This window comes from Arvicanthis niloticus, chromosome 1, assembly GCF_011762505.2.
Source record: "Arvicanthis niloticus isolate mArvNil1 chromosome 1, mArvNil1.pat.X, whole genome shotgun sequence".
Lineage (NCBI taxonomy): Eukaryota > Metazoa > Chordata > Mammalia > Rodentia > Muridae > Arvicanthis > Arvicanthis niloticus.
The window spans coordinates 39,117,044-39,222,839 of record NC_047658.1 but is presented as its reverse complement, the minus strand read 5'-3'; the positions used below and the strand labels follow the sequence as shown (position 1 = coordinate 39,222,839).

Sequence of the window (105,796 nt, the reverse complement as noted above, 5' to 3'; positions counted from 1 at the left end):
CAGTCAGATATAATTCACCTTGGTTTTGTTTTGGTCTTAAAGAGCAAGCACCACAAAGAGAGACGAACCTATTTAAAGGCATCAGGACAGGGCCACTCTCTGCTTGAAGTGTTTTGTTTCAAAAGGAAGCATGTGTCCATGATTGGGTTTATTTGAGGTGGTGTAGTGTGTGTGTGTGTGTGTGTGTGTGTGTGTGTGTGTGTGTGCACGCGTATGTGTAGGGCAGCTTTACTTTCTTTTGTGGAAGATAAACCGGCTCTGGGCTTGGATTATTTAAAGGCGCTTTGATAGTAAGAAAGCTCCAACAAGTTGATTCACGTTTGCGGGTAAACCAAACGCGGCATCCTTGGCGCTTGCGCAGCAGATCCTCCTCCGCCCACGAGCTGGATTCCAGGAGCCACGACTGTCTCACTCTGACTAAAGCCTTTCATTTTTTCTGTCACCTGATACGCAACAGAAAAACTTAAAAGGACCAGAAGTAGAGAAAGGGTGATGCTAATTTCAAACGAACAGCAACTCTTGAGCTTCTGGAATTTTCCTGCTGGGTTTAGTTCACAGAAAGAGGACTGATTAAGCCCTTTCAGTCAACACTTGCTCACTAAGTTCTTCCTAGATTTTCTTTTCGCAGACTATTTTTTTTTTTTTTTTTAGTAAAAAGTTAGTAGAGCTAGCACATTATTAGAAATGGGTGTGGTTTATGCTGGCAATCCTAGCATATAAAGAGCAAGGGGATCAACAAAGTTTCAGGCTAGACTGAGCTACATTCCAGGACAGCCTGGGCTACAGAGTGAGACTCTTGTCTCACAAAACCAAAGCAAGCAAGCATTCTTAGATAGGAAGGCTGAACACCAGAAGGTCACCAGAAGGGGAGACGCCCACTCTATGCTCTATGCTCTATGGATGCGCCTGGCTCTCTGGACAGATCTGGCCTTCCAGATCTAGTCCAACTTCCCACGACTCCTTTGCTCACTTTTCTAAAGTATGTTTTCTTTTCTCATTCCTGTCTCTTGCTAATAAATTGACCTTCCCCCTACAGGATTAAGAGCAGCCTGCTCCAGCCTGCCATTTTCTCTCAGGGAACAGAAGTGACACGGAGGTTGGCTCCTTTGTGCACTTGGCTCTGGCTGCTCTCTGAAGCTCCACTTGCCAGCAGCCCTGTTGTGCTCAGGCCTGTGTTGCCACACCAGCTGCCCAGTTTAACTGCTTCTGGTTTTGCAGAGGGTTCCATTAAATCAGGAACACTCAAGGGCCGGGCCTTCCAGCTCTTCTACTCCTAGACCAAACACCACAGGAGGAGCCAGCCATCTCACACTCATTCCGCTCCAGAGGTATCTGGGGGAAGATAGTTCCCTTAAATACTATTCTAAATCCTTCCTCCCCGCCCCAGTTAAATAAGCCAGAAGACTATTACAGAACCACAATTTTTGTCCTTTTTGTACTAAAATCTATATTATCTCCTAATGAAATATAATGTTCACATCAAACAGAAACTACTAGTACACACTTCAACACATCCTATATAACGAAAGGAATCTTATTAGTAGCTAGTTTCTTTTGGGGCAGTGCTTGAGATTGAACCCAAGGGACTAGCATACGCTAAGTATATAGTCTACCTCTGAGTGCCAGCCCCAGCACCATCTCCTGTTGTTTTGGGGGCAGTCCCTGTCTTCTTCAGGGACACATTGCACAATCTACACTAGAAGGATGAGACAAGAAGCCTGGGAGTGCTTGTCAGTTGTGACCTCTCTGGAGCTGAAGAGCTCTGTGTCAGTGTCCTTTGCTGTGCAGTGTCTCTGGGAAGATGACTCCAGGGGTCATGGGAGGTGGGCAATAAACTAACAGGAGCCTCTAAAAATATCTCAGGGGAATTTCTTTCTTTGCTTAATTTCTCACTTGTGTCACACTGCAGAGCATTTATAGTTAGTTCATTGGTACCAAAAGAGAGAACCCCCAAGGAAGGACAGATAGAATATGGTGCATGCAGGGAACCGTGGCTTAAGTGATACTCAACTCTTTCATTTTATGAGTGGACTTTAAGAGGGATTTGAGCCATTAAATTGGGGTTATGTTTCCAATCTTCAGTAACAGATAGTAAGCCATGAAGTCAGGCAGAATGTTAATTGTTTTAGAGAGAGTTTTAGAGAGTAGCTATCTGACAAATGAAGTGTAGGCAATGAAGCAGGGTTCTGTAAAAAGCAGGAGCAGTTTTGCAGGAGCAAATGTAAAACACGTTACAAAACTGGCCAGCTCTTATACAGAGAACAAGCCAATGGTAGGTCAAATGTCAACTTAGTCATTAGTGGGGTGAGGACCTACCCAGTCCACTCACACAGTGAAGGAGGGAACAAAACAGGCCAACCAGAGGCAAACCCAATTAAGATTCTCGAGGGCTACTCATGAACTCTGAAGAGCGGGATACAGGAAGATGGACTCGGAGATCCAGCAGGAAGAGGAGAAGACACTGCAGCAAAGGCTCTGTGCAGGAGCAAAGGGAAGCAGCTTCCAGGGGTGCAGAGCAGGAGGAAGCAGACTAGGAGGATGGCTATGCTGCAGATGATGCTTTAAACCAGAAAGTAATATGCAAGGTAGAAGGGCCCAATATTTTCCTGCCAAGAAGTTCCATGGAGGCAGCTTTTGCCATGTTCTTAATTTAACCAGGCATGTGTTCTGGGCTGTCACTGTCAGCAAACTTTGTTTCTATATAATATTTAATCTTGCCTTCTCCTCACACTTTCCAAACGTTAAGGTTTGTGCATAGGCAAGACTTTAAATCAAAAGGACAGGAGCCTCTGTGCCCTGCAGTGCACATGTATGTGCTGCAGTGCACATGTATGTGTGGCTTCTGCAAGATGCAATGAAACGAATATTCTTACCCTGCTTCCAGTGACATTATGATTTAAAATTCTTTTACATTTATTTGCATGTACTTGTGAGTACTACAGCATGAAAACAGCTGCAACAGAACTTGTTCAGCGGGCATGTGTATGTGCACACATGTTTACATATACACATATATGCATAAAGGCATAAAGGCATATGCATGTGTGTTTGTGTGTCTGTGTGTGTCTTTCTACCACAGTGGATTGTGGAAGTCAAGAGACAACTTGCACAAGTCAGCTTTTTCTTTCTTTCTACTATGTAGGGTCCAGGGATAAAATTGAGGTCATCAAACTTGCTGGCAAGCACCTTTACTAATGGAATCACCTCACCTGGCCATAGGATTTCCTAAAGGACATGCTTAGATACTTACACACCTGGATCAACAACTACACTAAAAGAATATAAAGGCTACGCCATATTGACATTGATCAATCAGCTCTCCCACTATGACTCACACAAATCCTCAAGTGGATTACAGGATTAGGAGATCTGAATTTCATCTTTCTCTACCCAGTCTACCCAGTTGTCACACTTAACCCTGGTCTGGTGGTAGAAGGATCCCTAGCATATAACCTAATAGGACACTCTTGGAGGATGAGATTAGCTACAGTCAGTGAGCCCCAGGAGAGAAGATTCCTACACACTCACCCTCCCTGGGATAGCCTTCTCTCCCTCAGCACAAAGCCCACACACTTTCCTGTAGCATTTTCTCCTTAAGTTACCTGTCCCCTTCTAACTTCCTCTCTTCTCAGTTTATTCATACACTCCCATGTAAGCTCTACGAGGGCTGGGATTTCTGGCTGGCCTGCTCACTGCCGAATCCCTTGGGAGTTCGTTGGATCGTTGGGATGCAACATCCACAGAACAGTTTATTTGTCTGTCTTCTTTCCACTGCATCCCATGTTCTCTACACAATAGGGGTTTGCTCTTTCAAAGTGGCTACCACTGGACTCCTTCAAAACATGACGAGATCATCGCAGATCATAAAGGTGGCCAGTTCTGCTGTGGTTTGCCGAGGCTGTCGTGTACCCTCAAAGTCTGTCATGTACTAAGGACTTGACAGAAATGCGTGTTCACAACATTCTGTGTGTGATGTTACATGCAAGGCAGACCACATCTTCATGTGTACATCATGTTAAAACAGCTATCTCCTTATCTCCCTAGGACCAGTGCTTGGCCAGATGTTCATAGGCACTTATGCATCTAGCCCTTGGCCATATGTGGCCATCAGGACTGAAGAAGACATGGTTGACTTGGTTCCCCTACACCATTGTGACTGCTAAGGCCTACCTGGTACTTGAAAAAATGAACCTTATTTTTATTAATTATGTGACTGAAGATAAATCACACAGTCCATCAGACCTTCACACCTATCAACTGGAAAACAGTATCAACAGCAACACATCAGTGCTGTAAGACATTCGTCGGCCTATATAAGACAAGCTCCTAAATGGTACTATATAAATAGAAGCTGCAATTATAGCTAGCATAATGACTGGTACATTTAATTGTAGGCTTTTGGTCCTACATTATTTTGTAACAGGTTTTAGTTTGTGCATCTAGACTTAGTTTGTCCAAATAAATCTTGAGTGTAACAACTGCAGAAAATCTCCATGTTGTAACCACGTCTGGCCCCTGAATGCCATATTCACCAGGTAATTCCCTTGCCTAATCGTTATTAGGTTCATACTATGTGCCAGACACATTATCTGTTTTGAAGGAGCTGCAGATCTCAAGAGTAAAAGGAAAATGTTCACAGTATCTGTGGGGTGCATATATTCCCATGCTCCAACGTGGCTGAGAAGATGAACGGTCGAACATTTACCACTTCAAATCCCACAGGAAAAGCACGAATGTATGAGCCACAGATTCTAAATAAAAAACTAAGACTATCTAACATGGAATCAAGAAACAGATGGAAGAGGGCAGATAAAGTTTCACCTCTTCAAATAATGAATCCCATGCCTGCCTCAGTTCGTAGATGGAAATGGCTAGAGTTAGCATCCTCTGTCCCCCTCTCTGGCTTGTGCTGGGGCATCCTCGTGCTTTGGGTGGGTGGGTGAGAATTGTGTAAGCACTAGACAGCTAGGAAAAAAGGAGATAAGGAGGGTTGGAGCTTGAATATTTTTTGGAAACTCAATGTCATGCCATGTGTGAACAATGTGAGGAAACAAAACACATTGTCTTTCTGATGCATTTTCATCCAACACAGCAGACAAGCGGCTAGGAGTACAGAGATTGACACAATAGATATCATCTACCTCTTTCCTCTTCCCACTCCACTTCCTATCTCATGTCCTATTGTGCCACCTACACACATGTGCATATGCATGTGCGTACACACACACACACACACACACACACACACACACACACATGCTTAAGAAACCAGAGATCACTTATCACCCACAATTCCCTCTTCTTTCTCTCTCCTCCAGCCGAGCAAGATGCCTAAAGGAAAGAAGGCCAAGGGGAAGAAGGTGGCCCCGGCCCCCGCCGTCGTCAAGAAACAGGAGGCCAAAAAGGTGGTCAATCCACTGTTCGAGAAAAGGCCCAAGAACTTCAGCATTGGGCAGGACATCCAGCCCAAAAGAGATATAACACGCTTCGTTAAGTGGCCCCGATACATCAGGCTGCAGTGGCAAAGAGCCATCCTCTACAAGCGGCTTAAAGTACCTCCCGCCATTAACCAGTTCACCCAGGCCCTGGACAGGCAAACAGCTACTCAGCTGCTTAAGCTTGCCCACAAGTACAGGCCAGAGACGAAGCAAGAGAAGAAGCAAAGGCTACTGGCCCGTGCTGAGAAGAAGGCTGCTGGCAAAGGGGACGTCCCAACTAAGAGACCACCTGTCCTCCGAGCAGGAGTCAATACAGTCACCACCTTGGTGGAGAACAAGAAGGCTCAGCTGGTGGTGATTGCCCATGATGTAGACCCCATTGAGCTGGTGGTTTTCCTGCCTGCCCTGTGTCGAAAGATGGGGGTGCCTTACTGCATCATCAAGGGAAAGGCCAGGCTGGGGCGCCTGGTCCACAGGAAGACATGCACCACTGTTGCCTTCACACAGGTTAACTCGGAAGACAAGGGTGCTCTAGCTAAGCTGGTGGAAGCCATTAGGACCAATTATAATGACAGATACGATGAGATCCCCCGCCACTGGGGAGGCAACGTCCTGGGTCCTAAGTCTGTGGCTCGCATTGCCAAGCTGGAGAAGGCAAAGGCTGAAGAACTCGCCACTAAACTGGGTTAAAAATGTACACTTGGGTTTTCTGTACATAAATATAAAATTATCTTCCATCTAAAAAAAAAAAAAAAAAGAAACCAGAGATCTCTAAGAACAGGCACCTCTGTCCAGCCTATAAATTCTCTGATGAGATTTTTTTTTTTTTAAAGGGAGAGCCCTACAAAAACCACAAATTAGATCAAGTGTCGTGGTATGAGTCCTCCTGGACCTGTTCCCAAGAACATGGCACCCATATCTCTTGACTTCTTACTGACAAAGGCTGAAGTTACACCAGAGGTCCTGAGAGAGCCTGGGGATTATTGCCATTAGTAAGATCTATCACTCTTTGATAATTTCCAGACTCTCAGGGACAGATCTAATTCAAGCTTTGCCCTCATCAGATGCACTGGAGCTTTTAAAGAATTCATGGTAACCCGGCATCACAAGGTGAATGGAAGTGATGCCGAGATGAATTCAAACATACGAAGGCTTTTCTCTTATAAAGCTGTCCACTCGCAAAAACAAAAGACAAACAAAAATCAGCTCCTAGTCAATTGCTTCCTTGCTGTAGAAGTTGAGCATCTGTCTGTCTGTCTGTCTATCTATCTATCTATCTATCTATCTATCTATCTATCTATCTATCTATCTAGTGCTGGGGCTAGAATTCAGGGCCTATTTTGACAAGTGCTCTAATCAACTAAACTATATCTCAACCCCAATATTATTGACTCTCCTTGCGAGTTGCACTACCTCTAAACTTCTGTGATTGCTTTCTACTTGTTACTCAGTGTGATTCACACCTTATTCCCTATGAGATACCATTCCTAACCTCCCCTTTAATTGATTCCGGGTCAGCACTCACTCTGACCTGGAATCATCTGCTGATGGATGACTCCTTCTCCAAGCCCCTACCAGTTTTTTTCTAAGATACTCTCTCTTGAGTTTCCTTCCTCTTCCTTGTCTATGTGTCACCAGTAGCCTCATTTTTGGATCTGACATCATTCTTGAGTACTATAGCATGAACTACTGCTGTAACACAACTTGACTAGAGGGCACGTGTACATTTATAGCAATATACATACACACACAACACACACATATATGTATATCGATATATATTTACATATGCATATATGCACAAATACATATGTACATAGGCATGTGCCCTGTCTCTACTAGGCTGTCAATACTGAGCTCAAATCTCTCTCAAGAAATACTACAGGATTTATCATACGCACTCAGAATTTATCAAACTTTTACCTACGACAATGTCATCTGTTATTTTATCTCAAGGTAACTCATACTTTCCTCCTGTTTGAAGCTTTATATTCTTCCTTTTTTGCTTCCTATTTCCAGTATGTTTTCATCCTTTTGAGATCTTTTTATTGAATGTTTCCTATGTATACACAAGTAGGTAAATCCCAGGGCACAGCCAGATACAGGTCTTGCTTTTTGTCTTTGAGCTGCAGCTTTGCCTATGCCTGTTGGGTTTCTTGAAGGGAATTGCCTTAGCTTGAGCCTATCAACAGGCCAAACACAGTAATGCTGAGGGCCCAATTATTTGGAAGGGGCTAAGGTATATGAACAGAACTCTACATAACAGGCTGGTTATGAAGGGCCCCTTATTGCTCTCCATAAAAACCTTATGAAAGAAAACCCGTTTCCCAAGAGTGGTCTTGCTGTGCCCTTAGAGCAGTGAGGGAACATGTTTGCAGGCCAGCATAATGTATACTCACTTCTCTCTTTTTAGATGGGTGACTCCCTGGAAACAATCTTGCCACATAATAGCCCTTCCTAAAGGAAACCTGATGCGAAACTGAAGTTTGTGAACAATGAATGTCATCAAGTGACATATCAGTAACTGATATTATTCACTGATTTATACACTTACTTCACTCCTGTCACAGCAGTTATGACACTAGTAAGTTTGGAAAATGTAAAAACAGCTTGCTTGACCATGTTAAATTGTCTGTAAGATCTATACACAACACAGGATACTAGCCATTGAGCAGGGAAAAGAAAAACACTGGGAAATTATCTTCTAGAAATGTGGTACAACATTTTAGCTATTTAAAATCCTTAAAAGCAGCCGGGCGGTGGTGGCGCACGCCTTTAATCCCAGCACTTGGGAGGCACAGGCAGGCGGATTTCTGAGTTCAAGGCCAACCTGGTCTACCAAGTGAGTTCCAGGACAGCCAAGGCTAAACAGAGAAACCCTGTCTCGAAAAACAAACAAACAAACAAACAAACAAACAAACAAAAAAATCCTTAAAAGCAAAATTGATCAACCAGTGTATTAATCAATAAGAATATAATATGTGAAAATAATTATAGCAATAACCTCTAAATACTGTAAATTTTAGTTAAAATTAGAGCTATTTTTCATCAATACGGAAAATGAGCTAGACACTCAGAAGGCAGAGGCAGGAAAATATTGTATTCAAGGGCAGTGTTGGTTACCTAGTGAGCCTGGCCTAGTATGTGCAGGGCCCTGGAGTTCAGTTCTTAGCATCAGACCAAGCAAAACAAACAAAAGACTCTAGACTATCACTAATAAAATCTCTTTAGTCTCAAAGCTTCTGGAGAAAGTAATAACTAGAAAGCCAGAAAGTTCCTGGAGTACTGAATGTCTTTACTAGGTCTCAGTGGGGACGAAGCAGAGCAAAAAGAGCTGTGTGGTCCACACACCACAACAGAGGCAGTGTATAGGTTACTCATGCCTCCTCAGTGACAAGACTCACAGCTTCCAGAGTTGTCAACCAGCACAGTGACTCACACATTCAGACTCACTCTGCCATTCCTTACATGTGAGGAATGTTCCCTACTGATGGTAATGGGTCAGATAACCAAACATATGCATGCCAATGCTGCAATAAAGCCATGCTTTACACTGGACAAACCACTTAACTCTACCTCAGTGCCAATCATGTCAACAAGGTAGATCATTACTACTGTAAGGCACTTTCTGCACATGAAATACATTTATCCTACTTTAAACAAATGGTAATTCTAGATTTTTGTTTGTTTGTTTGTTTGTTTTTCGAGACAGGGTTTCTCTGTGTAGCCCTGGCTGTCCTGGCACTTACTCTGTAGACCAGGCTGGCCTTGAACTCAGAAATCCGCCTGCCTCTGCCTCCCATGTGCTGGGATTAAAGGCGTGGGTCACCACCGCCTGGCGATATCTTAATTTTTTAAAAAAGGTTTAAACATTCTAGGCTGATTTTCTTACCCACTGTTGGTGAGAGGTGATTACAGCGGCTTAATTTACCATTTCTACAATTCTATAAACCACCTAAACTTTTCCGCATTGATCCCAGATGAGTTTAAAACGTTTTGCTTTTTTTCACTTTGGGGAACAGAGGGGACGGGCCCCAGGATTGTATCCAGGGATAACCACTGAGCCACACCTCCCATCCTCAAGCCATTTTCTCATGAGACAGAAGAAAACATTGGGTAAACAGAAGTATCAGAATGATTTAGGCCTCTGCACTGGGACTACAACCAAAGTGTGGGTGTCTCGCATACCTCAAAGCACCCAGAACTGTGGTATGTCCCTGGAACATATTAGGTCGTCATACATTTTAAATGAAAGGGGCATCTGAGGGTGTGTGTGGAGTTGTGGCACAGGGGGGATATGGACTGAGGAAATCAGAGCTCCCTACAAGTTCAACGACATCGACTGCGTGTAAAGGCAAGTCTAAATTTACTCCACCACCAACCAGTCACCAAGGCGTCCTGCTAAATTCTCTATCTTAGTACTCAGAAGAAAGTTGGGCTAGATCTATGGACTGAGGTGCAGACAGACAACTCCATGATGTTTGGCATCACAAAAGTCAAGCCAGGTACAGGCAAAGATGCAAATCCCCAGACACTGTAGCCCGAGATGCCTCTAATGGACTCTTGCAAGGCTGAGTGTGCTGTGCCTACAGAGAGGGGAGGCTAGCCTCTCCCTGCTCTTACTTGGGGCCTGGGACTGGACTCCAGTTCCACCAGTGCATCTGCAAGGACTTTTAGTAGCAGGGGGATGTTCTACCTGAGTGGGGAACATGGGCCCTTCCGGGCCAGCATGGACACAGGACCTAAGCTTGTAGGAAACAGGGACCCTGTGTGGTATTCGTGAGTCGAATCCCTGGGCCTCTAAGTAATAAGGACACAATTTTGGCCTATGCGGGGTCAGGAATTTACATAACCATCATGGGCCTGAGGTCAAGTGGGCCTTTATAAGACAGGAACCCCATCTTGGCCTATGCAGGGCCAGAAACCCGCATGGCCAGTATGAGCCTAAGGGCTTATGGGATTCTAGGGAACAAGGACCTAGCCTTGGCCTGCTCAGGTAAGGGACCTGGAAAGTACCAGTCCTGTGTGAATCTGAACTTCACACAAATAAATGAGATGACCTGTGGGTGGCCCCTGCCAGGACACCTCACCTGTACTTACCCCTTCATTCTTCTCACCTTTCTCCCAGTGCCTTGAGAAGAAGCGGCTTCAAGGCTGCGAAGCAGGCTATGAAGTGATGCATTCTGGGAAGGCCCACAAACCCCTAGCCTAGAAGGGGAGTGTCTGTACTGAGCTTGGCCTGTGGGTGTTCCCTGACGTCGGTTACTTTCCCTGAACTGTGCTCATCCCAACGGGCACCTGAATTTTGACAGAGGCAGGGATGAGGCTGGGTTTAATCCGATGCCACGAAGTAATTTTTTTTTCCCAGAGGAAAAATATTGTAACTGGTCCATAGACTTCCGACAAGTTGGTGAGGGGAGAAAGGGAAAGCATTCGAGAATAATTCCGTAAGCATCCATTTGCTCTCTTACCTGACAAACGTGATAATCTCTGATTCTAAGGTTGCATTAACGGAGATGGGGACAGACAAAAAGTAGACTAAAAGGAGCCATGATAAACATCTGTATTGAAGCAGAGAGTGCGGTTTCTCTGGATATTTGGTTAAAATAAAAATCTCAAGCTATTTAAGCAAGAGATGGAAAGTGTAAAGGGAAATCAGGGGTCAGAACACCTAAGTTCTGACTGTCCATGAACTAACTTTGGAATGTGTCAACCTCCAGCTTTTTTAACGTCCATTTAAAATGTCGATTTCCTCAGTAAAATAAGAGCAACTATTTCTCATACGTCTGAAGAGTTCAATGAAATCATATGTAGAAAGCCTTAAAAAAATCTGGTACACACACACACACACACACACACACACACTCAAAAATCTGCTTCCTGTTACTGTTAATAAGCAGCCAAATTATAAAGTTTTACTAAATCTCATCTTTAGTTCTCCATAAAAACAGGGAATTAAAGGGAAATTAGGGGGGAGACAAACGAGACAAGAAACTTTATAACAGGACATGATTAGAAAAATCATAGATTTAAAATGAGTTGAACTGGGATGTAGCACAGTTAGTAGTTTATCCAGTGGGCATGAAGTCCTGGCTTCCTTCCTCAACTCTAAATCAAATGTGGTGTGGCAGTACATGCCTGGAACCCGTGTTTGGTAGGCGGAAGTTGGAGGATCAAAAACTTTGAAGTCCGTATTAAGTACACAGTGAGCTTAAGGTCAGCCTGGGCTACATAAAACCCTGTCTCCAAAATTGTAAGATTAGTGCGTTGGAGAGGAAGATAGGTAGACATGGGAGATGAACAAATAACTGTGGGGTGACAACGAAGATCAAACTAGGAATGAGGGGTGGAATTCAGTTAGCTTCCAAAGCACATGGGAGAAAGATCAAAGAGGAGAACTATTTTAAAAGATGGGAGTCGGGGGTAGGGAGATAACCTTGGGGCTTAAAAAGCAGAAACACAGTCTACAAATAATAATTTGATTTTTATTTCACTCCAGTCAGACTAAGTCAAAGCAACAAGATGAAAACAAACAAACAACACCAAGTGGGTAAAAGAACGGACAAGCAAAATCTGGCACAAATCATAAATAAATAAATAAATAAATAAATAAATAAATAAATAAATAAAAATAAACCCACCCGCAGCATATATGGCAGTGGTTCTCAACCTGTGGGCCGCGACCCCCAAAACCAACAACTCTTTTGCAAAAGTCGCATATCATTTACATTGTTTCACAACCATAGAAAAATCACAAGAATTTAAGTAGCAACAAAACAATTTATGGTTAGGGGGCACCATCACATGAGGGGCTGTGTCAAAGGGTCACAGCATCAGGAAGATTGAGACGCATTGATGAAAGGCAAGCCTACTTAAAAGAGAATCCAGTTTAGACATGACCTCGGGACAATTTGAATTTCAAGGACAAGAAATTAGGAAGTGGACAGGCGCAGTGAACTTAAAATAGCCAGAAGAGGCTGCTCTCCCTCTTCTCTTTAGTTAAGGACAGGGAAGTTCAGAAACAACACAGGAAGTGGCAGCTGCTGGAGAAGAGCGGACCAAAGACCCCAGGGTTGGGAGTCCTGCAAGGTTGTGTCACTGAATGAAGGAATAGTGAGAATTTCTGACTGGAGCAAAGGTTTCTGAATGAGCAGTGACCAGAAACTACTTCAAATAATAATAATAATAATAATAATAATAATAATAATAATAATAATAATCCAAGACGTTGCTCGCAGTGCGTGCCTGTGTTGCATTGTGAGACCCCACTGCAGCTCTGATTACACACTGTGCATCATGCACCGAGAATGCGCGCGCTCAACCCTTAGCGCTAACGGTTGCTACCGGAAACACCCTTGGCTCAGTATAAACTATAGAGAACACGTACTTTTAAATAATTTCCTACTATCATTTCTTTTTTTGTTGTTATTATTGTTGTCTTGTTTTTTTTATTTTTTGTTTTTGTTTGTTGGTTACTTGAGTGTTTTGTTTTGTTGCTTTTCAACACAAGATTTTTCTGTATCATGGCCCTCGCTGTTCTGTAGACCAGGCCGGCCTTGAACTCTGAGAGCTGCCTGCGTCTGCCTCCTGACTGCTGGGATTAAAGACTTGCACCACCATGGCCAGCCCTACAATTTCTTAATATGTACCAAGTCAGTATAACTGAATGTATCACGTTCGAATGTTTAGTCTCCAAAATTGCAGTTGGTACTGCTACATGAGTTTTGACTTCAGTTTGATTTCTGAACTGGGTCTACTGTTTTGTTCTGTGTTTTCACGAGGTGGCATCCTTAGCACTGGAGATTATAAAAGCAAAATATTGACCAACATGAAAACCTTGAAGCTGGTGTGCATTCAAAAGCGTTATTCAGTCATGGCTCTCTCTCTCTCTCTCTCTCTGTGTGTGTGTGTGTGTGTGTGTGTGTGTGTGTGTGTGTGTGTGTGTGTGTGTATTGCCTTGCCTTGTGTCTGAGGGCACATGCATGTATGCACACAAGAGGACAAGAACAGGTGGATTTTGGATGTTGGGTACCTTCCTCAATTACTTGCCATCTTATTTCTTGAACCAGGGCCCAGGGTTTCTTATTGGACATGAAGGTCCCAGGTTTAGCAAGACTGGCCAGCAAGCTCCTGGGACCCACCTATTTTCATCTCCTCAGCTCTGGGGTCATAGGTATGTACCACCATGCCTGGTTTTTCCATGGGTGCTTAGGAGAGGACAGAGGGCTTCTCCTGCTGCACAACCAACACTTTGCTAATTGAGCCACCTCCCCAGCACCTAGTAATTCATAATTTATATTAAAATAAATACGCACATTCATCTCATTTACTTCTGTCTTTAATAAGTGGTAAAATATACTCACACAAAAGAATTATTTAAAAATAAATTTATGATTTATTTATTAGCAGTAAATATTTGATTCATATAGTTCTTTTATATACCTAGATATTCAGAATTGTAGAAACATTTCTTGTGTGGAAAGAGAGCTTCCACCCAAGAAAAAGCTTAAAAAGATTAGGAACCCTTGGAGTTCGAGAAAGACTTTTAAGCTTTCTTTGTTTCTGTTGTTTGACTGCTGGGGGTTGAATTTAGGTTTTGTAGATGCTAGATAAGCAGGTCCACCACTGAGATAATCCACCTGCATCAAGTATGTTTTTTTTTTTAAGTATAGAAAAGTAATCATATATACAGTTCAAAATGGTTAAACATATTTTTCAAGTAACAGTCCTGGGCTGGCTTCCGTAGCTCCATAGGTGTAAAGGCAGTGTGAGTGAGTGGTGGGAAGAGCAGAAGGCTCACCCTCAGGTCATTTCAGGTAACAGACTAGGTCCTGATTAAGAGCTACTCAGTGTATCCTGTGCCAGTGTGTATTTGCAAAATGCATTTCACTGGTTTCCCTCTTCATGCAGCAAGTATGGAATTTATGATGAAAAAAAAGCAGTCTAAATATATGTAGATAGATAATTCAGTGAAGTATTTTCTGATTGTACTTATAATATAAAATTGGCTTATTATATAAAATGGGCCTATCATCTGCTTCCTTTTAACTGATTAGACCAAAGAAAACATACCAAGACCCCTAGGGAAGAAGTTCAGTGGTAGTTTGCTTGCCTAGCATGCATAGGGCTGGAAGTTCAATTCTTAGTGCTACAAATTCATTAAATAGGTAACTGTGATATAATACATTGCAGAATTAAAGCCTCAAAGCTGTACCCTGGATTATCTCGAGACCTTCTCTAGTTATCATGATGTTCCTTACTACCACCACCACCACCACCACCAGCACCACCACCACCACCACCAGCACCACCACCACCACCACTTTCACCACCACCACCACCATCACCACCCCCAAACTGCAAAGATGATTCACAATCCAACTGGCATGGCCTGTATCCATCTAGTATATCAGGCTGGGTTTCGAGAACCACCTACCTTGCATGTCACTATTCCAAATGGCATGCTGGTGAGCTTACGAAGCCAGCCACCCACAGTAGGCGTGTCATCCCACACATCTGGAACATCTGTCATTACCCACTGTCTTTGGAGGCGGCCCTTGGTTACCACAGCAGACTATTAAAGAATGAAATAAGCAACATTGTGTATTTGCTTTGAACAGGGAATTCTGGCAGTCCATCCAGGAACTCATTACTCCTTACAAAATCTGTTTCCTAATCTAAGACCAAAGGTAGCCTCTTTGGCTCACACAGACTCTCCCTGAGTCTCTGGTTATTTGTGACCACTTCCTTACACCCCCTGACTTAACTACTAATCTGTAAGAAAAGTCACTGATGAGAGGAAGAAGCTATTGTGGATTGGTTTTGTTCCAGCTCACTGCTCATTTCCTCTTCGTATCCATCATCCACGGCATAAATAAAAGTGAGATACAGGAGAGGGCACTTGTCTACAAGGTACAAATCCTGGGGTTCAATACCTAGTATGCCCATCCCAAGAAAGAAATAATACATGCCACATCCAAGCAAAAACCACTGCTTAACAACAGAAGTGACTCAACCTGCTGACAATCTACTAAGAAAACTTGATTTTTATTATGTAGAAAAACAGCAAATTGTGTGTAGAAATCACACATGTGCTGGGCTTCAAGAGAGATTAAAACATTTCAACACACAACTACTCCAACAGTGTAGATAGATAGATAGATAGATAGATAGATAGATAGATAGATAGATACTACATACATACATGCATGCATGCATACATCCATATGACAAATCTTTGTTGGGCTTGGTGATGCATGCCTGCAATCCCAGCACTTAGGAGTCACCCATGGGAAGAGAATGAGCTTGAAGCCTTCCTACCTAAACAGTGAAGCAAGACCCAGTTTCAAAAATATAAAACTAAACCAACCAAAAAATTAAGACACAGGCAAGCCTATAGGCATTTGTACCTAATATCTTTCATGTAACTCATACATAGAACCCTACCACCCTCAGCGATTGAGCAGATCTTAGCTTAAATACTGAGCTGAGGCATGACTCAGGGACAAAGAGCATGTACGGCTCTTACAGAAGACCTGAGTTCAGTTGTCAGGGGCCATGCTGGGTGGCTCAGAATCCTTGATGGGGCACAAGATCCAGTAAGGAACCCCAGCTCCAAGGGATCCGATGCCCTCTTCTGGCCTCTGGGGCATAGCACTTACATGATACTCACAGACACACACAGACACACAGACAGACAGACAGACAGACACACACACACACACACACACACACACACACCAATAAAAATAAATCTTAAAATTACCACCTGATGATGGTAATTTCCTTTTCATGATGGAAAGGAAGCCAAGGACAGAGCACACCTTATTTGTAATGCTTCTGTTTAAATAACATTGACCCAAGGGTTTGAAAGTAAAGCTAAATTCCTAAAAAGGAGAAATCTATGTGATCCGGGATCTTCATAAACATCCATTTTACCCTATATGCAAATTGGACAACAGTTAAACCCAATGACTTTTTGTAAAGCTCAACATCAACTGCAAATTTTAATAGGGGCCACTATTGGCTTGTATTGAACTTAAACAGTACATACACACCTGGAGGATACATGGCTTTAACCATAAAGGGCTTGGTCTGAGTTCACTATCATCATCCTAAGGATAATCAAGACATTAAAAATTAGTTTGCTATTGATCTATGATAATACAGATTTTAAAAGGCTGGTTTTTTAATTTTTGGGGGTTTTGTGGTGTTTTTTTTTTTTTTTTTTTTTTTTTTTTTTTTTTTTTTTTTTTTTTTTTTTTTTGCACATGGCTACTTCAGTACAGCAAAGTAGCTTTGCATGTTGTAAATAATGAGTCCAGTTGTAGCTCAATATGTAGGTTACATTTCCAAAACCTATGCCTCTCATCTGCCAATTGGAGTCCTTCTAAGTCATGTCACACAGTGTGGGCATGGGCCCTGCTTGCCAGAGGAAGAGGTGGGAAGATGAGTGGCAGGTAAAGTCAGGGTGATGTCAGTGAACTGGAATGCCCTTCTCAATGATGGAGTTCAATTGTTTCTGATTGGATGGCATGCTCTGAGCCTGTTATGTCAAAGTTGCCACTCAGAATTCCTATATTCAGATGGCACAGGAAACTCAAATAGGTTGGAAAGCATTGTCCTTGTGTAGTCTGTCTTCTCCCTTTTCCTGTATACTTGGGTCTGATTAAACTGGCTTCGCCAAATGCACTGATAACTTTAAATAATTTTTAAACTAAAATTTAATTTTGTTTTCTCAGCCCTATCCCCCCACAACCACTCCTCTTCCACTCAGTCTTGCTTCTACTCTCAGGCCTTCTTTTACATGTGTGTGCATGTATGTGACCAAGCATGTGTACATGTATGTGACCAAGGAATTTAATTAGGTTTACTTAAGAGCATTAGCAACTTATCAGTGGCTACATCACTGGAAAAAAAATGTCTTCCCCTCTCCCAGAAACCAATAACTGACTATAGATCCTCCTCCTAATGAACATTAAACCAGGAACTTTCATGTATTGTGTGCACACGTGGCCTTGAGCTCATGTGTGTACATGTGTGCTCATGTGAATGTAGAAGACAGAAGTCAGCCTCGGACATCATTCTTGTCAGTTGGGTCCACCACATTTTTTGAGACCAGGACTTTCATTGGACCGGGAGCTCACCAATTCAGCTAGACTGGCTGGGCAGTGAGCCTCAGGGATCCTCCTGCTTCTGTCTCCCAATCCCTGATTACAGGCTTGAACCATTGTGACTTCTTTCTCTGAGAGTGGTGGGAACTGGGATCAGGTTCTCATGCTTACGTGGCAAGCAGTTTACTGAGCCATAACTCCAGTACAACGAAGGCATCTTAGTGGTCCAAGCCTCCAGCAGCTAGCCTCTTCTCAGACTGTTCATCCCACACCCTGACCTCCATGTGGAGTTTCCTTCTCCAAACCCTACCCAAGCTCTGTCCTTACCTTGCATTTCTTTCTTTGTCACTTTCATTCTACTCAGACCCTCAGCACTCCTTTCTCTCTCTTGTCTCTGTCCTCAGGGTCAGCTTATCTCCAGCAAATGTCACATCTGCGTGTAAACAGCTCCTATACCTTGCTCTAATGCCCTTCTGATTTGCAGCAGAGGTTTCTGTCTGCTGGCCACCATCTTGTGCCGACAAAGGTGCTAAAAGGCACTAGGTGAAAAGGTAGCTCATTATTTTCCTCACAGGACTTGTTCTTCACTTAAGTCATTTTCATCATCACCATCATCACCGCCACTACTGCCGCCGCTGATGACGGCGGCGGCAGCTGCGTCGTCGCAGCATCATCATCATCATCATCATCATCATCATCATCATCATCATCAGCAGCAGCAGCAGCAGCAGCAGCAGGCTTGTGTATGAATAAAAGGTTTCTTGCTATAGGGGATCAATTACACTTATCCATTGTTTAAGACTTCAACTCAGTCCTAACACTTTCCTGAGTTCTTTAGCACTTCCCTGACCCACCCCCAATTCTTTCTATTCTCCCTTCTTCTATGTCCAGAGGTCTCATTCAATGCTTTTCTTTTCCTTTCTTTTTTTTTCTTTCTTTTTTTTTTTGCTGGCACAGGCTTCCTGTATATTGCACTGGATCTCATGAGGGCATTGTGTACACCTATATAACACACTTCTACCCTGTCCCCTTTGTTCCTGCTTGCTCTCCCTTCCTCAGCTTTTCAATTTCTCACTCCCTTAATTCAGCTATGATACCCTGTGAATCTGTCTTCAGATGTGTTTGTGTCTGTGCTGTTTTCTGATTTCTTTGTCACTCTGCTAAGCTTTCTAGATTTCAAAATAAGGTCTTACACATTTCTCCTGAAATTTATTTGGTTTCTATCATTGTTTTAAAAGGATTTGCTTTCTGCTTACTACCCTTTTGGTGTGGTATTATTTACAGTCTCATGTCTGATGCTACTGCATCAACTCCTTCCTCCTCTTAGTATGCTGTGTTTGTTTTGGCTTCAGCTTTCCCTCGTACTCTTCCCAAGAACCCGGTGATTTGGCCTTAGTTGTGTGTGTGGTGGTTTGAATATGCTTGGCCCATAGGGACTGTCACTATTAGGAGTTATGGCCATGTTGGAGGAAGTGTGTCACTGTGGGAGTGGGCTTTGGAAGTCTCCTCCTATGCTTAAGCTCCACCCAGTGTGGAAGAGTCAGTTTCCTTCTGGCTGCCTTTGGATCTAGATGTAGAACTCTCAGCTCCTTCTCCAGCACCATGTCTGCCCAGACACTGCCATGTTTCCTACCTTGATGATAATGGACTAAAACCTCCTAACCTGTAAGCCAGCTCCAATTAAATGTTGTCACTTATAAGAGTTGCTTTGGTGATGGTGTCTCTTCACAGCAATGAAACCCTAAGACAGTGTGCTTTCATGCCCACTAGAATCTGCACTGTGAGCTCCACCTGGTGTGGACTTGATTGAGGCATTTCTTCTGGAGAGCCTTCAGTGACCATCTCTTCAGATGTTTCTCCTGCCTTAGATTCCTCCAGAAAAGTTTCTTCTAGTTTCCTGGAGCCGATGTGGAAGCAAAGCCGGGGAAAGGATAGTTTCAACACTTGGTCATTCAGTGCAGGTGCTGCTCCCACCTTCAGCCACACCAGGTGTCCTCCAAAGACATTCCCTTTGAAACATAACCTCCACTCTGGCAGCATTGGATAGAACAGTGTCTGAGATTCAGGGAATGACTGTGTCAGAATTTACTTTCATTTAATCAAAAGCCTTGACTTTCATTTAGTCAAAAGCCTTGCCAGCTCTCCACTGCTTAGAGAAACTACTCAAACCCCTCAACCCAGCATCCTGGATCATTTGACTTGAATACACCTTTCTCGACTTCGTGACACCACTGCCAACACACTCACAGTTGCAACAATTTTCATTCTACCCACATCCATGTTTCTGTGTCCCCATGATAATAAAAAATTACAAGGCGGCATATGAGACGACGTTAGGACCGGACTACCTGGAAGCCTCTACTTTGCTCAGCCAACCACTTTTCCAGCTGGTGATCTTGCAAGTGACTTCATCTTGTAAGGCCTTGTCATGGCACTCACCAGTTACCATCACCTCTGGGAGCTGAAGTGCACCCTGAATAGGAGATGACATCTTGAGAATGCACATAAGCTCCGAGTTCTAATTGTCTACACATCCGTCTTCCCCAGGACATTCTCCAGCTCCTGGAGAGGAATTTCCCCTTGCTTGTGGTGTCTATGAAGTGATAGTGCTATACACTGGAGACAATGTAAAAAGAACTTGACAAACGGAAAGACTGCTGATTCAAGTACACTGTGACAGATGCTACACTAGAGAATGGGTCCAATGCAGAGAACACAGGGCCACTTAGAATTAATGGTCCAGAACCAATTGGAACAGCTTCCCAGACCAGAAATCTGAGAGGCCCTTGCCTGAAAAACAGGGCAAGCATCTGAGTGGGTAACCTGGGTTGAAGGAGGATGTAATGAGACTGGGCCCTTTGCACAAGGCCTTGAGTAACCTGCATGGACTCCATGCTTTGTTTTGTAGCCAGTATTTATTTATTAAGCTAATCAATCTAGCATGATAGGTATACTAGATAATTATGAGGCACCAACGCAATTGTTACTAAAAATAGCTGAAGTGTGCTACTTGGTATTTTAAAAACAAATAAGAATACAAGTTAAGCAAAAAAAAAAAAAAAAAAAAAGAAGCAGAAACAACATGCCTATTTGTTCTTCATGGTCCAAAGAATAATTTACAATAGCCATGCTTTTTGTTTTGAATGAGTTTGTTAAGTGTAGAGGAAGCAAAAGAATAAATAGTGATTTGCAGACAGAGAGATGCAACAAATAGCAAAACATTAATCAGACACCCAAAACATCCAGCCAAAATCACTGAATTGCCCAACTGAGAGAGCAAACAAACTCTATCAAATCAGGGCCTATCAACATCCAGGAGAAATGGCTCCGGGAAGCTGAGTGTGAGCTCGAGGTCCTGACTGAGAGTCCAGGCAGAATGTCTCCTCCAGTGATGCTTCCAAGTGAAAAAGTAAATAACATCAGTACAGATACCATCAGCTAATCTGGGACTCAAAATGTCCATCAGAGGCCGAGGGAACTGGGGCAGTGAGCTCCTCCTCAGGTCTTCACTCCAATGTCCTAACTGGGCTTCTCTTTCCCTTTGCAGGCACTTTTATACCATGGCAGATACAATAGTAATCTCTGTTAGAAATGGTTCACCTTCTGGCTGTTTTCATTCCTGGGATGTTTTGTCCTCTCTGTCAGAGAAATAGCATAACCCATCTTCAGACAAAAGACATTTTGAGATAAAGACTCTTGGTTTGGAGATGGAGAAGGCAACCTTATTGGTGAACTTATAGAGTTGCCTGACAGGAAATAACTTTACCCACTAAGCCACCATCTAGCCCCATGTATATTATAAAACATAAACACGGTCTGGCCACCTCTCCACCAACCTTCATCAGACCTGCTGATCAGGAAAAGCATACAGCTTAGATTATTCCTTCCCTGTACTGCTGATTTCCCTCGGACTCCCCCAGGTACTCTGAGCAGTGTGCTATTCTACTCCCCATAGTCCTGCCACCTCTCCACCTGCCTTCCCCACACAATCCACTACCAGAAGTGTCCCCAGGGTCACAACAACTGCTGGGGAACTTTCATTGCACCCTGAGTTCCATTGTCCAGCCCAAGGATACCCACCAGAGGCCTGTTGTACAAAGAACATCAAGGTTAGGTCCCCCTCCCAATAACTGTTACATCAGGAACATCCGGGGCAACCAGATAACTAAAGGCCAGCACAAAAACACAATCAACAAAAGTCGAAGCAATATGACCCCTCCCAATAACTGTTACATCAGGAACATCCGGGGCAACCAGATAACTAAAGGCCAGCACAAAAACACAATCAACAAAAGTCGAAGCAATATGACATCTTCAAAGCACAGCTATCCTACCACAGCAAGCTGTAGATATCCTAACACAAGCAAAGGACAAGCAAATGATCTTAAACCCAATCTTATGATGGATGACAGATGCCTGTAAAGAGGAAGTGAATAAATTGCTTGAAGAAATACAGGAAAATACAGTCAAACAGGTAGAGGTCTTTAAAGGGGAAACAAATTCCTTAAAGAAGTACAGGAAAATACAATTAAACAGGTGAAATAAATAAAACTATTCAAGACATGGAAATAGAAATAGAAGCAATAAAGAAAACTTAAACTGAGGAAATCTTGGAGATGGAAAAGCTAGGGAAGACAACAGGAACAACAGACACAATCATCACCAACAGAATATAAGAGATAGAAGAGAGAATCTCAGGCATAGAAGATACCATAGAAAACATTGACATAACAGTCAGAAATAATGTGAAATCTAAAAAATTCCTAACACAAATTATCCAGGAAATCTGGGACACCATGAAAAGACCTAAACTAAGAATAATAGATGAAGAGTTCCAAAGACCAAAAAATATTTTCAACAAAATTATAGAAGAAAACTTTCTCAACCTAAAAAAAAAAAAAAGATGACATACAAGAAGTTTACAAAACACCAATGAGATTGGACCAGAAAAGAAAATCCTCCTGCCATATAATAAACAAAACACTAAATCTACAGAACAAAAATAAAAGAGTACTAAAAGTTGCAAGGGAAAAAGGCCAATATACAAAGACAGATCTATCAATTACACCCAACTTATCAATAGAGACTCTAAAAGCCTGAATAGATAGATGCCTTGCAGCTTCTGAAAAACCACAGATGCCAACCTAGACTACTATATCCAGCAAAACTCTCAATCACCACAGACAGAGAAAACAAGATATTCCAAGTCAAATCCAAATGTAAACAATATCTATGCACAAATCTAGCCCTACAGAAAAAATGAGAAGAAAAACTCCAACTTGAGGTTAACTATAGACAAGAAAACACTGGAAATAAGTAATTCCATACCAGCACAAATAAAACAAAACAAACACACACACACACACACACACACACACCCCACCACCACCACCATCAAAAAAAAAAAAGGAATTAACAATCATTGGTCATTAATATATTTCAACATCAATGAACTCAGTTCCCCCAATAAAAAGACACAGGCTAACAGAATGGATTCAAAAACAGGATTCATCATCCTATTGCACACAAGAACCGTACCTCAGCAATATAGACATTACCTCAGAGAAAAGGGCTGGAAAAAAGTTTTTCAAGTAAACAGATCCAAGAAGCAAGCTGAGGTAGGCTTTCTAATATCTAATAAAATAGACTTTCAACCAAAATTAATCAAAAGAGATGGAGAGGGGCACTTCATACTTGTTTAAGAAAAAAAATTCACCAAGATTACAATTCAAACACAAACACAAGGGCACCCACATTTGTAAAAGACACTGCTGAGTCCTGCATGGTCATAGAAGGGACACTGTGACATGGTTTCTGCTCCTGAAATAGTGCCAGCATGGTATGGGCCTCCATGAGTGTTGATGGTTGCTGGACATGAGGCTTGTTTGTATAATACACACACATACACCAGTTTCTCCATCAGGAAATAGTCTACCTGCCATGGCTATTGAGAAATGTCCTCCCTGCCACAGTTAATGACTCCATGATAATCAGAGACAGCATGAGTCTGGGAGGCAAGGGTGTGTCTAGGTCCTCAGCAAAATGGTAAATACTGTGACCTTCAGGACAGCCCTTAAGGCTGTGGGAAAGAACTCTGAAAACATGAGTTCCAGAATACACAAATCAGTGTAAGAGCTGTCCTTTACAGGATTTCTCAACTGTGCGAAATATAAGGATGCAATATAAATAGTATGAGGGGCTTCATGGACCTAAAGAACAGAGGCAGCTGTACTAATGAGCTAGTTTGTCAGAAAGGTATTCTGAGAGAAGGTAAAGAGATTTGGGGAGTGGTAAACACAGGGCAAGACCCCACCCAGCTAAGTTTATTGTTTGTTCTTACAAAGTCAGGCATATTCCTGAGCTCAAGATTAGCCTGGGACACAGGCAGTTTAGGACCAGGCCCAGGAATGGTGGGAATGGTAATTTCAGGGCAAGATTTCAACAGGACCAGCTAACTGTCTGTGCTTACAAAGGCAGGCAAATCTCTAAATTCATTTGCAATGTTAAGAAAAATGTGCTTGCTGTTTTTTTCCAGGAGTCAAGGGGTTAAAGTAAAAAAAAATGCTGATTGGTGGGATAATCAAAAGGGAACTTGGGGTAGACTACTGAACTGATATGCGAATCAGACTGGCCTTTGATCTGTGAGAGCTGAGCTATCTGGATAAGCTGTCTGGAGATCTCTAGAGAAAGCTGTCTTGAGCACAACACAGGCTGTCAACTTGTACCCATGATTTGATTTCGAGTCACCATTCCTGAACACTCTTTCCTCAGAACCCCTCTCCAAGCTGAGGCTGGTCCTTGGCAAGAAACATTTCTAAAGTTTAAATTGAACACCGAACCCCACATATTATAGTGTGAGACTTCAATTCTCCACTCTCATCAATGGACAGGTAATCCAGAAAAAAACTAACAGAGAAATAATGAAACTGACATTATGAATCAAATAGATCTAACACACATATAAAGAACATTTTACCCAAACACAAAAGAATACAGCTTCTTCTCAGGGCCTCACAGAACCTTCTCCAAAATTGATCATATAGTCAGTCACAAAGCAAGCCTCAACAGACACAATAAATTTGGAACAATACCTTGTATTTTATCAGACCACCATGGATTAAAGATGGATTTCAACAACAGAAACAAAAGGAAGCCACAGATTCATGGAAAATAAACAACTCTCTATTCAGTGATCTCTGGGTCAGGGAAGGAATAAAGAAAGACTTTATATAATTCAATGAAAATGAAGGAACAACATACCCAAATGCATGGGACACAATGAAAGCAGTGTTAAGTTCATAGCACTAAGTGCCTCCTTAAAGAAACTAGAGAGTTTTCTTAATACTAGCACATTAAAAGTACATCTGGAAGCTCTAGGGAAGAGGAGGAAGAGGAGGAGGAGGAAAAGGTGGAGGAGAAGGAGGAAGAGGGAGAGGAAGAGGATGAAGAAGAGGAAGAGGATGAGGAAGAAGGAGAAGAAGAAGGAGAAGGAGAAGAAGACACACCTAAGAGAAGTAGACAGCAGGAAATAATGAAATTTAGGGGTAAAATCACTTAGAAAATATCTTGGTGTAACTCTAACCAAAAAACTGAATGACTTGTATGACAAGTACTTCAGGTCCCTGAAGAAAGAAACTGAGAGAGATTTCTGACAATGGAAATATTTTCCATTTCATGGATCAGTAGGATTTACACAGTAAATCCTACCATCTTATCAAAAGCAATTTACAGATTCAATACTATTCCCATCAAAATTCCAACACAAGTCTTTACAAACCTTAAAAAAGCAATTTTCAATCTCATATAGAAAAACAAAAAACCCAGGATAGCTAAAACAAATACTGAATAATAAAAGAACTTCTAGAGGTATCACCATCCCTGATCTCAAGCTATACTGCAGAGCAACAGTAATAAAAACTGCATAGATAAAGACAAGTATAGACCAATGGAATAGAATCAAAGACCCTAAAATAAACTCACACACATACAGACACTTGATTTTTGACAAAGAAGCCAAACCATACAATGGGAAAAACGAAAGTATCTTCAACAAATGGTGCTGGTCTAACTGAATTTTTGCATGTAGAAGAATGCAAATAGATCCATATTTATTTCCCTGTATAAAACTCAAGTCCAAGTGGATCAAAGACCTCAACATAAAACTGGCTACATTATATGTAGTAGAAGAGAAAGTAGGGACTAGCTTTGAATGAATTAGTACAGGAGACAACTTCCTTAACAGAACACCAATGGCTCAGGCTCTAAGATCAACAATTGATAAATGGGACCTCATGAAACTGAAAAGCTTCTACAAGGCAAAAAATACTGTCAATAGAAGGAAATCCCAGACTACAGATCGGGAAAAGATCTTCACCAACCCTACATCCAATAGAGGGCTAATATCCGCCGGGCGGTGGTGGCGAACGCCTTTAATCCTAGCACTTGGGAGGCAGAGGCAGGCGGATTTCTGAGTTCGAGGCCAGCCTGGTCTACAGAGTTTATTCCAGGACAGCTAGGACTACACAGAGAAACCCTGTCTCGAAGAAAAAAAAAAAGAGGGCTAATATCCACAGTATATAAAAACTCAAGAAATTAGACATCAGCAAAGCAAATAACCCAATTAAAAAGTGAGGTACAAACCTAAACAGAATTATCCACAGAGGAATCTTGAATGGTCAAGAAGCACTTAAAGAAATGTTCAATGTCCTTAGTTATCAGGGAAATGCAAATCAAAATCACCTTGAGATTTTACCTTATACCAATCAGAATGGTTAAGATCAAAAACTCAATTGATAGCACATCCTGGTGAGGATGTGGAGCGAGGGGAACACTCCCCTATTGCTGGTGGAAGTGCAAACTTATAAAACCACTTTGGAAATGACTTTGGCACTTTCTAAGAAAACCAGGAAGACCTCAAGACCCAGTTATACCTCAAAGATGCCCCACTATACCACAAGGACACTTGCTCAAGTATGCTTGTAGCAGCTTTATTCATCATAGTCAGAAACTGGAAACAAACTAAATGTCCCTCAACCGAAGAATAAAGAAAATGTATTACATCTACACAGTGGAATACTATTCAGCTATTAAAAACAAAAATATGAAAATTTCAGGCAAATAGATGGAACTTGAGAATATCATCCTGAGTTGCAGTACCCCAGAGCCAGAAGGACATGTGTTATATACTCATTTCTAAGTTGACATTAGCCATAAGGTAAAGGATAACCATGCTTCAATCCACAAACCCAAAGATACTGGGTAATAAAATAGGCCCCAAGGGAGGATATGCAAATCTCACTCAGAAGGGGAAATTAAATAGCCATCAGAGATAGATTGAAAGAGGGAACTGGGTGAGAGAGGGAGTGAGACAGGAAACAAGCATGTTGATCAGGTGTGATAAGAGGTAGGAGGCTGAGAAGGCTGGGAGTGAGAATGGAAATGGGGGTCCATTTCTAGTGACTACCTGGAGGCCTGGGACAGGAGAGGATACTGAGAGTCTATGGGGGTGACCCTAACTGAAATTCCTATCAGACGGGGATATAGAGAGTGAAGTGGCCACCTCCTACAACAGGCAGAGGAGGGCAGGGGGATACCAATCTAACCACAAAATCTTCAACACAAAATTTGTCCTGCTTACAAGATGTGCTGAGATAAAGATGGAGGAGAGACTGAGGGAACAGATAGTCAGTGACTGCCTCATTGGTTGAGACCCATTCCACGTGAAAGAGACAACCCCTGACACTATTAATGATATCCTGCTATGCTTGCAGACAGGAACCTAGCATAACTGTCTTCCGAGAGGCTTCATCCAGCAGCAGAGGGAGGCAGATGCAGAGACCCCAGCCAGTCATCAGGCAGAAATTGGGGAGTCTTGTGGAAGAGTTGGGGATAGAAGTGAGCAAGTTTGAGGGGTCAAGGACACCATAAGACCTAGAGTCAACTAACCTGAAACCATGGGGGTTATGGTGCCCCAGCTACCAACCAGGGAGACTAGACTTAGGCCCCCTATACATTTGTAGCAAATGTGCAACTTGGTCTTCATGTGGGTCCCCTAACAACTGGAGCAGGGGCTCCCTCAGTCTGTGTTCCCTGCCACTGGATCCCCTTCCCCTAACTGGACTGCCTAGTTGGGCCTCAGTGGGAGAGGATATGCCTAGTCCTGCTGGGACTAAAGGTCCCAGGGTGGGGTGGTACCCAAGGGGATAAGGGTATAACTAGGAGGAGAGGAGGAGGGGCTATGATTGAGATGTAAAGTGAAAAAATATTAAATGTTACAGTGCAACAAGAACTTGTCTTGTGTGAGTTGTAAGTGAATCTAGGTGGATGTATGCAGGCTGTACAAAGATAGCAAGCATGCTGCTTTATAAAAGGGTTCATGGTGGGGACAGCAGTGGGTCCTGGAAGTCAGGCCTTTGGATACCAAAAGGTAAACACATACATACGCACACGAGGATGTAAATGTCTGTCGCTCCTGCCTCAATACTTTTCTTAAACAAATGGAGGTCCAATATATTCTTTTTGGTTTTTAGTGGAGAAGTTTCATATCCATAACACAGATACAATGCATTATTTTACAGGTCTGTAATTATCATAATGAAATATGTCTAGTATTGTCTTTTTATGATGTATAATCCTTGTGTTAAGATTTTATTTTTATTTCAGTACATTGGTGTTTCACCTGCATGAATATCTGAATGAGGGTGTCAACTCCCCTAAAATTGGAGTTGCAGATAGTAGTAAGCTGCCATGTGGGTGCTGAGAACTGAACCCAGGTCCTCTGAAAGAGTAGTCAGTGCTCTTAATCACTGAGCCATCTCTCCAGCCCTACATGTATGATACTTAATTACACATTCTTTGATGTGTTTTACTAATTATGAAAGGGCTAGGGATAGTGGTACTTGTCCATAGCCCCAGCTCTTGGGGAAGCTGAGGCAAGAGGGCTGCATACAGGAGTTTGAGAACAAGCAAATGGCAAACAAAGATAAAGGAATCAGGAATGGACACCAAGCCCAGCACTATAAAGCTTTCTTCGCCACTGCAAGGCCTGTAACTAAGACAAATAATTAAAGTTCTTAAAAATTCAGGTACACACCACCCACGCATATCCTTACCAATATGTCTCCCCAAACTTTTGACATCCACACTTCTGTTTGTCTACTACTATTCTGGTTTCTAATATTAACTTTTCTCCCTGAATAAGTATCAAGGTGTTTTGATTACTACAGGCAATCCCATGTTTGTTTGCATCTCGTGTGTGTGCCTGTGTGTGTGTGTGTGTGTGTGTGTGTGTGGGTGTGGGTGTGGGTGTGGGTGTGGGTGTGTACCTGTACCCAAGCCTGTGGAGGCAGAGCAGGACATCTGGCAGCTTCCTCCATCACTCTTGGCTTTTCGGCCTCAAGACAGGGTTTCTTCCTCAACTGGAAACTGGCATTTTGGATAGGCAAACAACTCAGAAGGATGATCAGGGCAAGGCAAATCAAAGCTAAAATGAGACAATGTTACTCCAGCTGGAAAGCTACGCTCAAAACAAAGGAGAAAGTAACCTTGGTAGCAAATGGTGCCCAGTGTGCAGAGATGGGGAGGAAGAGCAGGGTCCCAGGACACTATCATCTCACATCTTGATTTTAAGCTTCTGGCCCCTTGAGCTCAGAAGATAAATCTTACTTAGTTTAAGTTACAGAATATTCAGTCATGGCAAATTCCACGTAGCCTGATCTAGCATAAACATTCAGCTATAGCATGGCTGGGCCAGTTGATCTGTCACAGGATGTACCTTTCTCAGACATTAGGCTGTTCCATAAGGCAAAGACTCAGAAATCCATTTTTGCAGTTTTTGTTTGTTTTTATTTATCTTAGATAGACAATTTATGTAAAGGAAAACAAACCTGAGGAGAAATGCTGCTGTGTTACCCAGAGCTCACATGCTATTACATTTGGCCTCCACACCTTTCAACAACTTCAGAAGTGCCGTTGGGTTATATGGAAAGAGATTTTTCTCCTGCAAACGGTAAATTGCACCCTGCAGCTCCTCAAGGCATTTCACTGCACAAAGAAACAATCTCACTTCCCAGAGAGTCCTGTCTGGAGCAACTCCACCCTCAGCAGAGAAGGGAGAACTAGACTCTGCAGAGAGCAGAGGCCTAGAGCGAGGTTCCAGGCTACGTTCCTTTTGATCCTTCCATGTCCTAGGCAGGCCTTGGACTTCCCCAGTCATCTCTCGACATAAAGATGTCTGTTTGCTGTTTGCTGAAGGCTCATTTGTGGTTTCCTCATCAGAAGTTTCAGAGCTGTCATAATCTACCAGACTCTGTGGTGTCCGGGAAAGTGGGCCTGTAGCTGGCACTGGGTGAGTTTCCTTGGGCATCACAACCTGGCTCTGGGATTCAGATGAGGCATCAGAAGCCCAGGGGAGCCAGGAGCAAGCATTTTTGTGGCCAACAGAAGATGAAGCATGAGGTACTTTGTGGCTGGTGCATCTGTCATGGGCAGGTGAGGGGACAGGATGATGAACATTTACTTCACATTGTGATTCCACTGCAGCAAAGAACTTGCAGATGGACAGAAAGTGGCCCCAGTCTTTCTGTAGGAGTTTTAAATATTTAACAAAATATTCAAGGAAACAGGTTTCTGAGGATATCAAGAAGTCAAGAAGAACTGTAGAATCGAACGCTATATTCTTTAAGAAGAATAAGAAAACACAGTGAGGGTTGCAGCCATGTTCATGTGTGTAGTGGATCCACGCTTCCTTTTCTTGGCTCAGACTTGCAGAACCATCCCATTCTCTGAAAAGGCAGACAAGGGAGGGCTCAGGTTGACAGGTCTTTACAAACATGTCCCCACACTTCATTGCATATCACTTTAAAAGGAAACAAATCAAAACTGAATTTTCTCACCACCAAATCCACCAAATCAAAATTGAATCCGCTCACGGGCAGGTGAGGGGACAGGTCAGCTCACCACTGACCAGTTTTAGTTTCTATCAGCACAAAAGCCTTCTGTCCTTTCTTCTATATCAGAAGCCACCTCTCCAGGGCGACTTAGTCCATGTTTAAAACGGAACATCAAACTATCTAATCAGGGGTAGACACGTGACCCCAGGCTGACCAATCAGAACATGGCCTCATGATCCACAGTTAGTCAGATCCTCCCAGAGACATGTCTACAGCTAAGAAAGATCACAACCCTAAGACTGATAAAAAGGAAGCCTGAAGCTGCTGGTGGCCAGGCCTGAGGATGAGTCAGGCTGTGAGATCATAAACAGGGAAAATAATGGCTAGCATGATTTGAGAATACACACGCGCGCACACACACACACACACACACACACACACAGACAAAGGTAGAGAGAGACAGAGAGAGAGAGAGAGAGAGAGAGAGAGAGACAGAGACAGAGACACAGAGACACAGAGACAGAGCCATTGCCAGCTGGTCCTAACGGAAGTAATCACTGGCTACATTGCCAATCATCAGTGAGAAAGCCCTTCTCCCAGGCCAAGAGAGAGAAAAATGGAGCAGGTACTTAAGGATTTTAATGAAGCAGAGCAAAAACAATGGAAAGGGCCAGTGTTGTCAGCTTCAGAAGCAATTCCCACACTGCTGCAAGGATAGAGCAGAAACAAGGATAGAGCAGAAACACAATAAGGTGACAGCATCGGCAGTGCCCCCAGGGGGAGCAGCCCAGGCGGCAGTGTACCAAGTGCAAGTTTGGAAAGGCTTCTTTGATTCTTTATATGTACATTCTCTTTGACAAGGCAAAACACACCTTTTGGATAGAAGCTTAATTCAGACAAGTAAGTCTTGGAGGTTTAAAAACATTGTTAACCACCAGCTGAGGTTCAGAGAAGATATTGGCTTTCCCTGATCACCCAGGCAATACCTCAGTATAATGCAAGCAGCATCCACTATCAGGCAAGGCAGAGTTGAAACAGGAAGAAACCACAAGATAGTCCACCCAAGTAGGGAAAAGAAATAATGAACCAGACAGAAACCCACTATCTGATGTGTTCCTTGACTCTCTGTCTCTGATGTGTGTGTTCCCTGACTCTCTGACTGATGTGTGTGTTCCCTGACTCTCTGTCTCTGATGTGTGTGTTCCCTGGCTCTCTGTCTCTGATGTGTGTGTTCCCTGACTCTCTGACTGATGTGTGTGTTCCCTGACTCTCTGTCTCTGATGTGTGTGTTCCCTGGCTCTCTGTCTCTGATGTGTGTGTTCCCTGGCTCTCTGTCTCTGATGTGTGTGTTCCCTGGCTCTCTGTCTCTGATGTGTGTGTTCCCTGGCTCTCTGTCTCTGATGTGTGTGTTCCCTGGCTCTCTGGCTAGTGGGCAGGCCAAGTCACTAGAGATACACAAACCTGGTCAGCTGGAGGTAGATGCTCAGGGAGGCTTTGGCAGCCTCCAGCATGTCATCGTCCTGCTCGATGAAGACCCTGGACAGCCACTCACACGGGTTGTATAGCTGGAGAGAGGGCTGGAGGTGAGGCTTTAAGAAGGCCAGTAACTCAGACATGAACTTCTGCAAGTCAACTACAAATGTCAAAGTTCAGGTAATGCTTAGAAACACAAATACCATCTTGTCTGTATGCAAATTTGTGCATGCATTACTGTAATCCACACTCTCAAAAGGCCCTAGATGAGGGATTATCTGTTTCACAAATGAAGACCTGAGGTGACTGACTTATGGAAGGGTACAAGTTTAGACCATATAGTCAGAGCATCTACCTGCCAAAATCTAGCCACAGTTTGTCTAAGAGATAACTATGTGACTTCATGATGACAGCATGCTATGAAACTGAGTGGACAACAGCCTTGGTGACCACAGCTTTCTGTGAGCTATAGATTGCTAAGTCATCAAAAGAAATAGCTTCAAAATAACAGAAAAATCTTCTTTCCTTTTGCTTGTTAAAGAACCAAAAGAAAGTACGAGTATGGCAAAAATCTAGACTTCTGGGAGTTTAACTGCAACTCAAACCTCTGAATTATGTAACAGATGCCACCTAGTGTTATAAACTGTAATCGCGCTAATTAAAACATCCTTAGGATACCCAGATTATCCTGCAAGGTCACCACAGCTGAAGAATCACCACAGCTGAGGAATCACGTTCTCCTAGTAATTGCAGGCCGCCTGCCTGGAGACCTGGGCTGTTCACTTCCTCAGCGCAATGGAAGCCTTGTCCCTTATAACACCACAGTGAAAATCACTCTTCCAGGCACTTTCACCCTGGACTATCACCTTCAAGTTGTGTGTGACAATTCCTTTATCAACAGAATTTCCCAATGCTGTCGACATAACTTCTGATTATCCACAATGAACAGGCATAGTTAGACTGTTTTTATGAATAATATAATATGAACTGACTTCCATTTGCTCAGTAGTGATTCAAAAATCAACTATTTTTGTATTCATCCAATGCATATTAATTATACAATTAATTTTTTATACAAAAAAAGATGACATGCTTCTTTAAATTCCAGTCCCCCACAATCCCCTTAACGTTTAAAAGAGTATTTACTAAGTTTAATCAGGAAAACACAGCTAAATTAGTGAAATGATACTAGCTTTAGTACTCAATAATCATGAGTGAGTCTTCTTAAGTGAAAAATTAATTGTATAGAATTTTGAATAAAATATGAGTCTAGAGAATTACCTTTCATTTCAGTTGCTGAGGAATAATTCCGGAACTTGATTTCTAAGGATTTCACTGTAATCAAGCTTGCTGCTCTCAGGGTCACGTGATCAGGACCAGCCCTGAGTCTGCCTCCAGGTTGAACTTCATCCCCTCCAAAGCAGGAAGGCTTTCCAGGAACAGTCAGTGCCTTCCACAGCCCCAAACGTACAGCGTGCAGGAGTGCATCAGCTAAAGTGAGCATGTCACCATCCAAAAGATGGTCTGCTGACATCAGGGTGGGCACAGATTCATGGCGAAGGTCTTCACCCACTTTACAAAGAAGGCACTTTTTGATGAGTATAAGAAATTTCCTTTTTATAAAAGCGGGAATCGGCCAGGCAAGAATATCTAGAGCATGGGGTTTCAACAATAACATCCTCTGGCTTCTAAAGTGCAGTTTCAGGTGGATTCTGGAGGCCAGAAGAAGCTCAAGCAGCTCCAGAAAGCACACCAGGCTGCTGATTATGTTAGAGGGACTCCGCAAGTTTCCAAAATGCTGAGAAAATAAGGAATTGTAGAACACTTCAAAAGTGATGTCAAAAGGAGACAAGAGCTGCTTTAGACTTTCTGTAATTATAAAACAGGAGTTATAAGCAATAGGCAAAACAAAAGCTTTCTTAAAACAAGCTTTTACAATTTAAATTGTATATATATATATATGATATATGATATTATGTATACATATATCACTTTATGAGATAAAAAATAGGTTTAAGAACAGTTACTTCTCATAAGACCAAGTGAGGATGCACAGATTAACAGCTAATTACTAAAAGTTAATGCATGCTTTATGAATATGGGCAGACTATACAAGAGGTAGTTAATGGTTGTTTTCTTTTTTAAAATTTAGTGCTCAAGAGATAGTTCATTGGTCAAGTGCTTGCTGCATAAGCATGAAGTACTGAATTATGATCTTTAGCAGCCACAGAAAAGCCAGATGTGGTGACGAACAACTGTAACACCCGTGCTGGAAGGTAGAGACGGAGCTCCCTGGCAGCCATCCTAGCTAAGCGTATGAGCTCTGGGTTCAATGAGAGATCTTAGCTCAATAAATATGCTGGAAAGCGAATGAGGAAGACACCAAAGACTGACTTCTGGTTTCTACAAGCATACACATGTACACACATATCCACGTGCATATGTTCACACACCCAACACATATACCACCCACCACTTCAAGGTTATGTTCAATAAAAAATCAGGGGCAAGATTGTGGATTTTTCCATACTTCAAGAGAGATGAGGTATGACATGAATTTTATTCTTCATTATAAATGCAAAGCTCAAGAGAAGGTGATGATCATTTGTGAACAGGTCGTCTCTACCTGTTCTCTGTGAATGTGTATCTTTAAAGATCTCTTTTATTACAGCTGTAAGAATCCAGAGGCAATGTACTGCTTCACCACTCTCACAGGACTCAGAGAGATGCCTCTGGCAAAAAGTGATCCAGGAATTACTTAATGTTCTCTAGAAATGAGAAACAGAAAGGGTAGTTATAATTATTTTGTTCCTAATAAAAAACTATCACACAACACAACATACAAAATATTGTTTATGTGTTTGATTTAAAAAGTATGCTAATATTTGTCAAAACAAAGAAGGAAAATATTCTAATATTCTTTAAGGCAGAAAAGGCAACACATGATAGAACTGAAGGACGAAAAAAAACTATGAAAATATCTACATGTCATTTACTAATGATACAATAATGTGTCTTTCTTTTCTTTATACTCGATTCAACTGTCCAAATATTCTACCATAAACATCTTGCATATTCAAAGTGTTACTTTAAGAAAGAAGCAACTGGAGCAGAAAGACAAGAGAAGCTTGGATCTGCATGTGTTTGCAAGCATGGGTGCACGTGTGTGTGCAAGAGCAGGAGGTGGCTTCAGGTTGCCTGTGTAAGCATTTTCTTCTTTAGTTTTTTGGGGGTAGGATCTTATTTCATTTCTACATTTTTGGGTTTGTATGTTATTACAGGTACGAGTATCTTATTTAGTCAAATATGTGAACTTTAAAGCACTAAGAGAAATAAATAACATCTTGGCTTATCTGACCTTCTCTTTCAACTGGAAATACAGGAGCGAGGCGAGGCATTTCGCAGCCATGTGGGACAACAACTTATCGAAATTCTGGAGCATGCAGATCTACAGCAAAACAGACACAGTTGGCATTGCTGAAGCCTTAACAACTTTACTTAGTATCTAAATCTTTCTAAAAAGTAGCTCACCAATTTGGAATCAAGTCCAACGGTCTGCAGAAGGACTTCAGTCAGCTCTCTGTACCCCTCCTTTGCGTGGGTCTCAGTTTCAGCAGACAGCACTCGGCTCAGAATCATGTCAATCACTGTTAACTGAAGGAGCTTCACCTCCCAGGCCCTGTTCATCTGAAGCTGTCTCCTGGAACACTCCTGTGCTTCGGGAAGGACGGTCACCTCGTGGGAGGATGGCCCATGCTGGCCTGCCATGCCATCGAGCACACCACTGACACTAGACTGAGCTACAGAGGAGGTGGTACAGACAGCTTGTTCTGAGAGATCTGGGTTGAGATAAAAGATGTAACCACCGACGTCATCTTCAAGGGTGGCTCCAAGAAGTACTTTCCTGTATAATTGATCCAAAATTTCTTGGACACCTTCCATTTTGATTTCCAAAATGTATCTCATAAGAGGGTCAACAGCCACAGGCTTATTGAAGGCTTAGAAATATAATGAATCTCTAAGATGTTTCCTCAGTAAAGCCTGCAACAGAAAAAGTAATATAGAATTATGAGTGTTAAAGCTGTATTACAAGTGAAACAAACCTGTGTCCACTTAGGAAGTCTCAAGTTAGAGATAACAGGAGTTGTTGGACTCTTCCAATGAAAATTATAATAACAATCTAAAATCACAATGATGAAATGTATGTTTTATATGTAAACAAAAGAACATAAAACTCTTTCTAGTGTTGTTTCACTTTTGTTTGGTGTGTGAGCTCCTAAGTGCGTGAGTATGCTTGTGCTTGTGCATGAGTGTGCATGAGTGTGCTTATGCATGCTAGGCACTCTACTTCTGAGCTTCATCCCCAAACCTGTCTTTTAGTTTTTTGTCTTGAGATGAGAACTCTGTAAGCTGTCTATAATAGTAGACTGGCCTTGATCTTACTCTACAGCTCATGAAGCCCTTGAACTTGTGATCCTCCTGCATCAGACAACCAGGTATCTAGGATCATGGACTGGTATCACCAGCCCAGGTAAAAACCACCAGCTTTCCTGTACCACTTCTTGCTGGCTGCTTGAATTCTCAGTCTTGGTACTGTTGAAAGTGGAACCAGACTCCTTTATATGTGGAGCTGCAAGCACACTCCTGGCTGGTAAGCAAGCTCTCCCCTCACGCATCTCCTCTCAAACCTCTACTGTCTCCTAGACAAATATCCCCAGCATCACCCACCAGATTCTGGTGACTAGAAATGTCTGCAGACATTGTTAGATGCCCCAGTTTAAATCCACTGAGGTAAATCAAAATTTTTATCTTCATTTCCAATTTATAGATTAAAACTTGAAGTTATATTGCTATACAGCTATTGACTATTAAGTTCCAACTTAAAATTATATAATATAATAATATATAACAATAAGATTAAGACCCTTGGTTACCACCTCTGTAACTAGGTCAATTTTAGGTGCTATCCCAAGAGAGTCAAGAAGAGAAGGGAAAGCAGCCCAAAATGAGCATGCCGTACTTGAAACTGGATACAAATTCAGACGTCCCGGCTGTTCCAGAACTCTCTGCCATGATGAAGACCAGGGATAAGAAACACATGACGCATTTAGAGTCACACATGGCTTTTAAAACAGAGAATTTGAGCAATCAGTTGATGCCAGAGGAAGCATGCTGACACTGGAATAATCAAAGAGAGGACTGGAAATTCTTCCAAAGGAATATTGGGGCCTCTGGGAATCTAGGAATCTACTGGACTACCTTAAAACACACACACACACACACACACACACACACACACACACACACACACACACACCCCTCATGTATAGACAAGCAAAGGATTCTTTCCCCAGTGTGAAAGAGTTGTTTTGCTTTTGTTTTTTCCTTCTTTTTGTAAACTTGTTTTAACACTCCCATTTTCCATGTAAGTTCTTAGTTCTCTTTCTTTAAATGGCTTGTGACAGCTGCCTGATTCCCTCATCAGTTCATGAGGTTTTTTTTTTTTTTGTAAAAAGCAAAAACAAAACAAAACCAAACCCAACAACAAATATGCATTTACATAGTCCTTACTCTGCCTTCTTTAGCAAATGTTACTTTTGTTTTATGTATATGGATACTTTCCCTGCATGTATGTCCATGTACCATGTGCATGCCTGGTTCTCATACAGGTCAGAAGAGAGTGTCAGATCCCCTGAAACTGAAGTTACAAATGGATGCTAGCTGCTGTGGTGCTTTGAATGAGAACAGCACCCATAGACTCAGGTACTTGCATGCTTGGTCAGCAGTTGGTGGAACTGTTTGGGAAGGACTGGGAGGCATGGACTTGGAAGAGGTATGTCCCTGGGGGTGGGTTTTGAGGTTTCAGAAGCTCTGTCTGTTAGTTCTCTCTCTCTGCCTTGAGCTTGTAGATCACATGTAAGTTTCAGCTTCTGCTCCAGTGCCATGTGTGCCTGCTGCCATACTCCCCAGCATGACAGTCATGACTCTAACCTTTAGGAATCCTAAGTTCCCAATTAAATGTGTTGTTTTATAAGTTGCCTTGGTCATGGTGTCTTTTTATAGCAAAAGAAATGCAATGAAGACAGCTGCCATGTGGATGCTGGGAATCAAACCCAGATCCTCTGAAGAGCAGCCAGTGCTCTTTATCACTGGGCCATCTCTCAAATCCCTGCTGAGCCATCTCTGTAGCCCCCAATTTTATCTTCTTAAAACACACTCCTTAAAAAAACCTCATGGGCTCCTTTTCTCCACCATAACTTATATCTAGCTAGCCTGCACATGTTTAACTCCCCTCCTCAGAGGAACGGTTATGAGGCTAGCATTCACACTGGGCCTCCCTTTTACAGAGTGCTCATTCACGGGGCCTGACTTTGTCATCCTCTTTATAAAATTTATGTGTATGGGTGTTTTGCTTGCATGTATGTTTGTAGACCAAAAGCATACCTTTCTTACTTTTTTGTTAGTTTGATTGTTTTTCATTAGCTTGATTGATTGTTCTGCAGTAGAGTCCTACTATGTAAACCAGGCTGGTCTCAAACTCACAGAAACAAACCTGCCATTTCCTCAGGAGTTCTAGGGTTACAGGTGTGTACCACCACACCCACCTCAGACTATTATGGCTTGCTTCTTCCCATTTAGCACTTAAGGAATCTCAACTATGGATACTTCACCAAACACAGTTTTGCAGTAGAGAACTAAAATGAAGCATTTACGTGTAACAAACCTATAGATTTTAAATTTATGAACAAAACTTTGGGTTAAGTCTTCTCTGAATGCTATTTTAAGATTATTTTTTATCTTTATGTGTATGTGAGTGTTTATGTGTGGGTTTTGCACTATATAACTGCAGTAACAGCAGATGCCAGAAAAGGGCATCAGATTCCTTGGAGCCGAAGTCACAGCCAGTTATGAGTGACTGGAAGTAGGTACTGGGAACTGAACTCAAGTCCACTGCAAGAGTAGCAAGCATTCTTAACTCCCAAGTAGTCTTTCCAACCTCTGAACACTATCTTCAAGCTGTGGTGTATATTCCACAGAATTTAATAATCTACATTGTGGTAGCTTTGTTCCATTTCACACTGCTGAACTTTTCTGTACCCACAGAAGCAGCAATGGGTAAGAAGCTCTGTAACTCTCTGGAAGGCTAACACACAGTTAACCAGAAAGGGCTGTCCTGTGCCTTTGTGTCAGATGGGACTGACCGCCAGCACCTACACCTTTCCCCCTCTTTTGGAGATGGAATCTTGCTAAGTTGCACAGGCTGGCCTTGAATTTTATCTTCATTCCTCAACCACAAAATCCTCCGGGACTAGAGGGTCCCATCTTCCCTTTTTTCCTTGGCCATCCTCTTTGAGAGGTCTCCCATTAGAGAACATTCTCCGAACTGCAATGGCCTGAATAAAATCAGCTTTTGGCATATCTTTCCAGTTAAATGTCAGAAACTAGCTTTCACACTATATTTCAAAGCCTAAATCCCTTTTCATAACTCTTTTTTTTCTTAGTAGTACTGATACTTAGAATACTTTAGGTTTTAACTATTATCATATGTTCATCTCTTATCATTAAAAAACTTAAGCAACAAATGCATTTTCCTTTCAATATTATTTATAGCGATAGAAATACTTCAAACACTTTTCCTTTACCTCATACTTTACTAAGTAAAAATGAAACCTCTACTGGGCCCTTGGTCATTCTTCACAACCATCCTCTCAGTGACTAGGTTAAAGTCAATGTCAGTGAATACCAGAATGGGGGTGGGTGGGAGGCAGTCTATTTTCTTCTCATGGTAGAACCCAGCCTCTTTGGTAGGAATGGTTCTAAGAAATCAGGCTAAAGTTTATACAGTTTAAATGAAGTATTCAAACATCTGTTAGAATGATGGATACACTCATGTGAATCACTGCTGTCATTTGTCACAGAACCCTACTGCCAAGCCTCATGGAAGACTTCAGTCCCTGGGTCCTACAGGTAGAAAGAGAGAACTGACTCCCAAAAGCTGTTCTCTGATATCCATGTGTAGTATGAATGTACACAAACACATACAAATACATACAGACGACAACAATACATATTTGGTTGGGAGTAGAGCTCAGGAGTAAAGCATTTACTATGTACCAGTGAAGTCTGTCTAGGTTCTCTCCCCCAGCATATTCAGATGGGCTTTGTACAGACAGAAAATAAAAAAACAAAAGGAAGACATAACAAATACTCTGGGCCCAGCAGGAAAGAACTGACTAAGGGACACTGAGTGCTGGGGCCTAGAATAAAACTTCAACTTCACTTCAAACATAATTCATTGTGACCAAAACAAACAAATGAACAAAGAATACAGCAACGAAATTAAAAACTACTGAAGAAAATGTTCCTGCCTTGCCCCAGAAAAAAAAAAATGCTGTGTTAAAGGAAAAAAAAAAATCTGAAAAAGCAGACTAGGCAAATCAACTGGCCATGATGTGTCACTCAAGTGGTTGCTTATGCTGCAAACTGAAATGTCATGCTAGCCTGGAAAGAAATGTCCATTCTGAAGCCATGCCTGTCAAAATGTGGTCAAAGCTAGCTGTCTAGTATGGGAGCCTCTGTATGTGAGGCTGTGAAACACCTGTAGAGCCCACAAGGGAGGCCACTCACTCTGGAAACAGAATATTAGAGATGTCTAATCAGGACATGGACATAAAACCTGATTATAAACCCACATAATCCTTACATGATGTGCATTGACACTGTCACAGTTTTTTTCTGGTGTAAAAAAAAAAAAATTATCCTTTTAGAAAAAAAATGTAACACAAAGCCTTGATCTCTTATAAAAGAATACATGGGACACAAAAACATCATCCAACAACCTCTTCTAGAAACATGGTACATAAAGCAAAATTTGAAGTGCTAGACTAAAACAGAATATTCACTTTCTAAAGAATCCTATGAAGAAGCTGAGAATATGGCTCAGTGATAGAGTCCATGACCAACTGGCATAAGGTTCTAGGTTCAATCCCTGGTAGAGGGGGGAAAAAAGAAAATAAGCGAAGTACTTGTCTTAGTTAGGGTTTCCATTGCTGTAAAGAGATATTATGACCAAGGCAACTCTTATAAGGGACATCTAATTGGGGCTGGCTCACAGGTTCAGAGGTTCAGTCCATTATCATCATGCAAGAAGCATGGCAGTGTCCAGGCAGATGTGGTGCTGGAGGGGCCTTATGTTCTACATCTTCATCCCAAGGCAGCCAGGAGAAGACTGACTTCCAAGCAGCTAGGAGGAGTCTTAAAGCCCACCCTCACAATGACACACTTCCTTCAAACAAAGCCACACCTCCTAATAGTGCCACTCCTTGGGCCAAGCATATTCAAACCACCACAGGTACAAAGAGCACCATAAAAACAGAAAAATCAGGACTGATTATAATTCTACAACACTCTACTTGGAATGTCCATTCTTTAAATGCAACCAGATGACTCTGATGAGCTGAGAACTGACTTTTTGAAGTCAGTTCATAACTAACAGTCCTCAAAGAAACTGACATTAGGTGTTACCAGTTACCCAGAAACAGAAGGTGGTCCCTAGCAGCCTTACCTCCCCCAGCAAATGGGAATCAGAAATTCACTGGGGCTTACCTATCTTGGAATCTGCAGAGGCCAAAGGAACAAGTCAGTTTAGAAACAGAAAGAAGGACGGAGAAATGAGCTGACTACGTAGCTGAAGAACATGGTGCAGAACTCTTTTGAGTCACAGAAGGGTGTCGCATGCGTGGGATTTGCTGCATGAAGATCACTGTGGACTGCAGTCTGTCCTTTGCAGCCATTTGCTTCCTCAATCCCCTCACTCACTCACTCACTCACCAGTGCTGGGCTCTCTGCAGAACAGAGGGAAAAACGCAGTTGTAATGCAGACTGAAAAGAGCCAGGCAGAAGCTGATTTTGAAGTAGAAGACAATCCTGAGGAATCCCATGCTTATTGCAGAGACTTGTTTTGCATATTTACAAACCAAGGTTGCAAGCTGACCAGAAAGAGGATTATCCCTGAGAAGAAGCTTCAGGAAGCATTTGAGAAGCCCTCCTGGAGGACAACAATGCTCACCAATGTCTCTTTCTGGGCCAACATGGTTGTCATTCATTACTATTTTTCCTGACTTTTTAACCTGAGTCACTGAGAGTGTTCACTGAAGAGATAGAAATGTTTGCTTTGGGACGAGTCACCCAACTGCATTTAGGTCAGCAATTACAGAAAAAAGCCATCCAAGGTGAGATAGTGTTCCAAAAAAGCTCAGGTCTCTATAACCCAGGGCTATCACTTTTAAGTGTCCTCTGTACTCAGCTGCCATTGGCAAGTGACTATTCTCCTACCACAACAGGAAACAAACAAAGCCATGAAAGAACAACAAAAATAACTATAAAGAATACCACTCTCAGAATAGCTGCAGTAACAACCAGAGGCACCAAATGGTGGCAAAGATGTGTAGAAACTAGATCCCGCTATAACAGCTATTCTGTAAACTAATCTGGCAGTTTCTTAAAAAGCTGAACATCTAGTTACCAGATGACCCAGCAACTGGGAAGCTGGCATTCATGCCAGAAAAAGAAAGTCATTCACACAAAAACTTGTACAGGATGTCCTCACTGGGTGTGTGGAAACAAAGTGGTGGAGCCACACCATGAGATACTTTTCATTATCAACAAAAACCTTGAACTGCCTTAGATTATCCTCAAAGGGACTATGCGGGGGGTGGGGGGGGTGGGGGAGGAAGAGGGGCAATCTTAGAAGCTGTGTATTATTCCTCTTCCTAAAGAACAAATGGGCAATGCAATACAGATGGAAGTCAGCCTCTGGCTGAGGGCCCCACCTCCTTAGTGGGTAGAGCTAAGAAGGATATGAGGAGGCATGCCAGTGCTAACAAATTCACAGAGAACTAGGCAAACATTCAAATAAAGACATGCAGATGAAGAGGGAAATCTGAGGAGGCAGGTATGTTGTGTCAATTAAGATCCTGTGCTGTGGTGAGCAAGATGCTCACCCTTGGGAGAAATCAGGAAAAAGCTACAGAGGGTCTTGCTGTGTCTTTCCTCAAACTGCTTGTGATTCTACAATGACCTCAAAGAAAAAATATGTATTAAAAGAAACCAGTAATTTTAGCTGAGTAGAACAGCACATGCCATAATCTCATTTACTCAGAAGGCTGAGGCAGGAAGGTGGTGTTCAACGCCTGTCTGGGAAACTTAGGGTGGCCCTGCATTCAAAGCAGGAGGGGAGGGAGGACTGGAGATAAAGCCCAGTGGTAGAATGCTTGCCTGGTAACGTTCAGAACTATAAAAATGAACAAACAAAACACCTCAATTTCATGAAGGATTTCCATTCCTAGCACTGATTTTATCCACATCTACCAAAACCACATTAGCCTTTTTTTGAGGGGGAGGGGGTTAGAATTTCACTTTATAGCCCAGGACAGCCTTGAACTCATGGTTCTCGTTAAAGCTCCTGAATGCTGGGGTGTAAGATTATGTTAACATGCCCAGTTACACTAAGTCCCTGGTTCTTAAAGTCTCTACACCAAAAACTGGACAGAACTGTACTACAAAGTACATCAAAAATATTTCTAGAATCTAGCTGGGCATAGTGGTACATGCTTTTATTCCTAGAATTTGAGAGGCAGAAGCAGGAGGATCTCTTTGAGTTTCAGACCGGCCAGGGCAACATAGTGAGACCCTCTCTCAAAAATAAGTAAATCAGTAAATAACCCAAGAAGATAAGCATGGTAGCTCTTGTATATAACCCCAGCTCTCGGGGCCTGGTAAAGGCATGGACGGACATGGGGGAAAGAGGAGCACTAACATCCTTGGGGCCCTCGAGATGGCTCAGCTAATCAAGGCCTAATGACCTGAGTCTGACCCCTGGAGCCCACAGGGTGAAAAAGAACCAACTCCTACAAGTTTCCTTTGATCTTCACATGTGCAAGAGTGTACATACAATCAAATGAATTTGTAAAAAATCATTCAAGAGCCAGGCATTGGTGGCGCACGTCTTTAATCCCAGCACTTGGGAAGCAGAGGCAGGCGGATTTCTGAGTTCGAGGCCAGCCTGGTCTACCGAGTGAGTTCCAGGACAGCCAGGGCTACACAGAAAAACCCTGTCTCAAAAAAAAAAAAAAAAATCATTCAAGGTCAGCCTGGGCTTTTTACACAGCCAGACCTTGTCTCTAAATAAATATCTTAATAATACTAACAATGACACAAAGATCATCTTTGGTACACTGTAAGTTTGAGGTCAGCCTTGGTTATAGATGATTCTGATGCAAAAAAAAAAAAAAAAACCTCAAGTTTTTCTAGGACATGATAGAACTCTGAAGCCTTCATTAGAAAATGTGACTGTTAAAGAACTGCCCCATGTCTATTTCTATAGTCAATACTATTAAAAATAAAAGACCGAGTTTCTTTATACAAACTGGCAGCTAGAGTTTGACAAGAGATTCAGGATTGAGCCTCAGCTTAAGTCAACAATGGTTCAATGTTAATTACAGCCCAAGCAGCTACACAGTTCAGATGCTGTCTATGACAGTCAATGCAGAACCTGAAGCGCTCCAAACAAAGGTGGTCCTCCAAGATTCTGGTTCCTAACCCACCGAGACGTCATAAACTGTGGGAAATAAGCAAGGATTAATGGCTTATCATAATTAGGTGGGCCCAGCCCAGACTGAATATTGACCAGTCAGAACTGCCTTCATTTGCATACCACAGTCCACCATCTTGCTGCAGACAGTTCTGTCCTTGCCCAGCCCACTGCTCCCTTGAAATGTTTGTAAGGTTATCTTTTCTACTCTGATATTAAGTGGTGAATTCTTTTTACCACCAATGAGTCTGACACACATCACATCTGCATGGACTCTGGGGTCTATCAACTCCCAGCTTCTGTTGGCCCTTTGTATGCTACAAAGGAGCTTGGAGACAAATGAAAGCCTCTGCTTGGGACAACTCCTCAGTAGGGCCAGGTTTCCTTGCTTGAGGGCAAGCTCACCTCTGTTCTTGAGGGTGAGAGGCTAGAGTTCCTCTGGGAGTTTTGTCTCTAACCCAGGGCCTCTGAACTACTCCACTGAAGAATGAGGACAGCTAAAGAGTCCTGGCTGGGACCAGTTCCTTGTGGAACAAAGGCCTCCCTTCTCTCAAACTCCATAGCCCTACAGAGGTGGGGGAAACAGAGCTGTGTCACACCTTTAAATGGAAGGACTTTCCTTCCTTGGTGACTGACAGCCCCAACTAAGGACAACTCTGGTGGGATCTGAGGGTTGGGACAGAGTGGCCAACTGCTTAGTTTGTAAGGAAGAAAAGCCTATTTCCTGCCTCTCCTCACTCCCAGTTCTCTACACATATTGTGGTGACTACCTCTCAAGGCCCTGTACTTTCTCTTTCCATCTTTTCTGACTGTCTCCCCACTGAGAATGACTCCATTCATCTGATGATTCTCCTTGACACCAGACTGCAGATTCTGGATCATGTACCCAGTATCCTTGACCTGTACCTGTTGGTTCCAGTGCCAAGATGTCCTTCTAGTAAGCTAAATGCTCTTTGGCATCTGCACCTCAGGTCTCTTGTGGATACTGGTGTTTCTGCCTGTATAGAAGCATATTGCAGGATTAGGAAGCCCAGGAACCATACAGCTTGGAGGGGAGAAGGTGTCCCAGTAGAGGGCATCCTGAGACATGAGGGCTCAGGAAACACACGGCTCTGAGCTGGGACAGTGTCCTGGTGAAAGGCTTCCTGAGACACAGGAGCCCAAAAAACACACAGCTCTGAGAGGAGGCCTCCTCAACAGAGATGTTGCAGCTCCCAGGGGAGTGTATCCCCAGCTGAGTTGAGGAGCTGAGGGGCCTAAGCCCTGATCCTTCTTTTCTTTGCTTCTTTTCTTCTTACCTTCTTCCAATGAGTCAAGCAGGCAGGAAATCTCATAAGAGTTTTATTGGAAGATCCAGGATGTGTAAGGATGAATCCAGGGATGGCTGTCCTCTGCTCCCGGGAGCAGACATCAGGGAGTCCAAAGGGGCAGTGCTTATACAGGATTTCTGAGTGGGCAGAGCTTCTCAGGGAAGAGATTTCTAGAGTTAGGATTGGTAAGATTTCAAGTCCTGACCTTGGGGAGCTTCAAGGACTGGTGGGATTTTTGAGGAAGCTCAGAGATTGGTGGGTTTTCCTGCTCAGGGATTGGTGGCCTTTTTTCACTCCCTTTTCCCTGCATCCGACCCATGGGTTATGGTAGGAAGTCCTTCCTGGCTGTAGCCAGCTTTTGCTGAGAAGCCATCACTGTGGAGCTGTTTGGGGTGGGGATGGGGGAGGAGAAAAGATGCTGGAGAGGAGGTACTGCCATTATGGGCAGGTTCTGTAGGACAGCTCCTGCAATGGTGTCTCATGCAAGCTGTAGGTTGAGGCAGGAAAGGTGTTACCACCATGGACAGCTCCTTGGGCTGCAGTAGGCTGAGGCAGGATAGGTGTTGACACCATGAACAGCTCTTGAGAGGCAGGAAAAGTGGTGCACTACCTTGGACAAGTCTTGTGAGGGCTGCAGGCTGGGGAGATTCTGTGGTGCAGCCATTTTTGACAGGAGTCACCATTTTGGACAGTTCTGTGGGACATTTTACTGTGGTAGCCAAAGACTGGAGTGGGAAGGAGCCTGCTGCTGCTTTGATGACTTTTGTGGTCACCTCAGGAAGTCCTTGAATAAGGTGAGCGATCCCTTTTTGAAAGCTGCACATCAAATGCCTTGAACCTAGGGCCCCTTGTCCCCTAGAAGAATGTCTGTTAGAGACTGGGGAACTATCTCCAGTCTCAGCATGAGATCATCACCTCCTTTCCCTCATGTGTGGGAGTAAGGTTCATTTGAAAAAAAAGCTGGAGAAAATTTGGATCCGTAGACTCTGAAAACATCTGTGTTCTTTTGTCTCATGGCTTGCTCCTGAGATGGAGAGGCAAGTCCCCTAATCAGTACCCTCAACTGCAGTACTATTCTCTAGTTTGTTCTGTTCTCTTACAGCCTTTGGAAATGATTTCATGTCCTCATGGCCAGCCTCTTCTTCTCCAGCTTCAAATCTGTGAAAAACCTACTGTAGATGTCTGGCCAGGTTTTGGGGTCCTCAGAAGACCAGATGTACCACCTAATCCTACTGATCACTCTCTGAATCCACCTTCCCAAGAGACTCTCCCCTATATTCTTAGCCCCACCCCACCCCCCTACTTGAGGAATACCTTTAGAAAACAAATCTCTCCCACTGGACAGAGAAGGCCTATCCTCCTTTCTGTGAGGTAGCCAGCATAGAATCGGAAACCATCAGAGTCAATGTTCCCTTTCCCATGCCTGACCTTACCCACATAGAAACTGAAAAGCTCGTTTAATCAAGGCCTCTCCACTTCATTAAAGAATTTTGTATAATATACAAACTCCTATACATGATGAATTTGCTCATAGCTAAGTAATGGGTCAATGAGGCTCATGCCTACAACCTTTGCACTGGCTAGATTTTTTGCCAACTCGGCAAAGGCTAGAGTCATGGGGGTGGGGGGGAGGTGGAATTTCAATTAAGAAAATACCTCTATAAGGATGGCCTGTAGGCAAGTCTGTGCTGTACTGTCTTGATTGATTGATGGGGGAGAGCTCAGTTCAGTATGGGTGAGGCCACCCTGGGAAGGTGGTCCTGGAGTGTAAAAGAAAGCAGGTTGAGCTACCCATGGAAAGCAAGCCAGGAAGCAGCATTCCTTTGTGGGCTCTGCTTTAATTCCTACCTCGAGGTTCCTGCCCTGACTTCCCATCACGATAGACTACCAGGTAAACCCTTTCCTCCCCAAGTTGCTTTTGGTTATGGTGCTTATCACAGCAACAGAAACCAAACAAACTAAGACACCATGGAGGATGCAGTTTCCAAACAGACCCTAATTAAACTTACCAAGATAAGGATCTAGACAGGGGAGTCATAACTACCAGTGTCCATGCTTTATAGAAGGTATGAAAAAGGCTGGCCACAAGAAAGCCTATTAATTCCACCAAGTTGAAAGAAGTAAAATAGGCCCACTGAGAACTCAGCCTGACTCTGTTCCTTTATTATAAGCCTACAGTGGAAAGGAGCCATCCTGAGCTGGACTGACAGGGCTCAGAGACTCTACTGACATCCAGAATTTCTGTCCCTATGCAAGAACCATGAATGGCAGTTTGGTTGTCAGGAGCTTCAGTCAGGAGGCTTGCAGCATTTACTACTTTGAACTTTTCTGGATAGCTGTCACTGGATCTCTCCAAAGCCAAACTTTTCTAATGCACCACACAGATTTAGAATGGGCATTAGAACAGTTTTTTTGAGCCAGAATACAGCTCAGAGGTAGAGCATTTGTCTGGTATGTGTGAGATCCTGAGTTGTAACCACATGTGAGATCCTGGGTTCTAGCCCCAGGACCACCACCCCTCATTTTAGTACCAGAAGAATCTTGAATATGATCTAGACAATGTTCTCAAATTCTAGCATCAGAATTCCCTGGAAGGCTTGCTAGAATGTGGGCAACCATGCTCACTCCTCCGCCCCAGATTCTGATTCTGTGCATCTGGGAAGAACCAAGAATTGGATCAGAGAAACTTTCTGTACAATCTATTTGATTTTACTGGGGAGTTCCCTGGCTTCATAGCATATTGAGCTAAGCATTTCCTAGAAGTGGAACATTTTATTAATATTAAAAGTGGCATTCTTCTACTCTTAGTTGCTGAAGTGATAAGTAGTCCTTCAGAAATCAATCTTTATGGGAAAGATTCACTGCTCTTTAACACCACATGTTCTGTGAGTGTCCCTTACCTCAGCATCTTGTTTGCTGGGTCAGTGAGACCAGCATCTACAATATGGCTTCTCTACTCATCCCTATCCCTCTTTCTGCCAGCTGGACTATGGCTACAAGGGTGTCACTGAGAGCATCTGTGTCTAATGTGGCCTGATTCATCATTCACAGGTCCCTACAGTCCCATCTAGAATGGCGCCTTTCATCACCCAGAGCACAAGCTAGTATTTCCTCTACTATCAACTGCTTTAGAGGTCAGATAAGGCTTACAGAGCAGTGGTCATACAGAGAAGACACCACAAATTACTAGGAAAAATTCCCAAGACCCAGATTCTATAGAGACCAACTAAATCATAGTTGCTACATTTGGGGTTGGGACTTCCTCCAATGAGTTATTATTTAAGATTTATTTGTGTGTTTAACTATTGGGAAAAAATGATACTTTAAGACCCATTTTTTTTAGTGAGTAAACCAAATAGTGTGTGTGTGTGTGTGCACGCACGCATGTGTGTGCACGTGTGCCTGTATGTGTGTGCACACACAGACACAGATTTGTGTGTACATGTGCATATGCCATATAAGTTCAGCAGGTGCCTGCAGAGGTCAGAAGAGAATATCAGGCCTCATGGAGTTGACATTAGACGTAGTTGTGAACCACTTAATGTAGGTGCAAGGAACTGAACTTGAGTCCTTTAAGGAACACTGTGTGCACTTTAGGAGAAAGCTGGGGGTGGGGTTGGGGGTAAGGGTGGTGTTGTATGTGTTTGTAATTCCAGCACTGGGGAGACAGAGATAGGAATATTTCTGAGGTACACTGGCCAGCCAGCCTAACCTAACTGGTGAGCTTCAAGTCAATGAAGGATCCTGACTCAAATGAGGAGGATGCTGTTTCTGAAACCCAAGGTTGTTCTGTGGCCTTCATCCACATGAGTACATGTTATAAACCCACACATACATGTATGTACACACACACCACACACCACACACCACACACCACACACACACACACACACACACACACACACACACACACACACACATCAACTGGCTTTTGCAGGCCACCTGAATGAAAGATTACACCAGGAGAGTCAAACAAAGCTGTTGGTTCCTGTAACCACTGTTTAAAGGACAGAAAGCCTATCACTAAGATATGGTGAGGGTTCTCATTAAGTTTCTCAGGACCAAGAAACAACAGCACAGGTTTTGTTCAACAGGAACTGGAGATCAGTGCAGTGGACTTGTGGGTTATCTGCTGAAGGAAGATCCTGGGGCTGCCTCCCTATTTCAGCTAACAGTTTGCAGGGAGAACAACAGGCCTGACTTGGCTGTTGTGCAGACATGCTGTCCCCAGTGAGGTCATCGCTTAAAAACAAATTTAAAAATATGTAATCTTGATAAATTGGCTTTGAGTAATAAAAGGCAGGTGGTGGTCTGAACAATCACAGAAATAAGATTTTAAAGCAACAGCTACAGAAATAGGAAAGCCAGCTTACTGTAACACAGCTAAGGATGTAGAGGCTTCTTTACCACACCTGCATCAGGAGACTTCACCTACTAAAGAGCACTGTGTTCCTTCCACATCCCTGGACTGTCCAGTTCCAGAGAGAAAGTCTCTTCTGAAAACTGTGAATGATGAGAAGAGCAAAAACTAGTCCCTCTTACTAAAGCCATTTAATAGTCCAGGCTGGAGAGATGACGCAGGGGTTAAGCATCCTTGATGCTCTCAAGGAGAACCTAAATTCAGAACCCATGTGGTGGCTCACAGCACTCTTTAACTCCAGTTCCCAGGTATCTGACACCTTCTTCTGGTCTCCTCAGGCATCAGCACACATGTGGTGCACAGACATACATACAGACAAACACTCATTCCCACAAGACAGAAACAGATCTTAGAAGAGAAAGTACTATGCTGAAACCCTACCTACTTTTTCCACCAAGGTAAGAAAACATCTCAAAGGCGAGGCCTCCACATCAGTGAGGTAAGTGCTCAGGAAGGCTGTTTGCCTTTGTTACATATGGTATCCATTCAACTATTTAAGAGCTGGGCCTAATACAATCCTATGCTAGAATATCACTTACACTAAAAAATAAGATAGGGCTTAATACCAAGAACTAGACAGACTAGTTATTATTTTATATTTTCAAATAAAACTTAAATATATGCACTTATTTTATATTTAGAAAATCTTGAAAGTTTAAACACAGTAACTAATCAACATTAAAATATCTTGCCCACACTGATACTATAAAGTGTTGTAACAAGTCAATGTGTTATATTACCAGTATCTCTTGTAGTTTAAAAAAAAAATTAAAATGGGCTGGCAAGACAGCTCAGTGGGTGAAGGCTCTTTCCTCCACATGCTAACTACCTGAGTTTATCCCTGAGACCTGTCAGGTGGAAAAAGAATGAACTGTTGAAAGTTGCCCTCTGATCTCCATATGTATATGTACATACACAGAACAGATAAATAAATATAAAAAAGTATTTTTTTAATCTAAAAATCAACCATGCTATGGTAAGATTTAAAAAAATCATGGGATTAAATCAGTGGTTTTGGTTGAAATATATTTACTATTTTTAAATTTTGAAATTATTTATAGTCTAATTTTGGGGGTCAGAATCTTTGTGTTGTATGTGTATGCAAATATTGCCCTTATCCTCATAAAAACAAAATGGTAAAAAAGGTATTTGTATAGATGCTTAACTGGAAATATGCATGGAATTGGCTAATTTAAATTTACTCTTTTTAATAGAGTGCTAATATTTTTCACTTTTGTAACATTTAGCCTTTGGTCATTTGAGCAAAGTTTTAAAATATTTTTTCAAATAAATAAATAAATAAATAAACAAATAAATAAATTCTGCAGGCTAAGGCTGGGGTGTAGCTCGGTGACACAATCCATGCCTGACAGGTATGAGTCCGTGGGCTTGATCCCTAACACAACAAAAGCAGGCTAAAAACTAAACAACCTCCAACTGCTCCGCAATCTAAACTGCCTTTCAAGTCAAAGAATTCCAATTTGAGAATTAAAATCTGATAGCCAAAGTCAATAAAGCAAGTGGTGGCTCTCTGGTAGCACACCCTGTGAAGCTCTGACTATCTGATGTTCTTCCTGTTAGCTCTACATGTCTTGAAAAATTGTTGGAACTCAAATGTGGAGTTTTAACTGGAAGCTGGCCGGATTGGCCATGCGGAGAGAGCACAGTGACCCTTACAGAGGTGCTGCCAGAGCTTCCAGTCTCAGAAGCAGAGGCAGCATCTGGCCTGAGCCGTGTGTGCTCTGATTCCTTTCCTCCTCCCTCTCCTTCCATTCCTTCTTTCAGGACTTTGAAACTGCCTGGCTTTATGCTTAGCAAATGTTCTAAAACTAACTCATAAATTACATTTGAATGTTGAAAAGTAACACTTTAAGATACGCAAAGACCTAAATTTTTTTTTTTTAAATCAATGACTCACAAATTAGGCAACATCTCATTTAATTCTCTTTTCCCTTTCTCTTTTTCCTATAGTGCGCAGGATTAAGCCCAATGTGTTGCACATGCTAGGCAAGTACTCTCCCCCTGAGCTAACATCATACAGAGTTACAAAAAAAGATGCTAAGGAGTTCAGAGAGGAGCTGTGCTCTACAGGCAGAAAGACCAAAGCAGAGTATAAAAGGATGCTCACTGCTGACTCAGGGTCTTTCCAGGAATGACAGGGCATTCTTCCACGATGGCTCAAACACAGTGGTCCCTGATAGAGTTCAATTTGATTGTTAATACTTAGTACAACTGGCTGCTCTTGTTTAACCTGGTTGGTCGGATGGGCCTGGTATAAAGCAAAGGCCTCTGGCACGTTTCTCTCACAGTATTATGGAAGGGTAGTACACCATGGCACGGTAGTCCTAAAAGTCCCAGACTAGAGTGTTTCTTTTAATTTTCAAATCCTCAAACCCCGAGAGCACTGGAGACCTTGTGCAGGACCTTATGAGAAATTATTTTAGTTATAATCACTTAGGCAAAAACTGCAGACTAATTCCAAACTAACGTATAAGTGTGTTAGTGTTTCTAAAGCACTGAAAGGTAAGGTCCTTTCTTCTGCAAACTATCTGGGACAATCCTTTACAAATCACTGTAGAGTGAGAAGATCAAGTTACCAAAGCATACTATTGAGCAGTCCCTGACACAACTGAGTTCTAACTATAAGTCAGGCATCCATTTTAAGGAGAAATGTCAAGATTTGAATTCATAAAAGGATAACTGGTTGGAAGCATCAAGGATAAAACTGATGACTAAAAAGCTTTGGAAAGTATGTGGAATCCTTCAAAATAGTTTGTTGCAGGGGTTTTTGTTTGCTTGTTGTTAGAATTCTGAACCTGCTCGCAAGAGTTGAACCTCCTATTCCCCTGAATATATAGTCACATAGTTCTAGGTCTATGTATACTTGATCTAAATTGATAGCCAGAAGTGTTTAAAAACTTCTTTTATAGCAACCTGCTTCTTAGGGAAACTAAACTTACACATTTTCTAATCTAAACAACAAGTTATTAAAGATGTTCTCCTAGGCTAGCAAGATGGCTCAGTGGGTAAAGGAGCCTGCTGCCAAGCTTGATGGCCTGAGCTCAATCCCTGAACCCCACATAGTGGAAGGAGAGAACATCCTGCAAGTGGTCTTCTGACCTTCACATGTGCATAGTGGTGATGCACATTCCCACACATACACATTAAATAAGTAAGTGTAAAAAATTTAAAGATGTTCTCGTTGGCCCTAAAGATCCAAAACCAGAGGACGTACTCCCCCAGAGACACTCATGGACAGGATTTGCTGCAATAACATGAGGTTTATTGATGATAAGATGATAAGATGACAACTAGTATACTGGGGTTCTCCTGCATGCAGGCAAGAAGAACCCTGAATTAAAGCTAAGGACAGCTTATATACCATTTTTATAGAATTTAGTGGGGGAGTTACATAATTTCCTCTTAAACAATAACCACAAAGGCTAAATTTCAAACAGCCAGCCGTTCCCAGGCCTGGTTCCCAGGCCCGGTTTCTAAGTAACTCAAATTTGCACCTTATCTTTTAAAACAAAGAGGATCAGCTTAAGTGGCTTCTGTTTACCCAGGTTTTACTGTGTTAAGGGCTCATAAACTCCTATCTTGGGTCTTTCTTCCTGGAATGTTTGTTTGAGTCTTTGAAATGTGCTTCTCCAGGATGTGTCCCTGGGGGAAGTTAATGTTTGAGTTTAAAACTGAAATCGGAGCTTCTTATTAATCTTAAGTTTCTATATTCTAAGAACTTGTATTTTCTAAAAAGCTTTATATTGACGGAGGGAAAGAAATCTGTGGGGCTCACGAAAGGCAATAATAGTAACTTAATCACTTACCCATATTGGTCAGATGCCCTCACACCTGCGATGCACATGTTAAAACAAACCTACTCTTCCCTATAAGTTTCATACTTTCTTTCCACTTAAAATTTTATCAGTTGGCCTCTTGGCCAAAGAGACAGATTCTCTGAAGATGATGTACGCCTAATTCATATAGATAATAACTGCAGTTTTTCTATTTTAAAAATACCTGCCTTTTCTAAAAGCACACTGATTCTTAATAAGGCTTCTCCATGTCCAGAAAGTCCTTCTCTATCACCCTCTCTGGGTCTTCTTTCTCTCCTGGTTTCTCACTGTCAGAGCTTTTCAGAGTTCAGCCTTCCCCATCTCTCTTGCAGACTAATTCCATGAACTTTTACGCCCTCAATTTTACGTTTGCAAGTTAGGGTTTAGTTCTGTTCTGGGCTATGCACAGATATTCATTGACTTATCATGGGGCTACATTCCAATAAGCACACCATAATCAGAAAACCTACTTACTATAACCTAACTTACTGACCATGACTATAACACCCATATTAGCTTACAGGTGGGCAAACTTCATTTAATTCAAACCTATTTTTATAAAAGTATGGAATCTCTCATATTCATTATTAAATGCCATGAGAAACCATAGCTGTATTGTGTAGAGGAGACATAGTGAGGCCTTCTACAAACATGAGGGGATGTAAAAACACAATAGACCAATAAATACTGGAAATAGCACACCCCAGAGCACTGCCTGGGAGCAGTGGCTAGCTGCCACTGCCCAGTGTCTTGAGAAAGAGGCTATGGGACTCATCACTCCAGGAAACATTTACATTTCAAAATGTGGCCTTTGGCTTCCACTGAATACTGACAGTGAGCCTATAAGGAAGAACATGCATGCCTTCTGCAGGACTCCACCTGGAGAGGGAGTACCCATAAACATTTATCCCTGAGCATAAACTCAACTCATTCCATGCCCTTCAAACTCACGTTCTCCTGTACCTCTCCCTCCTCAGCTCAGTGAATGGAGTCTGTATTAGTGACAGTGAACCATTTCTACCCTTGACATAGACAACAGATCCCTTCCTAAGTAGTTGTATCTTGGCTTACAATACACCCATCCACATTCTGAAAAAAATCTTTCTATTTTTCTTAAGATAATGTCCCAAACTTCAAAAACACATTAAAGGCCTAGCAGGGCCTTTAAGATCCACCTTTTGGGGTCTCTTTACTTCTGTGCTCACAAGCTAATAATCTGTATGCTTTCTGTGACCTCCCCACCCCCCCCCAAGACTCTGCAACTAGAAGATACCCAGGCTTTCACTAACCCCCTTTTCTGAGGAAATCCTATTCAGTTGTCTTTCATCTACTCTTACCTTTTTCCAGCAAATCTACTACCCCCTAGAAACACTGTATGTATTCAAGTCAGGACTAGACAGCCCAGTTCTCCCTGTCAAAACTGTAGTACTATCGTCTTCAAGATAGTTCAGTTTTGGTCCCCACTCCCATTCCTGACTATGACCTTTCCTAGGAATGAGTGACCTTAGTGTGTCCACATAGGAGGTAACTAACTCCTGTGGAAGATACCAAAGGAATCATTTTTGAATATGTGAGTAACAGTCTAGAAGAAAAGACCAGGGGCAAATTGAACACTCTGACTCTCACCTGCAACAAAATATCTCAATAGGTTACATCATCCCCAGTCATCCAATTCCCCATAACAGCTTTCTCTATTAAGTGATCAATACAAAACATAGAGACCATAATCATTCTTGCATGACCTATACATTCCGGCAAAATCAGCAGCATGCCCACACCCCCTAATATCCTTTCCATCCCCCTCCCCCTTATTGTTCTTCAGCCACAGTTCCCCTAAACTTATTCCAGTACCTAGGGCCTTGCACTTGTAAAGGTCTTCCCTCAGTTCTTTGTTGTTCTAGTTTTTTGTCATTCACAGTGCGTAAATGTCATTCTCTGGGAGACCTGCTACAAATCTTAAGAGTCCAGCGGATCCTAATCAAACTGTATTCCATTACTTTGTGGGTTTTTTTTCCTAATTATTTTTGCAGTTTTATCTTCTCTTGTTAAGATAAAAGCAAAAAAAAAAAAAAAAGTTCACAAACTCTCCCCAACAACTTACAGTAGTGTCAAGCCAGTAAACACTTGCTAAAAGAATCAATGCATTTAAACAATGTATCAATGTGCCCACTTTGCATTTTCCTCCGCTCTTTTCATTCACAAGAAACCGCGAGGGTCGCTATCCTCGCAGGAAAGCCCTTGAACCCGCCTCGCGATCCCAAGGAGCGTGGTCTCTCGCAGGCTGGGCGAGGCGCAGGCAGCTAACCGGGTCTCAGAGACTGACAGATGCACCAAACATCCACCACTCACTTCCAAGAAGCCCCGAGGAACGGCGGCAAGTAGGGGCCCTCCTCGCCTGCCCTGGGCCCTGTCGCCTCGCCTGTTGCTCAGCCTGCCACCCACATGTCGCTTCAGTCACCCAGCTCAACCTGGGCTCGTGGTTACCTGGCTGCCATCGGCGGAGCCACGCTGTTCATCACCCGGCTACTCGCGCCCACAGCTGCCCACTACGGGCCACCGTACTCCACGGAAGGCCTCGCCGGCCCCTCCCTCAGCAGGCGTAGAAGCCCCATTCGTAGTATAGTGTCTCTTAGCAACCGCTTCGAGTCTCCAGGCCGGGGGTGGAGCCTCGAAAACCGCCGCGGGGAAGCGGAGGGACAAAGTGAGAGTGACCAATCGGAGACGAGTCCCAGCCTCTACCAGCCCGCCTCCTCTAACTGTCGCGAATCCGCGGGCAGCTTTACGACAGCCAGGGGGTGGGGGCCTCTGGGTGAGGAGAAGGAAGCAACCAACCAACCAAGTCGCCCCCACCCCCTACCCCAACCCCCACCCACCGCGGATCTGGTTTACGGCTTGGAGCGCAGGCTCCAGTGCCGCAGCTGATTGGTTGTCGAAGGCTTGGTCCCATCCCAGTGACCCCAAAGTGCTGGAAGGAGGGGGCGGGGGTGGCCCAGTGCAAAGTGCATCCCGAAAGCCCCCTGTCGGGACACCCTGCTGCTGACACTTCGGACCTGGTACGACTTGGGGTCTCTCTGTCCCCAGACCTCTTGAGTCCCTCGGTAGCTGAAAGCCTCCGGCCCGGCGCGCGGCAGACCCTTGGTCTGAGCCCCTGGACCGGGACTGCCCCCCCACCCCTCCGAGCCGGCACTTCCTCCCAGCACCCCTTCCCGGAGGCAGCTCTGAGGCCAAGACCGCCACCCCTAGCCTAATCTACTATCTGGATGCTCTCCGGGCTGGGGCCGTGAAGCACCGAGGAGGATCAGGAACACGGTGTCCGGCCCTGCCTGGGGTGTTTCTTCAATGGAGAAGTTGGTGAATGTGGAGGAGGCTGAAAGGAGAGAGAGGAGCTGCAGCTGAGGAGACAGGTAAAGTCAGTTTCTTCCTCCTTCGAGGGGAAGGAGCTGGGTGGGCTGGGTGGGTGGGGGTTGGGGGAGAAGCCCTGCTCTAGCCTGCCTGCCCTTGCCACCCTCTAGCCTTTCCTTAGCTCCCCCATCCTCAGAGCCCTCTCCTCGACCCTGGATCACTGCACCACTGATTGGTTTCTGTTTTCCAGGTTTGAGCTGGCTGGAGGGCACTCGCAAGCAGAAGGGGTCTGGCCACCCACCAGAGGAGCAATAAGCAGAGTGCTTTGGACCAGCATCTTCTCTAAAGGTGAAGAGCCAGACCTCCCTTCCCCCATTGTTTACTCCTGGCCCCTACCTCATTAAGTGATGCTTTATTTTCAGGGTGGTTGCCTGGGAATGCAAGCTTTCTTAGATCCTAGTTTCCTAGCAAAAACAGGATCACTGCCCATGCCTGATCCGTAACACCTCAATAACTTCTTTACCCCAGAAACGTCTTCTGGGACCCGTTCAGAGTGTTTCCGTGTTTTGCATTATGTTTGGGTATACTGTGTCATTTACTCTGCTTTGAGGCTTGGAGACCTTTTTGTAGTCCCCCGCCTTCCCTACTCTCATAGGAATTCTTCAATTCCATGTTAATTGCTTGTTAATTCTGAATGATGCTGCTTTTAATTAAACCAAAATTTCCTGTTTTGCCCATGTACAGTTTTGTTTTTTTTTTTTTTTTTCCCTCTATGCCTCCATCAGGAAAGCTTCAGAGTTACCTAACTGATAATGTCTTAGTCAAAGAAGGTGAACTGGAGGACTGAAACTTAGGGGTTTTAAAGAGAACAATTGGATTTGGGTTTCCTGGAAAAAGTGAACGTGTGTAGATTAGAATGGGAACAGTATAGGAACTGCATAAAAGCAATATTAGCCCCCGAAACAAAGTATATAGTTTACTATGGGTTTTTGTGTGTGTGTGTGTATGTTTGTGTGCGACAAAATGGATGGACACTGGAGTTGTTATAAAGTGTTACATAGTATTTGTTACATCTCTGGTGTTCTAGGTGAACTTATAAAAATTTACAATGTATCTCCTCGACAATAGTGGCACAGTCAGGAATTTTAAAACAAAGTATTGTTTTGGTCTGTTTAGCTATCTGCGGCTTGCTTTTGGCAGTGGTCATTCTTGTTTTCTCATTTTAAAACCCTTACAGAGAATTTACTAGATTGAAATGTAAGCACCTAGGTCATGTGCTCAGATTTCTGCTGCCTTCGAAAATGCCCTAAAGGTAAGTTTAGAACATTATTATAAAGAGAAAATGTATACAAATTAACCATAAGGAGAGATTATACAAAGGCCAACCCAGAGACTGCCTATTGAATAACTATAATATTTGTTATCATATATTAAAAAATGACTCATTTATTTTAATATTTCAAATGTCTTTTGGAAATTTTATTACAAAGAAGTATTCAAAATCAAGGCTTTTTATTCCTTTAGATTTCCTGGTTTGCATACATGCACACTCGTGAGTGTTAGCATGTGCGTACACACACACAAATAATAACTTTTAATTCTACTGATCCTTAAGACATAAAGATAATTTTAAGGAGCTCTGAGGGCTTGCACATTTTTAAGACTTGAAACTACATGCCAAAGAAAGAGTATGCTCTGAATGGAACTTTAAAATAGTATGTATTAGCTCTCTGTTCTTTCTGTAATTGTTATACTTTTTCTTTCGTTCATTTATTCTTTTATTCTTTCTTCTTTTTTAAAAATTTCTGGTGCTTTGAGACAGGGTTTCTCTGTGTAGCTTTGGCTGTCTAGAAACTCTCTGTAGACCAGGATAGCCTTGAACTCAGATCTGCCTGCCTCTGCCTCCTGAGTGCTGGGATCAAAGGCTTACACCACTCTGCCTGGCTATAATTGCTATACTTTCCAGGCTGAGGACTGGGGATCCTGAGGCAAGAGAATGGAGAATTTGAAGCCAACCTGGGCTGGCTACAGAGTGAGACACAGTTTTAAAGAATCAAATGAAACAGAAAAAAAAATATTCACCAGTGACTGTACTATGGAGAAAATTTAGGGTGGCGTTCGTGTGTATTTGTGTGTGTGTGTGTGTGTGTGTGTGTGTGTGAATCAAGGCAAGGTCTCAAGTTGAAGAATGGTTGTTATTATTTAAATACAGAACTCTGGGCTAGAGTGATGCCTTCTGAATACTGTATAACTTTTAAAAAATGATAATAAAATATTTGGAGTGTATTTCAGAGATAAAATGTATATATTTTGTGTCTAGCCTTCTCAGTGGGGTAGAGGGTATTTTTTTCTGCTTTAGAGTTAACCTTATTTGCTAGGGTTCCTAAGTGAAGACTCTTTTTACCTGAGATTATAAATGAGGATCACAAGTCAGACTTGTAAAGACAGGACATTGCTCTGTCCTTGTTCCCAGTCAGGTCATTATTACTGCTTAAGGAAGAGTACATGGATCTGCTCAGCTGACAATGGGTCGAAAAAGAGAGACTGGGGGGTGGGAGGGTATGCACACACACACACACACACACACATACACACACCCTGGGGGGGGATGGAGAAGTTGTAATAATTAATGTAGTTGAGAATGTTTGGTCTTAGTTATTTAACATTTAACATTTTATTTAGTTTGGATATTTACTTATGGCCAGCTCAATAGTTTATCAACTTAGTATTAACTTTATTGTGAGTGTCATGGGAGGGCACTTACCTGATTATTTGGTAACCAAAACCAAATATCATAAAGGGAGAATAATTGGGGCTACTCAGTGCTGGGTCTTTAGCACATAATGACTATTTCTGTCCTTTATACCAAAAATGATGTGATTCATAGTTAATTCTGTTAGTTATATGTTACATTATATATGAGCTAAATATGTAATGTCTTATTTTGTTCTTCTGTGTGTATGTACGAGTGCAGGCTTGAGTATTTGTGTGCAGTCTTTAGTGTGTCAACATTTAGCCTTAGTGATAACATTCTTAAAATTGGTAAATAAAGTCAGATTCAGTTTGTCTATCTGAAACCAGACCTTCTGTCTTTTCATTTTCATCTGAATGCACTTCCTCAGTGCAGTGTTCTTGCAAACTTCTGAGGCACTAGGCCGAGACTGTTAACTTTGACTTGGCATGCCTGCATTAATAAGACACTATTGACAAAGCATTTCTAATACCTGCGGTTTAAGCTTTGAGTTGGATCTGCATAGATGATTCTAAACTTCTCGGTTACCTCACCTCATCCACATTTTATGAAACTCATTGGGTTTTCTGCTAGAGTTTATGTGATTGATTCATGTGATAATAAATCTTTGTGTCACATAGAGGTCCAGTTATTTGGAGGAAATATGATGTACTTCTTTAGGGACATAAACACTATGGTATGTTGGGTGATACTGAAATAATGCCTGCCTTAATTTTGGGTGTCAGGCTCTTGATTGTGTAAGTGGAGCCCAGCGGCAGGCCTGTTGGCCATGTTATATACTGTGATTTGGCTTCCCTCTGGGGTCTTGTGAGCCATTGGTGGATTTTTAGGTTTTGTCTTCAGAGGCACTATCTTCAAACTGGTCTCATCTGCAAACAAATGCTCTTGTCTTGAGCAGAGAACCGTTACCTTGTTTCTTCTTCTTCTGGAACTGTTACCTTTCTTGTTGATTTGAGACCAGGAAACGGAGTTCTCATTTGTATTACTTCTGGAAAAGTTGCAGAATCAGGCAACAGGCCTGCAATCTTAACACTTAGGAGGCTGAGGCAGGAGGATCCCTGGTTGCCAGCCAGCTTGCACTGCATCAAAGGTCTGGCATCTCAACCCAACAAAACAAAACAAAACAAAAAACTACATGGAAGAAAATAATATGCAAAAATCATTAATGCTATTAATTATATAATTATATATATAATTATATATACATATATATAATTATATAATTAGTGCTATTAATGTGCTAAAGGAAATTGTAGAGATATCAGACTTGTTGAAGGCTGTGTATTCTTGGGCAAATTTCAAGCATACCTTCTACCTTCTACTTCAGTCTGTTATCTCAATATAGAAATATATTAAAAGAATATTTTAATTATAGTTAAAAGAAAATTTTAACTATATTAAGGAAAATTGGGGCTTAACTGAATAGATTTCACTTGAAAAGAAATTAGGCAGTACTATCCAATGTGGTCAACTGTATACAAGCTTGGAGACCTAGGTTGTTATCTTTTGACTTCAGTACAGTGGAGAAAATAATTGGCAAAAATGTAACCATTGAATCAACATTAAGAACTAAGGCTACTTAAGAAAATGGGACACATTTGGGAAATGAGTCATTTTTACACCTCTAAAGTCTTCCATATTTGTTTATTAATTTACTTGTTTTCTGACTAAAACCCAGAATGTAATTTCTAGTGGGTCTGGTATCTGTAGTTGCTGGAGTCTCCAGCCATCATTAATTTAAGAAAACCTTCCACTGATTGTGTATTATTTAGAAAATTTCTCCTTTGTCAAGAGTCCTGTTTTATAGGTGATTTCTTTGAGCCATCAGAGTTTTGAACTTGCATTCCCTGCAGGAAATTAGGTTTTTTCATTTCCATCTGTGTTTTTTTCTTGATTTTTTTTTTTTTTTTTAAATAGTTCCGTTGCTGCTGAAGTGTTTGTTCTTAAGGATCATGGTGTTTTCTTTCTTTCTTTCTTTCTTTATGTGTACTGGAATAACCCCAAGAGAAAATTCACTGCTCGTTTGATACCTTGGACTTTGGGGCTACTTTAATCATTGCCCTGTATAATTTACAATGGTGCAGACAACAGAGATTATATGTACAGGGTACACACATGTGTGTTTCCCCTATGATGTTGTTGTAGCACATGCATGCAAGGAGTGACTTTTCACTTGAAAAAAAAAACTTTGATTATCTGTAAATTCATGATATTATCAGAAGAGGGGGAAAAATCCTAAAATATCTTATATCCTTAAAAATGTTATTTTAAGAGGCTGTCAGAGAGATGTCTTTCTCTTGTAGAGGACCCAGTTCAGTTCTCAGCACCCACAGGGTTACACACAACTGCTCCAGGGGATCCGAAACCTTTTGCTGTCTCCTCTAGCACCAGGCATGTGTTTAGTACACCTTCTTTCATGTAGGCACTCAGACATAAACAAAAAAAGGTTTTCTTTTAAAAATTAAAAATATGTTTAAATATCATTTTAAATGTACAGAACTGTCTATCTTAGGAAGCCCTGAGCTGTGCTGAGCACACATTAGGCACTTAGGGGCTAGCTCCTTGTCCTATTAAAGTCACTTACAGGGAACTGGCATTATTACCTTTCTTGCAGGGAGAAATAATGTGATCTTTTTCTCTCTTAACACCCTGCCTTTTCCTTATATTAGTGAATACTATTTCATGCTTGCTTCAGCTCCCACCTCTCATGTTTCCTCTCTGTCATGCCCAGCAGTCTCTGTGAAAGTGGAATTTGGAGACCACTGGAAATCTGCAAGGACTCTTAAAGGCTTGAAGCCACACTGGGGCATTTTCATGACCCTAGGGAGGCAAAGAATACTGAAGACACACTTAGAAGTAAGGTGTTTGATATTGATTTTCATTTTAAGAAATTAAGTTTGTTTTTTGACAACTTCATACCTGTATATTTTGCCTTCTGTGAAACTCTCACCGCCCACCCTTCTCCTGCCTGCCAGTTCTTCCCCCACAGTGATTTTAACCAGGACCAGGATTGTCTGTGTGACCCCAGCCTGGAACCTGGAGGGCTTACTGCTGGTACCATTTGATGCTGTTTATTCTTGATGATGTGTAGATGCCATCCTGGTCTCTGGTCACTGAGATCTGTGAAGTTGGATCCTTTGTCCCAGTGGCTATGGCTTTTTTTTTTTTTTTTTTTTTTTTTTTTTGCACTTCCTTGCCTTTGGGCATTGTAAGATGCTCTGGGGTCACACTGTAGACTTCTGCCTCAGTCTTAGTTTCTGCAAGGATTCTTCCGTGGTATTTATAATTGGCTTTGAAGGAGTTGTTCTGACCATGTCTACTCCATTTATTTGGAAATAATAGGCACAGTTTGCACTCAGACTTGAGCTCCGTGTGCAGGCCAACATTTTTGCCTGTTTTAAAGACTTCAGACAAGGAAAAATAAAACATGAAGAGCATAAAAGCCAGACAGAGATCCTTCTAATGTCCCCTTGCACAGCCAGCAAGCCACTGCTGCCACTTTTCCCCTGCACAGGTCAGCTTGGCAGATGGCCTGTCCATTTCCTTGTGTGAACCTTTAAGTTCTAAAGGCTCAGCCCTCAGTCCCCTCCCCCCCCCACCTCCAGACAGAAGGGGTGTCAGGTCTCTCAGTAGGGGAGTCTCTTCTGCCCCTCACCTGAGTGGAATAGATGGAGCTGGCATTCAGTTGGAATGGGGAAAGATTTTTTTTGTTTTAATTGTAGAGAGAAAGAGGTTGGGTTTTAATTGTTTTGTTCTTTAAGAATTCTTGTAGAGAAGATAGTAAAACCTCTGGCTAGTTAATGTTTTAACTAGCTTGCTGTGAGTATGTAAATGTTATTACTGGGTGCCTTTAAGGCATAGGAAGAGCCACCATTCAAAGGCATAAGCCCCATTTACTTCACACTTGGCCCTGGGCAGCTGCTACATTGAATGTACACATTTTTCCCCCTTTTAGTTAAAGAGCAGGTGACTGATGGTATCCTTAAAAAGTAAAGAAAGCAGGCCTAAAGAGACATTTTCAGCAGAAAACAAAACCAAGATTCTTAGCTTGTAGCAATAAATATTCCAAATGTGGGATTTGTTGTTTTCTTTATTTATTGTTTTTCAAGAAGCTGGGAGTTGGGGGAAAAGAGCACAGAATCTCAAAAATAAATCATATTTGATTGCATCTTGGAGATTGTTGTAAGCAACAAGATCATTTTCTCCAAAACCTCTTCTGAGTTCTCTCTGTCAATTTGTCATAAACTCCTGAATCATAAAGTTATCAGAAAGTAGACTACAGACATCTGTGCTTCTCTGTTATTTTAGGAAAGTTTCATGATTGTGATGGGATTTGTTTGTAGGTGAAGAAGACTACTCCTCTGAGGCCGGGACGAACTGGGAACCCCTCCCACCATGCTGCATGCAAGCCATGGTTGTTAGACACCCTATTTACGGAGAGAAGAGACGTTCTTCTGTAAGGTAAGATGACCCAGAGTCATCAGCCTCTTAAGCTATTTTGAGGAAAATCCCATATAGCTTTTATTTTTCTTCTTGAAATCTGCTGATGAGTTGGTCGAGGCTGTAGCTGAATAATAAGCATATGCATTTAGCAGGCTTAAGGCTCTGGGTTCAGTTCCTAGCACTAATAGAATAGAGTTACACAGAAATGAATGGGTAAATTAGTGATGTAAAGAGTAAACTAGTATAGCAGGCACTGAAAGAAAGACCTAAGTTTATTTTGGTGTTGTTTCAGCCTTTTTTTTATAGAAGAGACCTCTTTCAAGTACAAAGATAATTTTCTATTTAAACACACCCTTTAGAGCCTGGGGTAGTGCCTAGGGAGTAAAGTGCTTTAGCACAGGCCTGACCATTGAGTTTAGATCTCCATCTACTCATGGAAAACCCAGGGATGGACTTTTCCATGGGGTTCCATGGGGTATACACTTATAACCCCAGCACCAGATCACAGAGACAAGGAAAATCATGAAGGCTAGACAGACAGCCAGTCTAGTGGAAATGGTAAAGCCAAGGTTCAGTGAGGGACCCTCTCTAAAAATGTAAGGTGAGAGCTACTGAGGAGGACACCTAAGTGTATCTGAACACTTACAATACCCACAGAACTCACTCTGAGCCAACATGGTGACACATACCTGTGACATCAACACTTGGTAGCTAGAGATGGGAGGATCAAGAACTCAAGGCCACCCTGGGCTACACAGCAAGTTGGGAGGCCAGGTGGAAGTAAGTAAGACTGACTCAAAAAGAATAGTAAAATAAATCAAAGTTTTCAAAAGCGATCTGCTAAAGATGGTTGTCTGAGTGCACAGGAGGGGGCTCCATTAGTGTGCTGACGAGTTTTGATACTATCTCTTATAGCACTGAAACTAACATGAAACCCGTTCTGAAAGGTATTTTTATGTCAAATTTCTAAGCCAAGAGACTGAATTTCAAGGACGTAATTAAGTGAAGAATCAAAAGGAAACTTGCTTATTAAGAGAACAAATTATCAAGAAATTCCCATTTCCCAATTTTCTCTGAGGAAACAGCTGTTTGAGGTAAATAGCTTAATATTTAAATTATGTCACTGAGTGATATTGCTGAGACTATAATGATGTCATTATTATATATAAAAGAACATCAGATGTTTATGTTCCCAGCCTGTTTTGGCTCCACCAAGGTAGGCTTACTTTTCTTGTGTGTAGTCCATAATGAGAAATTTTGCAAGTAAAATATTGGTCACAAAATTATCCTGAGATGTCTAACCTACATATGAGAACAGAATGTCTTCAAAGGGCTTTAGCATATTTTTTCTTTCAAGCAAATTTACTTATAAAATGGAGGTTACAAACCAGGAGATTAGTCTAATTGCTTCTTACAGAGCAGCCCATTTGGAATGTCTTCCTAAGTTCTTGTCGGTCTGGGTTTCTGTGCATATCTCAGATGCTTCAGAGCTTGCAGACAGGCTCGTAACCCCACATGAGAAGTGGCCATTTTACTTTGGGCTTCCCTGTGTACATAGACAAGCTCAGTGTCTGCTGGGTTGGAGGACATACTTCTCTGTGACCTGCGAGGGTATGTCCCCAGCACTATTGTTCACTGAAGTCATTCCGTCAGGTGGTCAATCAACAGGTCCTTTATTTAGCATGCTACTTTGAGTATTTATGAAGTAAAACTTCTGGTACCAAAATTAGAAAAAAAAAATGTTTTAAAAGAATATGACAATGAAAGAGAAGACAAACATGATCAGATAGCCCAAGGTAGGAAAACTGAGAGAAAGAAAAACATGCACACATGCACACACGTGTGAAGATAATCTACTTTATCCAGTCACTTCACTCAACCTGCTACCCGATGCTTGGTTACCTTTCATTAGAAATAAAATGCTGATGTGGATCAGGTCAGAGGTTGGCTTTTCAGTCTCTCCTCCAGGCTTTCATCAGCTGCTTTCTGGTACTCCATATTTATTAACTCAGACTATGATAAAATCTTTGAGAAGTTTGTGACTTCCATCTGGGTGTTACAACATATAAGTCAGACTTCCCAACCTCTGCTGCTGCCATCTTAGCTTCTTGATGCCACCACCCATTTTACCTAAAATAGAGCTATTATGATCAAATGTAGTTTCAAGTTTTCAAAAGGACACAGAAAAGATTTTTCTCTTAAGTGGGAGTTGGGGGTGGGGAGGTTTCTGCCCAGCTTTCTCTTTCAATTAATTTATAGCCTTAATGCAGCTATTGAAAGTTTAAGTCTGAGCAGGTGCCCGTTAGCCCTTGTTGAGCTGCTGTCTGTTACTGTGCAGGTTTAGGAAGCGAACAGTTGTGTGGTGGTCAGTGAGCACAGCGTAAAGAGCCACACATTGTAAATTGCATGTGTTCTCCCTTCCCGAAAGGCTACCGCCTGTGACCTAATGTCTGGTTGGTGAAAAGCAGACTCTGCTAGGATGTTACACCACCACTGCCGGAGGAACCCTGAGCTCCAGGAAGAATTGCAGATTCAGGCTGCAGTGGCGGCCGGGGATGTTCACACCGTACGAAAGATGTTGGAACAAGGCTATTCCCCAAATGGCCGAGATGCCAATGGCTGGACCTTGCTCCATTTCTCTGCAGCAAGAGGAAAGGAGAGGTGTGTCCGAGTGTTTCTGGAACACGGAGGTGAGTTCACTGGATACAAGGAGAAACTTGTGATGGCGTTTGTGGGAAACGTAGTCGTGCGCATTTGCATGTGGATTTTAATGCATTGCTTGCATTGCTGTCAGTGTCTAATCTTCTCTTTGCAAAGATATTTGTCAACAAAACACTGAGTTTTGTTTCAAATCAGACTGTTGAGTGGGCTTTACCCTGGCACATGTAATTTCTGTAGACAGACCACCCCAGGTTATTTCAACCGAGAGTCCTTCTTGGGACTGGTTGCCACTTGGGTGTCAGAAGCAGAAGTGGTTGTGGTGTCTGCCATGGGGGAGTTGCCCAGGTTTCTTTTTTTGGAAATTGCTCAAGCAGAGGAGCCTAGCACAGGTCCCTTTCAACATACCTTCCTTAGCCTCTTGGATGGTTTCTCTTGTTCTTTTGGATATCCTGACTTTTCCAGAACTTACAGGGTGTCTACATATGCAAGAAGGCTACTTATCTGCGGCCTGATTCTATAGACAGACTTGGTTGGTGATCACATTTGCCATTTTATATGTCTGCTTCAGAAAACTGGCCATTTCTATAAAACTTTGGCACTAATCCTCTCACCAGTGAGTTTCAACTTCATTCTTGCCCTGAAGATAGGAGGTGTGTGTGTGTGTGTGTGTGTGTGTGTGTGTGTGTGTGTGAGAGAGAGCGATATCACTTCTGTCTGCATTATATTAGGGTGTAGAACAGCTTGCCTGGGCCACTCTCAGCCCTGGATTGCTCAGAAGATGTTAGACGTTCCACAGTTCTCAGACAGGCCATGTGAGTTACGGGACTGTATGAATGCTAAGGCCACCATCATAGTCTGACTCCAAGATAAGACTAAATCCAAGCCCAGTGGGAATCATGTGTCTGAGTGGCCTGAAATGGGACTTTTATGCCCTAAGTGATTGACTATGGACAGAGTCCAGATATTCATTGGCCTGTGCTCACTCATGGCTATCTTCCATGTCACTTCACCTTTTAACTTACAGACCTCGTTTCTGAAGTTAATGAGGGATATAAGTGGAATGCCCATAATTTTACCTGGTAAAATTAAGACAGATCAGAACTAGTATTTGCTTATTTCGCTGAGTCCTGTTGCCATCCAGTTCAGTCACCGCCTCAGTGAAGAACAAGCTCAGAGGGTTAATGCATGAGTATTAGCTCCTTAAGGCAGACACATCTTCAGATAAGTTTCGGACGGACACCAAATCCCGTTGGACCTGCTCTTGCCTGCCACTACTTAGAAGGGTCTCTGGGCATGTGACTCTGGGTGCTTAGTCCTCTGGATACTTCTAGCATGCTTGTAGAAATTGTGCTTCACGTAGTTTTTAGTCTACACATAACACAACTGTTTTCCACAGTTGTTTTTCACTCAGCTTTAGGACACATAGTGCATGAGCAGTTATAGAAAAGTGTCACAGCCGTGGCTGTGACACAGTCAGACCTCTGTGTCTCTGTCAGTGAGTGAGCTATTCCCACAGTTCATCTCTAGAGTAACTGTTACTACTACAGGAAGGAACCTCGGTGAGTTTTGTTAGTAATGCATCAGTCTTGCCCTATTATCTTCAGTAGAGTAGTCACTCAGAAAAGTTTATTATCATTTGGCTAGTCTTTCAGCTTTGTTCGTCTTAGTGTTTTAGAAAGCGTAAAATTTTCTCAGCAGACTTTTGAGAAAGTAGTGCATAATCTGCCTGCTTAAAACCCAAAGTAAATATTGTATTAACAGCGCCCAGAGGTGGCCACTAGCTGTTCTTCAGTACCAGACTCTCCTTCAGAAACTGGCTTTTGTTGGCTTCTTCTGCAGCTGCAGAAATAGCCTGTGCGCCGAGGCCTAAGTGGTTTCCAGCCTCTTCCTTCTAGCCCACTCCTCTGTTTAATGTTCTGTTCTGTGTCTTGACTTTGTCACGTAACAGCTTTGTTGAGATAATTCCTTATCAGGACATAGTTAAGCCTCAGATTCCACTGTTCGGGTGCAATTGATTTGCACTTAGCTCCCAGTGTGGGGCATTTGAAATTGTTGGCATTTTTTTTTGCTAGGGCCTGTATAGCAGGGAGTGTCCTTGACTGGGGTGCCTCTCTCTCTCTCTCTCTCCCTCTCTCTCTTTAACCTTTGTCAGAGTTTCTCCCTTAATTCCTAGAAGTACTTGCCAAATCAAACAACATTTTATGGATGCTGACACATTTTTCTCCCAAGAGCCTGCAGTTCCTTCTTGTGGCCTCCTGGGACTGGGTGGGACAGTGCCCTCCCCCACTTCTCTCAGCAGCGTATTGCCAGGTGGCTGGCTCTTTCTTGTGTGATGTGCTTGCCCTTCTCAGGATGACACATGAATATCAAACTTCGGCAAGACTGAGCTTGTCCTCTTCCTCACCTGTAGGGTTGTTCAGGTGCCCACCGTTGTAGCTCTGGGTGGAAACCTTTCTCCTAGCTTGTAGCATTTTCATGTTCCTATTGCTCTCACCATAAACTGGGCACATTCTATTTTGCTCTTGCCTTCTGCTTTTATGTCTGTTGGGTCTTGGTTAGTAAATACTTCATACTGAAGGGTCATTATTTGTCTGCATTTTTTCCTCCAGATTTTGTGGTACTTGGATCAGCAGTCTGCCCAGAATTGGTGTCTGTGCATGAGAGTGTACATTATCATTGCTCTTTCCCACAGAGGTCGCCCAAACTTCCTTTCTTTCCCCATGGCTAGGCACTGCCAGCCATGTGCTTCCATTTCTGAGTTCTCATTTAGTGCTCCAGGATCAGTGCAATGCTGTCTGTATTGTTCTGTGAGAACATTACCCTCCTGAAAAGAGATTTGGAGAATGTGCCTCCTCGTCCCCCTCACAGCAAACTGTAAAACAAGTTTGAAAAGATTAGGTAAGAAGGAAATTCCTACCTGCTAACCCCTGCCATGGCCATGGGAGTAGCACATCCTCCATGTAATGCCCAGGCACATCTGTAAATGGCCCTGCAGCCTAGGAGTGCCATGCAGGAATCTGCAGACTCTGCTACCCACTTAGTCTTCACCTGTGACGTGACCTATTGCTTGAGCTTCTGGATTCTTTCTCTCCTGCTGTCTGTCTTTCTCTTCTTCTTTTCATGGAGCCACTATCCCACTCTTTAGGGGAGAAACCTCTTTCCTCACCAAGTCTAGGTAGATTTTCACATATTGCCCAGTTCCCACCCAGTCTCCAAATAATGTGACACTTATAAGTAGAAATGGAAATTAAATCCAGTAGGGACTTCTTATTTCTGCATAGAATATTCTCAGTCCGTCATGTACTCGACCCTACAGCTGGGCCTCTGAGCCCTGCAGCTGCAGCTCTATGCAGCAGCCCCTGCAGAGGGGCTGTAAAGGTTATTGTAAAGCTCCCTCCACCGTGGTCCACTCTTCCTTGCACATGCCTGCTTCCCCTTTAAGTCTTTAGCACTTTCTCAGAGATATTACCTGCTTCTGCTAGATCAGGTCAGGTGAGAACTTTATTTTTGTTCCTGTCAGATGCTACTGCTGGGCCCTGTATGATGCTCTCTCTCCCCTGTGTAATATTGTTCCCTGGACCTTATTGCAGCGCCAAACATAAGCATGGTGAAGGATTTTAGCATCCTGTTCAGCATCTGTAATCCTTGTTCACATGATGTCCCCTGAAGGAAGAACCAAATCCATGTTTGCTCCCAGTGAGAAAGAGAACAAACACCAGTAAAATGACTGTTTCCTGACCTCATGAGACTCATCATTTCTTTAAAAAAAACTTTTTTTTTAAAGTTAGGTTAAGATTAGACCTAAATTCATGATAGCTGCTTTTCCAAATCATCCAGTAGGGGAGATGAGGGAAAGAATCGGAAGAAATGGATTTGCTCCCTTGGCATTCTGCTCTCTGTGCTCCCTCTGTGTATGTGACGGGACTTTGAGGTGTGTAAGGTGGCCGTTTGTTTCCTGATAAAGCATTCACTCATACTCAGAAATGCTGCTAAGCACCTAATATATGCCAGGCCATGCTTTTAGCACAGCCGCAGTAGTAAAGGGCTCCAGCAAGTCACAGCCCAGCAGGTGGCTAGGTCAATTGCAATGTTTCCTGATGATTGAGAGTGTACCTTGTTTCACAACTCTTAAGAGGGTTACATTTCCTTTTCCCCTTGGAAAACAAGCCATAGAAGCAAATGTAACTCAAATACCCCAAGTCTTCCATCTTGATAAGCATGGAGCTAGGCTCCAAACCACCATCCAAACTATGTTTCTCTATATACTGCTTAGAAAAGAAGAAGGGCATTCCCAAGAGAGCCAAGTGCTCTGTGCAGCAAGGCCTTCTTTGTGTGTGAGGTGTGGTGAGTGTGTCCAAGATCTCTTCAGAGAACAGGAGTAGAGTTCTTGAAAGTTGTGAAGCAGGAAGGAGGGCCGAAAACATGGTGTGGGGTATTCTACTTGTGCAGGACACTGACACTGGGACTGAAATAATTACGCATGATTGGAACTTGCCCAGCAGTTTATTCTAGGGATGTTGGGGCCTGGTGAGGAAGACAGAGAAAAGAAGACTGGGCTGTAGGACGTTCTCTAATTACAGAGCTCATCAGAAGGGCCCAAGACCTAAGGCAAGAAGAGCAGGTGAGCTATGCTGCAAGCAGACTAAGCAACTGAAGGTTTAGGTCTGACAATAAGGGAGAACTCTGACCACATACTGAAATGGCAAAGCTCCACCAGGAAGCAGGCAAAAGGGGTAGCCAGGCGGAGTATAAGAAAGAATATGTAGAAACCTAAGCCACTGACACAACCAGAAATTGTTTATTTAAATATTCATACATGAAAGGACACAGTTAAAAGAAAATACAGTTTTATCTATCAAATCCATATAGCCACATGGTAATACCAACCAACAATGATCACACAGAGCAGTAAACTCAGGACCAAGAAACTGCTTGTGCATGACAGACAGAGAATCAAGGGAGTGATGTGACCTGGGAGGAAACCTGCTGGGAAACAGCTGTGCTGCCAAGAGAGAATCCAAGTTTGCTTAAAATAACAAATTGTGTTTGAGTAGTATAACACAAGAGCAGGGGTAGGGGTGAGGCCCACGTGTTATCTGTAGTATGAGACGCTATTGCCTTTCAGTGAAACTAGATAAATCCCATCCTTAGTTTAAGAACTGGCCATGTCTTAAGTGCTTAGTAGTCACATGTGCAGAGTGTCACCACATGGGTAAGTGACATTGTGTTCCCTTGCATACTGCTTCAAAATAATGAAAACTTGGGATTTTTAGAAGTCTAAAAACTTGAAAATTTTAACACAAATGGATGTATATTATCATACCACTGGGTAAATACTGGTAGTTGGACTCAGCAGTGAGCCGTGCAAACCTGTCAGCCTACATTTATCCTTTAGAACCTGTGTAATGTGGGAGGAGAAAAGTGACTCCACAGAGTTGTCCTCTACCCTGTGTGGCAGGGATGTGTATATAGCCACAGTAATAATCAATCAAAAATTGTGGTATTCTTTCCAAGTATCAGGAGGGAACTTGTGGATTAAGAATGTCATGAAAAGGCAGAAGTTATAAGAAACCTCTTATTACTCTTTTCATATCCTATTGAGTGTTTCTACAAGTTCCAAGACCATGTTGCACATTTCAGAAGGTATGATGAAGATGCTGTCATTGTGCATTTGCTCATCTTTAGATACAGTGAGCTTGTGAACTGATCACGAGGCCTTTGCCTGAAGTAATAGAAGTTAAGTATATAGGTGACAGTGCCAGGTCCCCTCCGTAACACAGGCAGCACCCCCTTGGTAGACACATGGAAATAAGCAAGAGAAAAGGTGTCCCAAGACACCCAGGGTGTAGTGGGAAGAGCTGTCTTTAGCTGTAGAAATGAAAGGTTTGCAAACAATCCTAGGTGGAGTGAAAATACACGTGGGACTGGAAGTAGCAGCAACCATTGTGGAAAAGCAACTTGGCAGTATGTATCAAGGTCTCAAAAGTGAGACATGGTTTTGCCCAGTAAACCTTTAAGTTTAAACTTGATTGTGTAATAACTAACTTTTATTAGTTTATTCCAAGGATAGAGTTTTTTGTTGTTGTTCATCTGACTTTTCTTTTTTTTCCTTTTTTTAAAACTATTTTATTTGATATTATATTTATATTTCAGATTTTATCCCCTAACCTCCCCTTCCCCCCACCACCCAGGAGCCTCCTATCCCATCCCCCCTCCTTATGCTTCTATGAGGATGTGCTCCCACCTACCCCCCCATGCCCACTTCCCCACCCTCAAATCCTCCCCCACTTGGTGTTCATCCTTCATGGGACCAAGGATCTCCTCTCCCACCTATGCCCGACAAGGCCATCCTCCCCTTCATGGACAGATGGAGTCATGGGTCCCTCCCTATGTGCTCCCAGGCTGGTGGTTTAGACCTTGGGGAGCTCTGGTTGGTTGATATTGTTGCTCTCCTCATGGGGCCACAAACTCTTTCATCTCCTTCAGTCTTCTCTCTAACTTCTCCATTGGGAAATCCTTGATCAGATCAGTGGTTAGCTGTGAGCATCTGCGTGTCAGACTCTGGCAGACCTCTAAGGAGACAGCTATATCAGGCTCTTGTCAGCATGCACTTCCTGCCATCCACATCAGTGTCTACCCTTGGTGACTGTACATGAGGTGGATACCCAGGTGGAATGGTCTCCAGACAACCCCTCCCTCAGTTTCTGTCCCACACTTTGTTTCCATATTTGCTCCCTTGAGTATTTTTGTTACTCCTTTTAAGTAGGACCGAGGCATCCACACTTGGTCTTCCTTCTTCATGAGCTTCATGTGGTCTCTGTGTTGAGTCTTGGCTATTTCAAGCTTTTGGGCTAACATCTGCTTATCAGTGAGTAAATACCATGTGTGTTCTTTTGTGATTGGGTTAACTCAAGGATAGAGTCTTAAAAGCAGGAAATATTTTCTACATAAAAATGCTATACCTCTCTGTCACTCTGTGTGTATGTATGTGTGTGTTTGTGTCTGTGTTGTTTGTTTTCCTTCTTTTGCTCATTTCATTATTGGCAATGGCCTAAAAGATATTTGAAACTATTATTTGTCTTTAGAGAGAGAAGTAGAGAATGTGTGTTTGTGTGTATATCCATCTGTCTTTGTGTGTCTGTGTGTCTGACAGTACAGCACATGGGAAGGAGTTTATATTAAAATAGTTTTAAGCTATTAGAATTAAATCCAGAGTGACAGTAGGATAAAAATACAAAATAAAACAAACAAAAAAACCCCAGAATCTTTCCACCCAGCCGTATCCTTCTCCAGGGGTCCAGACTGGTAAGTCTTCCTGACCGTCCCATCGTGCCACCTTCCCATCATGCCACCTCATGGACCAGGGAGAGGGATGAGGGAGAAAACCGTTCAACAAGATCATAAAAGAAAACATCTGCAAACTAAGGAAAAGACACAGCCATACCAATACGAGAAGTGTACAGAAGACCAAATAGACAAGACCAGAGAAGAAAACCCCTACAGCTTATCATACTTAAAACACCAACTAAGCATACATAACACAGAAAGCGCCACCTCATGAACTAGGAGGTCCATCCTGAACACCATCTCAGTCCCTTCTGTTCTCCACTTTTCACCCAAGCCATTTCCAGCCTCTAGGCCCAACTTGCCTGTCCATCCTCTCTTCTTCCCCAGCCTGTCCTATCAAATTTAGAAGTCTGTATGCCCAGACTCATCTCAAAAATAACAATGAACAATCAAGCCAGTACTTTCTCTTCTAAACCCAACAGTCCTGTGGAAATGTTTGCCAATGATAACATCAGGACACAGAATTTAAGAGTTATACACTTTATCAGAGAATTCAAGGATTTTAAGAAGCTGCAAACAACACAGTGAAATTAAGGAGAAAGGGAAACAGCTTAAGGAAAATAATTATTTGAGTGAGATCCAAAGAAACCATAACAGAAGGCTGATGGGATGACAAGTGCAACCCAGGGCTTGAGAATGGAATTCACTATGGAGACAGAGAACTCAGGCTGAAACTGATGATGGGATCAAGTAACCTAAGCAACTCAACTGCATAGTCAGAGGAAAGCCTGGCACGTCAGATGAATCAAGCAGAAGACACCATATCAGGATGAGCAAAACCCAGAAAAGCAACTACAGGAAATGTGGGACACCATGGAAAAAACCCAAGCCTTTGAAATATAGGCATAGACGAGGGAGAAAACTGTTCAACAAGATCATAAAAGAAAATGTCTGCAAACTAAGGAAAAGACACAGCCATACCAATACAAGAAGTGTACAGAAGACCAAACAGACAAGACCAGAGAAGAAAACCCCTACAGCTTATCATATTTAAAACACCAACTAAGCATACATAACACAGAAAGCGTACTGAAAGCTTCAAGAAGAAATTCAAGTTACATATAAAGGAAAAGTCAAAATAACATCTGATTTCTCAATGGAAACTTTAAAAGCTCAAAGATCCTGGAGAACACATTCCAAATCCTTAAAGACTGTGTCTGTCAGCCCAGACTGATGGACAGCAGATACCCACCACAAATGAGGGAAGAAGAAAAACTTTTCATCATACAAAAAGCCTAAAAAATTTATATCCAACAAACAAACCCTAAAGAAGATACAGGAAGCAGTATTTAGACTGAAGAGAGGAATGAGCATAGAAGAAAGACTGTAGAAAGAAATGCAAAGCCATAATTAGCAAAACCCCACAAACTACCACTGAGAGCACAATGCCAAAATTCAACAACACCATGTTCACAATTAACCCCTTTTTTAAATAATAGTTTTAAATATGAATGACCTCAAGTCTACAATCAAAAGACACAGGCTTACTAAATGCATCAAAAAACAAAACCCATCAATTTATTCTCAACAAAAACCACATCTTAGCTTTGAATAGAGGCATCACCTTACAGTAGAAGGATGGACAAAGGGACTCTGGTCAGTTGAGACCAAGAAGCAAACAGGGAGCATTATCCTAACATCTGACAAAATAGACTTTAGACTAAAATAGATCAGAAGAGATAGAGAGGGATGCTTCATTTTAATCGAGGTAACCAAGACGACAGTATTATCCTAAACATACAAGCATTGAACTCTGGTGCACCAAATTTCACTTTTTAAAAATGTCCTACTAGATTTAAAGACAAACATTTTCAAAAGTTAGCATAAACCCACTAATAGTAAGTGATTTTAGTATGTCATTTTCTCCAATAAATGAAAAGGTTGTCTGAACCAAAAGTAAACAGAAACATCAGACTTAATTGACGCATATCAAAAGAACTTAGCAGATACCTACAGGACATTCCACCTAAGCAGCAAAAGACTACACATTTTACTCAGCAACACACGGAAGCTTTCCTAAAATAGACACCATCCTGGAACACACACAAAAAAAATCTTTACAAATCCAAAAGGATTGAAATAACTCTTTGTATTCTATCTGATGGCATTGCAATAAAACTTGAAGTTGACAGCAAGCAAATCTCTTATAAGTACACAAACTCATTGAGGTTAAACTACTTATTGCTGAATGATGATTGTACAAAAGAAGAGATAAAGAAGAACAACTAAAAAGTATGTGGAACTAAGTGAAAGCACAACACAGCCAAACTTCTGGGGCACATTCAAAGTATTCTGGGGGAAGTGTATACTTGTAAATCTGCCCTTTGAGGGAAATGTATATATAGCATTATATGCCCACATGAAAATAGTCTGAGCACAAATAAATGATTAATGATTCAACTCAAAAATTTGGGGAAACAATAAACCAAATTCAAAGCCAGTTAGTGGCAAGAAATAATAGAAATCAATGAAAGAAATAACTAACTTATTTAAGAGTTGCTTCTTGGAGAAAATAAACGAGATTAACAGAACCTTGGCCCAAGTAACCCATATTAACAGAATCAGAAATGAACAGGAAGACATTATATATACCAAGAGAAACTTAAGATATCACCAGAGAGTATTTTTTAAAAACCTGTACTCCATTAAGCTGGAAAATTTATAAGAAATGGATGGATTTCTAGATTCAATCAAACCACCAAAATTAAACCAAGAAGACAACCTGTATCAGACCAGTAACAAATGAGGAGATTGAAATGTAATATAAAGCCTTCCAGCTTTAAAAAAAATCTGGGGCCAGATAGATTAACAGCAGAATTTTACCAGACATTCAAAGGTCTACAGCCAATCCTTTTAAACTATTTAAAATAATAGGAGCACACTACACGCCTTCTCTGAAACCAGAATCATTCTAACACTAAAACCAGGTCAAGATGCAACAAAACACGACCAGAGACCCATATTCCTGATGAGCATAGATTCAATTAAAGTCAGTAATATGCGTGAAAACAGAGTACAGACAAACATCAAAGATTATCTGCTATGAACAAACTGGCTTTATCCTGAAATGCAGGATGCCTCATAAGCCAGGTCAATAAGTATAATAGACTACATAAACAGACTTAGTCAATTGACATGAGCCTCTCAATAGACATAGAAATGCCTTTAACAAAATCTAACATACTTTTGATTAAAGTTTCAGAGTGTAGGACTAGAGGGAATACCCCTCAACATAATAGGTCTGTATATGAGAAATCCAGAGAAAACCAACATCCTAAAATGAGAAAAGCTTGAAGCAATGCCATTGAAGGCAGGAATGAGCCTAGAGGTCCCCTACCCGCACTCCTTTTCAACATCATTCTTTAAGTACTAGCTGGAGCAACAAGGCAAGTGAAGGGAATTACAGGGATACCAAAAAGGGAGAGAAAGTCAAACCATCCCTATTTGCATTTGACATGATACCATTCATTAGAAATCCCCCAAATTCTACCAGAAATCTTCCAGAAATGATGAACAAATTCAGCAGTGTGGTAGGATACAGAATCGAATTGCACAAATTAATAGCTTTGCACACACCACCAACAAACATAATGAGATCAGGGACACAGTTTGTTCACAACAGTCTCAAAGAAAATAAACTCTAGGAATAAACTTACCCAAGGAAGTGAAGGACTTTACAGCTCTGAAGAGATAGACTGGAAAATGAAAGATATCCCATGCTCATGGATTAGTAAAATTGTAAAAATGACTTTCATGAAAAGCCATTTTTAGATAAGCAATACTGATCAAAATACCCATTTCGTTCTTCACAGAAAGTGAAAAAACTACCCTAAAATCCATATGAAGCCATATAGCCAAAACAATCTGGAAAAAAAAGTGCAAGTGATTACCATACCAGATCTTCAGACTGTATTACAGAGATGTAGTGGTGTTGGAGAAACTGGATGTCCACATGCACAAGAATTCAGTTAGACCTGCAACACATAGTAACTCCAAATGGAACAAAGACCCAAACACTGAACAACTAGAAGAAAACAGGTAGTACCCTGTGTGATAGAGGTGTGGGAAAGGGTTTTCTGAATGACAATGCAATTTTATAAAACTTACAAGTCCTGCACAGTTAAAGAAGCAATCAACTATCCAGACGGTGCTGGCGCATGTCTTCAGTCCCACACTCAGGAGGTAGAGGCAGGCAAATTTCTATGAGTTTGAGGCCAACCTGGTCTACAGAACCAGTTCTAGGACAGCCAGGGCTGTTACACTGACAGTCCCTATCTTGAAAAACCAAAATAAAGGTGAACAGGAAGCCTGTAGAATGGGAAAGAATCTCAGCTAGCTGTACATCTGACAGAGGATTACTACCCATAATATACAAAGAATTTACAAAAAAAAAAATCAAATGGCCTATTTAAAAAATATGCCTAGCTGGGCGGTGGTGGCGCACGCCTTTAATCCCAGCACTTGGGAGGCAGAGGCAGGTGGATTTCTGAGTTCGAGGCCAGCCTGGTCTATAGAGTGAGTTCCAGGACAGCCAGGACTACACAGAGAAACCCTGTCTCGAAAACAAACAAACAAACAAACAAACAAACAAAAATATGCCTGAGGCTAGAACAGAGGGTTCTCAAAGGAAGAAACAAAAATAACTAAGAAAAAATCTCCAAAAATGTTCACTGCCCCTAGCAATTAGGGAAATACTAGTTAAGATGACTTAGAAGTTTCATTTTACCCCAGTCAGAGTGGCAAAAATCTGCAGAACAATAGACAGCAGATGCTGGAGGGGATACGGGGAAGAGAATCTTCATTCACCATTGGTGGGATTGCAAACTGGTGTGACCATTATGGAAATCAGTGTGGAGAATTCTTTAAAAGCTAAAATGAAATCTACCGTATGACCCAGCCATTCCATTCCTTGGTGTATGCCCTAAAGACTTGACTGTATCTAGAGAGACTTGTACAGTCCTGTTCACTGCTGCTTTATTCACAAAGATAGGAAATGGAAACAACCTAAGTCTTCAGCCCGTGACTGGAGAATGAAGTATGTAGTAGATGTGCACTATCTAACGTCATTCATATGCAAAGAAAGTTGCAATCATGAACATTGCAAGTAAAGGAGACTAAAAGATCATTTTGAGTGTGGTAACCCACACTCAGACATACAAATGTTACATGTTCTCTCTTATTGGGGGCTCCTCCCTCCAATTTTCATATGTGAATATGGATCCTGTAGTAAATGCAGAAACCAAGAAAGTAAGAGGAGAGCATTCCTGGGGGATTGGGTGTGGATGAGAATTAGAGAGAGGAATAGCAGGATACAATGATTTGAATATTGAGGGAGGCTGTAATTAGGAGCAGGGTACAAATGGTTTAAATAGGAAAGGGTGGCTGTAATCAGGAAGGGGGAAGAGAGAAATACAGAAGAAGGAGAGAGGAGGTTATAATGACAGAAGTCTATAAAAGTCATAATGAGTCATGCTATTAACTGTGTACCTGAAACTATAATACATATGTCTGTCTATTGATATGCATAGATATTTTAAATGAAATCTTTTCTTCTGAGCTGATAGTATTCCTTCCAAGACCTAATCTAACAAAAAAACCTGATACCAGCCATGAGAAATGTCTTGAGTTATTTTTCAGGGTTGTTCGAAAGACTCCCAAAAAATCATAAGCTATTGCTCTTCCTCTTGGTTGCTCTTCAGAGGTAGAAGGTAAGTCTTACTGCTGAAGACACCTGGGTCCAGAAGCCCTGTTCTGGAACTGACCCAGAAGCCTCTTCTCTGAGAACTAGCTCTTATGGTACCAGGTATCATACAAGCCTCTAAAAGGAAGCAACCAACAGTCCTGCCCAGCTATAATGCCTGTGAAACACAATGCCCAGCATGGCTTGATAACCCTCAGGGTGCAGTAGTGGCAGGCATACCTTGGTGGTGACCAACAGCTCTCCAATTGGACTTAAGGCCCATTCCACAAGAGGGAAGCTATGCTGGGTACTGGAAACCTAGCCAACTACCGAGACCTGTCTCAGAGGAGAACCTGTAACTGCTACTTTACTAGACCAGCGTAGCTCTTAACTGCATTCTTAAGCCCTTGTCCTCGTGCCCACAGATGAGTGTAAGTATAGTCCTCGTCCTCATCAAGGAAACTTCTCTCTGCAACAGAAAAATTGTAGCTTCCACTCTCAGTGGATATGTCTCCAGCACAACTTCCCCCATCCATGGTTCAGTGAATCTTGAGGAAGAGGATCTGAAAAGATTGTAAAAGCCAGAGGATCAGGAATCTGTTGTAAGATTGTGTCTCCTAGTATCATCAGAAGTCACATCCTTAAGATCTCACTAACATGACCATAACAGGCAGGCCAAAGTAGACCGAACATCACAAGGCCTCAACCCTACACCAAGAACTGTAGGCAACCAAGGAATGCCTAGACTCGGAGACATAGTCTTCCCTAGGAGGAGCACAGCAGCTGGTTATCTAATGCCAAGTGGACAGTGGACATACATACGAGTGATGCACAGACTGAGCAGAAGATCTAGAAATATACATGCCTATACATGTACATACATGCATGTGATAACCAATAATAAAACTTCAGAGAGGCCATAAATTTGAAAGAGACTAGGGAGGGTATAAGGGAGAGTTTAGAGGAAGCATAGGGAAAGGGGAAATGATACAATTGTGATAATATTAAAAATCAAAATATTTTATAAAAGGGAAAAAACAAAAGTAGTCTAATAGAAAGGGAGCAAAATTGATGGAGCTGAAAGAAAAGGTAATCCTCTGAAAAGGCCAAAGAAAACTGAAGACTCTGTAGCCAGACTGAAAGTAACCATAGCCAGTTTTGGGGCTGGGAACACACTCTGACCTGGATGCTGTAGATGTTAAAAATAAAAAGACAAGGAATGTGGTGAGCTTCATGTCATGGAGGAGAATTCCATTCCTTGGAAGATACAAAATTGCCAAAATTTCTGTGTGACCCATAGAAAAAGAATGACTTAGTCACTGTTTATTGAGTTGAAAAATTGAGTTCCTCATTAAAACATCTACCAAGAAAGCTGCAGGCCCACCCAGCAGGTTTTGCTCCTTCTGTGTATTGCTGGACAAACAGTAGTCCTGCACACATTCCTTAGAAGAAGGAGTCCTTCCTAATTCACTGTGTATGAAGTCCTGCTGCAAAACCAAAGCCACAAGGCAGAACACAGACTGCAGAGCCTTATGACAGGCTCTAGGTAGATAGTCTCTGCAGCATCAGTGACATTCTGCAGGGGTGTGCAGCATGGCTATGTAGGATCAGTCTCAGAAATTCAAGGTTTGTTTAATATCCACAACCCTTGAGCTAGCTGTTTGCTAAGTTAATAGAATCAAAGATAAGTGCTAAAGTCACTTCACAGCCTGTGACAACACTACCCATTCAAGATGACAGAGCAAGCAGGACTGCAGCTTGGAAGTGATCTGAGAAGCTGCAGCTAGCTTCGTACTCAGTGTTGAGTGGAGCGTGTGCTTTGACTATTTTTGTGCAGTGTACTCTTGTATTGTTGCCACTGGAGTAAAAGAACAATAAACCAATTGCAAAGGAACAAGTAAAAGTGTTACAGGCCAGCGAGATGGCCCAGCAGGCAAAAGCACTTACTGCATAAGCCTGATGCCCTGAATTTGATCCCTGAAAGAACTGACTCCTGAAAGTTGGCCTCCATAGGCATGCCTTGGCATATGTGTCTCCTCAGTATCATACACACTAATAATAGCAAATCAAAAATGTAAGTAAAACTGTCTTAATGTTTATACATGCGTGTGTGTATGTGTTTATATACATATATAATGTACGAAAGCTAAAAAATGAACTAGACTGTAAACCAGTATTACAAAATTCAAGTTCCGCCAACAGTTAACATCTGGAGGATGAAGTAGTAGCTCATAATAGCAACAATTTAAAGTTTTTAATAGTAATTTTAATTAAATATGCAGTCTATACTAAAATATTGTTTGAGTGGATTAAAAAAGTTCTAAATAAGTAGAGAAGTCTTTGTGTTCCTTACATAAGAAAATTAGTATTATTTAGATCATTTGGGTCAGTTTGCCATCTGTAAAGTTGGTGGAATTAGAACAGTAAAAATTAAGCCAGGCTTATATGAAGAAAATAGTAATGTACTTTAAAAATATATTAGCTGAGGTAATGTTTAGAAAGGTTGGAGGAGTTAACAGTACCTGATATCAAACATTCTATAAAGCTGGAATTGGCATATGTCAACACTCTTGTTCAGTTGTATCTTTTACTGTATGCTGGGTTGGACTAAAGGCCATGCGCATGCTGCCTGCTGCCACTCAGCTTCATGCCCAGAGCTTGACTGACATAGGGTTTGGTGTGCTTACTGTGCCCGTGCACCTGTTCCTGGACTGGCCTTAAACTCACCATCCTTCTGCCACCATCTGTGGGTTTGTGCCACCATACCCAACTAGGAAGTATTTTAGATAAACAGAATGAATAGTTCAGAAATAAACTACACTTAGGTGACAAAATGAATTTCAGCAAAGGCAGGATAAATCATTGAGAAAAAATATTTTTTTGTGTGTTTGTATAAGCAGAGGGGATAGTGTGTGTGTGTGTGTGTGTGTGTGTGTGTGTGTGTGTGTGTGTGTGTGTATACGGGTACACATAGTGATCAGAAGACACCTTAGTTTCTTAGGTGTCCGTTTTCTTCTTTCTCAGTAAGATCTAGGACTAGAACTTATGTCATGGGGTTCTCTTGGCAAACACCTTTACCTGCTTATTGTCCCCATCCCCCCTATTTATAAAGAAAGTATTTTAACAAATGGTGCCAAAAAAGCAGATAGCCAAATGATGAATCTTTATCTTACTTTATATCATACATAAATGTTAACTAGTAGTAGATCATTGACCTACATGTAAGGGCTTAAAGTGCAAAATATCTAGAGGAAAAGGAAAGGTGTCATGTTCTGTTGGGAAAAGTTTTCCTCAGCAGAGCAAATGTTTAGGAAATGCTTTAAACAAGAAAGGGAAGTTCATGAAATCAAGAATAGAGATCAGTGGTAGGGTGCTTGTCTATGCATTGCAAAAGTAAATCAGTGAATAAACATATTGTATTTAGCCCATGTGCAGAATATGTAAAGAACCTTTACAAGTCCATAACGGGACATCCCAGCAGAAATGAGAAAACACTGACAGGTAATCCATAAAGAAAATGTATAAATAAGCCAGGTCTCTAGTTCCCTGAAATTGAATTGACAGCACAGAACTCGTCACTCTTAATGGGCAAACTTAAAAGTGGTTCTGATGCCATGGGGCATCGCTGGTGAGGACAGAAGGCAGAGTAGCCACTGACAGCAGGCCACGCAGCAACTTCTTACAATTAAACTCTTAACATCAGAGTCTGCAGTTCTCTTCTGTTACAAAGAGAAACAGAGACAGACGTGAATGTGATAGCATTGCTCCCAGAGCCTCACATTGCAAATAAGTCAGTCCTGCTCAGAAGCGCGTGCTCCGGCCAGTCGCACTTCTGCAGGTGACTCCTTGCTAGTGAAAGCCTGTGAAAGCAAAAAGCCTGTGAAAGCAAAGTTTTGTCTTTGATCTGCATAGTTCCCAGAATCTAGGTAGGAAGTTGGTTGTAAAAGGCATGAAGAACTTTGAGGAGACAAAGTGTTGTGTATGGTGAGTGCTTTTAGTTAATGTGACCGTGTGAGTTCTTGGAGCTCATCACCCTGTGCACTTGATAAACAAATCACACTTCCACTTGATAAAGCCTTTAGAAAACGGACCCCACAGCAGTCTTTGTTTTTTAAACATATTGTGTTTCCATATGTTTAGATTGTAATATGCTACCCTTTGTTTAAAGTGGGTCTCACGGGTGGGTGGAGTGTCTGGTAAGGAGGCAGAAGAAGCTTGGTGAGGTTGTTATTTTAGGCAGAGCACTCAGAAGTCTCGCTAATAAAGAGAAATTGCAGTTACCAATGAAGAAACTTAAGGAAATCCAGTTGAGTGGTTTTTGCATTTGTGTTACACGTTTCTCACTAAACTTGACATTGTCCTGCAGGTTTTATTGGCGCTGCAAGTGAGCTCTTACCACACTCACTGACTGATCTGAAGAGCATCTCATTTGCACCCTCACATGACCTGTTGTTTCATGTTGTCACCTTTTCCTGGGGACAACAGGCTACAGTTTAGATGCATTATTGCCCTCTAGTTTTGCTTGATGGGGTTGGTGAATTCATTTAAATGATTTGTGCTGAGATGAGTCAGACCACTGCTCCAGGTGTTAATGTGTTTTCTTTGTTCAATGTTGCACTAGAATATAAGCGGAGCCTTACACAGATGTACAGTGAGAACCAAACACGCAGAGGTAACTTCTTTACAGCATTGTAGCTTGACTTGTCAAATAGAATGACTGTAGCATGTGGGTAAGGATACTGCACCTTCAAAGGTGGGAGGATAGGAGGGAGGGGTTCCCAAGATCCACTGAAGGGTCAAGAGGGATTATCTGGAAATATTTGGCCAGGTATACCTTAAAGACAACTCTTTTCATTGTGGTGTGTGTGGGGGGAGGAGAATATAGATTTATGTATATGCATGCAGTCCCTGCTAAGACCAGAAGAGGGCATTGGTTCCCCTGAAGCTGAGGAAGCAGGTGGTTATGAGCTGCCTAATCTGAGTGCTGGGAATTGAATCCAAGTTCTCTGAAATAGCAGCAAGAGCTCCTAACCACTGAGCCATCTCTCCAGCAGTCACTTCATCTATTTTCCCCCTTATTTATTTATCTGTCTGTCTATCTATCTATCTATCTATCTATCTATCTATCTATCTATCTATCTATCTATCTATCTATCTATTTATTATTTTTTACTTCATCTATTTTAAATAATCACAGAATCTGTCTATAAGACCCATCAGTTTGGTCTGAGAGCTCAGTCACCTGTAGTGAAAGATGACTGACTCTAGGGCATGATCACACTCTTCCAGTAGGTGGCAGCAGAGCGCTTTGCATCAGGGTTCTAGCTTGCCTGGTCCATCATCCTAGATACTGACTATTCTTTCAGTTGAGGCCATTGCTGATGCCTTCTTTTTTGTTGTTGTTGGTTTGTTGTTGTTATTATCTGTCACTTTATGTCAGATATTATGAGGTGCTAAAGTGATAGTTTACTTTGTGCAGGTTCTATTTGCTAACAACTCTGTAACTGCAGTTTTCACCCACTACGGTGTTACTAATATTTCAACGTATCATTTTCTGCCTCACAGCCTCTTGTAAGAGAATCCAGCTGTTGTAGTCTGGAACTAAATAAGATCTTATTAAACTACATAAGCATTTAATCACATAGCTTTGGAGGCATTTTGTGCCTGTGAAAAACATTTGTAATTTTTTTTCTGTAAATAATAGCTGAGTTACATAAGGAATGTTTTAATGCTTGTCATTAGGCCCACCTGGGTGCTTTTCCTTGGCTGGTTTACTCACTTCCAGGAAGCCCCCATGATGTGGGGGAGGTAATTCTTGTCTCTGTCCCACCTACAGCACAGGGATACCAGTGGGATGTGAGCTACAAAGCACTGACCTTTGGCACCATGGAAAGGCCAGAGTAGGCGGCAAAAGTCTGTAGCTCAAAAAGTCACTGAGCAGATGATTCTTGTGAAGTTTTCTTCCCAGGGATTTGTTAATTTTAGGAGTCTTTAAAACAGTTTTTTTTTTTTTTTTTTTTTTTTAAAAGCAATGTTTATATAGTGCTGAGGTTTCTTCCATTTTTTTCAAATAAAGTGCTTGCTAATACGCTGGCAGGGCTGTGTATAACTGAACCCATAGTCCTGTCTTACTCATGTACACATGCTGGATCATGCCATGCCATTGAGCATGCCTCCCAGTCACCTGCTTCTTTCATGGAGCATAGAGACAGCACTTTGATTCTTTGCCTTTACCACCACCCCCAACACCTACCCTATTAAATTAAAACCAGTCTGGCTGATCATAAGATGCTGTAATTCAGAGCAGCAATGTTGCTGTGCACAAAGAAAAAACACAAAAATAGCTGGAGACAAAGGAGAAGTGTAAGTCAGGCTGCGATCTGAGGCTGAACAGTCTCAGGTTGACCAGCAGGAGGAGCGAGGTGCTGGCAGGGTCTAAACAATGCTGGTCTCCCTCCTCCCATTTGCTTGGGCTCCATAACTTTCTACTTGAATGTAGTTTCCACTGAGACACCCTCCTGTTAAGCCTGAGGAAGTCCTCAACATTGTTCATTGCGTTTAACCCTTTCCAGTCTGTGAAAACTGGCTAATGCCTACTCTGCCCTGCTAGAGTTGCTCTGTCTCAGAGGCCACTGACGTCTTCATTTTGATTTAACCCTAGCTGACCCCACGGTTAAGGATTTAATCGGAGGCTTCACTGCTCTGCATTACGCGGCCATGCATGGCCGGGCCCGGATCGCACGCCTGATGCTAGAGTCTGAATACAGGAGTGACATTATTAATGCAAAAAGCAATGATGGCTGGACTCCCCTCCATGTGGCTGCCCACTACGGTAGGGACTCGTTTGTCCGGCTCCTCCTGGAGTTCAAGGCTGAGGTCGACCCGCTCAGTGATAAAGGTACAACGCCACTTCAGCTTGCCATCATCCGAGAGAGGTCCAGTTGTGTGAAGATCCTTCTGGACCACAATGCCAACATCGACATCCAGAACGGATTCCTGCTGCGCTACGCTGTGATCAAAAGTAATCACTCTTACTGCCGCATGTTTCTCCAGAGAGGAGCAGACACAAACTTGGGGCGCCTAGAAGACGGACAGACTCCTTTGCACTTGTCTGCCCTCCGTGATGATGTGCTCTGTGCACGGATGCTGTATAACTATGGAGCGGACACGAACACAAGGAACTATGAAGGTCAGACCCCACTGGCCGTTTCCATAAGTATTTCAGGAAGTAGTCGGCCGTGTTTGGATTTCTTACAAGACGTCACAAGTATGTAATACACTTACTACTATTATTGCATCTTTTCCTCTTAATCCGAATCTTCTGAGTTGGTTGAGATATTTTTGTAATATGAGATGACTAGAAGCTAACCATTCTTATAAGTCCTGCTTGGTAAGTAATAGTCATTTATCCAAAACCCCATTGTGTTATTAAAAGTGGAAAGTAAAATTTAGGGTCAAGGACACATTGTTTTCAGAATGAATGGAGCTGAATGTTAGAATATGGTGATTCCTTCTGGTCCAAGTGATAGCCTGGCTGAGACTGTGCAGGTTCAGATGGAAGGATTAGAAGGAGGGTGGGGTCTTAGATTGCTTATCTATGGGGACAGTTTTGCACTTTTCTTCCTAAGTTCCGCATGAAAGGAAGGCCACTCTGGATTATTTAGACGCCTCACTAATCGAGGCTAGGGAAGATGTGTGAAAACACTGGGAACCTGGAGTAGGTCCCGACCACAGGGCTTACATCAGCTCTGGGCTGTGCAGCTTTCGAGAGAGACACTTCATTTACACCTTCAAGTGTCTGACTCGTCTAACTCAGCAGCAGTCAGTGGCCACTTTGTTTTCTCAGGGCCGTGTTAGTGTGCATGGGCTTTGTTACCTTCTCTTGTCTGCCTTCCCTACCAGCAAAGTGTATGTCACAGGTTAAAGTGTGACCCAGGAAGCTGACATCTGGAAGCACCTTTGATTAACTCCGCCGTGCTATCCAGTGCCTCGATGCCTTTCCCCACACGGTCTTGATTACAGAAGGAAGGCTGGCTGCTGATTATGAGTTAGAAGAGGCCAGTTTTAGTTTTGAGTTTTTAGAAAGCTGCGGACTGGAACAAGTAAACAGAGGACAGCCGACCTGGAGAACATGGAGGTGTGTGAAGTGACCAGGCCGCATGGCAGTGAGGATACACAGCTGCGGCCCTGAGGAGATGAACTGCCTCCCCTAGGCCAGGCTAGAGCAAGGGAGAGTGGGACAGTTTATACCTGTGCCCACATGGACATAATTGTGGAGCCAGGAGGGTCTGGGGTCTTTGGGCCTTTGGGGTTGCATTACAGCTGAAGGGAAAAGCAAATTATGAAAATGCTTTCTTATTTAGGGGATGGGAGAAGCAGAAGAAATACTGTTGAAAGAGTACAATTGTATAACTCTGTGTAAATATCCAAATATCCAAAGTGTAGCATAACCGAGGATATGGTTAACTAACCCACCAAAGGAACTGGTTATAATGTTGCTGAGATTTTTGTTCTCAGCATCTTCCTTCACCATAGTGTGAAGTGTGTAGTTGATCGATAAGTTCAGACTATAGAGTTATTAGGATATAGAATATTTTTTAGACTGTATTTATTTTTACTCAGTGTGTTTGGGTGTTTTGCCTGCCCATACATCTGTGTACCATGTGTGTATAGTATCCAAAAAGGCCAGAAGGTACTGGGTCCTGTGAAACTAGAGTTCCAGGGGTTGTTAGCAGTCATGTGGATGTTGGGACCTGAACCCAGGTCTTCTGTAAGAGCAGTGTTGCTGAGCTAACCCCCAGAATGTAATATCTTCCCAGAAAGACAGAAATTTTATGACAGGGCATAACCTCAGGTAGTGACTAACATGAACTTTGATATTAAAAAGGTGAGATTTTTATGAATTCATGCCTGGGATTTTATTACAGAGAAATTGTAGTTTGGGACAATAGCCCATCTAGAAATGCTCAGGCTTGGATTATAGACTAGATGACTGGGTAAGGCGGCCTGTGTGCTGCCCAGCCAGTTCTACAGGGAAAAAAGGAAGCATTGGAAAGGGCTGTTAGCTGAGTGTGGTGGTACACACCTCAGGAGGCTGAGACAAGAGGATTTGGGGTTCAAGGCCAGGCAGGCTATATAGAAATAGGCTACAGTCACAAAACCCTGTCTCCAAAACACAAAATAAATAGAGTTGGTGACCTGCAGTTGCTTGTGCTTACAGCATGAAAACCAGCTAGAGCACAGCACCTGAAAGGGACTGCCTCTGCATTTAGTCACTGAGGTTGCATATGGAAAAGCCTCGGACCTTGAGGCCTCTTTGTTTGTAAAAGTTTCCCCTAGGTAGGAGAGGGGCTTGCTCAGAAGACAAAGTAGAGTCAAAGTTGGGTCCAGGCAGGTAGAGTCAGGGCTTTTCTTGGTCTTCAGGCAGGTCTGTTTGTCTGGTCCTCATTTGGCCAGGGTCCTCCATATCTGCGCAGTGTGTGGGAACCTTACCTCCTCAGAACCACTGCTTCATTAGGGCATTAGTAAGGACTTCCCTCACGCTAATGTTTTCCCTAGGTTTGAATCAGTAGTCACAGTTAGTTACTCGAGGGTCTCTGGCTTACAGTAATTGCAACATCTGTGTCCCACCTAAGTCCGCTTCTGACACTAGCTTTCTCTCTTTGGCTGTTTTTCTTTTTATCTTGCCCAGCATGGTATAGTAATTTTTTTTAAAGCTGAAGCTAGGCATGATATGAAGAGCAGCAAGAACTCAGGTTAATATCACGGGTGAGCATGTGTGTGGGGAAGGGGATTGGGTGTTTTTTTGTTTTGGTTTGGGTTTTTTTGTCTATTTTGGTCCTTTTGAGACAGTCTTGGCTGTCTAGCTCCGCCTGGCTTGTGCTTTGCTCTCTGCAAACCTGCAACAGATCTCTGCCTGTGCTTCCTTGTGCTGGGATTATAGGTCTGAGCCACCATACCCTCACTTCTATAGTTTTCATGGGATGCTTCCTCTTCATCTAGATAGGCATGGGGCTGTGTTTTACATGACTCCAGATGGTCAACTGTGCTAAGTTCTCCAGTGTCCTTGTTTCTCCCCCTCCTCCACTCTCACCCTCATCCGCTTGACTCCTCCTCAGGTCTAACCACTGCTACTACATTGGAGGGCAGTTGGTATAGTTATAAGGTGTGTGACAGGGCCCAACCACCCCGTGATCTGCTAATTGATTTCCAGTCTTGTAAGTGGGCCTGTGTCCCAGGCTGGAATTGTCATCTGTGCTTTCTCCCTCGGGTAGCTTCCCCTCCAGTCTGTAAGGTGAGCTAGGAAGCTGAGGAGGCTGAACCTGAGACATGTCCATTCCCTGTGGGAGTCTTTGCCTTTGGAGAGCAGCCTTACTTATGGAAAGGTTTGGGGTGCTGGTTTTACATACCTTCCCCTGTCATAGCCATCAGGGGCTTCATCAGTCAAACTTTGAGGACCTGGTAGGGCTTCCTTTGACTGGCTCTTGATTTCCTGTTCATCCGAAGCCTCCAGTGTGTCTGTTTATGGGCCTGTGGCTTTGGCTCAGGTAAGCATCCTCAGTCCTGGCACACTGGGATAATCATAATCTCCAGAGCTTCCAGTGGAGGTGCTCTGCCTGCAGCTTGTCTTTTTGCTTGCTCCAAGATCAGTCTTAGTTTTTAAGGTTGAGCAGTTTTTCTTCCTTATGGACTAGGGAGTAATGACATCTAAACTCTACACCTATGCAAGTAGAATGGGTTGTCCATCTGGTTTTACCTTTTTTTTTTTTTTTTTTTTTTTTATTTGAAGTGTGAAAGCATCCTTGCTTTGGTTCTTTGAGCTGATGAGTGTTTTGCACACTGGGATCAGAGGCTCCTGTCTCTATCTCATCACAGGCTCTCAGCTGTGTTCATTATCAGAGATGCCATCAAACCAGAAGAATGGGGTGCTATGGAGTGCCACAAATGGCTTGCTTAATAACCTTAGTAAGCTCTTCAGCCCCTAGACTCACTCCACAGAGCTTGGTGCCCTCCTTGAAAAAAAAAAATAGGGGGAACTGAACCAAAATTTCCACTTTTAAAGGCAGTGGTTTTCTATCACTAGAGAGGGAAGGAAGGAAGGAAGGAGAGAAGAGAAGACAGACAGACAGAGAGAGAGAGAGAGAGAGAGAGAGAGAGAGAGAGAGAGAGAGAGAACTACAGAGAACTGGGTTTTGTTTATTTGTTGTATTTTTCCAAAGGATGGGCTCTAGGAGGCTTTAGACTTTATGGGCATAAGGTCCAGACGAGTTGCATAGCTGCAGTTTCACTAGGTGACCTTTGTGCTGATGATGTCTAAGCTCCGGAGGGGAAACTGCTTCCTGGTTAGTCCCATGCTTCCATGACAGTCTGGCTGGTATGGCTCTGACAATCACTGTGTTTATCACTGCCAGGCATCCTCAGTCATGAGTATTGCAGCCCATTTACAAACGTCTTGGACAAAGCGGTAAACATAACTGAACTGAGACTTGTCCCTTCGTGCACATACCTTGTCAGTGCTCTCTGGGTGGAGATGGCTGAGTGGGAAAGTGGCAGGTCTGTCTGAGCTGGACCAGCAGCTTTTCATGGAGAACCATTTCTCCTTGAAAGATTGACTGACTGCCAAACTATACCGTTTAATCACAGGCACTTAGCAGGCATTTTCTTAGAAATGAACAAAGTTTACTTGTCACATTAAGGAAAATGAACACAGTATTGATGACCAGTCAGACTTGAACTTTGAAAAAAGGGGTTTTAGAAACTTGTATTTACAGTTGTGAGAGTCCTTCTATGCAATGATTTTCTGAGATGAGTGGAAATATTAAGAAAAGTGATTTCTTTTGCTATTATATAATAGAATTGGCTAAAAATTTGAAGACATGCATAACCTAGTGTGCCATGTGTTTCTGATGACTAATTTATGTTACTGTGTGCATGGGTAAAAGTCCACTAAAAGTTTAAGATATACCAATGGACTATAATCTAAAAGTACAAAAAGTTCATCAATGTATTTCAGATTCTGTATCACCGCTGGGACTGGGGAGACGGCTCAGCTGTAGTGTTTGCCAAGCAAGCATGGAGACATCAGTTTGGATAAACAGCACCCAGATAAAAAGCTGGACATGGTAGCATGCTTTTGTAACCCCAGCACCAGGCGAGAGAAGACAGGAGGATCCCTGGGGCTTCCTGGCCAGCTCCCGGCCAGTTGCTCATCTCCAGCTTTAGTGAGAGACCCTGCCTCAAACAATAAGGTGAAGGAGCAGTTGAGAAAGACAATATTTACTGCTGGCCTCTACACATACATGCACTTACATATGTATGCAACAACAACAACAACAACACACACACACACACACACACCAGATTGAAAACAGAAAGCTCATTGTCTCATCTGACGGCAATTTCATAGAGGACCCATCCATTCCAGGTCACCTGGAAAAGGCTGCTCTAAGTATTCCTTGCTTTCCTAGCATCATATTTGAGTGAAGCTAGAGATCTACAGGCTAGCTCACTGCATCAGGCTAGCTCACTGAAGTTCAGAGCAGGTAGAAGGCAGACATTTGCAGGAAAGGAGAAACAGCATGCTCTGTGCAGCTGCTTCGCTCTGGAAAGTGACTCTGGGTTTTGTTTGTTTTCATAAAAATGATGTCTGCTCATGAGCTGATCACTGCTGTTTCTAAACAAGTCAGAAATGTTTCTGAAATTTTTAGTTTCCTGAATATGGTAAATATAGACCAAGGTAATCAGCACAAGCAAGAGTTCTTAGAGAGTTTCCCATTGTCAAAGTGCAGAGGCGTCTTCCAGCTAAGCAGTGGGAACCTAGCACTGTGGAATCTCCACAGTCTCAGTGCTAAAGATCAAAGCCATGGACATACTCGGTAATCTGTCCATGGCTACCATCGCCACGCTACGGGTCCAGCCCTACATTCAGGGGTTTAACGGTATCCTCTCAGCCAGCCTGGTGTTTTAGAATTCGAAGAATCCTTAATGTACTTTCAATTAAAGTTAAAATTTGAGTAAACTGAAAGCTTGCCTCATGCTTGCATGCTTATGGCTTAGGCTCTAGAAAGAGACCCCTCCTTCCTGGCTGGCATTTATAAAATTGTGTCTTTGCTGACTCAAGATAAGTGTTTCCTACCAGTTGGGAATTTTAGTACCTTGGATCCTGGAGGCAATTTTCAGAGACTAGTCATGCACAGAACATCTCAGACATGCCAGGTCCCCAAGTAAATAAACCATCCATCCACCTTGCTGGTGTGGCCTGCTTCTGGTGTGCAACATCCTCTTGTTCCATGGCTGGTCTAGATGTCTGTGGGTTCATTGAGTTAATTGAGTTTATGTTTAATATCCTAAGACACTGGGCTGAGGCAGTTACCTGTGTTTCAGAGGCATCATGCAAAGACTAGAATCACTGTCGGTATTCTTTCAGTGCTGTGTCAAAGGTAGGCTTGGGGTGGATTTGTATTTGTGTGTTTTAAGGAATTAAATAGCTCATAATGCTACAAGGAAACATTGAAGTGGCTGGGAATTGAGTTGTGTAAACTGTTTCACAGGAGACTTAATCTGTCAAGTACTTAAGATAGTTGCTTGCTGGAACATTAATCACAGATGTTTAAAAATACTGCTTTATAAATATCGAAGTAACCAGAAATATGTTTTTGTTTAGATTTCAGTAATAGTCAAGTACTGTTTTATTAACACACACACACAGACACACACACACAAAGTACTATGTTTACAGAAATAAGATTTGGGACTAAAAGTAAAAATGAATTAAATAGGAGAAAAAACTTTTGAGGCCTGGGGGCAGAGGGAGGCTTGATTTGGTAGCTCTGTAGTAGAGTATATGCTCGGTATACAAGAGGCCCTGGGTTCAATCCCTGGCACCACTAACAAACACACACATACCCACACCACACCATTCATACAGACTCACATACACATACGATACACACCACACACACCTTTAAAAACTACAGGCTAACAAAAGGCACGACTTCTCAGTGTTTTAAATTTTAAGGAAGTCAAACAGGCTGTGACTTTCTGAGCTAAATCCTGCTCAGAGTGGATTTACCCCACACACAACCTGGATGACAACTACCCTGACCTACTATGTCATTCCTAATGCTTCTGTTGTTATTTGATGGGATGACCTATTATAAGTATACTCTCCCTGTGGAGAAATTCATGTGACACATTTTCACTAAGGGTCTTTAATTTTTTTTTTCTAGTGAATTGGAAACTTTTGCCTGACCATCTACATTAGAGCCTTACAAGAGTTTCTACTGTTAACATATTAAAAATCATTTTCAGAAATGAACACTGTTGTTATTCAGATAATACCGCATTTTAGGTTCTTTGACACAGAGAACAGCCTTTTAAATAAATCCCTTCATCCTAACTGACCAGAAAGGCTCTTCTTCCGCACCTTCTCGAAGTGTTTATTACCTCTGCTGTTACTGTTGGCATCTACAGATGCCTTAATATTTGAGAGTAAATCATGGGTCATTTTGCTTGACTCTTACTTTTCTATCACTGGGATAAACACCATGACCTGGGCCAGTCTATAGGAGAAAGAGGTTATTTGCTTCCAGAGGATTAGCGGCTGTGATGGCAGAACAAAGGCATGGCATGGTGGCAGGAGCAGGAAACAGCAGCCAAGCACCAGCTTGAGAGTGAACTAACAAAAAGAATGGCTTTAAACTCTCAAGGCCCACCTCCAGTGACATGCTTCCTCCAGCAAGGCCACGCCTCCTAAGCCTCCCAAAGACTGCCATCAACTGGAGACCAAGCATTTATATGCCCAAGATTATGGAGGACATCTCATTCAGACCACCAGTGCTCAGTCACCTGAGGAAGGATGTAACCAATAGATGTATATCAGAAAGCTGATACTGTATAGTAGAACTGTGAGTGAATACTGTCATTTTTATTTTAAGGGAGCTGGAACCTGCCATTGGGCCTACAAAGCAAGAGCTGTTTATCTCACTTTAGACTTAGTCCCAGTGAGAGGACTTTAGAAGCAAGAACAAAAAGAATAATGTGTCACTGGCCAGACATGGCAGTACATGCCTTTAATCCTATCACATGGAAGGCAAAAAAGGCAAGTGGCTCTCTGCGAAGTATAGGCTGCCAATCCGGTACACACAGTAAGTTCCAGGCCAGCTGTATATAATGAGACTCTGTCTCAAAAAAAAAAAAAAAAAAAGGTATGCTTATGGTTGAATTTTAAAATGGAAACTGCAGTTAAACAGAGATACTAGGAGATCATCTTGGACACTGGCAGAGATAATGAGGCTTTTCAGGAAATGACTGACCCTGAAGCAGTCCAGAGGAGGAGAGCAAGCACCCTCTATTTCTGCTTGCCTCTGTATCACTGTGTCCACCTCTACAATGAAGCCTCGGACTTCATCTTCTGTGTGGTTACCCTTGACTGTTTCAAATGTTTGGTCTTTGTCTACCTTTATGAGTAATTAGTATGCTTTAAAGATTTATTTTTAATTATGTATGGGTGTCTGTGTACACAAGTACAGGTGTCCACACAGCCCGGAGGGATTAGATCCTCTGGAACTGGCTGTGAGCAGCTGACCTGGGTGCTGGGAATTGAACCTGTGGAAGACCAGTTCACACCCTTTTAACAGCTGAGTTATCTTTCCAGTCCCCAAGTCGTCCAGATAATCTTTATCCCAAGAAATAAATCAGGCCTTCCTCACAAAAGCCAAAGTGTGTGTGTGTGTAGGGGAGGCCTTTGGGACAGTTAATTTTCTAAGTTATATCCTTGCCTAGGCTTTCCATTTATTCTAAACTGGGCACGTCAGAAGCAGATTTCCTATTTTGTGCCAACCTGGTTATTAGTAATGATAGGCTTCTCCACACTTGGAAAGATTAACCCTTTGAACTATTGTGTAATCCCATTTGCGTTCTTTAGTCTGAACGCCTTGTAGTTCCTGCTGCATCCTCCAGTGTTTATGATTCCATAAATTACAGTCTGTAGGGAGCTAACCTCGAGCCTCCCTGTTACAGCCCCACCATGAGCTGCACTTACTCCTTTCCTCCCATGCCTAGTGGGTGGTGTATGCAGTTCTGCTGATTGTCCCCCCTCTCACCCTTTGCTTCCTTTTTTCCCTCTGCTCCTCCTTCCTTCTCTTCCTCGTCCTTCTTTTATAAGCATGCAGTAGGTGCTCAGGAAATGCTTTTATGGTCTGCTGACAAATACATATTCATCTTGAAATCATAATCTCCTAGTCCCAAGATGCTATCCCTGAAGAAAGATTCCCGAGATGTCTGTGGAGGAAAAGTAACTGAGCTCTCCTTACCGCCCTGTGCCTTTAGCCTGCTATTGACTCTGCATGCTGACGAGCCAGCCGGAGTTCATTTCTTGGTGTGAGCAGGGAGGAATAGTTAACACCCGCTCCCTGATGTATGTCTTTTTACACAGTAAAAGTCTTCATATTCAGCCCTTTGAGGCCTTGACAATGGCTTCCAGTGGTTTGCCCAACTGGTCTCAGCTAGTAGGTACTGCTTACCCCTTTCCGGCCATCTTGCTTTCTTACCATCTTTACACCAGGAGGCAAAGAGCACTTTCCAAGGATGGCCTTCTAGTTTCCTGAAAATGAGAAGAAATATTACCCTTACAAATGTTTACCAACTAATATTTTTAGAATTTACTTTCTGGTTATTTCTGGTTTACTTCACACTGTTCTTAACACTTTGCCACAGTGAATGTTTTTACTTCTTAAACAACCTTTGAGGGAGGTGCTGTTATGAAGAAACTAAGGCAGCAGGCTAAACACCTTGGTCTGGACTGTGTGGGTTGTGAGTGGCCAGGAGCCAAGCGTGCGTGTCCTGCCTCCAGGACTGTGGAGTTTAACCACTACAGGACATACTTATCAGTCAAGGCAATTCTGTAGTCAGGAGTTACATGTGGTTAAAAGGAGCTTTAAAAGACCACAGTCTTTCAAAATATTTAAGGATGCCATTCGTGGCATGTCGCTTAAGAAGAAGACGAAGAAGAAAAAGAAAAATTACAAACTGAGAAAAACATTCCAATATGCTTAGGTCTAGGACTTCCACCAAACAAAGCATTCCAGAACATGTCGGCCTGGACCATCCAAGCTGGGCTCCCAGTGGCCACAGCACTAACTCACTAGCCTCTGGGTGAGTGAGCTACTTTACAAAAGAATTGCCAATCAAGCCGCTCCTGAAACACTGCAAACAAATAACCTAATGGAATGTTGTCTTCAGTGTATGCTTCAGTGCTGGCAAGCTCAGTTAAGCACTGATGGTAGGCTTCTCTGACAGTGTGTGATAGAGAGTGAGCCTGAGCTCTCCGGCGGGCGCAGCGCCCTCATCTAGGCCTTCCACGGTCTTTTGTTTTTCCTTCCTATTTTGGAGTGCTACTAGTTGAGTCTGAAGAGGCCTTGCACTCTAGGGAAGTAAGTGCGCCTCTGCCGAGCACCCTTGCTACATCAGGAAACTTACGGAGTTCTTTCCACTTAGGAAAAATTACTTAGTTTTGCATTATCACTATAAAAACAATACAAGTGAGAGATAAGGTACTCAGAAGAGCGATGCTTCTCCAAGGCCAGCCTGGGACCCTCCCAGGGAGGCTATGAGGTTGGGGTGATCTCATAGCAGTAGTATGGTGTTATCTGCCTGTCTTCATGTTCCTTCTCTCCGGAGACTATGTGGTGTGGTTTTTATTTCAACAGACTGAACGTGAATGTGCACAAGAAAGCTTCACTATTCTCTGGAAAGCCATGCATTATAAAGCATGGCAAACTGGGTGTGTGTGGGGGGGTGTTGCTACACCCCTTTGACCATTTGGTAAAACAGTTTTTATCACGTTGTTCACTTTAATATCCAATTGATTTGTTTTAATTACTTTTAAATGAATTTACGGGTATTTATAAAATTTCTGCTGTAACTTGTGATGTGGTCATCACCATAGATACGGCCCACATCAGAGTTCTTTCATATCCTCAGTAATTTTTAAAAACATAATGGGATTTGAGATGAAGTGCTTGCTGGCTACTGAAATATGCTCTCTCCTTGGGTTTTAAAGCATGTTACTAATGTCTCTGAGACTACCAGTAAAATGGAATGGAGCTACATATTCTCTCTTGTAAAATGGTTAAAGGACTCCAGATGTATCACATGCTTCTGTTGTACAAGGAACAGCAAATACTCAATACAGGATAGCCTTTTCATACCGCTATCCCCTGTGTGACTCCAGATACCTACTGAACCATCGTTGAGGAAGTTTTCCTTACATTGATAATATTCAGTACTGTTGAGAGAAAAGAATTTGGATTTTATTGCTTCTCTTTTGGATTCAGTAGCAACCGTGGTTACTGGCTGATGATCAGAGTATAGACTATGAAGTGAGCTAGTGATTCAGACTAGCTTAAGGTGGCTTTCAAACTCCCTGGCTGCTGGGCCCCAGTGACAATGAACAGGCAAGCAGACATCATTTGCAAAGAGCTCCGTAGAGATGCTACTAAGTATCAGGGCTCCAGTGTCCTAGCCTCAGAGTCAAAACAGGCCACCTCAGAGAGCATCTCATCCAGGCCATGATTTTCTTGTGGAGAAACTGGTTTAGAGAAACCATCTGCTCATAGAAGCTTCTCTTTGTATTAGAGTCTCATTGTGACAGACCTACAATACTTTGATTTATAGTAGAAAGAGTGCCAGACTTGGAATCATAGAGACTCATTCTAAACTACAATTGGTTGTCTGACAGCCACCAGTATACTTAAATCTCTCATCCTCAGGACCTTATATAAGGACCTTATATAAGACAAAGATGGAGGCATCTACCTGTTAGTGGCTTGTCTGTCATAGTGACCAAGTTATCCAGCACAGACTACTTAAAGGAGGAAACATTCTTTGGGCCCAAGGTTTCAGAAAGTTACATCAAAAGCTGACTGGCCCCACATGTTTGGACAGAAAATTATGGCAGCTGAGGCTGTTTCTGTCACAGAAGATAGAGGGGAGGAAACAGAAAATGATTCAGGAATAATAATCAACTCCCAATGCTCTGCTCCCGTTAATTTCTGTCTTCTAGCTATGTCTCACCTTCTGGAGCTTCCACGGCACTCACCAAGACAGTACCATCATCCAGGCACGAGCATTCTAATCATGGGCCTGACAGAGCCATTACATATGCAGGCAGTATCATTACTGCCTTGTAAAGAGTTTTAGAAAAGACCAAGTGAATGAGACACCACAGGGTGGTAGAGATGACACTTGAGTCTCAGACAGACCTTTGCCTGTAAGGTCTGCAGCAGGCCCTTTCTCAGACAGTGCTTTCCCTGACATCCCTGTCTCTCTAATGCTTTGTACCTTTGTAACGTTTTCTTTTCTCTGTCATTTTAGGACAGCCCAGAACCCTGCAGGACCTGTGCCGAATTAAAATTCGACAGTGTATAGGCCTTCAAAACCTGAAGCTGCTTGATGAACTGCCAATTGCCAAGGTTATGAAAGACTACTTAAAACACAAATTTGATGATATCTGATATACCTGGACTGTGAACAAGATTAAGAGTTATTCCAGATACTTAAAAGGCTTCAGGCCTTGCACAAAGTATATCCTATGCAATTTCTGATTTGCGGTCAAGTCAGAAAGCAGGTATACACTTTTAGGTTTTTTGTTTGTTTGGATTTCATTTTGGGGAGGGATCTTTATATATATGTGTGTGTGTGTATGTATGTGTGTATGTATGTGTAACACACACACACACATACATACATACATACATACATACACACACACACATACACACCACACACTTGAAGGTCTTAATTTGGTTTTTTGGTCCAAGTTGATGAGGTCCAAGCCTTTCTATACAATACTGCATTTAGAAAACTTGTTTTTCCTAAATGCACAACATAGACAGGTTTGAAGCAGAGAGTTTTCCCTTTCGATGCTCTGGTTTCACTGGCGAACAAGGTACTAGGAACCAGTAGATGGAATACTTCTTAAAGTCTGGAGGTCTCAGGCTCACACTGTGACCCTGGGTGATGCTGGAAAATACTCTGTGAAGAAACGTACAGTGATGCTGTCACCTCACTCATTTTTAATGAGTACAGATGAGCTGTTTAACAATCCTTTTTCCCTCTAATTAATGTAGCTTTCCGACGAAAAAACAAATCCAGTACCTCTGCTTCCTTTGGTGTGCGCTTATTTTTAAATTATTTTTTTAACAACTGTAAGACACTACCCTGAGACATTATGTTTCAACACCCCCCCCCCCTTCTTTCTCTTATTGAACTGTGCTTTTAAAACAAAATCAATGGGAAAAAGAATTCACTTTTTAAAGCCAGTGTATTGTTTTGTTTTTTTTTTTTTTTGGTTTTTTTTTTTAACAACAACAAAAAAAAGGTGCCTCTTGTGCAGCTCTCTTGGTGTAGTCTCTGGACAGTTTTGCTCTTCCCGTTCCTTGGCCGGCTTCCTTGTCTCCCTTGGAGCCGTAACCACCACCTTCATCCCACGGCGGGCCATCAGTGTCACCTCAGTTTCCATTTTAAGCTTTGTGTTTTATTTCACCTTAAGGAACAAATTTCATATCCTGATGATAACAGTGTTTCCTAGAAATAGCCCACATTCTTGCTAGACCATTCTCTTTTAATGATTAAATAATTTGGGGTGGTTTCATGGTGGATTTCTTTCGCCTTCCTGGTAACATGTATACATATATATTTTAAGGGCAAAGTCTCTAATGTGCACCCTTTTGTAAGCCCGGCAAATTGCTAATATGCTAATTAAGTATTTCCTATCTATTTTGAAGGTGGGTACAGTAAAGCTCTTCAAGACAAATATTTTATTTTCTGGGTTGGTTGGACAAGTATGTGCAAGAAAGACCCAGATGTAGTAAAATATTAGTAACAAGGGAAAAGGTCCCATAGGCACTAGGCATCAGGGATGTTCCTGCGGACACATGCCCACTGCTTCATTTGAAGTTATGTTAGTTTGAAGAGAGCCTTTTTAATCCCCCCATGACATTCTTAGTGCTGTGACACATTTTTTAAAAATATTTATAAGCTGTTAATAAATTTGCTATCAAAAGGTTGCAAGTTAAGGGCTTCTCCTTTCTTGTCCGAATTGCCAGTTTGAAGGCATAGAGGGTAAAATCTTTCCCTCATAGTGTAATTAAGCAGAATTAGGTTTCCCCAAGTTCAGGCCAGCAGTGCTGTTCATTCAAGCCCAGGGCTCACCCTCTTGACTATAGAGTAGCTGTGACATCAGAACATAGGATCTACATGTGCCTAGGTGGCACACAGATTCCTGAGCAGGCAGAAGGATGATTCAGGGACTTGCTGATGTGGCCCATAGCCTTCTTCAGCAGGGAGCATGTGGCCAGAGTGATAGCTGGGACCCAGGAAGATAGGGACAGGTGTGGTGACCCTGTCTGAAAGGTCATCTCCATGGAGATTCCCCTTCTAAGGCAGCTACAAAGCTGTGTTCTCATTCTTTATTCAGGGTCCAGGTCAAGGCTAGAGACTCACTAACAGCCTTAGGGATACAAAGTGACCAGAAATTACTTGAATGTAACTTCTGTTAGAACCCCAGCCTAGCATGGGAAGTGGTGGGAGGGAGCCTGGAGTCTGGACTCTGAGCTGCCATGTTAGTGTCCAATTGCACAGGAATCATACATGTAAATTAATTTATTTAGTAAGTTAAAAATGACATTCACTTGCCAGCCATTCAGAGTGTTCTGAACTAAGCCACTGAAATTGAACTGAGTCAGGGAATCCCAAGTAAAAAGATGATATTGAGGCAAATTCTTTGTGCTGTCTACTGCTGTGACTTCAGAAAAGAAAAAAAAATCTGAGTGCTCTTCCTGGAATTGAAAATTCTATTTAATGAAGAAGTGTATAATTCCATTATTTATTGTTTGTGGTTTGATTTCTCTGGAAGCTTGAGAGAATGTCCTTTGCTTATTACTAGACCCCAGACATGTACTGTATCCATGGTAACTGAAGGGCTGTACAGTCGCTAATGCGATTGTGATGAGCATGCGGGTCTGCACTTGAACTTGTTATCAGAGAAGCAGTGTGTGGCCGAGGGGAGAGAAAAACGGCTCTCGGAAACCCAGCCTGTAGGCTTTTCCAGAATCCTGACTTAAAGCTCACCACTGATTCTTTTGAGCTTCTTTTGAAATTTATTATTTAAGCCTATTACTAAAACTTTATAAAATGCATTTGGCAAATACACCAAAGAAACCAGCTCATAAAATATGATCATTAATGAACTGCAAACCTCATCTTTTGAAAACAAGGGTGTTTCTTTGTAAATATTTGTGTTTATAAATGTACAGCAGAGTTAAGAGTGTTTTTTTAGATTATTTAATTCCCATATTTCTAAACTATTTACTACAGAATAACCCCTGCTCATTAGTTTGGATGACTTGATTGTTTGATTTTTTTAATTCATTATCAGTCATGCTTGGAAGGACGTTTCTGCTGGAGAAGTCAGCATTCTGGCAGTGGCAGGAGTCACTTCTGGAGCACGAGGGAGGCTAGCATGACCTGTCAGACTCACCCCTCGTAAGACACCAGAAGAGCGTAGCTTAATGACCAGAGTGGACCGTGTGAAAGAGTTTCTAACTTCCCTACTGAATCACCTGTTAGCCCAGGATGGGATTGGGACAAGGCCATTTGCCCACAAATTTAGCTTTCATGTAACTCCCAGTGTGTTGTATCATAATATATTCTGTTCTTTCTTTGTAATGTAAGTTTTGCTTTGGGTCGATTTGAATTAAAAAAAAAAATCTTAAATCTGGTTTAAAAAAAAAAAAACAACTGAGTTTGTGTTTTCTTTCTCCTCTGCCTTAACTTGTTAACAGCTCCAGATGTTTGGTAAGATGGAACAAAGCTGTGTTTTCATCAGCACATTAGGTTACTGGTGACTGGGTGAGAAAATGATTTCAAAGACAATCGCACATTTCAAGCCATTTCTTTAACTCCTTTTTATCTATTTACTTGTTAGTATTTTATTACATTTGTTTATTTACCTACCTGTTCTGTGGAGATCAGAGGACAGCCTGCAGGAGTCTGTTCTCCCCTGCTGTGCATCCCACCATGGCTTCAAGCTTAGGTTGTCAGGCAGAGCCCCCCCTCCCCCCATTGCACCTACCCTCTTTAGAGTACAGGCCTTGGTCTGGAGTGTGTCACTCCAGCACAAAGGCTTCGTGATTCATTATCTGCCACGTCTTGGCTAGCAAGGCAGGTGCTTAGCTGCTCTCCAGTTGCTGTGATGAACACTATGACCGGGACAACTTACAGAAGGAAGGGTTTACACAGGCTTACGGTTCCACAGGGATAAAAGTTCACCATGGAGGTCAAACAGCAGGTATGATGGCTGGAGCAAGAAGCTGAGAGCTCGCATTTTGACCCACAAGTAGGAAGCTGAGAGAGAATTGGGAGTAGGTCAAGTCCTTCAGGTTCTCAGAGCTCACCTCCAGTGACACTTCCTCCAACAAGGCCACACTTCTCCTCCCAAGCTTCCCCACACAGCACCACTACCTGGGAACTAAGTCTTGATAAACTACGAGGAAGTCTTCATCCGAACCACTGGCGTGGGTACAGACCACAGCGCACTAAACAGAATAGCAAATGCAGGCACGGGCAGGGCTGAGGTAGTGTGTCAGCCTGCGGGAGAGCAGCGTTGCCCAGAGGCCACACTTCCTCTGTAGCATAAGGGCAGCTTGATCTGAGAGAGACCTTCAGCTCCTGCAAATGATGGCATCCTAAGGGGAAAGGGAAGGATGGACTGTTTAAGTACCTCGTATGGGACAATGATATGCCAGAATTACCAGCTTTGCTGCATGCTTGTCCGGGGTTTGGGGCAAATCAAGGCCAAGAGTGGGACATTTGAAATCATTTATAATAATTAACAAGATTTTGAATTTGAAAACTATCTCTGTTGCTTGGAAATCTTGGGGTCATTCCCTTTCTGATATGTAAAGTGTGTTGTTTTCCCAGCAGAAAGATTACAGAAGCGGCTTACTAGCTATTGATAGAACACATCATCAGCTTGATGAAAGAAATATTTCCACACCCCATGTAGTTGGGTGTCCAAGATGAAAGAAAGGCTTTGTGCCACCTCCTCATTTCTGTAAGTTAACACAAGAAGGAATAGCACTATATAGTTTGATGTTTTTGAGACAACATCTCACTGTGTGGCCAACAAGGGACTACCTCTTCATTCTCCTGCCTTGACCTGCTGAGTGTTGGGTTAAAGATGTGAGCTTCCACTCCTGGCTTCAGTGATGGTATCATCCTTAAAAACCAATGGATATGTTAAGCATCTTCTGCCTGATGCTGGGTTACACAGCAGCTGATGGAGACTCCTACCAGATAACCTGATGCTTCTTTATTCTTCTACTCTGCCGCCACCCCCCATTTGCCTGGTAGTTAGTCAGTAGTTAAGTGTTAACTAATCCAAGGGCAACAGAGGGTGCCAACTGGATCAAACAATTTTCTATATATCTCGGGTTCCATGTTTGAAGGCCATAGTGTAGATGCTTCCAGGATGAAGAGGTTACAGAAGACTTCTCATTCTCTAGGGACAAGTTGTGGTCTTCACAGACCACAGCACATTTGGAAAAACCGAGGCTGGTCGTACAAGAGAATGTGAGTGGGATGGTAAGCCCCTGAACCCTAATACCTCAGAGGCATGTTTGCTCTCTAAGTATGGCTCTTTCACTAAGTGCCTACACATGATTTATTCAAATATCCCTGCATGTTTGTTTTAGGGGGAAGCTTTTCTTTTCTTTTTTCTATGTATCTTCATGTAAAACCGGTTTTGACCTGAAGACATTTAATACATTAGAAGTAGGAAATGTGATTAAAATTGGGGGCCAGAGAAAGGGCTCAGCAGTTAAGAGAACTGCTTGGTGCAGAGAACCTGATTCCATCCCCAGCACCCACATGATGCCTCACAGTCATCTGTCACTTCAGTTCTAAGGAGATGTGATACCCTCTTTTGACCTTTGTACCAGGCATTCATTTGGTGCACATTCATACATAATGGCCACACACTCGTGAAGAATTTTTAATCCTTAAAGCTATAAAAGTTATTTTTCTGTTCTAAGCCATGATCTTTAAAAGAAAACTAGTAGCTATCTGTGGTTGTTTTTCTTTTGTTGAAAGTGTATTTTGAAAGTCTTTGTTTTGTTTTGGGGTGGGGTTTTTTTTGCTTGTTTTTTTGTTTGTTTGTTTGTTTGTTTTTGTTTTTACTTTTTGAGACAGGGTTTCTCATGTAGCCTTGGCTGTCCTAGAACTTTTCTCTGTAGATGAGGCTAGCCTCAAACTCAGATTCACCTACTTCTGCTTCCAGAGTGCTGGGATTACAGATGTATGCCACCACCATGAACCACCATGATTTTTTTCTCATAGTATCTCCTGATAGTGGTTTCCACTCCCTCTGATTCTCCAGTTCCTTTCCTCCTGTTTGATTCTACCCCCTTTTTGTCTCTCAGAAAACAAACAGGCTTCTA

General features: G+C 42.4%; 2 protein-coding genes and 1 pseudogene across 16 annotated transcripts; 2 read left to right on the top strand and 1 right to left on the bottom strand.

Moving 5' to 3' along the window:
- Window positions 1–5,289: 5,289 nt before the first annotated feature.
- Window positions 5,290–6,143, top strand: LOC117711188 (large ribosomal subunit protein eL8 pseudogene; annotated as a pseudogene).
- Window positions 6,144–29,368: 23,225 nt separating this feature from the next.
- Lins1 (lines homolog 1) lies at window positions 29,369–56,719 on the bottom strand. Of its 2 annotated transcripts, XM_076935546.1 has the most exons (8): window positions 56,557–56,714; window positions 41,521–41,759; window positions 35,446–35,955; window positions 35,273–35,362; window positions 34,541–34,682; window positions 33,196–33,783; window positions 31,903–32,074; window positions 29,369–30,333 (listed from the first exon to the last, which is right to left on the bottom strand). In XM_076935546.1, exons 3-8 carry the CDS (start codon window positions 35,878–35,880, stop codon window positions 29,469–29,471), a joined length of 2,292 nt encoding a protein of 763 aa, XP_076791661.1. In that variant the 5' UTR covers window positions 35,881–35,955; window positions 41,521–41,759; window positions 56,557–56,714; the 3' UTR covers window positions 29,369–29,468. The 2 variants fall into 2 exon arrangements, with proteins under 2 accessions (XP_076791661.1, XP_034349813.1); XM_034493922.2 differs by lacking the exon at window positions 41,521–41,759 and having other exon boundaries at window positions 56,557–56,719.
- A 204-nt stretch (window positions 56,720–56,923) lies between these two features.
- On the top strand, window positions 56,924–103,083 carry Asb7 (ankyrin repeat and SOCS box containing 7). 14 transcript variants are annotated; one of them, XR_013110958.1, is made up of 10 exons: window positions 56,924–57,476; window positions 57,665–57,762; window positions 58,652–58,726; window positions 62,901–63,022; window positions 64,510–64,627; window positions 65,581–65,703; window positions 67,038–67,299; window positions 86,959–87,564; window positions 92,311–92,545; window positions 99,672–103,083. XR_013110958.1 is itself a non-coding variant. In XM_076935524.1 (9 exons), the coding sequence occupies exons 7-9, from the start codon at window positions 67,089–67,091 to the stop codon at window positions 99,809–99,811; spliced, it is 957 nt and encodes a 318-aa protein (XP_076791639.1). In that variant the 5' UTR covers window positions 56,927–57,476; window positions 57,665–57,762; window positions 58,652–58,726; window positions 62,898–63,022; window positions 64,510–64,627; window positions 65,581–65,703; window positions 67,038–67,088; the 3' UTR covers window positions 99,812–103,083. The 14 variants fall into 14 exon arrangements, 12 of the variants coding, with proteins under 12 accessions (XP_076791650.1, XP_076791639.1, XP_076791644.1 ...); XM_076935524.1 differs by lacking the exon at window positions 92,311–92,545 and having other exon boundaries at window positions 56,927–57,476; window positions 62,898–63,022; XM_076935529.1 differs by lacking the exon at window positions 92,311–92,545 and having other exon boundaries at window positions 56,927–57,476; window positions 62,898–63,022; window positions 65,557–65,703.
- Window positions 103,084–105,796: the final 2,713 nt, after the last annotated feature.

What these genes read in the sequence shown, in the direction of transcription:
- Lins1 (XM_034493922.2), bottom strand. Translation starts at nt 35,880, where the DNA reads ATGAGATACATTTTGGAAATCAAAATGGAAGGTGTCCAAGAAATTTTG. An exon ending in TACACATTCACAGAGAACAG is followed by an intron (nt 33,784 to 34,540) that starts GTAGAGACGACC and finishes TTATAATTACAG; the next exon opens with AAAGTCTAAAGCAGCTCTTG. An exon ending in ATCTACCTCCAGCTGACCAG is followed by an intron (nt 30,334 to 31,902) that starts GTTTGTGTATCT and finishes CTGCCTTTTCAG; the next exon opens with AGAATGGGATGGTTCTGCAA.
- Asb7 (XM_034487394.2), top strand. Translation starts at nt 67,089, where the DNA reads ATGTTACACCACCACTGCCGGAGGAACCCTGAGCTCCAGGAAGAATTG. An exon ending in AGTGTTTCTGGAACACGGAG is followed by an intron (nt 67,300 to 86,958) that starts GTGAGTTCACTG and finishes ATTTAACCCTAG; the next exon opens with CTGACCCCACGGTTAAGGAT. An exon ending in TTTCTTACAAGACGTCACAA is followed by an intron (nt 87,565 to 99,671) that starts GTATGTAATACA and finishes CTGTCATTTTAG; the next exon opens with GACAGCCCAGAACCCTGCAG.